Genomic DNA, 144,179 nt, shown 5'->3' on the forward strand with positions numbered 1-144,179 from the left:
TGTTTTCCCTTTTCATGCCCTCAGCTCCTTCCCAGATGTGGTCTCCAAACAAACGCTGCTTTCAGATCCGTCAGTGTGATCAGCGAGGGAATTTCATTAGAGTGAGACCTCCATGACCGAGACTGATAACAGCAGAGAGGGGAGGAGGAGGAGAGGAGGGGGAGGAGGAGGAGAACAGCATGAGCTGTGTTTGACTAAAGACAGCCCTCAGTTGTTATCTGTGCTGGGTGGTGAGGAGGAGAGAGGAGAGGAGGCATAGAGGAGAGGAGGGGAGGAGAGACGGAAGGAGGCTGGGGGAGATAAAGGAGGAAAAACAGCAAGGAGGTGAGGTAAAGAAGATAAAAGAAAGAGGGAGGAAAGGGAGAGATTAGAGGACAGCAAAGTGAGGAGAGATGGCCAATATGGAGAAGGGAGAGTGATAAGGAAGGATGAGGAGGAAAGGAAATGAAGGGGGGGTATAGATAGGTAAGATGAGTTGAAGAGAGAGAAGGGGATAGGTGGACTTGATGGGGGGAATTGATGGGGGGAATAACATGAGGGGGAAAGGGAATTGAGGAAAACAAAGGGGAAAGGGTGGAGGAAAGGGAATGATGAGGGAGGATGGCAAAGGAAAGGTAAAGAAGAGGGGAGTTGAGGAAAAGGAAGTGGGAGACAGAAGAGGAAATAAATAATAGTGGTACAGTGGAACCGGAAACAAGAGGAGGGAAAGAGTGGACGGAAAGAGATAGGACAGATTAAAGAAGGGAGCAGACGAGTTGTCAGAGATGGGACTGTGGGATGTGTTGCAACAAGCTGGTAGTAAAGAGAGGGGAGGAAAAGAGAGGACACAGAAAAAGGAGAGTGGAAAGAAGAAGGGAGAGACAGGAGGAGAAACAGAGGAAGGTAGAAGGAAAGGAGAGATAGGAAGATGTCAACAACAGATAAACAATGGCAGGTGGGGAAGGTAAGAGATAAAATGAGATGAGTAAAGGGAGAGAGAGAGAGAGGGAGGGGAAGTAGTGACACAGGAGAAGGTGAGTAAGTCCTGCACTCGTCACTGAGGACTGATGTGATGCTAATCTCTCAGCTGGAACATCTGGTCCAGGTCTGAACAAAGGCTCCTGCTCCTGCAGGCAGATCGCAGCGATGTGGCCGCCTCTGTCAGACCTGCAGAGATGATGTGATAACCCTCCTCCACAGGTCCGAGTCTGCAGGTCAGCGACACAGAGCGCCAACAAAGACACACTCTGTCCACTCTGTCCGCACGCACGCACGGACGCACGCACGCACGCACGCACGCACGCACGCACGCACGCACGCAATAAACCTGCTTCTATGTGGAGTGATGGGAAATGAGGACACTGGTCAGATAGGAGGATCCTGTGTTTGAGGTGAAGAGTGACACCCTCCTCCTCCTCCTCCTCCTCCTGCTTCTCCTCCTCCTGGCGAACATTTCTCAGAGATCCTCCGTGCATTAACTTGACACTCACTCTGAAGATGAGCCATTAATCAGGTGTCTTTTTACAGTTGTGTCATGCTCTAAGTGCTGCTCCACAAAGTATGTTTGTACAGTAACCAGAGATAAGGAGTTGTTCCATAATATTTTTCTTGTTTAAGTTTGAAGGGCCTGGAAACATGAATCCACGTGAGCCCCTGATCCCAACCTCAGCTATCAGACTGGAGCCAATCTGAGCATTTAGTATATCGGGGTTAGCATTTGAGCTGATCATCACACCCTGATAATTTAGCTGTCAGCTCTTGTAAAATAAACACATGTAAGTTACTTAGCATTAGCAACTCAGTGGCTAAAATGTCAGCAGTGTTGAAATAGTTGAAATCTAGATAGCAAAAGTATAGCTGCATTAAACACCACTGTAACAGACTGTCCTGTGTTTGGTATGTTTCCCCTGCAGTGTTACTCTATGCTGCCGTAAAGCGGTTGTTTGTGGTTGTAATCTGGCTGGCTGTGCACATGTGAATGTTTGAGTTCCACATAGATGTCCTGTTTATTATTTTCCTATCAAGTATTCACAGTCAGGCAAACCCTGAAGCTTGGTTCCTCTACAAATTTAATATAACATCTAAAAACAAAACATGCAACATGCCCGTTCACTAAAGCTACAAGGACAAAGCTGCTGCACTGAAGCATCAAACTCTGGACTTTTTAAAGGTGAGGTAAATAACCTTGAAAGAGTGAAACCACTATGTGCTGTCTTTTGGAGCTTTTGTATGCTCTGTTCTTATTTGAATACAGCACTCAGTGTTTTTGTGATTATTTTTGTGACTGAATTATACAATTAAATTTAACTATTACAACTTCCTGATTAGAAGTTTGGATTTTACATGTCAGTTTCACAAATGGAACAGTTGACATCTTTTAATTAATTTGTTTACTTAAGTTATTTTTCAAACAAAAAAATCTGGGCAAATACAAGTATCCAACTTGGACTCACATTGTGAATATCAAGGGCCAAACAAGCTGATCAGGACATCCCTATTCATGATAGTTAGCATCTAATTAGCTTCAACACAAAACAGGACGCTATTATTCAAGTTCCAGTAAAATGTATTGATATTTGGTTTGTATAAGGTGTGGTTAAATGGATTTATTAAGGAAAAAGCACATTAGTTACTTAGTCACAAGAAAACCTTGCGTAGATATTCTTCTTTGGCAACTATCTGCTGTCTTTAGCAATTCTTTGGTAATAGACATTTTTCTTAGCTAGCAACAAGTCCATGTTAGCTTATATTCAGCGTAGAGCTAATTCTACATTAGGAAGGTGTCCAATTTTTGCTTTAATTTAATACTGGGCAATGTTGATCTTGTGTTGGTGGTGGCAGGCGTTGAGCTTTGCCAGATATTGTTTAGTTGGGCAGTAAAGTAGCATTTCTAGCTTCCTGAACAAACAGGGGCACATCAGCTAACATAAGCTTTGCATGCTAACTAAGGTTGCAAAGGGGTGGAACATTTCCGGTAAATTTCCAGAAAGTTCCCGGTAAATTTCCATGGTGAGATAAGCTGGGGAATTTTGGAAATATTCCAAATTGTAAACTTTCCATGGGAATTAACTGGGCATTAACTGGGAATTGAGGGTAATTTAATGGAAAGGTATCATATCCAAGCATAAATATTTGTTTTGTTATAAGCAGACATCCATCCAAAATAATACAATTCAATTTCATAATTGTAAGTTAAACAATAGTACCATGCATCAAATTTGTTAAATATGTTACCACATAATATCTTCAAAACGTACTTCACTTTGTGCAGTCCACAGGCTCAAATGTGTGGCTTCAATAGTCTTGTGCTCTTGGCTCAAAAGTGTGGTCCAGGATTGTAGAAATCATCTGTGCATGTGATCGAGGAATGCACAGTGCATGTAGGGGGCGTGGTCTCAATAGCCCTGCAGAAAGCAGTGTGCTATGTGCATGTGATTGAGGAATAGCATAGATAATAAAACTGTACTTGCATGAAATCTGCTTGTTTTAGTCTTCAAAGTTCCCTATTAAGAGCCAACCTTCAATTTAGTAAATACCTGGTTTATTCCCGTTTATTCCCATGGAAAGTTTCCAACTTTGAAAATTCCCGGAATTTTGCAACCCTAACTGCTAACTATGGTATGGATAGAAAGCATTTTGTTTAGAACTCACCATTCAGTGGCTGAAATCAATCATGTCAGATTTAAATCCTTCTGCTTACTTTCCAGCCTCACACCACTCAACCTTACTTCACTCCTCCTGCAGTTCTCTCATCATAACGTCCGCCATTGATGTAGGTGAAGCCAGTGAGGTATCAATCAAAACGTGATTGGCCAAGCCCCCAGTCTTGGATACTGATCTAATCAGCAAAATAACCATTTTTAACCACATTTCTAACACTCATAAACGGTTATTTTAGCTGAGAATTGTTTATGCATTTTAAGACTCTGAACTTTGACATTATATCTCCATATTTGTTTATTCAGGCCAATTTTCAAAAGCTTAAATGCCAGCAAACAAAGTGCCTCATAAAACACTGTAGGACAGAGAGATACCATGGAGTCCTGAAAACTGAAAAAACTCCAGATGGTGCTCAAGCGGGGGACATCACAGCAGACTACATGGCTCATGAATGTCAGCAACTCTGATTAAAAGCCGTTCCGCCTGGGAAAAAACTGCTTGCTCTGCCTTTCATGCCCATTTATCACATGAAATTGTTTGTATACAGTTGTTTCATTCTCCCTGAGTGTGTGTGTGAGTGTGTGTGTGTGTGTGTGTGTGTGTGAGTGAGAGAGATGAGATGAATGTAATTAAAGTTTTTTTAATTAGACGCTGTTCTTTTCTGGGAAGCCTGTGGCAGCGCTGGGTGGAGCCAGAGTGGAGACAGGAGGTTTGTGGTCTGGCTGAAGGAACCACGCCGGCCTGGGTAATGGAAACCGGGTGTTCACTGTACACATATACACACATATACATGCAAACACACACTCACGGCAGCATGCACCCGCGCCCACACACACATATAAACCAGAACTGAAGAGAGAATAAACACACACTGAAAGCCACATAAAGTTATGCAGACATGAATCTGAATGCACAGCCCCCACAATAGTAATGTATACCACACACACACATAGACAGTCACACAAAGACACACACACACACACAAATTGAAATACATTAATTCATTCGTGTGACTACCTACATTATAGATCTCGGCCTGCTGACACGTAAATTCTCTAAATAGTGATGATGTGTGCATTTGCATGCACACACATGCATGCAGGCTTATGCATACATAAAAATAAATAAGAACTCTACTCTCACACACACAATTGACTCACACACACACGCATATTACTCCATACTGATGCACAGCCCTCACGCACAAGCATGGATGAGGACACGAAGAGAGGCCCACGCATGAATGCACACTCACTGCCTGTCACTCATTCACGCACGCACACACAGAGCTCATTATAGATGCATACGGTGCACGCAAACACAGAAACCCTCCCCGATGCACGCACGCACACTTGACTGAGTGCACACTTACACACACCCCAGCCCCTACTCAGTCATTACACAATTCATACACATGCACACATGCGTGCACACACACATATAAATGCGCTTAAGCACATGCTTGAGCACACTCATGCGAACACACAATAAGCCCTGATCATTCAAATCCCCCAACACGCACACACACCAGTATAAGTCAGGCACACTTTACATTTCCAGCCACTATACAAAAACACACGCATCTATCTGAGCAGCCCTACAGTGAGGCACAAAAACACATCCTGCATCATACACACACACAATTTAATTCATGCACACACATTTCCAACCACTCTACAAATTCACAAAGGTACAGTCGCAAAAGAAATGCATGCACACGCAGTATCACTCAGAGTTGCACAAAACAATACCCTGCATCATACAGACACACAAACAAAATAATTCATGCACACATTATATTTTCAAGCTTTCTTTGGACACAGATTGTGTTGACACATTAACACATACCCAGAACCAACCAGACCCACAATGTGACACAAAAGCATCCTCTGCATTGTATAGTGCCGTATATGCAGACGCTTACACACACACATATATAACATTAAATACACACATAACACACCCAATTAGTCCTACGCAGAGACACAAGACCATAACCTTCATTATTTACTGGCTTTATCGCATACACACTCACACACACACACACACACACACAGACAGACAATTTAAATCATGCAAACATTTCATTTCCAACCACTGTATAAATACATACACAAACACACAGACTGTGATGACAACACACACACCCAGGCCCAATCAGTCCTACATTTTTACACAAACCAAAACCCTTACATTTCTCTAACACACACACACACACACACACTGAACAAATACAGTAGGGCCAGGAAATGCAGAAAACAGATCTGGGGCTTTTACTGACATCAGTGAGACGAAGTCAGACACTGACGTCGCTGTTCCACAAAAACGTTTACACCCCAAATTACAGACGATCAAACTCTTCCTCTTTGACAGATCAGTGTTAACATGCATGGAACAGAACATGTGAGGATGCTCTCACTGCACGCTGTGTGGTCACACTGTCATAATCCGTCAGTGCTGACAGAGAATGTGAAACCATGATCCCGCGCTGGCCTCACGCCACGCAGCCGCCACACTCAGATGTATGCAAATATATGGAAAACAGTGAAGTGTGAGAGCGCATACATTTCACACACTCACCATATGTGCTTTTATTCCAGCTTGGCTTCCTCCTCTGTCTATTATTCTACTGTACCATCAGTATCTCAGTGTTAGTCGGTCCTGGACTGTCAGTGTGAACGGGTCACACTGGGCAGCAACAGGTCAACTCTATGAACAGGGCACCATCTAGTGTTACAGGCAGAGTATGGAAGAGCTGCTCAGTCACACACACTTTCTTTCTGGAGTTCTGTCCCAGTGTGAAGCTGTTTCATACTCAGGTGACACTGGAGGCAAAGAGGAGTTAGTTTAAAGTCAGATTTGGACTAAAGAGATGAAGGTAGAGACCTAAAGGTGAGGTGGACATCAGGGAAGGGTGAGACGGGGGGCTGGGCAGCAGATGCGGTTGTTTGCATAGAGCAGGATTATAAACAAACGGAGTCCTGAAGAGCTGCTGTACGTGTGAGGCTGGACTGATTCTACCTCAAGCACAGATACACTTCTTTATGCTGAGTTTTACCTATTAATGACCTTATTGATGAATCATTTGATCCATCTTAAATGTGACAGAAGCAGAAAAATGTCCATCAATTAAACTAAAAATGAATTGAGGTCTTTAAAGTCCAACAAAAACTTTCAGATATTTGACCTGTGATCAGAAAACACAAACAAAAACAACAATTTATACCAATGAAGACGCTGGAAGTAGAGAACACTTTGCACTCTTTAGTCAAAGTAGTTATGTTTATAGCTTTAATAAGAATGACTCTTCATTAGAGCAACAAGTTGTTGAAGAACTGATGAGAGGTGTAAAAGGAAATATATTGAAGCTGGGTTTTTTGGGGGGAAATGCAGAAACAATATCTCTGATCAGTTTGTTTTTCATCACAGCTTTGAGTTTTTGACTGTTCAACAACAAAATGAAGATGTCACACCTTGGATTCTTTGTAAATGGGAAGGACAAGTTTCACTATTTGATACTTTACACACTAAACACTCATTAGAGGAAGTTATTGGCATAAAAATAGTAACACATTTCTCAAAAGTTGCAGCCCTTAGTCATCGTGAAGTTACAGAAATGGGATTTTATTTTAGGTTCTTGTTTTGTGAACGCAACACAACCAAAGCCTGTTACTTTCTAGGACAGCATGTCTCTACAATCTGCATGGTTTATACTTCAAGACTCTCTGAGAGTAGCTATTATAGGTCAGTTTTAGCAACATTGTGTTGCAGCACACACCTGCAGCCTCCCTGAGACCTTGACTGTTCAAACGGTCTTTAAGGACATTTAAGAAGTCACCATTTCATCCTTCATTCTTCACATGTTCAGGTCATTCGGCAGACTGGAAGTAGACTTGTATTTATTCAGCACTTTTCTAGTCATCTCATCACTCTGAGTGCTTTTACCCTGCCCGTCACTTTCACCCTTCACACCTGACTCCTGCACTGATGGCAGATCCTGCTATAGTAGGTTACACCAGGAGTATTTTGTGGTTCAGTGTCTGCAGGAGCTGGGATCAGACTGCCAACCTTCAGAACCAGAGACGACTGACTCTCCCTCTAAGCGACAGTTTAGTGCTGAACCGTGGAGATTTGACACCTTTATGATGACATAACAAACCACAGAGCTCCACTTTTACCAACCTCACCAATGCAGCGACTACAGGAAAGTTGAACCTCATTAGCTGCCCCTGATAACTCCACAAAGAACTGTTATTTTCATGAACTCGCTTTCGTTCCAAATCCACAACACGACTGCAGTGTTCAGGTCCTGACACAGTTTTCAGGTGCGCTCAGGTTGATTTGGGTGTGGCTCAAATACCTCCAGAGTAAAAAGAAAAAAGGTCTGCAGGATATAAATCCTGCTCTGTGAGCACGAATCAACAAACAAACCTACTAAAACACAGCAAATGGTGTTTATTGTCAAAGTGTAGGAGTAGGACAATGTTATATGTGCATATTTCATTATTGTGTACTCTAATTGTGCAACAAACTAAGCTACAGTATATACAGACATCTATCATTGACTGCTGATAGCTGGATGACAGTTATACTGTATAACAGTAAATCTAGTTGGCCGGTTGCTTGGGCAGGACAGCCTTCACAGACGATCCGTCAGAGGCCCAAGACTTTGGTTTCATCTGCATCAAATGCAAAATGGTGACTCTTACTCTTACAGTGTAATATCAATCAATACAACTAAACACATCCATTAAAAACATCCACATGAATATACTCAATGCAACAAATGTTATGCAGAAAAATCTCCCCTCCCTAACTCTGTCTCTCTTTTCTGTCCATAAAATCCCGTCGAGGTTAAACAAACATTTAAATGTTACATAAAAGAAAAGAGAATAATGTTATGAGAACCCCAGACTAGATAGCAACGATGCTTTGTGAAAAATATATGTATCATAGAGTGAACTAAACATTTACATGATTTTACAGGTGAAAGAAAACATCATCTTGACATAACTCTTTAGAATAATAATAATAATAATACAGTCTTATGAACATGCTATGATCTCTTGTTACTCACTCCGATCATTGTCCGTGTGACGTCAGGCCTTCAGCCTGTCACCGGGTTGTGGTTGTGTCAGTGTGTGTACATGTGTTAAACTGTGTGTGTGTCTGTATGAGTGTGGTTTGGTGTGTCCGTAGGCTCAACAGTCTCCTGAATTATGCGAGTGTGGCCCGGTCTCCATTTTCCAGTCTCTCTGGTCGGTGGCTTCTGCCTGGCCTTGCTGGGAGGCGGCGGGGGACAGTGACATCTGTCTGCGAGGGTTCCCGCTGTGCATCGTGTTCCAGTGGCGCTTCAGATCGGACGCTTTGATAAACGCTTTGTCGCAGGAGCCGCAGTTGAACGGCCGCTCTCCTCGGTGCTGCCTCTCGTGGTCTTTCAGGTGAGACTTGTGCTTGAAGGCTTTTTCACACATTTGACACGCGAAGGGCCTCTCGTTGCTGTGGACTCTCTCGTGCCTCTTGAGGTCGGGGCCCCTGATGAAGGCCTTACCGCACACGACGCAGCGGTGAGGCTTGAAACCAGAGTGGATCTTCAGGTGCTCCTTGAGGTGGGCGGCGGTCGTGAAGGCTTTGGGGCAGTGCTCGCAGCCATAAGGACGGTTGGCGGTGAGCAGGCGCTCCTTTTTGGCGTTGTGGTCCATGGGTTTGGCCCCTGTGCTCTGGCAGGAGCCGTGGTCGCGGTGCCCGTACAGCAGGTACTCCAGCTTCATGTCGCTAGAAGAGGAGGAGCCCCAGCCGTGGCTGTGGGGGTCTTTACTCATGTTGGTGTTGTAGTTGTGCGGCTGTGTGACGTGAGATCCTCCGGGCCCCATGCTCTCCATCCCCTGGTCATAGAAGCTGTTCTTCCTCACCTCCTCCATCGCCAGCTCCTTCAGGATGGCGTCCTGAGCTCGCATCCCGTGGTCACCCGGTGCCTGGTTTTCCCGGGTCTTCATGTTGGTGAGCTCACGTTTCTGTGTGCACAGGTTATCCAGGAAGTTGATCCCAAGAATCTGGCCTGATGACATCATCATGTTAATGTCCTTCTTTCTCACAGCGAGCCGGGCTGTGTACATGTAGTTCAGAACCTCCTCGAAGATGTCCGAGCGGATGAAGTCCAGCTCCACGATGGAGTTGTCCTCCTCGCTCTGTTTCTTGAAAAGCTTTTTGAAGTAGTTACTGCAGGCGGCCAAGACACAGCGGTGAGCCCTGAACTCGATGTTTTCCACCACTACTACTACATCACAGTGCTCGCCCTCCATCCTCTGCTGGTTCAGCATCTTCAGGAAGGTGGCTTTGTGGTCATAGTCGATATATCTCAGTAAATCAGACATGTTGCCGCTCAATTTGGAACAACCTGGAGAGGAGAAACACATAAAGGTCAAACATTTTCACGACTACAATAAACAGTGCATGCATACAGGCTGCACACCAGAGGGGTGGAGCTCCATTTGCATGTTTACTTTAGCTATAAATTCAGGTTTTGCATGACACAAACATTATTTACAGTCGAAACATGTAACCTGTATCGCGTAGATGTGCAGAAAAACGCTGTAATCACACAAAAGTGTGTAAATCAATCATGCAGAAATCCTCCAGCAGACTCACGATAGGCCCGCCAGCACTAAAAGCAGCTGTAATGCTGATAAAAAATAAAAACACTTGCAGGAACAAACTGATGCACTTTTCTTAACTTTAGCGTTTGAGCCGCTTTGTTAGCGTGACTGTCGCGTCGCGTGCAGAGAGGATAACCTTAGTGAGAATATTTCACATTTCACTGCGCCCAGCCATTTTGGTCAGCAAGCCTCCATTGGCATGTTTCTGGTGTCTTTAAAGCAGTTCACAAACAGCGGAGAACACGAAACAGCTCAGGCCCAGAAACTAACCACAAACGCGATGCTGCTTCCCGCTCGGACCGGAGAGACACGGAGGAGATGGAAAAATGTTTAATACCCGAAGCCCGGACGAGATCCCTGTGTTGTCACGCAAGGCAAGTCGACGACGATCCAGAGCTGTCGTTTTTCCTCTTCCTCCTCTTCTTGTTGTGACTGTGTGGCTCAACAGGAAATGTAGTGCTGCTCTACTGCCCCCTACAGCACCGGAGCAGGTACTGCATTGAGATCCTCTATACTCAAGAAGATGTCTCACTCCACGGCTCCTCACGTCCAAATACTGCTCGGCTGTGCTCAGTCAAACAGGAAAACGTCTTTTTTACTCAATATATTAAAGATTGTACACCTCTTACAATAACATTGCCTCTAATTTATTTATTGTATTAATATCACAGTTTTATATGATACTTCTTTTATACATTTTTTTGTATTTCTATCATCAGCAGCTTGTCTTTAAAACTTCTGTCTGAATCATAGAGCAAGGGTTCCCAAACTTTCAGCCAAGCGGCAACCTCCGGTCTAAAAATATTGTCCAATGCGGAAGTGTTAAAAACTGCAGTTCATCGAGGATCCATTTGAGGCTGGCTCCGGAAGTACCGGAAACCACATACACACCAATTCAAAAAAGCCGATCTTTACAGCAGAAATAAACATGTTTACAGCCTGGTACAAAAGACGAGTGTAGTCTGGATAGCTCATTTCTCGATCGGCCCACACTGTACGGGGGTGAATTTTTTTTCTAACGCAGCAATTAAGAATATATTGAGATTTCGAGTCTTCCAATGAGAGACACAGCTGACTTGATTGACAGGTGGGAACACTGTAGCTGTTGACGAGGAGGCTCAAAGCCCGCCTCTTTACCTCACAATTGCTCGACAGCAGCAATATGGCTCCCGTTGGCGATTGGCCTCAGAATAGTGCTTCAGAAACAGATGGGTGACATCACGGATGCTATGTCTATATTTTATACAGTCTATGCTTTCAGCCCCATAATATAGGTGCCAAAGACTCGCAACCCCCACTGTCCCTCAAAGTAATTTAATGTGGCTTTATGTAGCTGGTCTGGAGAAAATTGGCCTAACTGTATGAGCATGTGTCTGTGTTTCCTGTGCTGTTATGAATTAACCTACTGCTACTGATGCTTTTAATAATTAACTGTTCACTAACCCTAAACTTAGGAGTGATCTGGTAACAAAGAAAGGCAGAAAACTCATTACATGTTCTATTTTCAAGGTTTTATTTCAAGTTTAGCGACTATTTTTGTCAATATTTTTACTGTAATGGGTAAAATGTACTACTTTTAGATAACTTTAAAAAAAAATTCTGGGGCACTGGTGGCCTAGCGGTCTAAGCGCCCCAAATACAGAGGCTGAAGTTCTCGTCGCAGAGGTCACTGGCTCGACTCCTGCATGTCTTGCCCCACTCTCTACTCCCCACATTTCCTGTCTCTCTTCGTCTGTCCTATCAAATAATGGCAAAAAGCCCAAAAAAATGCAACTTTAAAAAAAAATGAATCTTGAAGACATCTCACGACCCCCTATTTGTGTCTCGCGAGCTCCCAAGGGGTCCTGACCCACACTTTGGGAACCCCTGTTATAGAGCATTTGGAGCAGCCTTGTTCGTCAGATACTGAACACCCTAAACATTCAGGGGAAAGGAAAAAAAGGAAAAGTTGGTATAGACAGACATATTTTACTGTTTGCAAACTGTTACACTGTCATTGTATACATTTTTGTGAACTGTGTACTGTCACTGATCTAACTACTCTTTATTTTATAAATGTATACATTAATGCACTGATTGCAAATAGAGCTAGTGTAAAATCTTGCTCTGCCATTATTAGGTATAAATAGGCTGTATGCTTTACATCATCGACATACTGAGTGAGACTAAACTACACTGCATGATAAATTGGTTAAGAGACTCAGACAAAATAAAGAGACGAAAGGTCATATATTTTACCAACTGTTATAGGGAGTTTAAAAGTCCATTTACAAAACAAGATGAGAAAAATACTGTGAAATGTATTCTTTGAGTAGATTAACTTTTTGCATTTTGTTGAAAGGTCTTGGAAATATTTTGCTCCACTCATGTATGTTAATGAAGGGGACTAACATTTGGGAACACCTTTCAATATAAAGCATCCCAAGTACATCACCACCACTCACTATCTTGAATTTCCCCATGTGGGACGAGTAAAGGAATCTCTTATCTTATTATCTTATCTTACATCTTCAATAATAAAGTGCAATAATCATCCTTTTACCATGTCAACAAAAACAGAAAATGAAGACTTTTCTTCAAAGCACAAATTACAGTAGAGCTGTTGAATTGAAATGCAAAAGTGTGCATGGTCCTTACAGCTCTCAATATGTAAATCAATGAGATAATTGGTGGAATAAGGATTTCTGACATGAAAAACCTGCAGATTTTATGAGCTAACTAACTTACAAACTACATAAGTAAAAATAAAGGGACAAGGGAAAAATAAACTGCTCTCGTTTTGGTGCAGAGTGAGAGCTCTTACTTTTGAATCTTCTTTGGCCAGCTCACGCGCTGCTCCTGAAAGGCGGGGCTTTAAGGGCTGCGTGCATTCAGCAGAATTACATGAAGCTGCAAAAATCCTGTCGTAATTACCCCGCGGGTATCTCTTTAACACATCAATCAGGTGTTTAGAGCCTTTGTTTTAATGAGTTATGGACCGAGCACTATTTACAAATTTAAACTCCTCCTACAGATTTTTAAATAATTGATATTAACCCACTCAAGAGTAAAGATATGAGGTATTGTATTGTTACAGTTATATAAGTATCTACAGAAAGGCTATCTGTTCTTCTTCATCAGGGTTCTCTCTCAGGCTCTAAAAATGTAGTGTACCTGTTGAGGGATTTTAAATTGTATAAAACAACAACTCTAAAATTAGAAATAAATATTCAGTGTTAATTGCTGACATTATAATGAACTTTAAATCATGATTCAGTCTGTCAAAGGCTTATTGTCACATGATATGACTGGATTAAACACTATCTTACATGTTATGAAGTGTCTAATGTATAAAAATAATAATTTGTGCATTAAGCATGAACTTGAATTATTACAGAGCGTTTTTTAACAAATTGCATTAACTCTAACTCGCTATCTTAAAGTAATTAACATCAATTAATGGGTCCAGTGGTCACACGTTTCAGCACTGTTGTCAACATTTTATTATTGAGAAGAAAACAGCAAATTAAAAACAAATGCATTTGCCACTTTTATTATTTCACCGTTTGAAGGCTGTACAGGAACAATACTGCGTTATTCAGATACAGTCGGACAGATGAGGGAGGCCGTACAGGTGACACATGTGCAGGTTGGGTTAGTGGGTGGTCAGAGGGGGTGGGGGATTGACAGATATCTCTTGGCTTTGCATCTAATTTGGGCAGAGCTCGGCAGTCTGAGCCCTTTGCCTCACAGTCACGAACCTGGGACTTGTGCTGCGGCCGATCATCTACCCTGGAACACATTCAGAGCCTGCACAGGCAAAAAAACAAAAAATAATCAGATTCCTTGGCTTCATTTCTGCCAAAAAAAGACCTTCTCTCATGAGTGGAGGAATCGATCAATGTGGAACAATAAAAATACTGAAATGATCATAAAAAGGAAAATGTAATTCAAGTGGAGGCAACAAAAATCAACTGTGAAATCTAATTTGCTATTCTCCTAGGAAAGCTTGATATGTACAGAACCGGGTGGAAGAAGAGATTCTCTAGTGGCTTAGCTGACAAAGGAAATCATCCGTTCGTTGGAGTGAGTGAGGCGATGCTTGCTGGCAAACAAGGTTGGCACTTCTACAGCAAGGTTAAATAGAGTACGCTCCCTAACATATACAGCCTGCAGCGATCTTACGTTCTGGAGTGATGGCTTTATTTCATAAATAAAATGTTTGCTACAATAATTATTCTCAATAATCATAAAAATGCATCAAAGTCATAAGGCAGTGGAAGCAAAAGGTCTGCTTGCTGCACACACAGGGATTGGGCGTGCAGGTGGATCGAGATGAACCATTATTAAATCGTACGGTTTCAGTATAATTTTGCCGTTTTGTTTTGAATGCAACATTGCGTCCTTCTCATGCAAAATGCATTTATTTATTCTGCAGGTGATGGTTGCGGAGAGCGGCGGGCTGCAGCATTTTGGAGAGGAGGAGCCTGTCTAGTCTTCAGAGAGTCCTGGAGTTAATATGTAGAGATCAGGATGTCGGATTCTGGGAGGTTGAACAGAAAACAGCCCTCAGTGTTACTCCTGCAAGAACAGAGGAAACAGTAGTTAGTGAGAACATCCTGCATGTTTAATCACATCTGAGCCTGCAGTGCCACAGTGCACCCTGCTGCCAGACATGAAAAATGAGCCTGATAAAAGGTTATGGCAGTTTTGCCCCCATAAAGAGATGAACTGAGGAATTGCTGAGATACAGAAAGCACACAAGCGTAGATACACACAGGCTTCTTGGGCACTCTGGCTGTAATTGAGAAACAATGTTCCTGATTGCATGCCAACTAGTTTACTGTCCGTTTAGAGTGTGACCACAAGCAGTGAGTCAGAGAGGACCGTGTCACAAGAGAAAAACAAAGAAGTCTTCTATCTCTGAAAGCATGTGGTTTAACTTTAGACATGTCTCACAAATCCTCTCCAGCCACAAACCTTCATTCAGTGAATCTGTCACACATCAGAGGAGGAGATTTAGAGAACTGACCGGAGGTAGACTCATTAGGTTTATAATATGGGCTTTGGTTTAACTTGAGGAATGAAGCTGAAAACCACATTTTATTTGTCCTTAACTTCAACTATTCTACTGAGAAAATGAAGTTTCTGCATGGATGTTTGAAGTTGAAGTACAGATGACCTTCAAGGACTGCTGAAGGTGAGAGATCGAGGGGTGTAAGAAACATCTGACCAGCTGAGCCCCTTTGTTTAATTCAACTTTGAGGTCTGAAATTTACAAAACGTGGATGAAAACATAATCAATGCTCTGTATCCGGACATTTATTGGAGGAAATATTTTACTTTCTTCTTATTTGTTTTAAATTTTTACTTGAAAGGGAGTCATGTGATTTTTATGGGACCCAGCTTTATCTAATATCTAATTTGAAAAAGAGGATATCAAATGAAAAGATAAAAGTTTCAGATAAATGAGTTTTAAAAGAACAGCCATCCATCATACATACATAAGAGAGACAAAATAAAATCAGTCTCTTATCATATTAGTTAATTATATGAAACACTCAGACTGAAGGAATGCATTTGATATCTTATGTAGAAATGTCACGGTCATTTATATTTCAAACTCAGAGTAAATATGTTTTACTACTATCTCTGTAGAGTTCTGGTGCAAGTGTTGAAAGAGTTTAAAGGCAGCACCTCTGATGTGACATGTTTGTGTTTAGTCCTCCTTAACTTTGAGACGTGCTGACTTTTTACTGACATTTGGAACATGTTACTAACGGCATTCTTTTTGTAGAGTGGTTGTTATGAAGTTTCCTGAATACTGGACATGGTATATTAATTGACGTTTTATGAAATAAATAATGAAATAATCTCAGACATCAGCCTGTAAGGTCACTGGAAACAACCTCAGAGAACACTGATGATGCCAAACTGGCCAAAAACACCTTAAAGCTCCTCTGAGGGATTTTGAGTTTGTGTTTATTCTAACTGCTCTGCGCTTCTGCATATACTTTATTATTATTTTATTTTATTCTATTTATTTGATCTTTATTTTATTTTATTCATATTTATATCTTATTTTATTCCATCTATTTTGACTTTCTTACATACGGTTTATAAGAGCTCTGTAACGACCGAATTTCCCGGAATAAATGAAGTATTTCTGGTTGATTTTGGCGCCCCCTGTAGACAAATCGGTGCAGCTCATCTCTTTGCTGATATCACAAGTAGTGTTTTCTTTTTATATTAATCATATCTTGTTTTATTTTAACTGACCTATTTCTTTTTATTTACCTCCGTGCAGACAGAGAGAGAGTTCATCCTGCTGGAACAGTATGTCACTAACTGTTTCAAACATGAGCGCTCTGGAGATAAAGCTTTAATGCTTCAGTGTTTCACATGATGCACCAACACTCACTCCTAAAGACATTTCACAGATATTCTGAAGTGTATAACTCATCAAAGAACTTATCTGTGTAGATTGTATATTAAGCTGTTTGTGAGCCTGCAGTCAATCACTTGTGTCTGAAGTTTGAACCATTAAAGGTGATTTATAGAAGTTATTAAACATGTTAATGATGGCCTTGTTTGATTTGTCATTAATAATTTCAGTCTGTTTCATAACCAGCTAAAAGTCCTCACAGTAACTTCCACTGAATTAGCTATTTGTCTGGAGAACAGCTGTGTGACACGTCTGATGTATGAAGGACTCAAAGTAAGGAGTGTTTGTATTTAAAGATTGTAGATGATGCTCAGATACTCCTGACACCACACTGCCCAAACGCTCTGTGTGTGTCTACAGTAAAAAAGAGAAAAGCATCTGAAACAGCAGAAACAACACACACATTAGGTATCATGTTAGTAATACTGCTGCTCAGAGACAGAGCCGGTCTAACACACAGATATTAGACAGCACACACACACACTCACACACACACACACACACACACACACACACACACACACAGGACTGAGGGGCAAGGCTGCAGAAACAAAGCCAAGCATTCCCATCTGGTGAGTCACGCAAGTACACACATGCACGCTGGCTCATCCCAAACTCTGCGCCTTGGGATCCTTTCATCAAAAAGCCAGGGAAGTAACGAGCGTCTGAGCCAAGAGGTGAATCAGAACCAACTGGACTGTTCCAGTTTGTCGAGAGGTGAAAAGGTGGAAGGTTCATAAGGACATGCTGTTTGGATGTTATGGAATGATAAGCTCCTTTGACTCTGCTTCACACATGGAAATAATCCTCAGTGCACTGACAGCAGGCAAGTCTGTACACAAATGGCTGCATTTGTGAAGTTTGTGCGAACACCGCCATGAGGACTGCTGACCTATTTTTTTTTATTTACCTCCGTGCAGACAGAGAGAGAGTTCATCCTGCAGGAACAGTATGTCACTAACTGTTTCAAACATGAGCGCTCTGGAGATAAAGCTTTAATGCTTCAGTGTTTCACATGATGCACCAACACTCACTCCTAAAGACAACGCACAGATATTCTGCTGGTTTGATTTTTGTCAATGTAACACACATTTGTGCTGAAGCAGGTGTCAACTTCATTTATTTATTTGCAGAATTTTGTGGATATGCGGCACTAATATAATTATTTTGCAGCACATTTTCAATAAACTACACCAGAGACACTAAAGATGGAAGTCTCCTGCCTGTTATTTCTCCCATTCTTGTCTGGTAATGAGTTGCAGTATTCTTTAAATCTCATAGTATTACACTGATGCTGCAAAACAGAACCATCATGAATGTTCTTTCTGCACACGTCACACTTTTGCTTCAAGTATTGGTACATGGCAGTAATAAGGAGCAGTGCAGGTATTGTTTATGCGTCTCTTGTAAGAACAGAGCTGAGCAGCAGCGTCTGTGTTCACTCAAGATCACATTTCAGTCGATGTGTGTGCAGCCACAGACGCTCAGAAGCCGGTTCAGCAGGTATTTAATCGCTCTGTGCTGCTGGTGCTTTTTGTGCAGCCACACAATGTAGACAAAACAATGTGTACACAATGTTTTCACTGAATATTGCACGCCATGCAGGCACTACCATGTCAACATAGTCTGTCCCCCTCTTTTCTGTTATTCAGGAAGAAGATTTAACAAATTTATGAGTTTGCAATTTAGATTCTTAAAGCGACAAAAATGAGTTGATTGAAAGAAGAGAGAGAGAGCTTAGTATTTCAGGTGCGGTACATTCAGCAGCTCTAAGAAAATTAGTATCTTTTCACCAGCAGGGGGCACTGTTGCAGGCAGATTGCAGCAGGTTGCATGAGACTGCCTGCCAGAAGCATTACTGTAAAGGTTTTTAAGCCTTTTCATTACAAGCTGAGACTATAATATCCGGTCTGTGTGCACGCACAAACCAGCCGACCTTTTCCCTGCAGGGGGGTGGAGCTGGAATGACAGCAGCATGATGCATTAGCTTTGAGTGCTACAGAAGCAGCGCTGTCTGCACCAGTGAGAAGAAGTGCTGATGGGAAAGCAGCATGCCCAGGAATGGAGACCAGCTTGAAAAAAGCCCAGTCCAACCAAATGAAAACCAGACCAGACTACACTACACAGCCAGGACCAGGACTGGGACCTCATTGTCTTACCTGGGTCAGTCCTCCCCTTCCTCTGGCGTGATCTCTGTCTCTTTATGTACCACTACTTTGGTCACTGACATGTCAGGGTGCTGTTCTTTAGCCTCCTTTATGGCCTGAGCCAGAGCCTACATACGGGAGGTGCAGTGCCGGGGGGGTCACCAGGGGGAGACAGAGAACGGGGAAGGCAGGGAGGGAGCGGGGATGTTGGATTGTGAGTCAGAATACCAACAGGGAAGCCACTTTTAGTCACATTTATCAAAGCTCTACAATATTTGTTTACGTCATGTTAAGAGTTAATAATGTTTGTTTTAATGCTACATGCTACGCCGCTCTCTACAGAACGACAGAACAAGAGTACAAGTTAAAGTCAGAGGGGGCGAGAACATCTTAATCTTTCACAGTCATAGCTTAAATAAAAAAACTGACTTTACAGGCAAAGGAAAATAATGCAGGGAGCGGAGAATGAACAGAAAACAGAAAGTTATAGAGACCTCGTCGTGGTCGATGTCTGCATCTCCTGTGATCACGATCCTCTTCTCAATTCTCGTCTCTGATACTCCTCCTTTCACCGTCTAACAAACGGAGCAGAAGACTTCAAAAACGTACACACACAAAATAATACAGCAACAAAAACATCAGAAAACTGTTGAAGAGTTTAGAGTTTAATCAGGTAAAAGATCAATTAAACAGCACAGGGAGGCGGAGTTGACATCAGAATACTAATTACAACCAGCACAGAGTTGAAAATCAGTTGACGGAAAAATTAGGATTCATTTTTATGGAATTAATCTCCTTTAAACATTTTTTTTTTACTGAAAATGTCCCTGTTTACAGCTTCTAAAAGGTTAATGTTCCCTTTCCCTTCGACGATTATAAAATCAATATCTTTAAGTTTGAGACAGAAGATAAGATTCTAAGACTTAGAAAATACTACAAGGTAACGTCTTCAAGTACTGACAGTCTATGGATCAGTATATTAAAGCCTAGATAAAAACTATCATACTCTGCGAGTGAAATCCTCGACATCAGTAAAGCCGTCATGACAAATCCCTTAGAGTTTGTTCTGAATCTCTGAGCTGCAGCTGAACTCAGTCTAGTCTAACTTAATCATGTGTAAACAGTTCAATGTAATCATTATAACACAAGATATAACAACACGTGTGAGGGGCAGGTTCACAGAGCAGAGCGTCACCAGCGCCTGTGTTGTAAATCCAGCTGTGCTAACGGGCTAAACCACACACGCATCCTCTGCAGTCTCGTCTAAGGGACGCAGATGAACTCTGACCTTTGTGATGTGTGTGGTCGTGGTGGTGCTGGTGGTTTCCGAGGTGATGGTCTGAGCACTCAGCAAGACACCGGGATCTACGTCACCGTTGGTGTCGACCTGCTGATAAGAAGGACACATGTGTACCCTGGATAAAGTTAAACAAACCCGCTGTAGCACATTAACTGAGCTCCCTCTGATATCACTCAGACGTGTCTGCAGCATGAACGCTGCGTTAAAGGTTTCTGTGGGAATAAAACTCCTCAGAGAGCAGAAGATGAAGGCAGAGACGCTAAAATGGTGTTTGTGTTAGATAAGAGTTGTTAAGTCACATGTTGGGCAAAAAGCACCACAAGGTTTTATAACTTTAAGTTTTTGTTGTCTGATGGGAATCCAATATTCACTCCTGAGATCTCAAACGCCTTCTTTCAAATCTCGTCTCAAGCTTCAGAAAGTTGCAGTGCTTTTACCAGATAGTCACTCAGTTGCTTCGTTTTTAGGTACCAGTCATGTAGAAGAGAAACCAGCAGCTAAAATAAGTTGATGGAGGAGTTTGAGGGAATATGCAAAACCAAAACAATGAGCTAAAATGCTGAAAGGCTCCATGAAGGTATACACGTTTCAAATGCTACAGAGGTTAATAACACCTTTCATCTCATGTGCAACATCGATATGAAGCTTTGTTTTAAAAAATGTGCACAATCCTTAAATACAATAAAGACAATCAACCTAGTCACTGCACTCTCCTCCCCCTCGCCTTCCATCATGAGTGATAAATGCACTTTAATGGCACCTTATTCCAATTGCACATTTTACCAAACAGTATATATATTTTTTAACTCAACAACTGCACTTTTGTTTAGCTCCAACTAGCTGTCCATTGTATTGTCTTGTTTGATGTCCTTTTAATTTATTTAATTCTATGACTGATGTGTGGCGCACAATATCTAGCCTCCATCTATGCTAATGCGTGCACAATAAACTGATTCTGATTCTGAAGCTAGCAACAAACCCGTGACTTCAACAGGAAAACTATGAACATGGTGTGAAAACGGATTTACATTGAGCAACAAAACTCGTTAATTACTTTAAATGTTGCACTTGTATCAGGGTTTCATCAAGATGCTGTCTGATCCTGACCTAACGTTAAACTGATGAGCATGTCTCTTCCTACCAGTGAAGCTTTTAATGACACTCGGTAGATCATTTTAAAAGGCAAAGCTTTTCTCGCCTTTACGGTAGCAATTTCAGTGACCAAGGAAAGTCACAGAACAATCGTGACAAGTGCTGCTGATCAGCCAATCCAATCTTTTACTGACATCAGCGTTGGGAGTGAGACAGAGATACTCAAACAGAGGAGCCAAGAGGACTGACATAAAAAAGTGAGTCAGAGGAACTTAGCTGCAGACGTGGATGTAAACTAGAGTCGATTTAAGACATTATAATACTTACTATCAGACCTTCTCTCACCAGACCTCTGGGAATCTTAAGACTTCTGCTCTGTATCTTCTGTGTGTGTGGGAGTACATTTTTACTATCAGTTTTGTTATTAACTCAAATGTGAAAGAAGTGTTTAAAGCTAGTTTCTCTTGCCACAGTTTCAAACATTGAAGGTGCCTTTTAAGGCATCTTCAGGCAAATAGCAGCCATCTATCTTCCACTACAATAATCTCTCACAATTTACAGAAAACATTTACTCGTCTCATCACTATCACTGCTCCCTCTATCTCTTATTCTCCTCTATCCCTCTTTCCAGACACAACTCGGTCGGGGCAGATGTCTAACATAAGTCTGGTTCTGCTTGAGATTTCTGCCTGTTAAAGGAAGTTTTTCCTCGCCACTGTAACTAGCTACATACTGCGAGGTGCAATGCTCATGGTGGATTAAGATGAGATAAGATTGAGTCTTACCCTTTCTTGGTGTTGGGTCTCTGTTCATAATTTGACATAGAATGGTCTAGATCTGCTCTGTTTGTAAAAGCGTCTTCAGATAACATTTGTTGTGATTTGACGCTATACAAATAAAGATTGATTGATTGATTGATTGATTGATTGATTGATTGATTGATTGATTGATTGATTGATTGATTGATTGATTGATTGATTGAAAGCAGAGATGTAATCAAGTTTTGTTCGTCCGTACCTCTCCAGACTCGTAGGTGATGGTTTTTGTTTCTGTGTGGACTACAGGCATCTCTTTGGTACCCGCCTCGACGGCATTAGGACTCTGCAGGACAAAAAGAAATGGACACAAATGAAAGGTGAGCAGAGAGAGAACAGCAAAACCAGAACCATCTGTCAGCTGTCACGTTTGAATCAAACTGCTGAAGGTGTCCGCGGTTCACTGAGCCTTGTTGTTAAAATAGCTCCTCACTCTTGGATGTGAAATTAAGTGGACACAAATAAATCCCGCATGCTTATAAAACTCAGCCAAAGACTGTCATTAGAGGGCCCGAAGCTCCAAACGAGCATGCAGTCATGCATTAGAGTCCCTGAACCAGTGAAGGAGACAAATCACAAGGTTTTGATTTCAGTCTGTGCACCCCATCATATTCAACAACATGGGTTCCCCACAATCTGCACAGCAACACACTGTGACGTTAAGAAGCTGAGAAGCAGATCTCCATGCTTTGGGTGGAGCGTGGTCTTGATTATCAAAGGTGGATTGTGGGAGAGAGGAGGTGAAGTTACAGGACTGAGGCAGAGGCCACTGGAGCTGTCACAGGGTTACCTCCGATTGAGACTCAGGTGAAGCTGCATGGGTGACGGGGTCGTCTGGGGTCAGTGGTTGAGTCAGAGTCTCCTCCTGTGGGCTGGACCTCTGAACCTCTTGTTCTTCTATGTCTCTATCTTCCAACATTTCAGCTTGGACTATTTCTTTTGTTGGTGTCAGGACATCATCCCTAACTTCCTCTGAAGCCGTTTCCTCTGCAGACTCTTCTACCTGCTTCAAATCCAGCTCTTCATCAACACACTCATCTTCTTGTTGTTCTTCCTCCTCTCTGTCTGCCTCTTCCTCTTCTGCTCCTTCCGCTTCATCTTCTGAGCTGTCTGTCTGTGGATGGTGGTATCTCTCTTTTTCAAAGGGCACTGCCTTTTGTCCATTGTCTGCAGTTAAACCTTCATCTCTGTCCTCCTCCACCTCCTCTATCGTTTCTTCTAACTCTGAGGGAATCTCCTGCCCCTCGAAATACTGCACTTCCTCAGAGAACTGGACTCTCTTTCCATCTACTTCTGTGCACTCTCTCTCCTCTCCCTCGTCTCCAAAACCTGCTAACTCCTCTTCACCATCCTCAGCTGCTCCCCCTTCACTCCTCTCCTCCTCTGAAGGCTGCTTCTCTTCCTCTTCACAGTCTTGGATGAAGGCAGGAGCGACAGTGAATCTAAAACCATTGTCTGCGTCTTCTGATTTTGACACCTCCTCCTCCACATCTGCATCCTCTCCCTCCTTATCTCTTACTTCCTCATTTTCCCTTCCTTCTGCTTGGCTCACTGCTGCAATGTTTGGCTGAGCACTGCTGCCAGACGAGCTTTCATCATCATCATCTGACCCTGACTTTGTTGCTAACAGCTGATTTTCTGCTTCCAGCTCAACAGATGCACACTGTTCAACATGCTCTGAAGACGGTGCAAAGCCTTGAACACCACAAACAGCTGTTGGATCTTCTAAACCATTGCCATTCATATCCTCTTGTAAGACATCTACATAATCTAACTCTCCCTCTGCAGCTTTTGTGTTGACAGTGAACTCGGCTGTGGTGCACACAGGCTCTGAGGTCTGGATATTCACCGTTGGCCCTGTTGACTTGGCTGGCTCGGCATCTGTCGTCTCGGCATTCACAGCTTTCTCCTCCGGCTCAAGGGAAGTCTGTGAATGATAAATGTAGCATTAGGTGACGTTTTTTAATTCATCATGACAAACAAATCATCCAAGTTTGACAGCAGACCTGATGAAAAATGAGGGTTATACATTTTTAGACATGTGTTGCCTGAAAAACTGTCATCAGATGCGGAGAAATGTTTAAAGACAAGTTTCAGATAAATTAAAACCATTGCAGTTTTTGAGGTTGATGTATGTGAGGACCAGAGGGGAGCGGTCACCTTTTGAGAGGAGGAAACCCATCCTAGCGTAGACTGAAGGGACAGAGGGATGGACAGACACAAGTAGAGAGAGAAAGGAAAAGATTTAAGAGTCACACAAACACAGACACAGACTAAAGGGAGAGATAGGTAGGAAAAATGAAGCTCTGAAAAGTAAATATTGTATGGATTGTATGGAACACCATAATATAGCCCATTAAATCCACTGAAACTAATGCCAGGTTGAACAAATCCTAAAAGCTCAAACCATAAAATCCGGTTACTGGAGTCGCTGAATCCACCAGCAGCAAATTTCCACTAATCTGCTTTTGGAAAACTGCACCGTAAAAACAGTGAAATCTCTTTTTAGGTAGACCCATACAATTGTTTTCCTGACTGGTTACGGAGGCAGAGGGGGGATTTTGGGAGGATGAGGTGGGGAAAAGCTGCAGCGGTGGCACCGAGCCAGAGCTATGAAGTCACCGCTCTAAGGGAACTGATAACAGAGCTGACAGAAAGGGAATGGAGCAGCAGAGCAAAACGATAGAAAAACAAACAGGAGCCTGCCAGAGCTCGCATTTCTTTCCTTATCAGCTGTGGACGCCAGCTGTGAAGGCAAGGCGGGCTGTTTGAGCTGTCAACAAACTTAGAAATGAAACTGTTTGTATCAAAAAATGAAGCAGCAGGTTTGTTTGCAACAGAAACAGGCGGTTTGGCGAGAGTGAGAGGAAACGTTGGGTGTTAAGGGACTGTTAGCCATGCACAGCACTGGATTGCACTCTTGTTAGACTGGTTTGGCTGCGGCTGGAGGGAAGGCAATGAGGTGGTGGAGATGTGAAGGGAGGCAGCCAAACGGTGTTTCTCTGAGTGTTCATACAGTACCACTGCTAAGGACGTAGCTGATGACTCTGAAACTGTGACGTGGTTCAGGCTGGGCTTGGACTGCTCTGTTTGGACCTCTTGGAAGGTGAAGATTTCTGGTTTCTGCAGCAGCGAAGCATCTGAAGATTTCATCTCTTTTACTTCCTCTGTTGTAACAATGACCATCTTTGAAGCCTCTGTCTTCACTTCCTCAGAAATCCAGGATGCCATGGCCTTTTTAGGCGAGTCAATACCTTTGATCTGAGTCTTTTCATCAGTTTTGATCTCAATCTTCAGGTTCAGCATCTCGACGCCTGCGTCTTCTTTAACAACAGAAGTATCTTCTTCCTCTTTAGAAGTTCCATTCACCTCAGTTTGGACTTCAGACTCCTCTTTTCCCCCCTCAGCACTCGTCTCTGTGCCCTCTCCATCTTCTTTTTCCTCTGCATCCTTCAGGATAATGAGCGTCCCTTTCTTGTCAATGATGGCCTGGGACACTTCTTGTCTGACGGCTCCTGGGCTGACCTTCTCCTCACACCTCTCTGACATCTCCTCATGGGAGTCGGGTGTTTTCTCCTCCACCTCTCTCAGGGTCCCGTCCATGAAGACGTCGTCGTCCATAGTGGTCGACAGGCTAATCCCGTGTGGCCCAGAGGAGGTGCCCAAATCAGTTACCAGACTATCCACCATGTATTTCACCAGATATCCTGCCGCCTGGGGAGACACTTGGCTTATTGGACATGCATCGTTCAGGTTAAAAGACAGACAGCCAGGATGAAGAGAATAAGCTCGAGAGAATACTTAGACACTACAACAAACACAGACTGAACCTCAGCAAAGATGCAAGGTTGAAAACTGTTTAGAAGTTAGTTTTTATCTGAAAAATATGATAGTATTATCCCAGGGTGGGACAAAATATTGATTCAACAACACAATGTCGTCCTGATTTGGACATGAATTATTGATTTTTATTTTAACACTAATACACTGCTCTAAACAGACTCTCCTTTCAACTCGACTCACTAAAACACTACATCATGACTCCTCCTGTTGGCACTACTGATATTAACTGTTCACTTTACCGATTTGTTCTTCTTTGTATTCTGCAGTTAAATCAGGTATGGTGGTTTATGTATTATGTATGATTATCTTGCAGTTAATAACAATAAAATATATTACTTATTGCAAAATCACTGTGTTGTGTCACTTTAACTTTCTGGGGTAATGTCTCAGGTTTTGTAATATATCTCCAACCTTCTACAAGGTGACACTCCCGCAAGGTCTTTGAGGTCTGCTGATCAGCTGCTTCTCGTGGTCCCTAAGACCAGGCTGAAAACCAGGGGTGACCATGCGTACTCGGCAGTGGCCCCCAAGCTGCCTCTTCATGTTAGAATGTCTCCAACATTACCAACTTTTAAATCCTGTCTTTAAACGTATTTTTACTCCTTGGCTTATAAACCAGCAAGAGTTATGTGGTGTCTGTTTTTTTTTCTTACAGCTTTTATTTTATTTTTTAAAGTATTTTGAAAAATGTCCTATGTGCATTATCATGATTATTTTATTTTTCAAGGTATTCCATGTTCTCTGTTTCAACTTCTAACTCACTGTGCAGCACTTTGGTAAACTTTGTTGTTTTTTAACTGGCTATATAAATAAAGGGGATTAGATTGTGAGTTATCTTGTGATTCCCACCCCATAGTTTTATCACTTTCAGAAATGAGAGTGATGTTTAAAGTCTGTCCTTCTTTTGGCACTTGATTTTCCAGGTACAGTTTTTTCACTCATTTGTCCTTTTGGCTTCAATTTGTGTCACGGGTCGGGTAAAAATTTCCTAAAGTTCAGAATTTTTGAATATTTCCGTCATGCTTACTCAGTGAAAAGCATTGAGCAATCGGAATTCTGTAAAAAGTTTCACTTCTCTGTTTGATCTGATACACAGCTAACGCTATGATGTTTGTCACGCATCATGCCAACTAATTATGGAAGAACACACACTTCTGGACCAAAGCCCACCTGAACCTTATTCTTCTTCTTTCTTGGAATACAAAGAATGTAATTTTAAAAGCTATATTTTCAGGCATTTTCCCCTTATTAGATAGGAAACCTGAAGAGAGACAGGACATGTGGGGAGTAGAACATGGGGGAAGACATGCAACAAAAGATCAAGGTTTTGAGCCGAACCAGCGACCACTGCGACAAGGACTGTGGCCTCTATACATGGGGTGCACGCTTAGACCGTGCTCTATAAACTGTAATTCGATAACATTCTAAACAGGTAGATACTAAAATATGATGGCATTTTAAGCTTCAGTTAAAATTCTAGAGATGTGAACAGAGGCAGATAGAGAAAGAAGTATGGACACTGTACATATGAAGTAGTATGAGTAGAAATACCAATAACCTCGCCAGAGTTCACAAATGTCCGGAGCTGGATAGAGACAAAGACAAAACAGAACACCAGACACTAATTACAAGTTCAAAACAAACATTGAAGGTGGTTTACCTCAGTGGCTTTAAGGTCGAGCTCCTCTTTCGTCTCTTGTTCTGCAGGCGGCTCTCCTTCAGTCTAAAGGGAAATACAAACACAAAATAATGTCAAAGATGAAGACAGACACATGACAGGACATGTCCAGAGTGAGTGGAGATAATCCTGACTGCAAACTCTTCCAGAGACTCATCTTCTCTTTGTTTCAGTCAGTCAGTGGGATGTGTTTGATGTCAGTGATTAGTCCTCAGACGCTTCAATTAGAGCCGCTCATTTGTCCTGTGTGAGTTCATCAGATTAGGATGTGAAGAAAAAAACGCTTATAAAAGTGCTCCTAACTCAGTCACGTAACGTCACGGAACAAAACAATCATATAACTCATTAATGACTGTAGCATCAATAATCGAGGGAAATTAATATGTTAATCAGCGGCTGATGAAATATAGTGAAGCCGTAAAGGTGACAGTGGAAAACAGAGACACTCACTCAGGATGACTGTGCAGTTTACCACATTAAAACGCTCATTATCTTTATTAATATGCCGTGGAAGCTTTTTGAATACTAAATATACTATGACAGATTCATTCTGATTTATAAATAGAAAGCTCTCTCCATTATGATAATAAATGTCCTGTTCTATGACTCATACTACAAACACTCTGATGTCTTTGTTAGAGCAAAAAACCTCCTCGGTGATGTCATGCCTCACACACACACACGCCGTCATTCAGTCGTCTGAGGACTGCGGCTTACATCCAACGGCTCTATCATCGGAGCTTCGTCCATTCTGGGTGAGCGCGCAGGCGACGAGGAGAGTCTCTTCTCCCACTCTGTCAGGCCTGGCGTGCTGCTGCCCGTCTCCAGGAAGGAGCGCTTCAGTTCGCTGATGTTGGTCTGGTGCTTGACCATCTCCGGCGGGGAAGAGGTGTCCTACAGTAGCCGGTCAACCATGACACAAGGAGGTAAGGCCAGGTGCGGCGCAGAGGGGACGACGGCCATGCTTAATGTACGCAATGGTAGCTTGCATATCCATAAAACAACCTCAAACTAGTTTGGAAGCATAAGATGCAGCTCTGACTCAATTCAGATCTGAATGAGCTGCATCATAGGCTTCATCTCTCAAGGTTATTGCTCACAGGCCTGTTTGGAAGGCTGTGCAGGCTACCTGAGCAACAGCTCGCACAATCAGCAACACAAAAAGTCAACCAGCATGACAGCTGCAACTTAAAAAGAGCAGCGTTCACTTAAATGCTTCAGAGGCATTTAAGACCAGCAGAATAAATGTTGCATGCACTGATTCACAGGTTTAGTTTCCATGTTTGGTTAAGAACAACACTCCCAAATCTCATCAGAAGGTAAGACCTCAACAAACACTAGCTTAAGTTAAAATTCTGTTACTTTATTTCTTACAAAAGTTAAGTTGGATGCTCACGGCAAGAAAATCTGTTAGATGAAATAAAAACTGTATCCCACACTGACAGAACTAACCGTATGTTAGACGAATTTGTTATCAGCTATAGGTTACTTCAAACCAATCCCACCTGCATGCATCTTTCAGTCATGCGTTGACTTCTTACCAACCTCGAGCATCAGATTACTATGCTTGATAAAAACGTTCTCCCCTTTTACTCGTCTTATGAAACTATACTGCAAAGACAAAACAGGGGAGAGGAACTGTAGTTAGAAGATTCTCTGCCACGGTTAATTTTCATCCTCATGAGGAGAGATTGGGAAGCTTGTGTTCTACAGTAAAATGACATAAGGGCAGGATTCAACCCCTCTTTAGAAACCTCAAACTGTGAGATCTGGGCCTTTTGCAGCGGCTCTTAGAAATACAACATGACTTTGCCATTTGCACACAAAAAACACTTACGAATGAGCTTCAATGACAGATTTAAAGCAGCGACAGCTTTGAGCAACAGTCTGTGAAGTGAAATCAGGCAGCAGTGTAAGGTCGGTCAGCTGTGTGGTGTCGTAGTGAGCGTGTCAACAGAAGCAAGAGCAGGAAAAGCAAAGGTGGCAAGGAGGCGCGGAATGACAGATGATGGGTGTTTGAGCGGCTCAGTGCATCTAATCTAATGGTGGTGGTGGTTTGATGCACTGAGCAGGGCCTCGGAGTGAGCCCAGTGTACCTGAGTCCGCATCTCAGAGTCCTCATCTGCCTCCGACTGACAGCGGGTAAAGAGTAGAGGAAAGAAAGTGGAAGTGGAAGAAGTAGTTATTATAGACATAGATACAAAGTTAAGGAACAGAAAAGAGGGGTACAAGGAGCAACAAGCAGACTAGAAGAGGAGAGGAATGAGGCTGGATTCAGACAGTAAAGCAGAGGTTCAGAATGTTCAAAATCCTAAGCTCCGTACAGGATTTGTCTTTTATAACATTAGTAAACATGACAAGTCGTGGCCAGACTGTCGAGCTACATCTCCCTATTTCCAAAGTTTTGTTTAGTGATTCTCTGCACTCAAACTTCTGAAAGTGTTGTTCCACTTTGAAGTGTATCAAAGTTCACTTAGTTCACTTTGTCTGCAGTAACGTAAGCTGCAACCGAAATATGTAATTAACTAACATCTTTATTGTGGCTGTTTTTTCTTACAGTGTTTGTATGTATGTATTTTTTTAAAGTGTCTTATGTGTTTGATTATGATTTGTTTATTGTATTTTTTACAGTTCTTTGTGTTCTGTGTGTTTTAACTTATCTTACCTCACTGTGCAGCACTTTGGTAAACTTTCTTGTTTTTTAAAATGTGCTATAAAAATAAAGTGGATTGGATTGGTCCTGTTAAAGGCATGGTGTAGTAGCCAGTATTGCTTGTTAATGTAGCATTATTCGGGGAGTTTACACTCTTGCTAAAGTTATCAGCAATGGCATCATGATTGGAAAACCACCTTTAACCTAAAACCTCTTATCCTGAAAGTTAAATGAGCAAACATGTGAATCTTAAAGGTTCCTGGAATTAAATTATAGAATGATCACATTTTTCCATTCATCATATTAAAAGCTAAATGTTGCTTGATATGAAATTTAAGTTTTGATTTCGATTGTTGATTGTTCAAAAGGCCTGTTGTATTTTTTGACTAATATTACAACATTAGCAAGATGCCCGATTGTATCTACCCATATCTGAAATATTGTTCTCCTTGTCCAAAAATAACCTCCATATCTGAAAGGTATATTAGCCACATTAGCTCGTTAACTGTATATGCTGTTCAAGAGTAAAAAGCTTAACAGTGATACCAACCTCTATCAAGGCGCTGAGGTTTAAGTGCTTTCAGAGAGGCGAAGTGAAACCAGAAACTACATCTAAATCCCACTGACATTTGTAACTACAGCCACTATAACTAAAGGCTGAGCCTTGAAGCAGCACATCAAAAGAGTGCATGCTTCATATGTTCAGATAAGTTTATATATTTGGAAAAAAAGTTATTTTTGGGAAACTTTAAAGGACATCAATTCATGTAAGCCATTAAGGTTTGCAGGCTGTAGGTCACAGCCCCAATGTAGGGGCAAGCCCATGAAACTGTTGAAACAAAGATCCAACACGTCTGAAACATGAGGACGAGTATGATCAGTGGGGAAGTATAAGACATCAAAAGTAGCTGCTGCTAGAGAGTTCAAATTCAGCTCTGGAATAGAAGTCGTTGAGTTTAACGGATGTGGATAAATCTGAATTATGATGATGAAACTATGGATAGTGCTGCACTTGTCGTAATTTTAAATGGGAGCTCTATAAAGTACCCTATGTTTATCTTTCTAACTGTAATCACAATCTATAAAGGTTCACATTTATAATGATAGAGCCTGCAGTTGGTGCAGATTTGTCTGAAGAATATGTGCTCAAACTATTACATATTACATGTAGTTATAGATGCTGTTTAAACAGGTTATCCCACACTTGACTTAATGACTTATACTTTGCTGAAATGCACTTTGAGGTGAAGACACATTGACGTACAAGTAAAACAAAAAAGGGAGATACAAGAAGTAGTAATAAAAAGATGTTACGCATGCATTACGAACGGTACTTAATGTGAACTCATTCTCCTAAATGTTTCAAAAGGAACGACATCCATGATTCAGCATGTCTTCAGTCCTCTGCTCAGTCAGAACCAGTTTCATGCTTCAAATACGACACCTCTTCTTTAAGTACAAACCTCGGTGGCGGTCATCTCTCCATCAAAGGCAAAGTCAGTTTGTTCGCTGTCAGTCTGCTTTCACAAACAGACCCAACCGATCCGAGCGGCAGGCAAGAAAATGACAAGAACCCAACATGTGAACTCTTGAAACATTTACAAAGACCACACAAGATTCATCATAACCAGAAATGGAACAAATGGAAATGCACTGTTTGTTTTTCTGTAGGCTTCACATTATCAGACACCACGACGTAAAAGAGAAAGAAAACAACGAAACTACAAAATAAAAAGAACAAAAGAACAAAAGCAAATTAAAAGTTAGCAAGCAAAACAGACTCAGAGGAAGTTTCAACCTGTGGTCAGTCACTTTGATGCTTCACTGCTTCATTGTGTTAGATTTGGAAAGGGTTAAATTCTTGTATCATTCCATTTAACCTTACGTTCGTTTCAAATTAACATCAGATCATTGGATGTGACGATTTTGTTGCCTAACAGTAACCTGACTTTCAGGCCCTCTCCCTCCTCTCCATGCATGTTGACAGTAAAGGTGATCTGGATGCATTTACAGTCACAGTCCCTCTGCATTAGTCTGCATTACTTTAAATGACACTGTTCATCTGTGCTTAAAAAGAGTCTCCCCATAAAGGGGAAAAAAATCACTTTTTGACACTGCATAAAGCTGCAGTCAGCCCTTTGAGCTGAAGTTTGGTTTAAATTATTCAGTTTAATTTGTGCTGCTTTGCTTGACTCAGATTGTGATGCAGAGAGACTGAGTGCAGAGATAAATATGAAAGTGTTTCCATGCAGATGATGTTAATCCTGTAGCAGTCACTTTCTACACTGTACGGCCATGAATATGGATGATAACACTGAGATGGGCTAGGCACAATGCCGTGTCTCAAAATGAGGTTTGGTGAAGGATACGCGACTATATGATGATACACTAGTGCCATAAATCACCATAATCTTTGGTAAACACGCTTAGTAAGATACTAAAATGTATTCTCAAGTAACAGCTTCTCTCTGAAACAAAGCAGTGTTCTTATTTCATGGTAATTTCTGAGTGTGGCTGCAAAATGTGAAAGGAGAAATGTGCCAGATTTAAGTCAAAGTTCCTCCTGATGGTGTGTTTGTGTGTTTGTGTCTAACCCTCTCAGTGAAGTGGATTAAATACAAGCCAATCACATATGAAACAGTGAGACTTGCAGGTTCATCTCTGTGTTCTTGTGATGCTGATGAGGATGGAGTCTACAGGATGAAGAGTGAGACTGGGCAGAGATGAGGTTCTGAAAGTAGGACAGCTGACAGACACTGGGACAGACACAGTCTCCAGGTCAAGAGTTAAAGGGTTAACTGTCATAATGAACTGTTACTCTAAGCCAGAGGCGAGTACTGGAACATACACATGTACGCACAACACACACCTCCTCTTCCTCTGAACTGTCATAGTCATGGTAGCCCTGGGCTATGGAGGCGGTCAGGGAGGCTGCCTTGGGCTCCAGGTAGCAGAGGCACAGCGCCAGGGGGAAGGAGAGGGTGAGGGCGTAGGGGACGGAGAAGGAGGTGGAGAGCAGGAAGAAGAAAATGAAGAGGAAGCAGGGGATGAGGGAGGGTGACTTAATGGGAAGGAAGTTCTGCGCGCACATGGGGAGGAATCTCATCTCGGACAGATCGGGGAAGGTAATGTAGCCGTCGTCGTCCAGGAAGGAGGACATGTCGGGCAGGTGCAGGGAGAAGGAGAAGAGCGTGCCGCCGCGGCCCTTTCCCTGCTCCAGCCTCTGCTTGCGGGCCGAGAGAAGCAGCGCCTGCTCGTCCAGCAGGGCGGCTTTGCGGTCAGCGAGAGCTTGCCGGCGGCGGCACCCATCGCGGTTCTTGGCCGGACTGACCGATGACGCCCGTTTACGCGTGTTCTCCCTGCGCCTTCGCCGTACTTTGGTCGATGTGACGGGAGATGAGGGGAGTGAGAGTTCGGAGCGGAGGGGGTCGTTTGTGTATGCACGAGGGGAGCACTGATGGAGGGAGGCGTCAACAAAAAGATGGCGTGTTTGTAGATGGAGAGGAGCAAAGGAGAAGGGGGCGGAAACGCATGAGCAAACACACAAGTATAGTGTGGGGTCAAAGGAAGGACAAGAAAAGAAAAGCTAATTAGTAAAGCGCACACAAGATGAGAAGCACTTAGGCCTAGGCTACTGCAGAGGGTTAAGCTGAAAGCAACTGGGAAATCTCGTCAGCCATTAAGAAGTATTTCAAGAAAAGAAAATAAAGTCACAAAAAGAAAAAAACACTTCAAAGGATACAGACGCTCCTCAGAAATAACATTTTATACTTTGAATAAATAACCCTCCCTTTGAACGGAGGACAGAAAGTCAAGCTTCAAGAAAGTTCCTTAATCCAAATGAAACTCGGCTCAGTGCGACTGAGGTTTACCTTTGTGTCGTGTCTGAGCGGTGTTGTGACAGCCGGCTCAGGCGTCTCTGCAGCATCCATCTTAGTGTCCTCTCTCTCCGCCTTCTCTTCCTCTGCCTTTTTCTCTGTTGTTACGGTGGTGATGATGTCTCCTTTGGCGATGACTTTGGCCGCACCGTCTGCAGTGCTGTCCTTCATAAGAGTCTCATGGTTCTCCATAATTGGTGCTGGAGGACGGGAAATGTAACAAAGGGAAATCTTTATATTGACGGTGATGGTTTGAAATCTCAGCAGAAGGAAGAAGGTATTTATTCAAACACATTATTGTTATGATACTCTTACTGCCTTTGCTCATGCACTCTGCCAGTCACTTCAGACATTCAGGTGCAGGGCAAGTTTTCTTCTTAAAAAAAAAACAATGAACTAATTTAACAAAAGTTTCCTGAATAAAAAAGGCAGCAGCAGCATCTTTTAGGGAGAAAAGTTTCCCTAAAACAAGAATATACATGCTGAACAATCAAATCTAAAATCAGCATGACACAAAAGGATTGTAAAAATATCCCAGATAAAAATAAACTGGACAAATGTTTGGAAGAGTTCTTAGTTAACAATATTTCTTGGCACTCATGTTTGGTCATTAATCAAACCTCCTCACCTCCGTCTAAACTGCGGGACATGTTGTAGCGTTTGCTGGAGGTGCGTTCAAAGAAGGGAGCCGGTCTGATGATCTGAGAGCTGGCCCGGCGGGTCTGAGCCTGCGTTCTGCCGCTGTAGCGGAACTTGGAGCCGAGGCTGAGGAACTTCTTTGGAGGAGCCTCTGGGGACACGAGCCTGTCACAAGTCACAAACGGTCTCATTAATCACAGTGGAAATAAAACATGCTGAAGATATGCACGGTAAGATTTAAACAGTCTGCAGAGGAGGCTTCATGCACGGCTTGATACTCCAAAGAACCCAGGGGAGCGGTCATTGCTTGAAGCAGAACAGAGCACGTTTGTATGTTGCCAAATGACAACAGCTACTAGCAGCCTTAATACTGTCTTCTTTCACCACTACTAATGAGTCTCACATTTTAATCAGTGATTAAATGTTAACAAGGCTGAGATTAATGAACAAGACAGGACGCCACCGACTTGATCCTCCATCCTGTTTGTTGCAGAGTCCTACTCTGGACAAACTATCTTTGCTGTCATACGGACTAGAGCTGGGCGATATTGGAAATGATGTTATCACAATGAAATATTTCACATCAGTCGATATCGATAATTATCACAATAAATATAATTTACAGTCAATGCTGTGAGCCCTGCCTACCTCTCACCCTGCGACATGATTGGCTGTTCAGTGCTGTCTTCTTCTTCTGTCTAATGTTGGGTAGCAACTAGCGTTTAGGGCTCATTAGCGCCCCCTCCATTTCCAGTGGTTGGGGGTGTAATTACAGGTTTATTTATATCAAATTTTTATCAATTTGTTATATTTATATTGAAAACAATTATATCATGATAATAATCGTTATCGACTTATCACCCAGCCCTAATACGGACAGTTGGGAAATCATTACAAACTGGCACTGACCGCAACACCTATAACAGAATCAACATTAACAACATTACAGCATCATAACAAGGGATGTGCATGTTAAACCATCAACTAAACCATCAAATATCGTCATCCTCAGGTTGTCGTTGGCCTGGCGGTCAAAGTGCCCAATATACAGAGGCTACAGACTTTGTTGCAGCGGTCTCAGGCTCGACTCCCAGCCTCGACCATTTGCTGCATGTTTCCCCCACTCTCTACTCCAAACATTTCCAGTCTCTTTTCATCTTTCCAATCCAATACAGACAAATAATGCCCAAAAACATAACTTAAACAAAAAAAAAACAAATACATTGTCTCCTTCGCTAGTCAGCACCAAAATTACTGGTGAATTAAAGGAGTTATTGATATTTTTACACCAATAGGTCTTAAATGCCGGTCATCTGCTGTGGCCAAGCTAGCTCAGCTGTCCGCCACAAGCCAAGGCTCTGGTTACTGGACACTGCCACAATGCTATAATGCTCTACTACATGGATGTAAACAAGCACAGATGACAGAGTGCATCTTGTTGTCCGTATTTTGATCTAGATAATGGAGATGAAGTTGTGTGCAGGCTGTTTCTGCTTAGACTAGCATATAACCACTCGACCAGACCAATGTATGACCAGCAGATCTTCTATTCCTACTTTGTCTTACCTGAAGAAGGTATGGTGCTCCACACAGACCTTCCAGAGCCTTTTGGCAGCACGGTGATTTGGAAGCTTGAAACCGATAGTGCTTTCAAACTGCTCAAACTGCAACAGAGACAAAAACAACATGGTCACATTTATTATACAGCAGACAACATTTTTCTTGTTTAATTGTTTAAACGAGTGCTGTTATTTTTTTACTCAATGTTCAAATCTACATGAATGAAAAAGTAACTTTTAATTTATTATATCTCAACATCAGTCATTTACTAATTTCCAGATCAATTGTTGATACTTCCTCTTTAAAGCTGCTTCAAAGTCCATTTTAAGCAAAGTCAATTCAGTCAGAGTAAGATGTACAGCTTTATGGTTTTATCTTTATAAAATATTAGAAAAGGGAACGATGTCATTGTGGTTATGTTGTGTAAGGAAATTGGAGACAGAATTAGATCTGAATATTTTTATCTCAGATGTCAGGAGCAGTTTTTAACAAACAGCAGCACTTTTGTGGTGTGCTGCACCTGCACAATGTTAAACAGAAGCAAATATGACAGCTGCTGGAACAGGAGCACAGCTGATTACATAAACCAAAGACTCAGAACCAATTTAGACTTTCCAGCACAACCAGATTAAAAACAACTTCATGATTATTTGTGTTCCCGTCCCGGCAGATCCTCCCTGTAAATAATGATCCCAGCCTTTTGATTTAAGTGTTCTCACCTCGCCGGGTCGGATTTTGATGTAGAAGTTGTTCCTCTTGTAGGAGATCTTGAGGATTTTGGGCCAAGCGAATCTGTTGATCCGCAACCTGTCTCTGTAGATGAGCAGGCCACTTGCACAGACTCCCAACATGATCTCTACGCCCTCAGAGTCCTGCAAGAACAACACCAAAAAATTCAACTTAACAATTATGACTTTAAAGAAACTCCTCAACAAAGTCTGACTGTGGAGTCACAGAGCTCCTCAAAAAGAAGACACTCGCTACAAAATTGCTCTTCTTCTGGCGTCTCGTACAGCATTAACTCTACAGGAGATACGGGGAGTTGAGGAGCCAGATGCACAGCAGAGGGAGGAGGAATTAACAGAGTGTAGTCTGTGGTAATAACAGGGTAAAGCAGGCAGGTGGAGAGTGGAATCAGGCATATGGCGCTCTTATCTTCTCTATGCAGCCTGTGGCGACGTTGGATAAAGACTCAAGGGGGTACTGCATGGCAACAGTGAAGTGTGGGAAATGGTGGGTGAAGCACGAAAACTATGCTCTTCACTGCACGAAGCATGAGATGAGCAGCTGAAACCAATGATGATGTTTTTGGAGAGTGCTGCTCCAAAGCAGGATCTTAGAAAACTACTGGAATGACTACAATGTATGTAACCATGCACAGGTAGAAACCAAACACACGCACACACAGACGCAGGTAAGCACATGAGTCGCAGCCTCTTACCTCTCCCTCAGCTGGAGCCAAGCTCTCATAGAGTTTGCCTACCAACTTTGCATTTAATGAGAAAGGAGAAAAGACAGATATTTTTTTTCTTGTGTGTAAAAACATCCAACACTGAGCAATGATGTCAGCTCAGTTTGATCTCTGTCATCTCCACCACTTAATCTGAACGTCTGAAGGCAATTTCCTCCTCCATCACTCATGTCTACACTGATGAATCCTTCCTTTTGATAACGGATTCATATCCAGACTGATGACTGTAATTCTCCTTTATGATGACAGCCGTCGTGTCGCTGTAATCCCGCTCTCTCTCTGTCCGTCTGTTCGTCTGTGCCCTAATGATAAGTTTGATCCCACCCGGCAACTGAGTTACAGAGAACATAATTTAACTCAAGCTGGGCTCCAGACGCCACCACCACCCTTCCCATACCTCCGTCCTTTCAGCTCATGAGTCCACACAGGCAGCGTTGACGTAGTGTCAGTCACTCAGCAGGACAGCAGTGACATGTTAAACTGAGGCAGCAGTGATGTTTGTGAAGCAGCCGTGTTGTGGAGGCAAGCGTGAGTGAAATGTGCCAGTGTCATTTTGCATAAAAACAGAACAATTAGTATATGTAACACATCACTTCAATTCTTCTTGATGCATCACACACACACACCATTACCGGAATTAGAAGGCAGCTGTTGTATATTGATTCAAAGCAAGACTTAAAGGAAAAGTTCAACCCCCCCCCCCACATACTGGCAGTGCTGCTCTGGTTAATTCTACTGCCATAATGCTACAATGCTCTACAATTCTAATGTAAACAAGCACAGATGGCAGACTGTATCTCGTAGTGCGGGACTCTTTGTCAGTGTTTTGATCTACAAAATGGAGATAAAGTTGTATGCAGGCTGTGTCTGGTTATACTGGTGCATAACTATGTGTAACAAGCACAGGCAAGTGGACATTAACCTGCAAGGACGACTGAATGCTAGCTCTGCTAATGTTTACTTTTTAGTCTCGCTTTTAACTGAGTTCTATGCGTAAAACTGTTTTATTTCACCTTACTTTATTTGTTTATTTATTATCTAGTTCAAATTTTAGTCACATTTTATTTTATTCTATTTATTTATTAAAGTATAGCATCTTGTTTTCTTGTATTGTTTTGATATTTTATTAACTTAGTCATTTATTTTATTTTGGTGAGTTTAATTTGCTGTCAGGGTTCCCACTCTTTTCCAGAGATCATTTTCCAGGACATTTCCAGGACATTTTCAGTGATGATCAAGCTGGTATGACAGTCTAAATTGAGTTCCTAATTTAGTTCCTAAATAGTCTAATATGTTCCTCTCAGTGGAAGTCTACATTGAAAGACGTGCAGTCTATGGCTACCCAAGAAATCATCTCTTGCATGCTTAAAAATTATGGCAAATTAATTATAGAACAATGCAACCACAGATGTACAGCACTTCACTTTATTAGTGCAACCAAGTAACAATGATGGGCAACATCTCATCTCAGCTTTCTCTTTTCTCAAAAAATATAAAATTAGCTAAGAAAAAAAACTAAAGAGCCAGCAAAGGACTCTGGAAGCTGCCTTCTTGAAATAAATAAATACTAATAATAATAATCGGAGGATCAGTGCATAAATTGACCTAAATAGAACTGAATGACAAAAATGGCCACAAATGTTGAATGGGGATGGGTTTTTTTCCACCTTGTCAGGTCGCACGCAGTCATGTTGGAATAATTTTCCAGGACAATCTGTGATTTTCCAGGACATTTTACTTTTTCTCCCATTTAACAGGTGTTTTCCAGCACTGGAAAACTGGTCAACTGTTTTCCAGGTTTTCCAGGTTTTCCAGGTTTTCCAGGACGCATGGGAACCCTGTGCTGTGTTGAGGTTTTATTTTACCTCCAGTGTTTCCTCATTAAGATATCATGAGAGTGTTTCCTCAGTTCATTCAGCAACTTTTTATTTTTCATTTATTTATTTGTTTTATTGTTACTGTTATTATTATTATTGTTGCATATATTGTGTTCTTAACCTTAGGGTTGTGGGTTGGGATTATTTTTATGTACAGCACTTTGTGTTACAATGTCATTATATGAAAAGCACTTTTTATATACAGTCTAATTGATTGATTGATTGATAATGTTAGTCACACTTAGCACACCAATGTGTTCACCTGCAGACTCTGTGGTCCAGTGTTTAGCTGTGTTAAATAAGGTGTGCTCTTTTTGGACTGCTTTCTGATGTTTTCTTACCTTGAGAATTGTCAAATAGTCGGAATATAAATATAAATTTCAATTTGAACAACTACAACATTGGTTGCTTTGTAGCATTCCTTCTCTTATGCACGTACAGTCAATAAAATATGAAACTAAATCAACAGTTGCTTAGTTTAGCTTAGCATAAAGAGTGTTAAACAGAGAAACGCCACTAACACAGCTCTGTTCAAGAGAAAAATACAAAGAAAACTTGCACTTTTTTATTTCTAAGAAATGAATATATTGTTGGTTTAGTCTGGAAGTGTGTAAAATGTCACAGTTTAAATAATGAAATATATCACGTTAAGAACTGCTGGTAGGTAGCTTTTAATATGTTCAGACAGAGCCATGCCAACAGTTTCCCCTTTTAAAGTTTTTATGCCAAGCTAAGCTAACCACCTTCTGACTATTAGCAAACAAACATGAGAGTAGCATCAGCTGTTAGGTTTGTTTTAGGTTCAGAGTGGTGTAGACCAAAGATATTAAGATATGTTCAACTTTACTAAATGTTTTTTTGTGGACACCAGTTTATGCTGAAGACATCAGGGTATAGTTAGACTCTATGATAGTTGAGCATGGTGCTCTTAACACAGCACTTTAGCATGTGTAGCTGTGTCCTTGTCTACAAACTCTACTTTGTTTCCACAAACTGGATTAAACTCTTCATGCTGATGAATAATCTCTCTGATGTTGAGTCTGATTTGTGATAGAACACATACTTATGTTAATTCAACATTAGGGGTTAAAAACCTTCTAGCGACTTGTTACCTTAGCGTGATGGAGGTCTACGCCGTACATGGACAGCTTCTTGGCATTTTCCAGGAAGTGCATCTCTGCCTCGGCCGGTGTCATCCCCCTGACAGAACAGAGAGTAACAGATACACAAGGTCAACGAGACAAAGCAGAGCAGAGGAGACCTGAGGCTTTCTGTTTAATGTGAATATGCAACGCTTTAGGCAAAGAGCCCCGTAAACATAACAAAGGGTTGATTTACATATTACAGCATTACAAGCTTTAGAAAATGGCTGTTTTTATTGATGCTGTTAACTGAAGTGCAGCAGATCTCCATGAGTGCCTCCATTTTTAGATGGATGCTCTTTAGAGAGACCCGAATCTTTGCGCTGTCACTGCCTCGCTCCACCCACCCTGCTACACAGGACGGAATCAGATTACACACAAATCAGTGTAATACACGGAGAATAAAAGGCTCAGACTACCAACAGGCAGATATAATCATTCCTCGGAAAATACAAATCCAGTGTCTGGGGACATGCTGTCATTCTGAGCAGATTATGATTTCAGACTGTTAGCGGTCACACTGAATGACAGAGTGACTTTCAAGATGTTAGATTTACCGTTTTAAGCCCTAATAATCAATTAACTCCTTACTATGGGCAACAACATGTAAATAAATCCCTTTAAGGACTGGTGGTTTCACATGGCAGGAGAAATAGAGTGACAGACATCTTTCTATTTGAGCAACATTCAGATGAAAACCTGAACATAGATTTGGGTAGTTTGCTTTTGTTATCTGTACATTGTTGAACTGATGAAATCAGAATCTTGAGCCTTTGAGCATTAGCGTTTTATGATGGTAATTAAGAGTTTAAATTATTGTGATACCAAAGCAGATTTTCTGGAGCTTAAACCATAGACTGTATAAATAATAGACATAGTATCCGTGACGACACCCATCTGTTGCTGAGCGTTGTTTTGGAGCCAATTGTCGGGGGCAGCCATATTGGTAATGCTGAAGTCAACCTAACTTCTGTCGAGTTAGTGTGAGGTAAAGAGGCACAAAACATGTTTATTAATGCTGTAATGCAGATCATCTTTTCTGAATTGGTGTCTATGTGGTTTCTGGTGTTCCTGCAGCCACCCTCAAATGTATGCTTGGTGAATTGCAGCTTATAACACTTCTGCATGGGCTTCATATTTTGAGACTGGAGGTTGCCACTTGGCTTAAACAGACAAAAAAACCCAACTAAAACTGCAGAAATAAATGCACTTTTTATTTCCTTTGATTCGGTTTTCAATCAGAGTAATCTACTTAACAGCATTGAAGTCAGTGTTTTAAACAGCTGTGGCCAGAAGCTGGTTGTGTGCGAAGGAAACATCTGTTCCTCTTTTTTATTGAAACTAAGCATTTAACATTTTCACCCGAGTTACATTTCCGCAGTGAAAGACATTTTGTTTGAAAAACAGTAAAACAGCTGTTTTTTGTACTTGCTGTAAAAGGTCAGAACAGGAGACTGCTAATGTGCAAGGATCACACACTTGCATGTGTTCTGCAAAGAGGCGTTATTTCCCATGAGGATGGAGGCTATGTGCCCCTCATTATTCAAAATCCATTTAGTATTCCCTCTCAGCTTCTGCAGCTTGAGTGAGATTTCTTCAACTTAGATTTCTGTCTGTAAAAGTATTGAACGACTCAATCTCCCTCTGTTACAATCTTTCCACCACCGGTAGCCCTCAGACAAATTTAGGTTCAAAATGCATTATTTATTGTTTCCTCAGAAGTCTCTGTGCATGTGAAACTAAGTTAAACACTCTTGTCTTGTCCAGGGCTGTTTTAGATTTGAAGTGTGTATAAAAAGAGTTTGGGTAATGATGCTGAGACTCACTTGTAGGTCTTGTGGAGTTCCATGACCTTCTCCTCAAGCTCTTTGGTCTGGTTTGGTGCAAAGCGGAGTTCACTCATGTAGTCGCTTCCTAATTCCTCAGGGTCGTAGTCCCCCAGTTCAGACTGTGCTGTGTAGGAGCCCAGCACGGTGTGGGTGGCAAAGGAGCAGGGCAGCCGGCCTGAGACCACATCGTCTCTCAGCTGCAGACACAAGTAGTACCTAGGTAATAGTAGGAAGAGAAGACAATTAGCTTTTGTTATCTAATTCAACATAAGGAATGTTTTTGAAGCATTTTCTTACATTTTGAACCAATGTTTTCTCCAATGAATGCTAATAAGAGGGACTGACACACACTGACGTATCATGAAAATAAAAGAGGAAAATGTCAGCCAGCGGTTACATTACACTGAATCTGAATTACCAGCTCCCTTACCTTGTGATATCCTCGCTGAGCTGGGAGGGGTCTGGAGGGTAAAACTTCACATTGAAAGCAAAGTTCCAGGGACCAGCTGAGAGGCAGAAAGAACATCAAATTATCTGAGCAGCATTTTGCAGCTGCACACGCCTCATTTGGCTGTTCAGAGCGAAACATTAGAGCGGCTTTATTGAATTACCAAACTTACTTCTAATCTGCTTCTTCAGCTCCTTGGTGGGGTCCAACCAATTCTGCAAAAGACAAAAAGCATTTTTGAGAACACAGTGTGAGCAAAATACTAAGACCCTAATATTCCCATAGTGCATCGTTAAGAAATCCAAAGATTGCCGTTTGTCAGTGTTCTGTATCTCTGGTAAATGCTTCAGAGATACAGTAAAAAGTTTCAGTTTTAATGTGTGATGACGATCATATCTGTCTCTTCCATTAGCCTGATTTAAATGTATAATTCCTTAAAAAACAAATCCAATAAATCTAAGTTCAAGTGTATTATGGATTGTCCTGTACCTTCTGGTTTTCTACATCTCTGTATGTGACGCCAAAGTAGTCCTTCTCCAGTAGATTAAGGTGTTCACACACTTTGTCAAAGAGCACGTGGCCTTTGGATCGCTTCTGTGAGAGAAAGAAGAACAGAGTATTTATAAACAGAGTTTAGTAGAAGTCAGCCAATTCATCATGCTTCCCATTACTGACAGTCATAATAAGAGGGTTATTCCATCAAAACTGAAAAAGGGTGTTATTTGGCAAATAAGAAAGATAGAAAGTAGTTTACAGATCTGTCAACTGCTGTTTTGTATCCGTCGATTTTACTTCAAGATCAAATATTAATGAGTGGGAGAAAAACGTTACGGGTGGTCATATTTTTGCCTAAAAAACATCCTGTGTTCTGTAAATGACAACACAGATCACAACAACAACATGGCAGCAAATACAGGACATGATAAACTACCAGAAACCACAGCTGTGCAAACTACAACAATCACAAGCTGTGATGTTTATTTATCAAATTGGATTATATTTCTTCAGGCTGTTTGCCATAAAATAACCCAATCCCCATCTTAACAGATCAGCAGCATTCAAAATAGGAGCATCATCATGATACAGCACATTACACTGTGTCTGTGGAACACGTCCTGCAGTGTCTAACCCTAAACCTCTCACAGCAGCTTTTGACCAGACGGCCCACTCTGGATCGATTTCTTCTATAAAAAGCGTCAGAGTATAAATACACCTTCCCGTCCTGAGCTCAAGGATGACATTAACTATTTCAAAGCATTAAACAAATTGACTTCATGTCTCCAGCTGAATGCTGGATGTCCTCTTCTCTAGAGGAGGTTGGTCCTTTTACTGCAGTGAGATATTTTAAGGGCCGAGTTGCCACACAGAAATCACAGAGCCTGATCCAGCTCCTCATGTGACAGCCATCGCCACGGCTAGTCCTACCAACAGGAGTCATAAACACCCAGTACGGGTGTTACTCTTACATACTCACTGTAATAAACACACAGGTCTGCTGGCATGTTTGAAATAGAGCTGTGATGATAAATCAACTGATCCAGCACTCGTTCAGAACTTTTAGTTCCAGGGGCTTCTTTTCAAGGAACTAAATGGTTCCTGTGGCCCATTGTTGTCTGTATTTCCACTGCAGCCTAAGGTCCTGTGAAGAACTAAAAGGTTCCTTGTACGTGTGGTTGAAAAGCACCGTTAGTTGCTGGTTCCAAGTTTTAAAAAGGGAGACTTTACTGGCTTTATTCGTCTTAAATTAACTGTTTTTTGGTTTTGGGCAGTTCGTTGAACAAAAGGGTAAATATGAAGACATCAATTTGGGCTCCAAAAGTTGTGATGAGATTTTTTCCTATTATTACCTATGTATTACCTTTTTTCTTTTTTAAAGACCATAATAAAAAAAATTTAGTATTTAGTTCTTTCCCATTTTTCTATGCAAGTGTAAATGTATATGCACAGAGAGGAGGAAGTAAAAGCTGCACATCCCATTTCACAACATAATTCTGGAGAAATCTGTCACTCATTGATCTTTACTTCCTGTTTCACATATAGATTATCTCATTTCCCCAATTGATTTGTCTACAGTGACTATACTCACAATATATACATACTGTTTACTAATGAATACTTCAAGTTGAACATTTTATAGCCTATTATATTCATCACTGGATTGTGAAATAATCTGCTGATAAATCACTGATACAATTAATCCTAGGATGCAGTAATAGATGGACTACAACATATGGCATGTGTACAGTATATGAGCATCCGTCCTGACCACACCCTCTTGTCATTTTTTATGTGGAGAAGTCTGCATGATTTCTGCAGAGCCGTAAAGCCTCTGATGGAGGAGAGTTAATCCTCCCAGCGCTACTCAACCAGATTTAGCAGAGTCATGTCACACACTGGCTGCATTTCTGTGACAGAAGCTTCACATCACAACATGAAACTGAGGCTTTAATAACGGAATCTCCACACACACCTAAGAGGTGGTGATGTGTGAACCTTTTAGTGAACATTGAGACTTCATTAGAGGTTGTTTGTCTTTTAAACATCTTGCGAATGGTGCAGTGGATGCAGCAGACTGATCAACACGTCAGTTTGTCTTCCCCTGGGTTTTAGGGGGAATGAAAGCAGAAGGAAATGAGAGGAATCTCAAATCAAAGGAGAAACAATGACTTTGTACAACTCTAATTTAGATTAAAAAAAACACATGGAGGAGCTGCAGAGTGTTCAGGTAAGCACAATGAATCACAACAGTTACTGTACGATGTACAGTCCAGGGTGGGGTTGTAACTGATGACGACTTTGATTCGACAGTAATCCATCTAATCCAACAGTCCTTCTCCGTATGAAAACAGCTAGATCTGACATTTAGGACCGATCAAGATGTAGTTATCTACTTGACATTATTGTTTTTCTGACTCCGCTCATTTCTAGAAGTGTTGTGTTCCTTGGAGGTAAGATGAATATTTGGGTCTAAACCTAAGGGATTTAAAAGAAACCTGTCTCTGATAAATAACAACAACACAGTAAGACGGGGTTTTTTATCCCCTCTCCTGAGACATAACACCCTCTGAAGTGAAGCGAGGGAGGTTCAGCAGCTCTGTGTCCAGAAAATGATAGGAAACGATTAGCACAGACATTTTTTCCCACGGGAGGAAACAGAGTTGAGCTGGAAAACTACGAGGTCAGGGGGATAAAAATGTCAAATCTTGACATCCTGGGCTGGTTTTAAAAAATGATTGGGGAGAAGAAGAAGAAGGAGGAGGAGGAGGAGGAGGAGGGAGACTCCGTAACAATCATCTCAAGTATCCTCTGACCTCGGTTGTATTATTATGTCCAACACCACAAGCTGAGGTCTGCTGTATTTCATTTTCAGCTGTTAGGACACATTAATACATCTGATTTATTTGAGTTAAGGGTAAGATGTCTGATCAGTGTTTCCTACATACTGCAGGAAGAAGTGCCCAAGCTTATTTATCAGTCACCCATGTATAATATCGACCATTTTTACATTTTTTTATGCTATCCAAATAAGATTTCCATCTGTGACCTATGATTTAGACCATCTCTTGTTGCTTCCTGCCTCCTGTGTCTGATAACCTGCAGCACTTCCCACATACTCTGAAGGCGATCAGAGAGAGAGACATCCTGCAGTGCACCCCTACTGTTGATGCTCTGATTCAAGTCGGTGTCTCATGTTCAGTGGAATCCTTTTCATGATGCTGTTTTGAAAGTTATGTGCAGCTGGTTTCTGCCGATGTCATTCTGCTCTATCGTTGCCAAATGCTGCATCATCAACAAGTCTCGACCACACGAGGATCACCTGTCGTGATGGAATATTTTATAAAACATGCTGCTGCTAAATGTTGTTTAAAGGTCAGAAGTGTGGTGGGACACACTGCTGTGTGTGTAAAGTTAGGAAAGCTGTTGGTGCTCTGTGTGTGTGTGTGTGTGTGTGTGTGTGTGTGTGTGTGTGTGTGTGTGTGTGTGTGTGTGTGTGTGTGTGTGTGTGTGTGTGTGTGTGTGTGTGTGTGTGTGTGTGTGTGTGCATATGTGTGTTTGTGTGGAGTTACAGAAGTGAAACAAAGTTGAGTGGATCACAGTTTAAGAGATAATTATTCTGTTTTCTGGTTAACAAACTTTGGATACTTTAGATGACAATTAAAATTAAATAACTTATTGCAACTAGGGCTGGGTGATAATTTGATAACGATATTTATCCCAGTATAATTTTCCCAGTATAATTATATAAGGAAGAGCACAGAGACAACTTCTGCTGTGCATTTCTATCACGTTAAATGTCCACCGCGACCATCGTGAAAACCTCATCTTATACGAAAGCCCTGCTTCCTGTTAACACCGTTGAAAATGAAGGATTCAAGAAGCTTATCAGAGAACTAAATCCAGATACAAGCTAACGACTTTCACTCAGGACCAAAAATTTGCCTTTAAATATACATTAAATAATGAACTGATAATTATCGTGATCATTATCGATATCAAATGATACGAAAAACGTTGTCGTGATAACATCTCTTTCAATATCGCCCAGCTCTAATTGCAGCATTATCTCCCTTTCCAGTAATCACCAGCTGGTTATCTCATTATTTCAGGATGAAATGTGTTTTTCTTGGAATTAAAGGCTCAAGCCATGTTTTTAAAATTGAGGATCAGGATTATAATATATAATTTCTCAAAATGAGAAATCTCAAAAAAAGGGGACAAAATTAATTGAAGCTGGTCTGAGTTGGACTTTGATTAATACTTCCGAAATTGTCTATCAATAATGTGTCATCCTGTGAGGGTACATTTTCAGCTTAAATTTGAAGCTCCAGTTGTTATGAAATCACTGTGGCATGCTTGAATGGATCTCCTTATTGTTGATAAAATGTAGGCAAAGACTTATAATTATGTTATATACTTTTATAGTACATTGTCATACTGTATATCATAAATATGAAAAAAGTTTTTTATGACAAGGAAGGAACCTTTTGTTTTCTTGCAATAAAACATCTCAAGGTCAAAAAGCTTGTAAAATAGTTAACTGTGAATCTGCAAATTAAAGCACTGAAAAAATGTCACAGAAAGCACAGCCACTCGGGCTTCTCTACATGATCTAATTGCATCTAATTCTTGAAAAGAAATTCACAGTCAGGGTGTCAGGGAGTTAGATTAACCTGTTTAAAGTAAAGTCCAACTATCAGCATTGAAACTGTGTGATCCTGCGGCTGCGTTATTGCTACATGTAAAAACTCTGCTTGATTCTGTATGACTGCTCTTTTTGAAAAGCAACCTGATTCTGGCACAGCCTTTTTCAGAGCAGAGGAGACAGCCACTCGCAAAGTGCATGAATGTGACCGTACAATGGCTTGCTTGCCTGACTCGGCCTGCATTTCTTTAATTCCTCTGTATTGTAATTATTTTTCTCTTAACCAGCAAACAAACCTGCAGTGGACTCAAAGCTCCCTTTAACATTTTATTTGCAGTGACTCATCCAACCACAGGTCTTCCAAAAGAAAGAAAATGAGGGATATAAATGGCAAAAAAGGACCCTTGACATCATAATTACCAAATCACATTCATAAATGCCAAAATATCCTTGTTATAAAAGGAAAGGGTTGGTCAATAAAACTTGCAGAAACGTAGCCAGAATTAATAAAAGAGAGCTGTGTTTTAATTGGCCAGCGTTCCTAGGCTTGAGATTTATTTCCTTTTTGGATTCAGCCCTCTAAAGTATGTGTTTAAGTAAGGATGTGCACATAAATACTCTTTGTTTACATTTTTAAGCTACCATGATATCAACACTGCCATAATAAAGTAAAATCACACAAAGGCCATGACTTCTATTATTTTGTGATTACAATAAATAAAAGATTAAATTCCTCTCAATTAATTTTTTGAGGTTTTAAACCATTAGCATAAGTCACATGATGATCCTACAGCAGTTGTTGAAGGAATACTGTAAAATGTGAGAGATGCTTTATGCTGACACTGAAAGCTGCAGATAACGTTTAGGCAGGTAAAACTTTAAAATTCTTCTGCTCAGGTTGCTCATTAAAGATACTTTTCAATGTCTAACTGTGTCCCCTCTGCTTACACACCATCTAATACAAGTTAATCCAAGGTCAACTTTGAGCTTTCTCATCTAATGAGTGTACGAGTGCTACAAAGTGAAGAGAGGTCAGACGGGTGCCAAAGGAGCCTCAGCCTGGCAGTCCTGTCGGTGGGGGACGGGACGGGATTACAGCATAGTAAACAGATGGGACGTTGTGATTCATTACTCTACAGTTGCTACCAGACACACTGGAAATGTGTTACAGTGAAGAAATCAACACCATTTACTGGGATTAGTCAAATCTGTCCAGTTAATTATACGAGGATAAACCCGTGAGAGCCATCATGATGCTTTCAAAGGGTTTCCAATAGATTAGATAAGATTTGAAGGGCTTTTGTGGATGAACTAAAAGCCCATTCTGGTGCATGTGATGTTGTTACTTAATATGTCTTCAGGATATTTAACAACATTTTCTCTAAAGAGCCTCTTAAAATGAAAGAACCAGAAGCCCTCAAAAGGCCAGTTATTGATTTTCTCTTTAGTAATTAAAAAAATCAAACTCCCTGAGTAATGATAAGCTTTCTAACATTTTTCATTAGGTTATATCTGGGGATACTGGCCCAAAAGACAGGGGTGTGTCCAGGCCTTTTTGACTGGGGAGACCCAACTGGGGCCTCAACATAGGCAGGGGTGGCCAGGCTATCTGCACTCACACAAATAACTACCATTTACGCTCTCTGTCTTCACTACCTACTGTAACAACTTATGTTTTAGTATCACACAACTTTTATATCCATATGTTTATTTTTACTTTTAAAAGAAGTACACGTGGCGACACATACGTAAATCTTCTGAGCTTGATCTTTTAAGGACTTAAAAACAAAGATGTTTCTCCAAAAGGTACAGCAAACACATCCCAGATGGTGGATTTTAAAATACATCATGCTTCTGACAGCAAATAGTTTAAGATTTTGGGTTTTCTGATCAGAAGGTACTAAGGGGGCCAGTGCCACCCCTCTGGACCATAGACTGTATAAATAATGGACGCAGTATCCATGACGTCACCCATCTGTTTCTGAAGTGTTCTTTAGAGGCCAATTGTTGGCGGCAGCCATATTGGAAATGCTGAAGTCAACCCAACTGCTGTTGAGCGGGTGTGACGTAAAGAGGCAGGTTTTGAGCCTCCTCGCCAACAGCTACAGTGTTCCCGCCTGTCAATCAAGTCAGCTGTGCCTCTCATGATGGAAAACTCATAATCTTAATACCTTCGAAATTGCCGCATTATGAAATAATTCACCCCCTGTACAGTGTGGGCCGATTGAGAAATTAGCTATCCAGACTACACTGTTTTTTTGTAGCAGGCTGTAAACATGTTTATTTCTGCTGTAAAGAGCGGCTTTTTGAATTGGTGTGTATTCTGGTACTTCCGGAGCCAACCTCAACGGACACTCGAGGAACTGCAGTTTTTAACACTTCGGCATTGGCTTCAATTCTCACGGGTGGAGGTTGCTGCTTTGTAAAAACAGTAGAATAATGTCTTCAGTAGCTCAAAAAGATGTCTTCATTAAAAGACAACACACGGAGTTCAAAAGGGATTTGAGTCTATGAAGCATGGAGTGTTTAAAGAGATGGAAGCTAAGAGAGTCACATTAAATGTAGGGTCCAGTGTTTTGGGAATTTGATACACACAAAAAAATAAACCTGACTCAGGGTGTCTCTGTTTTTTCAGTTTTGATCATCTTTTATTTTAATCTGTGTCCTGCAAGCTCCTAAAAGTTATGGAAGATAAGTACTGGATTGAGGAAATGTTTGTTTTAAATGCATCCTATTCTATTTTTAAGTCATGTTTTCTTTGTCTTTTATACTCGTTACAAGTCTACAGTGGGATAAGTTTTGTCCCTACAGGACCATGATGCTACATTAAAGGTAGAATCAAAATGTGAGCTGCAAGAATAAGGTTAGATATAGTGCAGGAGAAACAGTGTGAGTGTCAGAGGTAGGTTGGTTTTGGATTGAGAGCAGGATACAATAAAGTGATTATATTTTTGTAGTTTGGATTAGACGTTTATTTCATCCTGTATAAAGCCTGGATACGGAAGTGAAATGAATTCATCTCCTTTATCTTTTGTGTTCAGGTGAATAGCACTTAAAACACATTGTGTGCACCCGTCTCAAGGCCAAGAAGTCCACACTTCCAGATCACTGTCCTTTAAAGTCTGTCTTCTGCCACGGTGGGAGTAATTACCCTGACATACAGACACTCAATGACACTGATTCCCTCCAACAAAGATCCTATTTCACGGTCACCTCCTCACCACCACAGAAACAGCCAGCTAATCCCTCCATCCAAACCCCCGGTGAGAAGGAATCTGCTCAAAGAAGATTTGAGGAGGAGGAGGGTCTCATCATCATCCCTGTGCAGCCTGTGCATATTTTGACTCCAGTCTTTCAACTTTGAGAAGAGGCTCAACTTTCTGTTGCTAAGCGGGAAAAATGTAGAGTGAAATGTCAAGTAAGTTCAGCGTTTGGATTTATTCCTGCATGCTTAATGGTGGGAGAGAAAGAATGACTGTTGATGGCAGAAAGAAGCGATTATAATGTGGGGCTCTGACACTCACATTTTCCTGGACACTCTATGGGTTGCATGTGATGGGTTATTTCTGCATGCTGGAAACTTAAAACTGTAGATAATGAGAGGATTTTTCTCTGGAGGCTACATAGAGAACCTACTGGAAAAAACACCCGAACCTACAGAGCAATATGACACAAAACAACAGCAAAAAGAGAAAAAAGTCTGACAAATCTTTCTAAGATTAATCAACACACTAATTAAATCATGTAGGTTAATACCGCTCTTATCTTGCTCAGTTAAATTTCACACATTTAAGCTTTGTCTCACTCTTCTGCTGCATTATCCATCCAAGAGAAGCATGAACTCATTGAACCCTTCACCCTCCTCTCTCATTTTCCTCATTCTCACCCATTATGAATAACAACCAACTCGTGCTACACTTCTCTGCACAAAAACATTTCCATATTCAATTTCTCTACACTATGATAACAGCCTCACTGCCAGGGTAGCGTTGTTGCGTGCCTCACATTAACTACACAAAGACACGTGTTTCTCCTCATCTCCTGGCTCTCTGTTCCTCACAGGGTTTATTTCTGGATCGCGGGAGAGCTTTGATGTAAGAATTTAACATTTAAGCAGCGTTATATGAATAATTTGTATTTTTCTCAAGACTATGAAGAAAAGCTTTCAGGGAGAACTAATTCCACAAAGCAATTTCACACAAAACAAATGTAAATGCGTGGTGAATCCATAAAATCCTACTTCTAAGGGGAGCTGTGAGAAGAGCTCGGTTTGTTTCTGGTTTAATACGACAAACCAAGAATAAGACTGGCGGACGGGAAAGCCAGGATGCAGCAGAACATGGGAGTTATTTAACTCATTATGATGAATGTTTTTATGAGACACACTTAAAGACACTGTTGTCTGTCCACAACAGTTTCAATTTTGGACACCTGGTTTAAATTCCTCCACATGTTGTTGTATTACTGAAGGAGCATCCATGTGTTGTTTTGTAATGTTTGTCTTTTAGTGTGTTCTTTCGTATGAGATTGACTTCTTGCATTACGTACTCTATGATCATTCAAACTGATATATACCTTAATATTTTTGTTTTTTGTTTGACCCCCACTTTTAGATTAGCATCCTGTGAAGAAACCTCATAAAATAGCCAAGCAGCGAGGAAGCTGTTACACTTTTAACTCACAAGCAGAGCAGTTCCGATTCACTGATGTTAAAAAACCACAAGTAGAGCATCTTATGAACCCTAAAGGCTGATTTATACTTCTGCGTCTCCCCTACGCAGTAGGGGCTGACGCGGACATGAGCCCCACATACTTGTGCGTCGGTGTGTCTGTGTCGCGCAGCAATTCTCCGCCGAAACGCCTCAGTGCGGTCTCTCTGATTGCCGGCCGCCTGCTTCCGGTCCCGCTACGATCTCTGTTTCCTTTTCCATAGAGATTCAGAGCGTGTTCTGTTAATCTACAGCTGATACATGTTGCTGTTTATCATACAGACATGATTACATGAAGAATAGAGAGGAGGAGATGAAATACACGGCCAATGTGCGGCCGATGTCCGGGATCCCGGAAGTGTTGTAAATGCGGGAAAGACAAAGCCGCCGAGCGGACCAATCACAAAGCTTGCGGTCCGCGTCGGCTCTACGGGGAGTTACATTTTGGAGGAGGTGCACGTCAGCTATATGCGTAGGCCTCTGCGTAGGTACGGGAGCTACGCGGACCCCCGGCGTAGGGTACGCCGTTGATTCAACGCAGAAGTATAAATCAGCCTTAACCCACAACAAAGTGAGAAGAAGATGTGGGTTACTAAAGAGGACCACATTAACCCCTGCAGCCTCTCACCTCCACAGTGAGTGTGAAGTCGGTGCCGTCCAGCATGGTGATTTTACACTGCATCATCTTCACTTTCTTTACTCCTCTCAAAGGAGACCTGGACAGACGACTGGTAGAGGACCTCTGAGAAGACTGATCCTCCTCCTGCTGCTCCTGCAAGAACAAAAACAAGAGTCACTCAGAATGATTAAACCAAATAATTCATGTATGTTGAAAACTCAAATTTGTGATTTCTTGCACATTGTTTATCTGAAGTGAGACATCTCTGTATGTTTTGCTGTAAGACAAACTTTGTGCCTGCACATACAAAACTCTGAGGTTGAAAGAGTTCACACATCAGAGGAGAAAAATACCCTCTGCTCACAGTTTCCTTACCCAGCTGCTTCTGCCTGCCCTGAGTGTCAGTTTCTTAATGTGGTCCTCTTTGACAAAACTGCTCGTTCTGTCACATGACAAGCAGGAACCTAAAAATAGAGGCAGGGACCCTGAGTGGATGTGATCGGGTCCCGCTGAGGAGAGCTGGAGGTGTGCTGCCATTTTGTCTTAAACAGAGAAAATCCAATTTTCCACTTGGATGAAAACAAAGCTGTTTCTGACTGACTTCATGCTGAATTAGAGGCATTTGGCTCCTTTTCCTACTTGCAAACAAAGTGGATTTAAAGCACCTTTTCATTTGTATACTTTGAATTTTCATTGATGTTCTTTGGGCTACTCTCCTCACATTATGCTTTTCTACTTTAGCTCAAGCAGACCAGTTCTCCCAGTGGACCCATTGAGATGTAGAGATGAATATTAAAAAGAAAAGAAAGGTAAAAGACTTTCCCCTTTCAGAGAGTGTCAGAATGAAGATTACACTATCACTTGCATTTCCTTTGGTAAGAATTTTAAAGAAATGGAAACAGATGCATTTCAAATAAACAAATACAAATGATTATGGACCCAAAGTCACAGCAGTCAGACAGTAAACTCAGTCCACTTCATCTGAACAGAGTGTTAACCTGCTGGAGCAGAGAGAGCTCTCGCCCTGACCCGGAGTCTGTGTCTCAGAGAAGAGACAGACAACGTTTTGTCAGAGTGCTGTGATTTCTCTCAGCCGTGTTCCTCTCACTTCACACGGATTCAACAATGACAGCATCATCCATCATTCTCAGTGTGACAAATGAGGGCTGTTTACTGTACTCTAGGGGAGACTAATATGGATCCACTTAATAAGTAACACCTTAACAAGGACAGGTGTTTAAGATTCAGGAGGTTATATTAGCAGAAATAATCTAATTTACAAGTTTGTCTTCAAATGAGAGTAATCAAATGGAAATAAGAACTTAGTGTCTCTGATTCAAGCACTGAAGTAGCAGGTGGTGCATTCAAATATTACATTCTGTTATATATATATATATGTTTAGCTATATTGCCCCGTACCATCAATTCTCCCTCTCTCTGCTTCTCTCTCTTTGCAGCCTGTTATGATTCACACATAAACTCATGCTCCATTTCTTCTTCCTCATGAAACATCCCATTTTTCCACATCATGATAAAAGCAACACAGCTGGGTCAGAGGGGTTGTGAGCATCAGCATCAGTACGCTTAAATAACAGTTTCAGGCTCTATCATGTGCCGGATCATAAACAGTACAAAAGAATCTTAAAAGCAGCTCCATTTATTCTGCGTGTCTGCATCTGTTTGTCCTGACTTTGGCCTCCTGATTCCTTAGTTGGGTGAAAAAGACTAAAATCAAGTTTTAAACTGAAGCCAGTCGATCTTTTACTAAATTCCCAGATAAGAAGATAAGCTAAATGCCTAAAAATGTGTCTTAACTGTAAAAATAATAAGACGGGGCGGCTTAGAGATAATCCTTCACTAATGCCTTCTGAGAACCTTCATTTACCAAACCGAGGCAAACCTCTTTAAACCTCTGTTTTCTCTTATTCTGCTTCTTCCATCCACACATCTTTCAGACTTCAAATCTAACTTATTTACTGGGGGAAACTGGCAACTATTTTGTCTTCTGAATCATACTGAAGACCAAATCCCGTACAGCCAGCTCCTTCTTTAAAATAGTAAACTAGGGGACAATCCAGACTGTGCTTCTGCCTCAGACAGTCTCCACCTGCAGTTTGGAGGCGCTGGAAATCCAATCTTTAGATCGATTAGGAGGAGAGCTCAGAAGGCTGCAGGTGCTGGAGTCTGCAGAGAAGCACTTAGTGTTCAGAAAACATTTGGGCTGTCTCAGATATAAAATGATCAGGCTGCGGGCCACACTCCACGACCTGACAGAGATTACTGGTTTCAAAAGACCGTAGCTTGGAGGTTTTTCTCTCTTCTGTACAAAAATAAAGATCTAACTAATCCCCAGTCCTGAAGGAAGATCAGGACTTTAGATGTTTATTTAACAAAAATTATCATGACACCACAGTTTATGTGAGCCAGACTGGTGAACATTTCTGATCAATATATTACAAAATTAAATTTGACATAAACTATTTAACCATAAGTTGTGCTGAGTTCATACTACAAGTCTGCAATAGCATGGCATGCAGATCCGCCATCATCAAGCCTTTTTATGTTCATATCGATCCTGCAAACATGTAATATTGGTTTCCCAGTGAGTCATATCACGTTGAGTTACCTGCGAGAGGTGAAGACCATCAAGAGCTCCACATATTAATGCACACACAGCGCCCTCCCTACTACCGGCTTACAGTGATCCCGTCTCACCTCTGTGAATACCTCTAGCACTGGCAGAGCGGTGGACGAGTTGGTCCCTACATCACATCTCAGAGACTTTCATACTGAAGATGAGACATTCATTCTGCCTTAATCTAGCTTTAACCGGCAGTATGAAGGGTCAAAGTGTCCATTATGGGTTAACGGTGTTAACAATAACAGACTTTATCATAAAGATCAGATTATTCTTACATTAAATAATTAACTCTTTAAAATAAGTAAAGTTTAGCCTAAACAATGTTGTAAAATAGTCAAAGAAGGTCCTAACAATTTCCAAAGCCTAAAGTGACATATTGACTGTGTTTGGTCAACCAACAGTCAAAGACCAGATATATACTGCGTACAGTAGAGTGCTGTAAAATACGGAAATGTAGCAACCTTTCACCTTATCATAGGCTGGAACCAACAAATACGTTCCATTTTATCTCTTCAGAAAATTGCTTTAAGTGCTAATAAACTTGAAGGACATTATCCAATATTTTATCCACTCACTGCAGCTTTTAAGCCTAAAAAATTAGCGGTCATTTTGCCACTTAAGACCAGAGATCTCAAATCCTGAAACCATGAGGTTGACTCCAGCAGCTCGGTTTACTCATTCTCCCCACAGCTGTGTAAAGTTATGTTAATTAGTGAGATCTTCAGACGTAATGCAGGGAATGAAAACTCCTACACTCAGTCAGGACTTGCATAGTCTGCGTTTGACCACAGTCCCAAAATAAAAGCACTGACTGATTAATGGAGGCATTTGAAGTCAGGCTGTAACCACCGTGGAGCGCATTGAGGTCATGTCGTCAGTATTTTCTTGTTCATTTCCATTTTTCCACACAAAGGCACGATTCATTCAGAGTGGGTTGAATGGTGTGTGATGTTTCCTGGAACTCAAGCCTTATCTAAAGGACTATGTACTTTGTTATCACAATAAAAACACCCTTGAGTGAAGTGCTGATGTGTCTTTAAGAGCAAGACAAAAGATGATAACAGTTTCTGAAAAGTTGCAGGTTTTCCCTTAGCCCTGAGTGGATCCTCTCTGTAGGCCCGGTTCATACAGACATGATGGGTGACTGTGGTTGTGATGAGTCTGACCTGTTCTTTCCTGGCCGGGGTGCTGTGTCCAGCGGCGGCGGGAAGCTGCTCCGTCTGGTTCTGAGGCGAGGTCGGTTCGGCTGCTTTGGCTTTCCCCTTCTCCGTCTCCTTGTTCTGCTTGGCCTCCGAGTCTGCGCCTGTTTCAGTCGTCATGGTAAATCACACTGGAGTGGGAGGAAAAAGGAAAAGTAGATGAGTCAGCTGACTGATTATGAATTGATCTACTGTCGCTCTCAGCTCTGTGTAAAGATAAGCTACCCTCTGATGCAAATGCGTGGATGTGGATATTGTTTGACAGCAGAATGAAAAGTGAAATATATGCTAAGTGGCTTATTGTGCACTTCAGTCCCGTTCTCAGTAATCTTAGGAGTGTCAGCTGCTGATAAAAGGAAAGAGCTGATAATGCTGCTGCACTGACATCCATAATATCTACAATATATTCCATGTCTTTGCTCATAAAAAACTTGAAAACACTCTTGCCTCGGGCTGGAATGAAATATTATTTTTTGTAAGCAATTAGTATGACAAGGCCTGTTTTTGTTTGGTCTGTAAAATGTCAGGAAACAGTGGGTCTAATAGGGATATATGTTTACGATGATATTAAACAGTCATGCAGCAAATCTTCCAGATTTTCCAGATTCTTTTTAATTGTTCCACATCCTTTGTTTCCTTTTACCGTTTTACTTTCACTCTGTGTTAAAGAACTTCAACCCAGTTTATTATGAGAAAGAATGTGTTCACATTTTTTGGTCTGGGCTACTTTTTGGCCGTCTCAGAGGGTCTATTTGACGTGATTTCAGCTTCTTTTTTTTTCCTGTATTGCAGCCAGGTTGCTGTAAAAAGGTTTGCAACCTCAGGGTAAGCACTGACTTCTAAAACTGAATCTGTGTTTTAAAAATGTTATCGCAATATTCCAGTTATTATTATTTTTTTTTTTACAGCTGAATCAATTTTATCATCTAATTACACGATTTTGTTCATATATAATGCATCTCAGATACCAAGAGGCCCTGTGTATTTCAGAGGCTGTAACCAGAGCATAAGCAGGACTGAGACCATGTGACCTAAACAGATGTTAACATAGACGCCAATGTGATTTTTTGTCAATGGAAAGCTAGATTAAATAACTATATATTTCAGGAATAGAACCAAGTAAGTAAAACATGTTAAGAAAATAATAAACAATAATGTTCTCACTGTTTAACAACCTCTCTCTTGGCCTCACACTGCCTGAGCAGAGTATTTACAAACAACCATTCAAAGCATCTGAACCGCGCGGGTACACTTCTTTCATAGCATGACCTTCTCCCTCTGAGAATAGCTGCATACCAGCGACAGTTGCAATCCCCAGGGCCTAAAACTGGGTAATGAAAGGAAACATCCAATGGCCAGTTCTGCAAAACAGAGATGACAGATCGCACCGGGGGCCCCTGTTCTTAACCGTACCCACGGGCTCTGACATTGGGATGTGAGGTTGAAGGGCGTGTTTGCAGGACAACAACGCTGCTGCTCAGAGTCCGGGGTTTGTACTACGGATGCCTGTCATTCTGATGTTGGCCTGCGTCTCCCTGAGCTCTATTTATAGTGTGCTGTTTACTCCGGTGAGGGAGGATTCAGGGGAGGATCTCTGACTTCAGCCTTGGCCGGGGATAGCAGAATGTGGATCAACAAAAGCCGCACTGGGCCGAGGTGATCCCCTAAACTTTTGACATAGTGCATGAAAACTTGCATCAGTTACTTCTGGGCAGTACGGCTCAAAAAGTCAAAGCACTGCAGAACAAATAGAAACCTAATATGACATTGATCATTTCCAACCACATGGTCAAGATGTTTTACAATTTCTCGTCAGACACAAATTCACACAGGACTAAATTTGGCTCATATGTGCCTGGCTCCACGTGTCCTGCTGTGAACACCACTGGAGGCACATAACTGAATTATTAACAGCTGGAGTCCATGCCCTCTTCATGCCTCTGTGATGTTTTGTTCTTGTTAAACTCTGTGACAGATGCATTACTGCAAAATAGTTTGAGCTGAGCTGAAATAAACGTTTCATTGTCTCTGCTAAAGCTCCACAGTCCAGATTATTTGCACAGAGTCTCAAATGACCAGCATTATGTCTTGTTGAAATATGCATTGCCTTTTCAATATCTCTGGTATTTCAGGATCGTACTCCGGGTGATTCATTTTTTCTAACAAGCTCTGGGTTCAAATCTCTGTGGACTTATTTTAACAGGATTAAAATATAAAGTTAATAAAGCTTTGCCAAGCAACAAAAACAACTTCAGACTTCAATCTGGTAGTGTTTAAGTGGATCAGATTAATGTTGACTCGAAACAGCCGTAAAGCTGGACGTGGAAAACAGTCCAAACACTTGGGAGTCTTGTGTTATTTCTGCATTTCTGCCCTTGCTGTTGTAGCAGTCTGGAGCACCAAGGGTCAGTGAATGCAACATGCTGATCACACGCTTTCTCAGGTTCAACCTCAGTAACATCAGGTGCTTTAAAGCAGGGTGTTTAGATAACTGAATCCTGAGTAGAGATCTGTGCAGCAGACGTGTGGAAGAAGATTGAATCATAAGGTCTGAACTGCAGTCCTGGCTTGCAATTCTTAAAAGAACATAAAGTGAGATGAAATGAAAGAAAACACCAAAGCAGCCAGAATCTTGTCAACACCTCCCTGCTTCTCTGTCGTGTCATGTGTTAAGGAGCGGTTTGCTGATCAGCTGACAGATGATGGCTGCACAGCTAACCTTTGCTTCCCCTCAGCCCCCGCCATGAAGCAGGAACTATGGTCAGAGGGGAGGAAAGGAGGAAAGGAACATCTTAGCACCATAGAAATGGAGGAAGAATACGTTCAGTCACTGGTGACAGGCACTCTTCACAGGGCCACACAACAGCCCACACAGTGGCCTTGTGTGTGGCCTTTAGCATGGACTGGCACATACATTATGCATTCAGAAAGCTGAATTCACATCATTTAGTGCCCTGCTTTACTGCTAGAATACAGGAGCGCTGGAAGATTGCACCAGTATTTCTTATCAGTTTGAAATACAGTCAAACACGGAGGAAACGTCTCTATCTGTCACACTTTAAATGCACTCTGCTGCTCTATGGATGATACATTTTGCATCCTGAAGGAGAACAGAAGTGGGGGTGAATGTAATCATATTCAAAGCTGGTTTTGAACCCAATCCTGAGATCCAAATCCTTCTGAATCCCTTAAAAAGGTCTACGTTCAAACATTTGCAAGTAACTAAAGGCTGTACAATCACAACTCCCAGATAGCACACCTTCAGTAGTAGTTAATGTTCACAGCCTGATAATGAGAAGCTGTTACCTTTCAGTTTTTAATCACTGCTGATAAAAGAGGAGAGGGGATAAAAGGTTTTACAAGAGACTCAGGATTCTGAAGAAAAGATAACAGATCCAAAGTTGAACCGGCTTCTGAAGCTCACTTATTACAGGACGTGCAGCATGTGTTGCTAACTGTACACCTGTAGATCTGAGGAATCAATCAAGACCAGACCTCAGAAATGAGCACCAACACTGACAAGCATCCTGAGTGGAAAGAAAGAGGGATTTTTTTGCCTTTGTTTGATAGGACAGCTAAAGAGAGACCGGAAATGCAGGGAGTAGAAAGTGGGGGAAGACATGCAGCAAACAGTCGTTGCCTGGAGTGGAACAGACAACCTCTGCGACGAGGACTGTTAGCCTATGGGGCCTTAGACTTTCTCTTTGAAGAGAAAGAAACATTCCCTGAAGAAAAGGCAGAACACAAGCACTTAATGTCAAAGATGGCAGCAAATTTATCTTGTAGATTAGCACACTGAAACAGTGGTTCACTTAGCCATATCCAGATGGATAACTCAAACGTTATCACTCGTGCTTGCAGATAAAAGCAGATATTTTCTTAAGAAGGAGCAGCAGCATGCATTTATCTACTTGTCTTCTTCTGGACGGAAACCTTCCTCGGAAAGAAAAACTGCACCATGAATCTCTAAACCCCATTACTCATTTCCAATATCAATCAAACTTAGCCGCAGTTAATCACAGTCTGTGTCCAGCACCAAACAAACCAGAAATCAGATCTCACTCAGCAGACTGATGAGCAACATGTCACAGTGGGGTTTCATGTCTCAAGTCACAGACAAACATGGGTCTATCAGTATGTACAGTATCTGCATTACATCGTTGATAACCGACACCACATGCTCTGTGCAAACCTACACTTAAAAGGTCCATTTGTGATTGTAATGCATTCTGTTTAAAAGTGGCCAGAGTACATGGAGCCTCACACACACATTCACACTAAGTACAGGATGAGGGACTGCCATCTGTCCTGGGTGCCATTAGCCAGAGAACACCACAGCTGGGCCCATCCCCGCAACCCTTACCCCCACACCCATGAACCCCCCCGAGGGCTTCTGGAGGTTACATGGAGGGGAATAGCTGGCGTTTTTTGACACGTCTGGGCCCATCCCGAGCTGTACAGCCATACATGTTTGATGCCACCCCTCCTCGTAGCTGCAGGGCTGACAGCTGTCACACACACACAAACGTAACAACTGTAACACGATACTAAATGGAGACACCTCTGCTAAAGGCTCGGTGATCCCTGAGGTGCTTTCAACTGTCCTGATGTCCAAACAACAAACCGGTTTATTGACATCTTTTATCTAGGATGTGAAAATGTGACTATGAAATAATGTTTCTTATTTACATCAGATTTCAGGAGATCTGTGTGTACTTTAAGCATCAGATTTAGCTTAGCATGTATATGGTGTCACTATAAATGGAAACTACTGGTGTAAAGTTTCACTGTCACAATAAAAGAGGTCGGTAGGTTTTATTAAAACCAAAATTGTCTTTCATTTTATGGTTTAAACTTCTCTGGGGTGAGGATTACGTAGATTATCTTGGTTTGAATAAAGTAGAATTAACCAGATTGGATTTTATATTATTGAGCTAGCAGAAAATGACATTTGAATCCATCATTTTGGACACTTGTTTGCATTTTAGGTAATTTAAAAGCTTTATATTCACCGGTTTTAAATGGCTGAAAATTGCATCTTATTGTAAATTGCAGTTTTGGTTTCCAACTATAATGAAAGCATTATAATTGTTTCCATTTTTTAATCATTTTCTTTCAAATTCAAGGAAATCTTCTTCTGTAAAAAGGTAATGTTTTTACATAATTTTTTCAATTCATGGTATTTCTTTCTTTTCTTTTTCTTTCTCTGCAGCAAAAATGTAAAACGTTTGTTTAATCAAACAGCGCTCAAAGTTTTACTACGAGTCAGTTGTGAGCACAGACTGTATAAATAATGGACGTAGTATCTGTGACATCACCTATCTGTTCCTGAGCGCTGTTTTGAAGCCATTCGTCGGCGGGAGCCATATCGGAAATGCGGAACTCAACCAAACTTAGTATGAGGTAAAGAGGTGGGGTTTGAGCCTCTCAGCCAACAGCTACAGTGTTCCCGCCTGTCAATCAAGTCAGTCATGTCCTTAAATGGGCAAAACTTGTAATCTTAATATCTTCTGAACTGTCGGGTTAGAAAAAAATCACCCCCTGTACAGTGTGTGCCGATAGAGAAATGAGCTATTCAGACCGAAGCCATTTTTTGTACCAGGCTGTAAACATGTTTATCATGTAAAGATCGTCTTTTTTGAATGGGTGTGTATGTGGTTTCTGGTGTTTCTGCTACCAGCCTCAAGTGGATGCTCAATGAACTGCAGTTTATAACACTTTGGCATGGGCTTCATATTGTGGGACTGGAGGTTGCCTCTTGGTTGTGTGTCTTCATGCAGACCCCTCTCATTCTAAACCTTCCCCTCTGCTTACACTTGAGATCTCAATATTCTGCTTTTAAAAGCAATTATAATCCATTTAAATGTTTACCCTGACCACGTGGGCCTGTGGAAAAACATCTTGTAATGTAGCAGAACATAATGGCAGCAGCCTTTAGTAAGGCCAGTTGAGTGTTACATTCTGCATGGTCATGTAGCAGACAGAAAAAGTTCAATGCTGGAGACGGCAGCAAAGAACAGAGTGAGTCTGCATAATTCATGGTGTTTCTAAAGTCAAAGAGTAATCCTGTCAAATGTTCCTGATTTGCCTAAATCAAGCAGAACTCCTTCTCTTGTAAATAAAAACAGATTCAAGGGTTCTAAAACTTGTAATGAGTTACAGCTCTACAGTTTTCATAATATTTAAGGCTTTCTTCAATCATGCTCTCAGTGTTAGCTTCAAATAACTTAGACAAATAATCTTACTGAACAGCTGAAGAGGTAGCAACACATCAACATTAGCTTTGTAGTCTTGACCGCATTGTCAGTCCTTCTAAACTGGTGTAACAAGCAACACGAGGAACTAATAATGAGTCTGACTCTTCCTGTTTTTCAGTGAGAAACAATGACAACAAGTGATCGGCCTCACTAACAGGCCTAAGAATAGAAACCTTAAAGAAAGTTGACCTGAGGATAGGACATACAAACAGTTTCTCATTTCCCAGCTTAGCATACTTCAAGTCCTCCTGTCCTCAACAAATCAAGACATTGAAACAACACAGATCTGTTCTCCACCTCAGCAGGCTCAGAACATTCTCCAGCTCTGGAGTGTACAAACAGTTCTGACAAGTAATCTCTCATTTAGAGGGCCAACCAGAGGGTCAGTAATAACACAACCTGCTACTACATGTTCCCGTCAGGCTACACAGTATTTACATCCCTGACCCAGGATGACAATCTCACACTCTGTGGGACCTTTTTTTGTTTTCTTTCATGTTAAAAAGTCTGTTTTGAAAGAGACAAGGACGTATTTTGTGCAGTTAGATACACCTGGTTAAAACTATCACAGTCCAAATACAATAATCCTGCAGGAACTGCTTCCTTAAATGGCACAGTGAGGAATTTTTAACTGGTTATAGTGTCACACTTTAACTGATGCCTCTTCATGACCCACAAAGTAAAATGAAATTAACAACAACTAAACTGGTTATTTCATTATATGGAATTTTAGCGCCTGTGTTCAGGTCAGATTTTCTGCATAAAAAGCAGAGTTCTCGGCCCTCACTCTGAAGTGTCTGTGTTTAGAACTGCACAGTGAGAAGTATGTTCACAAGCAGGATGAGTTTTTCTTTCAATAATTTTCTTTTGACATAATGTTTTGTACTCATGGTTGATGCTGGAGCAGGATTAGCAAACAGACGTATGTTTTCTGTGGAAATGTTATTTTAAATGGAGAAATTCTACAACTAATGAGAAAATGTGAACAATGTTGAATGTTTATGCTGGTATGGGAGAGCTTTGCTGCTCTTTGAGGACAAACGAGTCAAACCGTGTGTATATTTATTAGGGATGGGCAATGATTTTTGAATATTCAAATACTTTGTAAAAATCGAAGAGTTACTTTGAATATTTTCTCATTTCAAAAGTACAATTTTTCATTGTTTTTACCTGTGCCTGTTTGTAATACTGTATAACTGCCAGATGGTGGCTATAGAGCATCTTAAAGCTGTTTGCTAACCGCATTAGCAAAAAGAAGAAGAAGAATGCAAACTGCATTACATAGCAAAAGAAGAAGAAAACATAAGCGACAGTCACTGTGATTTGCTCCGTTTCTGAATCTCACACTGCTACACATGTATTTTTAAAGACTGAGCATGGCTGTAAAATGCAAACATACACGGCACGCCATGTCTCAGAAACACCGACATAAAGATCGAGACGGACGCTGACAGCGCCCGCTATTGGCAGCACCTTGTCCTGCTGCTGGTTAACGCAACTGCCACACAGGCTGTTAATGGGACAGGTGTGTGTCTGTGTGTGTGCGTGTGTGCGTGTGTGTGCGTGTGTGCGTGTGTGCGTGTGTGTGCGTGTGTGTGTGTGTGTGTGTGTGTGTGTGTGTCATCACAGATCAACAAAGAAAAGTAGTTTTAAAATGAAGATCTGTATTCCACTCATGTGCATCCACCACAAATGCACGCATTAGCAAGAGCCACATCTTTATAACAGTGGGCGACGGTGCTGATGGGAAATGCAGTCTTCATCCGAGAAAAAACACCACTGATTTAATCCAAAGGAGTCACCAGTATCAACCCACCATGAAGACTGACAGTGCCTTTGATTGTTTGTTTTAATCAAGTTCTAGAGATTCTTTGGGGGCTGTAGTTTGTGCTGCTGTGGAATAGTTTCAGTCAATTATTCCATCCTCACTAATAAGAATTACACAGAAAAGAATAATAAACCATCTCTGTATAATTCAATATAGTTTAATATGCAGCGTTCACTCATCCACAGTTAAAATCTCCGCTTGTTTTATGAGACTTTATGCAACAAATCTGCAACAAATAAGCCCTGTGTGGTTATTCAGAGCACTCTTCATTTAGCTCCCACGTCAGTTTTCAGTCATCACTTAGTTTAATGCTTCTAGATCAAATGAGATGAGACACTTCAGGTTTCAATGGCTGAAAAAGAGGAAGGTGGTCACATGAAGGTGACTCTGAGCTGAGGGCATTTTCTGCTGAGGACGCCATAAATCCTGTCAACGTGCTACATTTACATTCTTAGTGTTACAGTCTCCAGCAGTAAAGAAAGCCATTCAGGGATACGACACAGACCAGCTAGCTTATTGTCATCCCAACTTGACTGTGCACTTCATTACACCAGATCATTAAGACGCCTTTGTTGGACTGCAGTCACTTAAGGCCAGGGTTGGTCTCCTTTAAAAGCCAGACACAAGCATCACCAGCAAGTCTTAAAGGGGGGAGACAACCCCCTGTGTACACGAGTAAGTTAGTCTCAATCCAGCGGTGTAAAAAATCCACTTTAATGTCAAAGATTAGAAAGAAATCTTTCCAGCTTGATGAAAAACTAATGACTACTTATGGAGAGGCTGAGACTGGCCAATGAGGATTAAGCAGTTATGAGATTAGCTATAGATAATCAGTAAATCAGCTGTGACTTAATTAGCAATAAATGTTCTCAGGAGAGTATAATGTTATAAAGAAGCCTTTGGGTTGTTGACATCAGCTGGGACAAGTCTATTCTCGTCTGTAATCATTATTTTAAACACTTTACACTTTGCGGGACCTGCAGTGTAGCCTCTGGGATGTAAAGTCATGAGACAGGGCGGCAACTTGTTAACAAAGTTTCCCAGAGTCCAAGTTCACCTGTTCAAAAATAATTTCATACAAAGATTTAAAATGTAGAAAGAACAAACGTAGGATCATAAAAACAAAAAACTGCAGACTAGCTCATGAGTAGCAGTTAACAGTATGTTTGATTTAGATATGTTTAAAAGTTAATTCATGATCTTTGATCTATTTTCTCAGTGGAATAACCTACGAGCCGTCCAATCATTTTACAGCTGTATTGCAATTTCTTGGTCCTATTTTCAAAACGAAAAAGTAGCGAAAGTGCTGTTTCATGATGAATTATGTCCAAAAAAATCTGCAGATTATTTTTCTCAAATCATCCCTTGGCATACAACCTGTCTCAGCGTCTTCAAAGAGTTGCTTTTCTGTCCGATTAAAGGCTCAAAATGCAGAAATATCCCTTTAACAAGGCTACGATACAATTAAGGCTTGTCCATCCCACAATCTGAGGAGAGATGATTGATCTCCTGCTATTAAAGAGGATTCAAATGACTAATATCAATACAACTGCAGCTTGGTTATATGTTGCTATAAATATGTATATACCAACATGTTTATGCACATATTTCTACTGTTAAAGATTCACCAATGGTTCCTGTAACATCCTACTTTACCTCTAAGAGAGCAGGCTAGTTCTTGGTTTTCATGTTGGTTTATGCATTATTTTCCTCCTGTCATAGAGATGGTATATTATTGAATTACTGTTGTTGACATTTAACTGAGAAAAATATAAAAAGGCGCTTGTTTCTGTTCGCCTTTACATGACCCCATTGCATCTCTGTGGTGCTGTAATAAGTTCAGACTGACCTATTTCTGCTAGTTTTCTCTTATCCAGGGCTGGAGGAGATGGAGAGAGAGTGAGAGAGAGAGAGAGAGAGAGAGAGAGTGAGAGAGAGAGAGTGAGAGTGAGAGTGAGAGTGAGAGTGAGAGAGAGAGAGAGAGAGAGAGAGAGAGAGAGTGCTCTGAAGTCTTTTTTTGTGGTTTCTAGTTTATTTATTAGCATTATTTATTTGGTTTTATAATTGATTGTATCTTGGTTTTATTCTAGAGGTATTTTTATGCATCTCATTCTATGATATTTTCTCTCTCCTTTAAACTATGGGTGGTGGAGCCGGAGCACTTTTAATCCTTGTTTTTGTGTTTTGATAGTTTGTCAATTCTGTCAAGTTTGCATGGTTTCATATTGATGTTGTTTGTAACTGGATGTCAAACTGGACATCATCATCTTGCTGCAAAACAAATCTACCTGTGGGTACAAATAAATTTACTTAACCTAACCTACTTATCTATAATAAAGCACATTTTCTGTTTGTGACTTCAGAAACATTTATGCATTAAACTCTGGACCAAATGGACTTATTTCTGAAAAACTCCTTCAGACAAGATTTTGTGGACGACACCATTTAAGGCCCCTGTGATTATGTCTTGTATTAGTAAATTGTATTTTTGTTTTTTTTTTTGTTTTTTTTTTAAACCATTGTCTGTCACTTATCTCTCCCTGAAATGCTTCTGACTCACCATAATGCATACATATTGTCTCTCCCAGGTTGTATTTAGGTCTAATAATCTTAAAAAACTGAGGACTGCAGAGGAAATGAACACAATTCTGTCTTTTATATTTCAATACTCTATATTGATTGATTTCAAACCCACTTCTTTAGACTTGCTGCTTAACCTATACTGTTGCTTGTCATGCTCGTGCTATTTCTACTTTTTGTCTTCATATTGATTTGTTCAGGCTGTGAAATGTGATGATTTTTTTGTGTATTTTTCTTTGTAAAGCACTTTGTGACCTGTCTTGAAAGGTGCTTTATAAATTAACTTAGGCAAGGCAAGTTTATCTATGAAGCATCATTCATACAAAGAGCAATTCAAAGTGCTTTACAGAGTTAAAAACAAAAACCAGAACAGTAACAATCAACAAAAACATACAGCAATTACTTCAAACATTAAAATGTTATATGCGGAGGATTAGGAGGGATTATTCTAAATAACCAGCCCCCCTTCCCTCCCCTGAAGTCTGTAACTTGCAGTCTTACTGTCCCGCCGGACACAGAATCACAACTAATCTTGTCTTAACCGAAATCCAGTTTGTGAGATGTTATAAAATCACTGATTAAAAGAGACTTATTTAGACAGTGATCTTACATTAAGTACAGCCAGTTTGAGGTTTGTTTGATTATTATTAATATAACAAACTGCAGTACAATTAAAAAAAAAAACTGCAGTCCAATTTAAAAAATAAATAAAGAATAAAAAAAGAAGAGGCTGATTTTAGTTTAATAAGTGGTTTAATCCTGTGAAGTTACTACTCCTACAGTATTGGTTTGTGATATATCCTTACATTTATCATTTCAATCCATAACCTTAGCTGTTGTTTGTCAGCAAATATGGGGCAGAAATACAACTATCAACATGTCTAAAGACACAGTTAATAGCAGAGAAGAAACAAACAAGGCCCACAATGTTGCTGCCTTTTCAATGCTTACTGCAACAACAGCTTACTGTGCATCTTAATGAAATTGTCAAGTCAGACTCCGGCCATTCCTCCCCCTTCTGCCTTAAGGATGTGAGGATGCTAAAAGAGGATCCAGCCTGTCATCCCGCCTTTAACCACGCCTACCGCACTGCAGATCAAAAACACCCAAGTATGTCGTCTTAACCTCCGACTGAGAAACAATTGTAATCCATTAACAGTCCTCAAATGAAACTGCGTCTGCCTGTGACTCAGCGTTGTCCTTCAGATTGTCAAATACACCGGAGGAAAGGTGGAGAAAAGGCATCTCCGCGGTCACCCCTTTTCCACTGGAGCATGTTAGCTTACTGTACCTTAAAGAGGTTCTCTCCTTTGAGATTCCCGTCCAAGCACTGACTTTTAGCTTCACATACTAGCCGCAGCAGGCAGCCCATTCAGCAGAAAAACAACACACAGCTACAATGTATCCACAGAGAGGCTATCATGCAATACAGCGGAATAATAAAGGTTATGAGCAATGTTTCTGACACGGTAATCCACGTCCAGTCCACTTTTCCGCCTGAGTGAATACAGTAGGTTTTTTTAAATGTTAATTATCTGTCATCGTCCGGGGGTGTTGTGGTCAAGACGAGCAGAAGAAGACACGAATAAATAAGACTAACACATGTACAAACCGGGAAGCATCTCTTCAAAGACAGCGTTAGAGGTATAAGCAGATAAAAGCAGCAAAAAGAAGGGTTATTACCAGGTAAAGCGTCCTCGATCAGGCTGGCTATGCGAGTTGCATTCGTAGTGGGCTTGTGTTTCCTGACAGCGGTGCTACTCTGCTGCAGTTCCCCTCTCCGCCAGCCTATCACACTCCACTATGCAGCCCAGAGTAGAATTGTGGGATATCAGGACAGCCGGGGCATTATTTCAGCAGCACCCCCCACCCCCAAACACACACACAAACACACATGCACACACATGCACCGAGCATGGCAATTAATGGCACGAGGTTTGCCGTTTAACTGAGGCAGTTGCAGAGCAAGTAATCTCTGTTTACAAGCTAATGTTGTTAGAAGAAACTGAATCAGTGGTGGAAGGTAACAAGGTTTATTCACTCAAAGTATTTACGATAAGTGCAGTTTTAAAAAGCTATTACTTTACTTGAATAAATCTACTTAAAGGTGCAGTTGGTAGGAATGGGGTAAAAACAAAACTTTTTTTGTGCTAGGTTTGGGAAAAAAAATCATAACACCCATCGGTACTCATCAGTAATTGAAGTAATTTGAGATTATGACGAAATCTGTGTTTTCCAAACCCTTTGTACAAGCAATGTTATTATTCCCCTCGTTCCCGTTATCATGGACCAATCAGAGCTACTCTCCTACCCTCTGTCCTGATTGGTCGAGTGGCGGCCCCTACCATGTTGTACTGATTGGCTGGGAAGCTGCCACAACTTCCTCACAGTGAGCACGAGAAGTAAGCAAAATCTGGTGAGGGGTGTAGTGTTGACATTCAAAATCTCTCTCCAAACTGATGTTTATATCAGGACTACCAACAGCAGCTTTAAAAGCTGGTACCGCTGATTTACAAATCCTTCAAATCTTCAACATACTCAGCTACTTCTTCCACTTCTTCTTCTCTTTAACTAATAGTTTATGTTTATTTTTATGGAGAAAAAGCCAAACAAAGATTTTACTCTGCAGGATAACTCTCAGGCTTTAAGACCATCCATCTCCAGAAAACTGTAAACCTTCTCTGTGTTTTCAGTCATACAAAAAAATCAATTCATTGATTGATTTTAAAAACTGCAATACTGATAACTGAAAAATAATGGCTTATTGCAGCCCTATTCTTCTCTTTATAAAGGAGGTCATTTCACTTGCATACAGCTATATCCGACCCCATCAGCTTACAAGACATCACTCGAGCAGAAAGTACATTGATTATTTGTTAGAAAGAAAAGACAGACCCCAGCCCAAAGTGTTAAGGTGTGCTTCATGGGCTGAAAACATTCAAAGATAACAAGACAAAAAATAATAGTAATAAAATTCCATTTGCAGGTATTTATTTGCTGATGAAAAAAACTAATAATGCATATAACTTGTAATGTTTGCTTATATAATGTTCCCTATGAGCCAATAACTCTGCTAATAGATAACCTGATCTTACACACTGGACCTATCATGGACAAAAAGGAACGGGAGCTAATCTGTTCATTTTAATAATCAAGAAAAGATGTGGTTCCAACTTCTGAATTGTGAGGATTTGGTGCTAGGCTTTACTTTCTGTATTTCTTCACATTTTTATGAACAAACAGTAAAACAATAAAGTGGGAGCAGTCAGCAGTTTAATCAATATTGAACTCCTACCGTTTAATTGGCTATCCTTGATTGGCTGTTGCCTTGTCAGAGGGAGAACTTATATCAAAATCAACTTAAAGGGCTGTGCTCCAACAGACTGCCAATGGCTTCCTTTGTATTTCAATGTGGCACATTTTCTTTTATTTGCACTTTAAAGCTACTATTAGGAACTTTGTATTTTGGCGCCCCCTGTGGACAAATTTGAATCTCTTATCTCTATGTCTCTGATTTTCTCCTGTAGTTGTATAAGTTGTGTTTTTGTATTGCAAATTGTCACCACTGCTGCCATTCAAAAATCTAATAACATCCATCAAGATTTTTTCAGTGGGAAACGTAAACAAAGACTGTTTTGGCAACCTGTAGTTAATCATCTCATCTGACACCTACCCCCTGGCAGCAGCTTCACACATTAAAATAACAAATTAGAAATACATTTGTTTGTTAATTATGGTCTCATTTGCTTTCCTAGCTCATAAAGAAGTGACGGTGTTGATTTCAGTTGGTTTCAAAACCAGTGAAAAACTCTTCACAGTAGCTTTAAATTGTGCTTGACGCCTTCTCCACTCAACACAGTATACTCTGGAATATTCAACTTTATTTTCCAACCACACTTTAAAGTAAAAAATAATAAAGAAAGCTTATACCCTTGGAAATGTATACTGAATAGTTAGAAAGATAGTAGCAACACGGTATGTTTCTGTAAAGGCCAAATACAAGTTCCTCCATACATTATGTCTCGTCTGCTTACATGTTCATTCAAAAATACACCACAATACAGAAGTGAAAAACTTAACTCTATTCTCTCTTACTCTTTGACTGACTGTGTGCACTTGGTCCGGAGCAGTTCATCGTACTCTCTTTATTGAAAAACATAATCCAAGACATATTAAAACGAGGGCACAAAAACATACTGACACACATACACAAACATACACATCTGCTGCCCTATTCTAGGTTCATACATGTGGCTGTGAGCACACATACACCAACATAAAAGCAAGTTTTTAATTAGTGTCTGGTTTGTTCCCTCAGGGGGACTTTGGGGTTTTACCCCCCGCCTCCCAGTGGGAACTTGACCCAACCCGGTCACCAGTTTGACTTTTATTTCATCTAATTGCTTTCATGCTCGAGTAGTATACCACATGCCAACACTTACTGTACGCCGTGCGGGTATTAAAACAGCACATTACGGCTTTGGAGACGTTTCTGCTGCAGTCGTTCATGATTTCCCTAAATAGTGACGGACACATAGCAGGCATGCCCTGCAGATAGTGAGGATAAATGTAACAATACACACATAGAAACACACACACACACACACACACACACACACACACACACACACACACACACACACACACACACACACACACACACACACACACACACACACACACACACACACACACACACACACACACACACACACACACACACACACACACACACAGTAACTCTTATGTACAGCAGCCAGACAGCTGGCTTCTCATTCAACTTTAGCTAATTGTAGCACAGCTCGTAAAACAAGCTCAAGGACAACAACGACTGTTTAACATCCAAGACGTGTAATTCACATCACAATCAGAGGTGATTTAGTTGGTTTACTTGCAAATTTAAATTCCTAACACACAAGCAAACCCGAGGTGAAGAGGTTTGGAGCTGCAGTGGCTTAACAATAGATGTAACAAAATATTCCTGTAACAGAGGATGCTAGAGGACAGATAATAGCTGAGGAGGGCTGTAAGAAGGACAGTTTTCCCACAGTGACAGTGTGATAACACCTCACACTGAGTCTGATGTCAGAGATTCATTACCATTAAAAAGATTTAAGAACGTATTATTTTTTTACTCAGGTGACAGTATGTAAAGAGGCAGCCTTAAAGCTTTAATGATTTTTACAGTGGAAATAGTGGATTGATGCAACTCTTTAAAACTAGTTTCACATAATGTAAGTCTACAGTTTCTCCAAAGTTAGGCTCTTTCACTTCCCCCTCACTTCTTTGTTTTTCCAGCACAGATTTCATTGTCAGTGACACGCCTTGTGACAATATAATTGACATCATTACAATGTGTCTTTTGGAGAATACATGCTGAGTAATAAGAAGTGTAAACTGACTGGGAAGTCTGTGTTCTGCACAGCAAAACAGTAGTGATCTAGATTTGGAGCATGAGCACACTGATCGTCTGAGGCATTGCTCATCATGGCCCGTCTGGCCAGTGGGTGGTGACTGTGCGCCTGCAAACAATCTGCAAGGAAGTGAAGGGTTGTATACAACTATGGCTTATCTCCAAAGGAAGTATCAATGTGCATGAAAAAACAGCTGATTGCAATGGAGCTGTTAGTGATTCTTATTTTGTGAGTCATCTCATTGACTTAACAGAGTTAAAGGCGGAGGTAAAAACAATGGACTCAGGAATGCACTTCAAATAACTAGGATAGAAAAAACAAGAAAGAAGGTGACATATTCTAACATACCAACCCTGCAGAGTTGAGTGTACTTTTCCTCCTTTGACAATACAAAGTTACTCCTAAGAGAACCTTATTTAAAAAAGTTGATTTTGGATATTAATGAATGTAAGCAGCTTGTGTAAAAGGAGGGTTTTTAGCTGCCTTTTCTTCATTAGGATACACTCTTACTTAAATCAGTCAATATTGGAAGTATTGTTACTTGTGCTATAGACATATAGACATAGTTCAAAGCATACTTTAGAAATAAAATCTATTTTACTCTATATGCAGTGTGTGAAGCTTTGACTAGTGACCTGCATTCAATATGGTACCTGAATGCATCATCTGTTTACAGAGGCTGCTGCTCTGTTAGGGCCTGTGTCCACTTACGGTGTTTTTTTCTCAAAACAAGACTAAGTTCAATGTTTTCAGCCCCAAAAGTATGTGCTGTTTTTGTCGCTGGGCCCAATTCAAAATAGTTGAATTTTTGGAACATTGCCACAGTCACAGTTTTTTTAAGGTACAATGTCCAGGTCTAGATCTGCTGCTGATGCTATGACACAGTTTCTATTTCCTAAAATGTAATTGATTAAAACATATTTGAAGCATACAGATAATTTAAAATAACCAAGAGAAGCAAAAGTGTGGCAAGACAACTTTCATTACCTAGCATTGGTAAGCACCGGTAAAAGTGCTATAAAATTGAGGTTGCGGGCACTGTCAGCATTAAAAAAGCCATTAGTGGGCACGGATTGGGCCTAATGGCTAAACCGTTCGCCCATTAAGCACATGTCATTCCCCCACTCTCTCTCCCTGTTTCCAGCTTGATCCACTGTCCTCCCCTCTCTGCTAAAAGCTGCAAAAGCCCCCAAAATATAACTTTAAAAAAAGAAGCTATTAGTGGACACAGGGTCTTCATGTGCCTTTACTACACAGAGTGGGTAGACATTGTGTAGGACACCATAGCCCAGGTATGTGCACACATACAATACATTATTTATTTGTATGAAAAAAATTCTGGTGTTAAAAAAAAAGAGTTTGTCTTTCAAGATTTTATGGAATGTAAAGTAAAAGATAAAATACAGGCATTTGATAGAAATCTATTTAGTCTGAGTATAAATGTACGTCACATGTTCAGAAGCGCTTAGGGCACAGTGTTGTGAGGATATTTTGTTCTACTTGCTGATGCTCTGACTGTCTTCACCTCTTACTAAGCTCCACTTCATTTAGTCTGGAGTTGCAGCTGGCTTATTTGCCCTTTTGTGTCTGGGATCTGCTGGCCACAGTTTTATATTCAATGACCTCATCTTGGTTGTCAGCAAGAAGTGTAAAAACATTATAACTTGTGAATTTAAACAGCAAAATGCCAATTTTTCTGAAGTTATCTGCAGTTCTAACACAGCTTTTAAAAGCCTGGGAGACATTTGTTAAATGGTAATAAAGTCAGTGACTGGTTTGTACAGACAGAAAGTTCATTGTTTTCAATTTTTCAGAGAAGCACACGGACAGACACAAACCTAAGTCTGCAAGCGTCACCAGTGGAGTATGACGGTCTCGACAGAGACATATTAAAGCGTACTTCCCTGCTGTTTTCAGTTCTTTTGATCAATGTGTAATACAAAGCAGACAGCGTGCTCAGGCTTTCTTCTGTTACAGCTGATAAGTTTTATTATTTTACTGTTGAATGCAAAACCTTGAACTCTGCTGTCACATGTTTTGAGTTATGATCTTCACTTTTTGCTTCAGTTGATGTAATATGTTTTTGATGACTTCCCTCCCTCTTCAGAGAAATCCTTCACTGCACATGAAGTTATGTGTTAGATTGACAAATGATCTTTTGTAAAGTTAGATTAAATGGAACAATATTAGTCAAACAAATAACTTTCACTTCAAGAAAACACTTTCAGTACACGTTACAGTGGAATCAAGCTCCAGCCTTTACGTACATATCTGGAATTTTGCTTTATTCTGTGTAAGAGTTGTTGCTCTCTGTATGTATAGTGACTTGCAGATAAGTGAGTGCAGGTCTATGACTCCTCCAGAGCCTTCAGAGCAGCCCTTGGTCAGCAGAATGATTAATACCACACAAGACAGACAACATGTGATCTCTGGACTCTACGTAGCTTATGTGGCTGCTTAACTCTTCACTTTTTTCTGCTGCGTACAGACACTTAGTTCCTCTACTGCTCCTCTGCTCTGAAGCCCAACTTTGAACTTGTTTCACAAATGTCTTGAGTTCAATGTCTCAGCCAGAATCACTTCATTAGCAGAAATGTGGGAACAGGCACTTGTTTATTGCTTTGCATACAAAATCAGCTCACAAAAATACCTCTGCCTCTTTAAATAACCTTGATTAAACTGTACACTGGGAGGAAGTTGCAATGAGCCTCATTAATGTTGCATGTCTGATATATATACAGATACAGATGTAGTCTTCTGCTCTTATGGATCGGTTGTGTATGAATACGGAGGTGAGTCCATTCATTCAAATGCTTCCTTTCAGTCAAACATCTCGCTCACTCTGAACCTTTGCAGTGGGAAATATAGACATAAAAATGACTATTTATAAATAGTCTTTATGCTGATGGTCTTATCAGTTTTTCACATCTTGTAAACGTATCTCGTTTATAATCAGCTAAAAACTCCTCACAGAAGCTTTAAAATGAATTAGTTTTCAAATAAGTATCTTGTTTGAAGGACTTTCTGTAAGGCTAAGTTCTGAGCAAACACTTTCTAAATCCTGGTGTGAGAACATTTCTAAATACTCTCAGTTTCCAAAATCAGTAACCTTCCAAACCTCATTACAGCAATCCAATTTCCAGTGCTGCAATCAAAACGAGCAGGCTGGCACTTCATCAATACATAATTATATTGAAGCATGTCCCCAACAATACATGGCAAATCACCCATGTGATCCAATTAAAAAAGAACAAGTCAAGGCCAGCATTCCCTGCCCTCCTCGAGGTCTGGGGGAAAAATAACTGCTGCTGGTCTGAAAATGATCTCTGGCCCAAACACATAATCACATTTCCAATTTGATATCAGGCTTTCACAGAGACGACACACTCTGCAGCATCCTGGCTACAAATAGAGGACGCTTTTATGCTAACCGACCCGAAACAAGTACTTTCTATTTCTAAAGCACTTACAGGCAGATGCTAAAAAGTAAAAAAAAAAAACAATGCCCACTATATGAATCCGTCATCAAGAATTCATGGTTATCACTTAGCTGTGATAGCTGTATAAAATGATACCTTGAACTGAATGAACTCACAGTGAACTGGCTCCAGGCCGGCTCTGATTCAATCTCGACCCCTGACCAATCACAGCTTTTGTCCCCTGCTGTCCTGCTCTGCTCGGCTATAACGACTTCACTCCCAAAGGGCTGCAGGTCAGCAAGCAAAAATAAGAGTTTGATTCTGACATCCTGAACTGAGCCAGAACTCCTAAATCATTCTTCATCTTTACATCAAACTGTGCCTCCTGTCAGTCAGTCTGTCCAACTCCAACACCCTGTCATTTAAAGCCAAACAAAAGGGATTCAAACTAGTGAACGGAGGAGGAGTTCTGCATGTAGGAAGCACATCTTATCTTAGGAACGATAAATGTGGTCTGTGTTTTTAACCTCTGGAAGGCCACAGGCTAATGACTGTGCCCGTTGAGTGTCTGCTGTTGAGGCATTTTTTGAGAAAGACAGGGGCGACACATGTGTAGCATATGGTTGGGGGAAAAAACTGTTTTTAGAATCACTCTTCGTTTGAAGAATTATCTAGATGAAAGTATTGAAGCTGAGAGGAGCATGTTAAACAGCCTGATATTCAAGCAGCTGTCTATAAAGCGATCAATGAACCAATGCTGCATGATTGAATTCATTTTTAGCCCAAGAACCAATTAGACACTAAGTTCAAAGTGACTTTTTTCCCCCACTCTTGCTTTTGTTATGTGCAGTTTTCCCAAATATTGTAATGAAGTCTTTTAAAGCTAAAATGAAACAATAATCAATTTATTAATTATGTGAAAACAAAAGTCTACAGACATACATGCCCCTCTTTCAGGATATACTACGGAACAGCTTCTCCTTAAGCTAATATACTGATCTCAAGCACACAGATGTCAGGACTATAATGTCCACTGTAAGTTGTTAGCATGCTAATATTGTCTTGCTTATTGTCTAACATGCCTGTTTTCTGTGTTAGCATTTTAAAACTCCTTCAATTGCACTAAAACTAAGTACACCCGAGGCTCATGGGGACGTTACTTTTGCAGGTATACTTGATCCGAAACTAAAGCAATGCACAGAACAAATTTTTGTCCAGGAAATAGCACCAAATGAATAGTCAGGGGGTCAAAAGAGTTAACCAAACAGATCCTGAATGAGACATCAGTGTGTTTAACAGTTTTATTGCAGTTGTTGAGATTCTCCAGACCAAGTGGTGGAGCCTCCAGGAGACAAACACTACCATCCTCAAAAATATGTCCTACATATAATCCCCACAAACCACTGTATGCAAAATAGAAGTAGATAAATGAAAATGTCAGGCCAACACATCTGCTTGTATTTGCTTATGGTCAGTCCATCATAATGGTGTATATGTTAGAGAAAAAAATCCCAGAAAAGCATCAGTGCATCCAAGATCTAGTCGGGAAAACAAATCCTTAACAATTACACATTAAGAAGGAATTCCTAAGACTCAGCTCAGAGGCGAACCCCCACACTCTCCCCTATAAATACCCCATCACTGTTACTGTGATGTCCCAGGAGCTGCAGCTTTATAAGGCAGCCTCATACTGCTCCTCAACTGATCAGGCAACGCTGCAAGATAACAGAACTCCCAACAAGCTTATCTCCCCACTCAACAAGATTGAGTCATACGTGTTATCTCTTCCAGCGCCCAAGGCTTTGGGGATCGGTAGCAGCACTGCATTCACGTGTCCCGTTCAGCTCACTTTAACTGCTTGTAAATGAATTTACACCTAAGGGCAACAAATCTGTGCTAATGTTTTATTTGCATTCAACACTTAAGGCTAACATCCTTGATGTTGCAGTCAAAATAACTAAATGTGATCATTTACAATTAATTCAAAAGTTTAGGAAAAATGTAAGAATGCTGAAAAATGCACATTACAGTTCATTAGACCCTCCTTCTGTTCTGTCATATAAGGTCTATTTCTCTCCATTTAAAGCAACTGTGAAGAGTTATTGATTAGTTCTGAAACAGATTAAAATGAACAATGGTGCCTCTTTAAAATTCACAAAAGCACACAAGACCATCAACACTGACAGTTTTATACTGTGATTTTTAATGCCTGTATCTGCAGTGAGAGGGCAGGTGTCATAGCAGACCAGAGGTATTGCTTTTTCCACAGGGGGCACCGCAATCAACACACACACTGAAGGTTTCACAATGTAGCTGTAGTTTATGTTAAAATAAATTACTCCAGGCATTCAAATGCAAACATACTGCCAGGGGAAAAGAAGAGCAGAACAATTTCTGTATGTTTGGATTTTAAGGCTGAAATAATAAAGCCTGTAATAAATACGATGATGAATTGGGGCCAAGTTATAAAAGAAACAAAACAACAGACATTTTGAGAATAAAGTCATACATTTATGTAACAGGAAAATCACAATTTTAGTCTACAGTTTTATGTTATTTGGGAAAAGTTAGTCCTATAAATTTAAAACTTTTTGTTCTAAATTCATGAGTTTATTCTCATGAATGTACTTGTCCTCATACATTTCTGACTTTTTTCTTATGACAACTTTATTCCCCAAAATGTACTACTTCATTCTCATAAAAGCCTATTGTGGCTTAATTTTGGAAGTCTTAGTTTTTTTATCCTACCTGTGGCCCTAATCCTCCATCGTGGCTTATCAATTACTTGTTTGAGTATTTATCAGCCAAAGAGGCTCTAAAATGTTACTTCTTTCATGCTTTGTTTATCAAATGTGATAATGGACACCTTTCACCACATAATATAAATACTGATTATTTTAAGAATTTGAACTTAGTGCCAGGTATAACAACACCTTTGAAGAGGTTATCTTTCTGTTATCTTTATTAGCAATCCACTATATATTTTTGTTATCTAAATATTTTATAGACCACAGAATAATCAAAGAACTGGTCAGATAACTGAAGATGACCCAGATTAAAGTAAAAATGTATGTATTCATTCAACATTTTTTAAAAATGGCTTCAGCTTGGAATAAAAAACCTTAAATGTTCTTTAATTCACTGTTAAAAGGCTGCCTGAGGAGTATAAGCATGCCACCAGAGCCTTTATCATCCAGTGTCTGTCCTGTGGTAGGGTTTGAGGCAGTGATAACTCAATGTTTGATCAGCCTTTATTCTCCACAGAATGCCGACAGAAATGACTTCACTCCAACCTGTGCGTGTCTTATCACTAAATCACGATAATGCCAGAGATTTGCAGACTATTTCTGTTGACCTTTAGCCCCCGTTTCTCACACATGGCCGAGCTGTATCCTTCAATTTGTTCAAGGCAGCATAGTGAGTCATGGCATCAAAGAGCATCAGGTGAAACAATGTGTTCTTTTCCGGTACAATGCAGCACTACTCATCATGAACTGAACCTACACTAATATTGATTTACATTCCTAGGATGAATAGTAGGAGATAGTCTTTATCACAGACAACATAGCATCAAAACAACAGAAGAACTTTTTTTTCCTGCAGTGCCTCAGATGCCTGCAATGTGAGCACTAAATAGCCCTCAATAAACTACAGATGGAAGATTTATCTGGTTATTTAATCACTTATCAAAGCAGAGGTGCATAAAGGCAGCAAGGAATAGATAGCATTTCAAAAACCTTTAGGAAGGAATACATTTACGTATTTTATGCAGAGGACTCAAAGGTCAAGCTGTACGTCACCACAATTAGCTCTAGGTCAAAATGCCATCAAACTTCTTTCATTTATTACCTGATGTAATACAGTTTTGGTAAATATACTGCATTCCAGTCAAAGTCAGATCCTGGAAATCCCCTGCTGTTCTCCCATAATTACATCCCTTCGTCTTGCTTGGAAAAACCAGGCAAGAAACATGGTCACCCACAAAATTTAAATACACTTTCCTCTGTAACAGCTGGTATCACATGATTTACAGTATGTTTACTATCTGATCTGTAACTGCCACTTTGAACTGTTTATTTTAGACTCACAGACATGGCATAAGGACTTTCACACAGTGTAGCATTTCCAGTGAATGCTGTCAGCTTAAATGCTGTGAACCAACAGCATCCTGGGAACTTCTTGTTTGGAGGTAATGTCTGTTTCAAACATGGATGTCCACCTTAAGGCCCTGAACATTAGCTTTGTAGCTCTAACAGTTTGGTCTTTTTCTTCCTGTGTGTTCTTTTCACCGATTGAAAGTGGGCGAGGCTTAATCAAGCATCTGGGGGATCAAATCTAACCATAACACCCTCATAGTTTACAGTAAATAATTAAATGTTTGTTTCCTTTACTCTAGAGTTGATTTTTGAAGTTAATGAACTTTTAAGCCACTTTATCATTACACAAATGTTTTCTGTTTGATGGACAGAGAATCATGATTCTGCAGCTGCTGTATTGCAGAGCTTTATAGCAAGAATTAGCTATTTGTTTGGCTGTCCTACTTACAACTTTACTGTTTTGGATTGCTCTCACTGCATCACTTTCTGCCAGATGTTTTCCTGTAAAAAGTTGCACTGCACACAACTTTCTCAGCACTAAACATCAGGCAAAGAGTGAGCAACAAACTGGTGAACATGGCATTTAGAAGCTAAAGACGGGGGAGCTGGTGGAGACCAAAAACAGAGCTAAAAAGAGACACATTTACGTGGTGGTCACAGGTATGACTTATGAGTAAACTATTGCACTAATTAAGATAGCTGTGTTTTCAATATAAGACGGGTAACACATGCTAATTTTTCCTTCTTAGCTTGTTTTTACTGACCCCACAAGCTCCAAAAAGATTTAACAGCAGGCTGAAGACTGAAATCACATTTTCAAGAGCTTTAATGTGCTGTTCTCTTTTCAACAACATTGTCACAGAAATCATAGACTTTAATTTGAGCTTTGGTTTTCTGGCTTCATTTTTTCACTGGATTAAAAGGAACTTTCAGTTTGTGTTGATTTTGGTGCCCCCTGTGGACAAAGCAGTACCTTTTATTTCTTTGCTGATCCTGTCCGATACAAGACCAAAAACCTTACCCTGCTTTATTTTAATTCTAAAAAGTATCCCTTATTTGAAATCTCAGCCGCAAGTAATGCAAAAAAGAGCAATTTTTGTGCAAGTTACACCCAACCCCTGACAGTAGTTAAAGTTAAAAACATCTATATAGAAATAATCAATCTTATCACTGATGGTCTCATTTTGTTGGGTATGTCCTACAGAGGCGTCAATTTTATTTTCAGTCTGTTCTATAAGCAGATAAAAACTCCTTCCAGGAGCTTTAAAGCTCATCTAAGAAGCATCAAACACCTTCAGTCAGGGAATCCACTGCCTTTAGTCCCAGCTCTCGTAAGTGCACATGATTACAGGACAGGAGGAAATAACATCCCTCCCTGCCTAAATAAGCTGACATACCACAGATACATTTTCCATATAGGGTCCTCGTAGTGACAGTAACTCATACACGGTGACAGCAAAAGCACCAGCTCAGCAACAGCTCCCAATCATCAATTCATGAACACCTCACCGAGAAACGTGCAGGACGGTACACGTTACAACAGGCCAATGAACATGACAGGTCTCCTGGACTTTACCCAGCCTTATCTCCCCCGGTCCTGTACACTCACCTTCATCATTCAACCTCATAAACCTGTTAAATCTACTAGACCGTAAGACAGACCATGTAGCACGATAAAAACTAGCAGTCCGTCTAATGTCTAAAACAGTAAACATCAAATAAGACTTTACCACAGCCATATAGACTGCCATTACAAAAGCTGCCATGCAGTAAATGCCTCTTTGTAGTGTGAGCCCATGAAAGAAAGTGCTTAAACAAAAAGCTGATCATTCATTGATTCATGCACATTTCTATTTCAGGGAGAATCTGAACGGAAACACATGTGGTGAGGACTTCCCATTTCCGAACTGTCTGCCTGTGCCCAGTGCTCTTTTGATCAGGTGTGTGTGTGCATGTTCATGTGTGTGTCAAGGAGAAGTAGCAGTGCTTGCTCAGCACTTATAAGAAGAGATGAGTTCAGAAAAGTGCTGATATAGACCTCGTAGATAGACACGTCACCTTGACAGAACACAATCAGCACGTTCAGAGGTTCAGAGATCAAATGTCAGCGAGATGTTTGAATAGCTGAGATTTTTGTTGAGTTATTTTAACACCAAGCGAGCCAAGAGAGAGTTGCTTTAGAGATATGTCCCCTTTTAAACAGCTGCTACACAAACCAGTAAGGTTAGAGTCAAACTCTGAGCACTCTTGTAACCTTTGACCCCTTTTCTGACCCTCAAGCAGCAAAAGTAATGTCTCATTTAAGCACACTGAGTCAGAAAATTACCTGTAAAACACGTTTGTATGGATTACATGTGAGCTACCTCAGTTCTTGTGTATTATGCTGCCCTCTTTTGTGAATGAACACTTGCATGTACTCACCATTTCACATTCCCAGTCAGCAGGAAAGCAGCAGCAGGTCACAGGCAGCGTGTTGGAGCCCCAGTGATTGAAACAGAAAGACACATAAAAAAGGAAACAAACACATTCACTGAGTCAAATGATGTCATGACCAATCCAGACAATCGCCCTGCCAGATGTCAGCAACCTCTACCGGTGTGTGAATCCAGCTTAAATCATGCAAAACGCTGTTAATTCACTGTGAAGCGATAGTACTGACATGGAAAGAAGTTGTGCGCTGCTGAATAATGCAAACAAACACAACACTGACACACATGCGAGGAGTTTACCTGACTCTTACGAGAGGAAACAAAGTCCCTGACCACAAGCTGACACCAGCGTGCGTAACCGGAGAGATCCCAACGCGGGGTTCGTCCGGGTGGAAAGGACCAGACACCTGTATGCGCCAGCTTTGGCAAACCTTCCCAGAGACGGACAGAGCTAACCCCGCCCCTCCCGTATCAAAAACGGCCCCCATAGTATTCCTAAACGGGCACGCCCCACAACGACTCCTCCACCAGAATAGCCTCAGCGCCCCCTGGTGGTCACTCGTAGAAAGAGGGGTATTTTTGATAATAACCTTTGTGTCACATGACCACTAGATGGCCTTGTTAGGCTGAGCTACACATGAGATGCTTCATGATAAGTCTGCAAAAATGACTCTTGGCTGAACCTACAGGTACTGCTGACAACCCACACTTTCTTTCATTTTGCATTTACTAAAAAGAGGTGAAATATTCAGCCGTGGAAGAGGAAATGAAATGCTTTACATAAGCAGAAAGTAACAATATCGGTATAAAATAGCACACTCAAATCCTTGCATTCATGTTACATAAATGAAATGACAGAAGACTGACGAGAGAAGTAGCCTTGAGGCTTCAAAAGTAAAAGCAGGTATGCAGGAGTAAGGCTTCTATTGAGTTAATACATATATTTTGTAGTATAGTACATTATTGGTATTTGTGTGCACATCATTTCAGGGATGTAGCTGGTTTAATTTGAGCTTATTTGATCACTATTAATAATTGTATTAATATTATTATTTTTAAATTGGCCTATCATTAGGTACTGTTGTTTGAAACTAAATCCATCCCTGCAGTACATGCTCAGTTTATTAGATCGGCACAAGATTGATGAGTACACCAAGTTAATGATATTGGAGTAAAGAACAACAGTGTGCTAACATATAAATCATAACCCCACCTTGATGAAGGTAACAAAATGTAAGTGAGACATGATTTTCTAATTTAAATCATCTTGAGGGCTGCTTCATAAAGCCACTTTTTCTATCTGGACTGTTTCATTACAGTTTGTTGGTTTAAGCTATAGATGCTAGCTAAAGATGGCACCTAGTACCTAGCCTAAGCTGTTAGCAAGGGACACGAACCTGTACATTTAGAAGTAGTTATATATATACAAGAGAAGTAAGGCACTGAGATGTACAATTATACTTCAGAAACCCTCTGAGGAGTGGCATAAAAGCATAAAATTAATCTACTCCTGCCTAAAAATTGTGAAATACATTAGCCTACTTCAATGAATGTACCTTGCACTGATGCAAGCTACGTGACCAGTATTTGCATAATAGTCCAAATGTTGTGTTATATGCAAAACAAGCACAAAAGTAAGAATTAAATGAAATAAAAGAAGCTTGATGAATAAGCGCAGAAGCATAATGAAGGCATGTTTCCATGAACAGCATAAGGATGTAGAAATCAGGTGAATCACATGCTACTGCTTTCCCATTTACCAAGGAGAGACATGTTTAACTCCGCCTTTAAAGTCAGAGCATCACATGGAGTAATCTTTTGTAAGTTTTTGATACACTTCAGAGATTTGTCAGATTTATGCCTCAGCACCTGCAGTTGTTCTAACAGTGAGTCACGTCAGTCATCCTGCTCACAGAAACAGCAGCTTTTTCAAAAAATGTTTGCTTTAATGTGTCATCCTCAATAACAAGGCTGATTATCAGACTGACTGTCATGAAGGTTCTTTAGAGATAACAGGTCTCAGTTTAGTTATCACACCTTGTGTTGCATGAATATCACTGTCATCTTTCCCAGCATTAGAAGGTGCTGCTACATGCAGAACATAAAACCTACACCACCCATAGGTTTGCCACCTGTTACTCATCATCCAACAGTTTTCAACTGTTTTCTTTAATAACATATTTATAGGAAATATAATATTAATATTATATTAATATAAAATCACACAAGAACACCTATAGGGCCGACAGAAGGTGTTACAGGCAAGTTTATTCAACCATAAATGCTTCATATAAACAAGTGTGCACAGAGGGAAGACCTTGTCTTCAAGGTCCCATTCCTAAACCAAACGTCTACCTGAGATTCAATTCAGTTCACCTTTTTCACGTGGTATCACACAACAATGTAGAGAAACAAAACTAGACTATGTAATGTTCTGTGGCATGTGTGGATGCTACAGTACAACATGTCAGACAGCAGGTCTGTGACAGATTTGGCAATTCTACAAGCTACAATGTTTGCCTTACTCTTATACAAAAGAAAAGTAAAATCTCATCTGATCTTCTTTTTATACAAATCTCTTCTAATCTTCTGACAAGTCTTTAGTATTGCTCTTGCTACATTGAAAAAATAGAAAAATTACATCTGAAGATTGAGCTGTGGTTGTGGTATTTATAAAGAGCTTGGCTCTTGAGTGTTCATGGCTATGTTTCAATAGTCCTTAGCTGCTTTCTCTCCATGGTCCATGTCCCTGTAATGGCCAGCTTCCCATCAGCAGTCAGAGAGGAAGGTAGGAACAGAAGAATAAGACATCAAAGAGTTTTCAGAGGCTCAGATATGAGTCTAGGATTCTGCAGAGGTGCTCGGTGTCACCATATCGTCCCCTCCCTGAGCTCCTTCCTCCGCTGCCTCTGCTGCTGCATCTGCTGCTACTTCCTGCTCTGCAGCCACTAAAGAAGTGTCTGTGTCTGGGGCTTCGAAGGAGTCTCCCCCCAGGTCAGTCAGTTTGATGTAGCCCTTACTGTTGGAGCGCTCCAGACGAGGGCAGCTGAAGCGCCTGCCTTTGTCGCCTTGACGACATACAGTCACAGACAGGCTGCAGCGGCGTGCAGACCGGGGCTGATCCGTGAGGGAGTTGAGCGACAGCCGTGACCCCATCGCCCTGGCAACAGGTGATGGAGGAAACAGCTGGGTCCACTGTAGTTGAGGCTGAGCCAGCGGCTCCCCCTGCTGGTCAGCTGTGGTTATGTCCTCATGGCTCTGATGAGGCGGGGGGGAATCAGCCATCGAGGCGTCCTTCTCCTTTGCATCCGTCTCGTCTTTCTGGCTGCTGCTGCTGGCTTGTCCTTCCTCGCTGATAGTTTCAGTAACAGAAGCAGCCGCCTCGATGATGACCTCTTCCTCTGAGTGATCCTCTGCCTCGGCCCTCTCAGACTCCCCCACCTCACAGTTATTCAGTTTGATCACAGGGAGGGTGAAAGCATTCACAGAAGAGGTGACAATGGAGGTGGTATCCCACTGTCGGGGCTGAGGGGCCTGCTCGCTGCTATTGCTGTAGTCTTTGTAGATGCTGTAGACAGTATCAGTGAAGGTCTGGACATCTCTAGACCAGCTAAGAGGCCTGCTAGCCAACGAAGGACGTCTGAATACTTCATCGCCCCCTGACTCACCATGGAAACCGAGTCCAGTAGAGGGCCAAGAACTACGAGTAAGCATCCCACTTGCAGGGAAAGCTCCAGATGGGCCTTCAGCATTCCTGGCTTGGGTGTAGTTCACCAGACCATTCAGAGGCGAGTACTCTTTGGACCTTATGTTGTGCAGGTCTATGACTGTGGAGTAGATATCCCTCAGGTTTATGATTTTGGTTTTCTTGTCTCGGTTCTCATGGAGGACTGCATTGGCACAGATAAAAAGAAAGATTCCGATTCCCATCACGAGCGGTCCGAAGACTTTAAGATTGTCCGAGTATAGGTAGTTATCCAGGAAATCACACAGGAAGCCACAGTTGCGGGAGGGGGTGCTGCTGTTGGAACGGCTCTGGTTGACTCCCTCTGCCTGACTGAGAGGAGGAGGCTTACCGCCCGTCGAGTTAGAGGAAACTGGTTGACTTTTGGAGAAGCTCATCCTGTTGTGGTACGCTCCAGTTCTGCGACGCTCCTGGTACTGCTGCTGGCTCTGGCTGGGCCAGTAGCCCAGTACAGCCATGGAAATCCCCACCATGAGAACTACAACTCCAATACCTGCTACCACACCAGCTGGAGAGCACAGATTCAGTTTTCCCTTCACCACCACCACATCGTTCTTCTTCTTTTTCTTGGATTTCCGCTTCCTTTTGTTTTCCGCCCGGTTCTTTGAGCGGAGCGAGTCCTGGCGCCTGTTCATGCGCAGCAGACCGCCTGTGGCTATCATGGTGGCGATTGGACGGCAGGCTTGTCACTCAATCTGACAGGACAGAAAACAACACAAAGAGATTAATACCTAAATGAAGGTTACAACATAACAGAGTTTAAACTTTGATACACTGCTGGAGACAATCAAACAATAATGATATCTGTTTTTAGATACAATCTGATATCTGTTTTAGATATCTGTTTTAGATACAATCAGAACTGTCACACATCTACATCTTAAATCCTGGGCACCCACAATAAAGGATCTTTTGTTTTTTATTTCCACACTGCAAACAGTGCAGGCTCAAAAAGTCACTGAACAGAGACCAACTTTTGACATACTGATAAATAACATCTTAATTTCTGTTTCACTGTTTTGTTTTCATTGGTGGTGCTCGCTCTCTTAACTTTATCACTCTGTAACTTGATCACTGCTGCTCTCTTTCTTTTGCTGGCAGCAGCTTATGGTTGAAAACATAACTGATCTTTCTTTTTCACAAGCTTCGGTACTTTTTGATACTGTATAATATAAAAATAATATTGACTGGGTGCAGATTTAGCCAAAAGGTTAAGCTGCACGCCCATATAGCGGGCGGACCAAATTTGATTCCAGCCTGTGGCCTCCCTCCTGCATATCATTCCTCAACTCTCTACCTGTTTCCTGCTCTTTCCACTGTCCTCTCCTCTAAAATGAAAGGTGTAAAAGCCCCAAAATATATCTTTAAAAAAACAACAGACTATTTCATTTCAAAACATGTTATATTGAACCGTATTACAGTGTCAGAAACCTTTAGAGCCTTAAAATGAATTACTGTAAAATGTAGAGTTTAAGACATATCAGTATAAACAGGTGGACCGTTCTGGGGTCTCCCAGAAGGAAAAGGTTTAAACAGTGTAGGCTTGTATTGTGTTCAGCAATGTGCCATTTCTGTACAGCCGTGTAGCTTTTTCTATAACCATCTGTTACTGTCACCCTGCCAGCTACCTCTACAAAAATGGAGCTGAGTCTATGATAGCGAGTTGCGGACAGATCCACTACCCATGACCAGTTTGCTGAGACTTGCCCCCCCCTTCCGCTGGCCACTTCTTGTCTTAATCTGTGGAGTCTTTCCATCAAAGGAGTGCTCCACATAGTTTATTTACTTCATAGTTTACCACCGTTTTCTTTAAATGCATGATCACAACCTAAAAAGTGGAGCCGATAGACAGGTCTACCCAGCTTTGTTTGAGGCAGTAGCTTGCTTCTTTGAGGCGCCATCTTTTCTGTTAGAAATACTAAAACACAGTAGAATACATCTCTGTGACAAAGTGCTCTTTGCGTTTTATTCTGGCTGCACAGGTGTATCGGGTGCTCATTTTTTTTACATGACAGAAAAGCTCTTAAAAGTGCGTCTGGTACACCAAATTTGTTTGATAAATGATGAGCTAAAGGTTTCGACCTTCAGGGAGTCACAAAATTCATTTCACAAAGAGATTACACATCTAATCCAGATTTGTAATACAAACAAGGCTGGATTATCAGCAAAGCTGGCAACTAACTCCACAAAGGCCTGTGGCTCATTCTGTCATTACTTTGTTGTAATATGAATGTCTTCTGTTTTTGTAGTTGCACCACAGTAACTTGATATAATATAAAGTGTAACAGTGAGGGTCTTTAAGTTAAAAAGTCTGTTTTGATACTTAAAGTGATTCTGTTGGCTTATTCTTCAATAATCATTATACTAAAAGTGATAAGATGCAGCATGCACTGTTTGGTTGTATTACAGACAATTTGTGAATTCTTCTCTTTAATCTGGATGTTTGTCTCGTTAGTTTGCAGTGGGAAGTATTCATTTGGAAATAAAAATGTCACATATTTCTGCACACCGATTAGGATTAGTAACCTTCAAACCAAAATCTAATGATGTCTGGTGGGTTGGTGTCGATCAAATCCAACACCCACACAGTCCTGATGAAAAAGTTTAAAGATTTTCATATTCACTTTTAGTCAGTCAGCCACGAGGCCTGCTCGCCAACGAAGGGCGCCTGAACAACTCATCGCCCCTTAACTGGCCACTGAAACTGAGTCCAGTGACGGGCCAGAAGCTGTGAGTTAGCATCCCACGTGCAGAGAAAGATCCAGACCAGGGCCTTCAGCAGTCCTCCCCTGGGTGTACTTCACCAAACAGTTTAGAGGCGAGTACTCACAAGACACTTTGTGATTTTTTGTCTTTAATCCTCTCGCTGCTCTTGCCAGTTTGAAGTGGGAGGGACTCAATTGGACAAAAATATTGTCACATATTTCTGAGCACCAGTCGGGATTAGCAACATACAAACCAAAGTGGTATGACAGCTGGTGGGCTGTGTCAATCAAATTTTACACCCACACAATCCTCATGATAGTTTAAATACCTAAAGATCTTCTTATTCACTTATTAGTCGTCAATATTTAAAAGTAGAGAGAACCATCAAGGACTTCAGCGGCAGGTTTCCTCTTCTTCTGTCGTTTTTGATAAATAGCAGGTACAATACATCTAGCCTTGTGTCTGAGCTCATCCTGCAGGTAGAGTATCGACTGCTTCTTTTGCACAAAAGGCAGATTCAGTGTTAGTCATCAGATAGTCAGTAAACCAACGGATAACATCTTTCTGCTGCTGTTGGATCTATAAATACAACGATGTAAGCGAAACAGAGACAGATAGCCGAGCTGACAGCGGGGAACAGGGAGGAGTGATATTTATCTACACTCAGCTGTGCCGGTGTGATACCAGCATGAAAACGTAATGTGTCCAGACAGGAGGCCAGCAGGCATGTTCACTCCACCTCGCTCTCCTGTCTTTACTCTCTTTCTCCTCCACCAACTCTCCTTCTCCTGCTTTCCACCCAAATCCATTTCACCACCAACCAACGCAGCTGTGCTTCAAAATGACAGCGTCCCTCTCTCTCTCTCTCTCTCACACACACACACACACACACACACACACACACACACACACACACAAAGCACACCACAAAAAGGAAATATGAGCCATTAGCTAAGACCATTGTGTCTCTGCAACTTAATTTGTTTGCATTGCTTTTTTCTGATTGTGCAGCACAACAGTAGAAGCTGTCTAAAGGGCCATGAAGCCAGCAACACTTATCATGATTACAGGCTGATGAGTTCCAGCCATGTGGGGGTGAATAATTGCAGAATAAAGCTGATTACTTAGACTCTAGCATTCCCACCTTGATTGTGCTGCCAGCCAGGTATTTAATTTGACTAATCACGTCTAATTGTGTTTGACTTAGGGCTTAGGGTCATGAATAACTTATTACATAAATTCCTTCCAGAGCTGCAGTTAATGGGGGGGCTTTCAATGGTTGCTGTGGGTGTTGCTCTCACAGTCAAAATATTGATGATGTAGGCCCTTTAAAAAGATCCTTTTATGATCTAAGTTATTACAAGCAGTTCCCACGGAAAGTAGAACACGGAGCTCTGCACCTGAGCTACAGCAAACACCAAGCCGGGGCTCAGCTGCTGTTTATAGCGACTTTGTCAGTTTATCACATCCAATAAGCACTCAAATGCCTCCCGGGTGAAGCGCGAGTCAACCTGCACTAGAGCTGATAAAGCGTGGGCGGACCTCTCTCTGTGTTTGGAGAGAGAAGGGCAGCGTGAACGTGGACCGGGAGTGGGTGCGGACAGGTCGGGTTGGTTCTCTGTTTAGTCTGCGGTGCTAAACAGGAAGATGCCATCTAGGTATCTCTAATGGTCTGGCAGGAGGGAGAGGATCGAGGCCGGCTTTTTACGCTCGGTCTCCACCGACCTGCGGGGGCGCAGATTTTCGCGCAATGTTGCATGAGTAATCGACTGTTGACATTACGGCGCATCTGTTTCCCTTCTGTTGGAATAGCCTGTGAAGCAAATATGAGCTGTTGTGGAGTTTGGAGGTGCCCTGAAAATGTCCAGAGCCACGGCGACGCATCTCGCTCTAACACAAAGAGAACACTGATTTTTTTTTGGGCTCAAAAGGTGCAGGCAGATGACAAACATGCACACCTCAACCACGGCCTGACGAAGCCCATGCTTTCATAACTAACACTACAACTCAATGTTATGAGGTTATCATTGTACATTTCTTCAAACCCACATAGCAAGTCTTTGATTTTTATATTTGATTATCAGAAAAATATTATTTTATGCCAACATCGCAAACTTTAAAATGGATTCTACCTTGAAATACTGCTATTCTCTCATCCCACAACCCTTTTCTATATGTACCATGGTTATTTGAGAGACGAGGCATTAAATATTTTACACAAACCGAAGTATTTCTTTTGGGTTGCAACAAATTCCTTCTTTTAATCACACGGACAAAAGTGAGCGGACTGGAGTGCGCATTGCTCCAAGTACACCGCCTTCCTGACATCAAAACTCTTGTCCGTCGATTTATTCTGGATCAAAAATAGCCTCTCCGCAACTAAACCCATCAGTCACACAGTAAAAATACTTCCTAAACCCTGCTTTACCTCGATACAGCCTTGGAGGAATCAATATGGAATCAGATGCGACTGCAAAACACAAAAGACGCTCGGATATTCCGCTGGAGGCAAAGACGCAGGAGGGAAAATGGTGATAGAGATGAAAAATAGAATCATAAAACATCGAATCTCTTACCAGAAATTGTTGCTTGACAATCAAGCATCTTCAAAGGCGCACTCCTCGCTTAGCTGTGCATGTCGTGGTGCGCCACTTTGGTGCCAAGGCTGGAAGAGTGGTTTCCAGTTGAACGCAGATTCACAATAGACCGGCAGGGGCGGGCCGAGTGCGTTTCCATTGGTGCTGATTATTGGGCAACGTGAAAAACGAGGGCTGCTCAGGACATTTATCATCCTTTAGGTTGTACTACAAGCGTTTCCAGATGTGGTTTTACTCCGGATCCGTTGACATGTCTGGACACAATAATCAGTAACCTCCTTGATTTCCTTATAAACAAATGCAAGTTGCATTTATGCAGCACTCTGTGGTTTCTGCACAATTATCTGAGGATGGTTTATTCCAGCAGTAAGAAGAGGCACGCAGAGGTCTTATTGGTGCACATTCCTCATACATTAGTGTAAAACATAATGCATGAGTTAAAGATTGAGTTTTACACTAATGTATGCAATCAGAAAAAGACATCAAATTCATCCTGTCTCACATCCTGCACCCTCCTCCCTCTCTGCATTTCTCCCTTGGGTTAGATTGCTATAATTGCCTGTATGCTGCGTCCTCATGTTTTACAAAATGAAATATGACAGAGTCCAGATGTGTTTCACTGATGTGAGACTGGAGACAGAGGCAGCAGCTCTGTACTGGGCAGGGGAAGGGAGCATGAATAACAAAGCTTAGCGCTGATTCTCCAGAGAGCCGGCTGCAAATTTATGACCCAGAAATGTGTTTTTTTTTCTTCTTGTTTATCGCATAAATTAAAGGAACAAACATAGAAAAGTCCAGTTTGCAATGCAGCATTTGGAGTCAAGTATCCATGGATAGGAGGAATAATCCAGAGGTTTTACAGAGCTGTCTTTAATCCCTGGTGACACAGGGGGCTGTGCTGGTCTGGAGGTCCAGAGCAGCTTTTAGTTCAGCTGTAAGCTTGAGTAGTGTGAGAAGACAGTGAGTTACAACAGATGTTTATGAGCTACTGACAGCAGCTTAGATCCTGGTAAAAACTGTGATACTGTGAGCAAAATGCAGCAAATATTACAAATTATGTTTTTCCAAGATATTAAAGGAGAAATACTTCATTGTATTTCACAAGATAGAGATTGGTAATTTAACTGTCTGATGTAATAATATGTTATCCATCACTGAATATACCCCTAGTGTCTGAAAAGTTTTATATAAGTGTCCTTATCTGATGGCTTTAACTAATGATTATTTTCACGATTGATGGTTTCTTAATAAGAAGTCCAAAATAGTTTAAAAAAAGAAGAAGTCACTTTCTGAGCAGAAAGTGACTTCTTCAAATCCCAAAAGTCATGTCTCACCAGGGGTGTGCACACACATGGATGAGCAGCATAATTTACCCTCTCTGTTACAAGTAATCAGATCTACTTTAACTACTTACATTAAACATTAAAGATGTTATCTTCCTATGTACAAACTGCAAACCTTAAAAAAAAACAAAAAACAGAGTGACAACATTTAAGGACTCGAAAAGAAAATGTCAGAGTTGAAACTACTGAAAAATTGAAGGCGGCCCTGGATTGTCGAACATACTGGCAACACTGGGGTACCAAAAAGTAGACAAGAGATGTAAAGGCAGTTTTTGAGCTGAGGTTCTCTCACCTGTCTTATGAAATAGATGTGTGAAATATTTTGTATATGATTTAAAGTATGACCTTCAGAAAATGTGTCGCATTGAGATGCAAAGAAAACTACTCACAGCCTGCAGCAGCACAGTCCAAATAGTCTGTTTTAACTGGAGTCCTGCTGCAGACGGGGCAAATAGCGGGTCATAGATGTAGTCCAGTATTTTGGAGTGGAACCAAGAAGATTTCAATGGGGGCATGCCACCCCTCCTGAAATACACCTGTTTTAAACCAGTAGCATGTTACTTAATACTCTTCTTTAAAAGAAAGAATAGCATCAAATCTTCACACGTCAGCAGCTGTAACCTGCATGAGTAACATTTTTGCTAAAATAACATTGTCAAAAAAAGCAACCTCCCACACATTGTCTAACTTGCATAAATAATAATAACTCTGGAGGTTTCAGTAGTAGACCATCATCAGGCTCACAGGCATGTTTTGGAGAGTGCAAATATCTTCATGTTGAAAGAGACCAAAATAAAAGACCACTTATCAGAAGAGGTGATTCATTTCCTTTGGATGCACCACTGGTTGAAGTCCCACCTTATGTAATTTTTTAAAAAATAGCTGAGGAAAAGCAGCTCTGAACCAAACAGGCTACATTAATGCAGTTATTTTATCTTGACTTTACGAACATAAAAGAGGAAACAATTTGCTGAATCTTTTCTGCATAATCCAACCAGAACCGCAGAAGTCACCACCCTCACTGACTTCATCTGCACATTAAATCCCTCATCATGAAGTCACAGTGAAGAGATTATGCTCCCTCAACAGCTCTTGAATGCAATCACTAATCAGTTTGAGAACACACTCACAGATTCCAAGCACAGTCTTCTATATTTCAGTCTGATTTCATTTTGCCTCAAACAGATCTGTATTTACAGAGCCTAATGTGCTCTGTGCCAAAGGCTTGCAAGCACCTGTTCTGCCTTATTAATTCAGTATATTAAAGAGGAAGGAAAAAATTGTTCATTCATTAGTCTTTACACAATGCAAGTCTGTGGAGAAATCTTCAAGTTATTGGTCATGATGCTGAGAAATGTTGGAGTAATTGCTATCTCATTGTTTTGGGAAGTAGAGTTTCCCTGACCTACAGGTGAACGCAGACACTCACAGAAGCTCCAAAAAACATGAGACATTATTTCTGCAGATTTAAAAAAACTTTCTTTAATGACTTTACACTCACATGCTTAATCATTTCTTATCTAGACACCACCAGGTAATTAAACTCACCTAGAGCCTGGTAATGGAGTGGATATTCTCTGTTATAGAAGGGAAGGAGAAAAGGAAGGAAGAAAGACAGCACAACAAAGAGAGAGGAGGGATGTCAAAGACAGAGCGACAGGAGAGATTCAGAGCTTTTTGTTATGTCACACGCTCTTAAAACCAGGTCTTTCATGTTTAGGGAGGGGCGTTACCATCCACGCTGCAGCAGTAATTCAATAATTCAATCTATTCCTCCGTGATCATGTCTGTCACAGTTATTTCACACGTCCTGTCCTGTTGGCCTCTGATGTTGTGTGTCCGATAAGCAGTTCTTTTTCTGCTGCAGGAGATTTGCTCCTATACCATTTTGGATGCTTCACAAATCCACAGATCATCTCTAAAACATGCAGGCATCCTAGGAGACGATGCACCCCAGTGTAGCTCACACATACTGTGGTGTCAAAAATAGTTCCAGTGGATCTCCTCCTGAAATCTACCCGACTGCTGCTGCTCACGTATCTGCACAGAAGAAGATATTGGAGCTGTTCCACTTTGTCCTCTAGCTTCCTTTCCTTGTCATATTCTCTTTCAGTGTACAATGTGCTGGTTAACAGCTAAGACACATATCTGAGGAAGCACCCAGAGCTGCAGGGGGTTCATTTCATTTCTTAAACTGGCTAATTGGGAATGTAGGAAGTTGAAATGTGAGCTCAGCGAGAGATCAACTCCCTCCAGGTGACGTTGTCATCATTACAGCCTTAGTTAGTGCAGGAGTCAGAGGGCTTTGCAGTTAAAGAGATAAAAGCTGTGCTGCCTTCTGAGGCCTTAGAAATAAAGTCACGGTGCCCGAGAGCTGCTACACATGTAAGGGAGTGATGGGATATCAATTAAAATGGAAACAACTTCAGTGGTCAGGGGTGTCAAGGAGTGAAGAGTGAGCTTCTTGTCTCATTAGCTGTAAATAAAAAGGCACCTATCCAACAAAAAGACAGATACACAACAACATGTCAAGCTCTCTTTTACTATTACCAACATCCAAACTGTGCGTGGCACTCATTATTATCTCTTATGAACACTTAAAACAGGCAGAACAACTTCCTGAAGCAGAAGATTCACTTATCTTCCTCTAACTTTACGCTCAGAGTGTCGTTATGCTGCACTGTTTCAGGCTTTAAACTGAATAAACACTGAGAATCTGTTTATCCTCTCATCACTTCTCTGTTGATAGACAAATGAAAAATCAATGTTCAGAAAAATATGAAGCAAAATATTGGTGGAGATATCATCTTTAATAAGTTACTTGTTAGCGCAACACAACAGCTTTAAGTCAGGTTCAATCATTTCCTAGCTAACGTTACTGCTGGCTCTTACCTAACATGACATCTTAGCTTTCTTACATAAGGATTACTTGGTAATTCCTTCATATCCTACTGAACTGTTGTTGAATCCAATAAGTGTAATCATTCAACTGTAGAAAAACCCAAAAGGACAAATTGATAATTAACAAGTCATTAGCGAATACAATACAGCAGCTTACGTTAGTGGTCAATCACTGCCGAGCTAAAATAACTATTGACTCCATCCCAATGCAAAGATTTTACTTCACCGTTAGCGTGAAAACATTATCGTTAGCTAGTATTTGCTACATATCCTACCATAACGTGTAACACTAATAATCAGGTGATTATCAACTGCAGCACATCTTATTTTAGCATTCAACCAATTCCTCACTAACGTTACTTGTAGCTCTTACCTAACAGGAGGATTCAACAGTATTGTTAGCTAGCTATCATAGAGCTCAGCTGGTAACTATTGCATTTCCTTGCTATCTGAATCCAACAGTTTTTATAATTTTGTTTATTTGTTGATTAACCTAAAATAAAGATAATTATAGGAAAAAAAATTTAAGAGACAATTGCTAGAGGAAAGATACAGATAGACAAGTCATTATTAAACACATTTTAACAGCTCACTTTAGCGCACAGCCACTTCCTGTCTAAAATTGCTAATAAGTCCTACCAAACATTATTAGCTAATTCTATTGTTAGCTAATGACAGCAACAGTACAGCTAATGTAAGCATTCAAGCGATTCCTAGCTAATGTTACTGATAGTTCTTATTTAATGCGAGTGTCTTAAATCACTGGTAGCTTGCTAATGATATCCAAGCTAATAACTCAGAAATCTCACCCCATTGTGTAACACCAATAATAATAATGTAGAAGTTAAAGTGGAAGTTGACTATTAAGCTTTAAGGTTAGCTACAAAGTGATTTATTCAGACCATTAGCACAAGAAAGAAAGGTATCAAATATGATCTTGATTCAGACTTCCTTCTGGATAGTCAACCTTTGTGTTTTCATTTTCTGATCAATCAAAGAAAGAGGCTTCGTCAGATTTCCTACGTCTACTCTTCTCCATCTGGAGCAGCACAGATGTTACGACAGCATCTAAGCTTCCTGGTCTAAGCACCAGGTCAGAGAGGCTGTGTGAATGCTAAATGACAGTTAATACCAACTTCTGTTCAAGGAAGTATCCGGGGTACCTGTTACTGTTAGACTATTTAAAGCTTCGGACTGATACAGAAATGATCCTAGAGGGAGAGGAATGATTTGTGGGACTGACTGAAACAAACCTACAGTGCTCATGTTCATTATAATGAGGGGACACGTCACTGTGTGCAGCAATGTGCTTTAATGATGTATTCTAAGTAGTTTTTGGACATCAATGAAGCACAGAGAAAAATCAGGCTGTTGCTGTAAAGTCTATACTTCTTTGTGGGATTGATTTATTGTTTGTCTTGGACTTTCTTTGGAATTAGATACTAAATGTAGAGCTTGATTATACTTATCCTTTAAGCATACAATCCATTCTTTCCTACCTTGTGTGTTAAAACATAGAGCATCTGTTAGAGGAACATGAATTCCCCAAAGATTCCCTATATAAACTCCTTTATCCATTATATCCTTGAGTTGAAATCTCAACAGATGCCATTGCGGCACAAAATAGGGTCAAGAAGAAGAATGTACTGAATAGAAATGGTTAACCATAAATAATAATTAAACACACTGACACAGTATGTTGACCTTCAGCTTTAAACAGAAGCTGCACCATCCACATTAACTTACACAATGCCAATTCCAACAGTGGAATGTAGGACCGTGCTCATAAATCACACCACAGTTTCCCACTGTAACCATCACATGCACCATTGTCTGCTTAGGTACTGTGGGGAGAAAACCACCTTTTGATAAATCACCATTAGGTTTCATCTGCAGCCTCTGGATGTGGCTAATGAGATGCATGACAGCTTAGCGACTGATGCAGGCCATGGAGACATATGGGCATCTCTGGTCTGTTTCTATGTTCAGCAGCCATGCGTCTCTGACATCATGTGGAGCACTGGAAATGGGACCAGACACCCAGTTACAGCCAGCACAGGGACCAGTAGATTGGCTGGGGAGGAAAAAGGGATCAAGAGAGCATGGATGGATGGGAGTGGGGGTGGAGAGTAGCAGGTGAACACTTTCTCCCAGCAGGTAGCTAGTTCCAACTGCTGACCTTGTTTCATTTCCACTATAAATGGCTGATTAATTGGCAGTCAATGACCTGAACACGAATAGAGGCCAGTAGAAGCTCACATATCATCAGCAAGCAACACTAATGGGATTTCATTGGAAAATATCTGCGTAATAAGCTTCTGTAATAGAAGAGAGGTCGAGTTAGGGAGCTCGGACACCTCTTTAAAGCTAAATCTAGCTGTGCCAAAGTTAGCTAAAAGAAAATGCAAAAACTATCTTTTTCTTTTTCACAAACTTTCTCTGGGGATACTTATGAAGGGGATAATAAACAGCAAATAGCAGAGTGTGCATTATCTCAAGAAAAGACTGTAATTATAATCCTCAACATCAAAAGCTCTGTTCCTGTAAACTGCAGGATCATGAATCCTGTAGGCTGAGCAGCAACAAAAGAAGCTGTTTTTTTCCACGGTTTGGCTCCACGGCCACATTTTGCAGTGCAGTGAGGCAGTTGCGCAATCAGGACTGATTCTGGGAGCTCGTAAGATGCAAGCTTTACGGGATCACAGTGAAAAAGCCCTCTTTGATCTCCCATCCTAGATAATATAGGTCATCTCTTCAGGGAGAAACAACAAAGACCAAATGAGGCGGAAAATACCGTTCAGCCCACCTCTGTGGAGCAAGTAGCAATAGTCCCTGTAGTGCTGCTTTGCGGACCACAACAAAAAGCCTTACAGACCTGTTTTTTGGGGGTCTTGATCTTTGGCATTTTTAACAAACCGCTCCATCAGCTCATGTGCTGACAGGAGGAAAGGGAATTTTTTAAATGTGAAGTATTGCATCTGTCATTTCCTATTCTGCTGCCTGTATGTGGAGCCTGTTCAGACTGGGTATCCATGGCAACGGTTTTATAATGCCTCACGAAACACCTCAGAAGAGGGTCCTTTTTATCTGGGCTGGAGGGCTGGGACACAGGCAGCAGAGAATCAAATGCGAGGGCCAAAGTGACAGCTGAATATAGACTGCTTGCACATAGAATTTTGGGGGGCAGTGTCTTTTTGTAAAATGCATGAAGGAGAAGAACTCACCATCAGAGACAAAGGGGGAAAATGGTGACATAAGATCTCATCAGTCTGTTCACTACAACCTTTTGTACATGAGGAAAAGAAGGGAGGATCTCTTGTGGTTGCAGGTTGTAAGATTCCTTTCTTTAAAAAAGGTTCATTTCACATCAAACAAATCCTAAAAAGGAAAATAAGCCATCTCTTATGATTCAGTGAGACATCCTGGCACTGACATTCACTTTACAAAAGCATGTTCAGCGGGTCCTGGAGGACGAGTTCAGTCATGTGGAATACAGCAGGCGTGAGCATGATGGGAGGGGGGCACACAGCCAGCTGGGTCTTCTGCAGGGGTGAGCCTGAGCCCATGCCAGAAGCTGACAGGACCAATCAGGGAAGAGAGCTCAGCCCTCACCCATGTGGCAATCATGCGCACAAGAAGAGCCCGGGTTGAGGGCATCTGCAGGGGTTCATTGCCATGGATACAGCAGCAGTCACACAACATTACCTGAGCAGGTAAATCAAGTGGAAGGAATGCAGTGTCCTCGCTTTTGCAGCACAAGGCATCCATGACCTTTAGTTATGTCACCGCTTCCCAGAACTGTCAAAAGCTGCAGAGTGAGGAAGCAAAAATATAGCCGACTTTTTGCATGCCAGGCTGCAGAGCGCTTTATTAATGAAGGAATACACAAGTGAATATTTCCATCGTTCTCTCAGAAGAAGTTTGGGCGATATCAGGAACAGTGGGTATGAAACGAATACACAAAACAAGAACAGAGAAACTTAAAAACAGGCTGTGGCAGAATACGTCGTTCATCATTTCAGCACATTCCTAAAAGTAGATTTCAGGCTAATGTGGCTAGTTTGTCTCTCTCACAGCTCCACTTCTATTTCTATTTTCAGTTATGTGACACATATGGTGTTATCTCAACTTTGTGTCAGGTGATTTAGAGACTAGTTGATTTGGTAGGAGCCCAAAAAACAAACTCCCAGCAGCCTTCTTTCTTTGGATAAGCTCTTTAATCACTGTGAGAGGCTCCACTGAGTCACCAAAGTGACTGACACAAAAGACTCAGTGATTAAAGATAGCTGTGAATGCTGGGATAAAAGGCCTCATTGAATTATTTCAACTTTGGAGAGCTGAATATGCTGTAAATTAGACGATATGGATTCTCTTCAAAACTAGTGTGCACAGTCATCTGATGGTACAGTCCTCCTCACTGCATGTATTTAGCACATTAATCACTTATCACACATCCCAGCTGTGTAGCATACATTTCCAATCCAAAGGGTCTCATCTCGTGGTCGACCTAACACGACCACTTTTGACTGCTTTTATCTGGATCATCTCTGAGGTCATTCGTCTTTTCATGTGCTAATGATTTCATCAACATTTCCAGATGAATTAAGCCTTGGCAGGACACAGACTCGTTTGTGTTATCCAGCAAATTAACCTTTACGGCTGGAAGGACAACTGAAAATCATAACTGTCCGAGTGTATTCAGAAGACAATCATTTATTTTCTCTGCAGTGATATGAATTCACTAACAGCGTGTCAGCAGTGTGTTCTATGATGAGAATCCTGCTCCAACGTAAACTCATTCCACATAGGCCTTCTATTGATCACAGACTACAAATCATAGATGAGCAATATAATAAAACAAATCATCTCTCAAAGAAAATCATTGTGACCTCAATCCAATACTGGCAGTATCAAGGAGATCACACAGATACTGACTTTGTTTTTTCCTGTTTATGAGGGTCACAGAGAGGTCACAGCTCTCATGAAACACAACCTGTTCTGTCATCGATCTTCTGTATGAAAATGTCACATGAAAAGAAATTATTGTCTGGAAAGATACAGAAAGATAGGCAGTCGAGTTTGATCAAAGAGTGAGTACGTGAAACATGGATGATAATATTCTGGTGGCTTTACATTTTCCTACGGAGGCGACAGAATAAAAAGGAAAGGAAAGATGTCAGCTTTCTCTGAAGCTTTAGCATTTAAGCTAACAGCTGTCTATTTTAACGTCACGCAGATTGGCTATCACAATATTAAAATTATTGTCATTTCTTGTTTCGGTCAAAATGCTGCACAACAACCAAATATTAACCCTCCCTCAAGCTTTGTTTACTTGTCTGTGTAGAGGTACCTGGCTCTTAAGCTGCTAGTTTAGTGGCTTAGCATAGCCACGTTTACCAGCTAGCTGCTAATTGTGTCTGCTGGTGACTGCTTGGTGCTCCGTCTGAGGCATAGAGTGAGTTTACCAAAGTTCCATCAGGACAGAACCGACCTATGTGTCTATAACTGATGCCAGTGAGAGTAAACCAAAGCAGCTTGCGGAGCTTAAAACAGAAATATCAAGATGAAAGGAGCTACACTGCTCCACAGAAGTTAGGTTTAATTGTTGCACTCAGTAATGCACCTCTGTGTGTTCATGACTAAAACTGCCCTTTCCCCATGTGAGTACATATGTAGCCTGTTTTAACATAAAACAGAATACAGCAGCTTTAGCTCTATAGTGCTTTAATCTAATACAATCTGAAGCTGGGAACATCAAATCCTCTATCAAACATTGATTCTGGCTCCTGGCACAACACTGCATGAAGGTCAGTGTTAGATGACGTCAGATACCTGATCAGTTCTGATTATAAATGCAGGGCAGGTAGTTACTGTAGAGCAACACAATATGAAGATTTATTGATAAGAAGTGAAACTTTGTAATTAATTCTGAAAGTGTTGCAGAGCTCTGAGTGTAATGCGATCCTCTCCTGCTCAGACTCTGGCAGTGGCCGGTGGCTTTTCTTTCAGGTTCAGTAAATCAATATGAAGGTCATTGCAGGAGGCTACTCAAACCAATAAGTGCTTCAGTCAAAGTCTGACAAGAGATTACAAGTCTTTACATTAATTATATATATGCTATGCTTGTAGCATGGCTCTAAGGAAGACAGTGCTAGTCTGTAAGATGGTTTGATGACTCTTTGGTTCTGACTGAAACACAAAGTCAGCTATTGGAGGGATTGTCTTAAAATTTGGTGAAGCCGTGTGGGCCCTGAGAGGGAGAATCCCACAGATTTTGGTGATACCCTGGCATACTAACAGAGAAGCCAGACAATCTGAACTAGCTAATTTTGTCATTTTAACACAATAAACAAAAATAATCCAAGCTAGCAAATTTTAGCTAAAATATAATGAAAATAAATAAATAAATAAATAAATAAATTATTAATAATAATAATAATAATAATAATAATAATAATAATAACAAAATTACACATTAAAATCAACATTTTAACACAGTAAATGTCAGCATTTTAGCATGTTGATGTTAGCATGCAGCTAAAGTGCCTCTATCCCTCAGTAAAGTCTCCTCAGAGTGGCTGCACTTTTTTCACATGACATTAGTTTGCTTTAGTTATTTTGAAGATGTTGCTGCGACATGTAAGGTCAGAATGAACAAACCCAGCCAGATGTCTGACTTTCACGTTTTGTGAAAGCACAGGTCATTATAGTAAACAGTCCTCACTGCCAAAAAGCCTCCTAATGTTATAAATGCTGCCAGCAGAGCATGTTGTGTAAAACTACTCAGACATATCGTTCACTCTAGCATTATCACCTTCTGCTGCTCAGGAGAGCGTGAGTGGGAGGCAGAGAAATGAACGAGTCAGGGAAAGGAAAATACAACAACAAAGCGGTGGTGTGCACTGGCCTCAGACCAAACTGTCCAGTGAGAGTGCCAACTCATCACTTTCCTTTGAAACACACTTAAAGCACTAGACTGAGGCAGGACAATGACTGACGGGTTCTTAGTTTTCACTACATTATTGACACAGGGAGCTGCTTTAATGTTGCTTTATGTTAATGAACATTATGTCCCTGATGTGCATCGTCAACTCTTCACCTCTATAATGGATGTGTGTTCAAAAATCAATGAACAAGAAATGACCTGCAGACCTCCCTTAAAGCCTTTACAACTGATATTTTCCACATGACTCTGGATTCATTGATAATGTGGAAAAAATTACATAAAAGGGCAACATGTAGCAGTGAACGGACAGATAATTATCATTTAACTTTTAAGCTCCTGCCGCTTTACAAAGCTGTTATGACAATTTAATCCGTTTGTGGACTATCCTTTACAACAATGTTTTAGGCCACAACAAGCAGCTATGTTCATCATAATACATTACACACTCCATACTAAGCACCAAATAGCATTGTAAGCCACTTGATTGTGAACTTATTTGGGTGTTAAACAGTCAAATAATTCTCACAGGAGTTGGAGGAGACCAAAGTTAGAGCTAAAAGATCGTTAAAATCAGAGCTCAGGTGGTCAGAATGGCTAATGGAGCAACACGTGAGCTAATTCAAGCAGGAAACTTGAGCATCAGTGGTTTCACACTAAACGTGTCATTCTCACAATCACAAACATATCCTCCCAGTTTGGCCGTCTATCAATATTTCCAGCCTCTCATCATTGCAAATGAGCTCAAACTTCAGCCCCACTTCCTCCCCAGCATCCACCTGCAGGGTTCGACTGTGGGGTATAAGATATTATCTCATCAACCCCCTGGAGAGTACTGTTTTTGTATGTCTCTATCCTTACTTTCTATCATAACTTCTTTGAGTTCATGCAGTTTCTTAGAGCTGTTAGACTCTGAAACTTTAAAATGGGTTTAAATTTATCTCTGAAATATCATCGCTCCTGCAACACAGTTATGACAGCACTTGAGGTGTCGTGGGGAAATTCAGACGCAGTGTAATCCAAAACAGCCCCAGCTGATTAAAGCATGGAGACTGAACTGTTTCACAGGGATCTCTGTTCAGCTTAAAACACTGGCAGTATTTTTACCTTCAGATTTATGCAGCAGGGCTCTTCCCTTAATTCCTAATCCCAGTGATGATTAAAAGGAGTAGCTGAAATTAAGTGACTGTCATGTTCAAAAGTCTATTAATGACAAGTTTTAGTCAGCAACCAGGTGTGATAAAGCTCTGCACCAATAAATAATGCAGTTTTTGAAAAGCAGCTAACTATTTGCCAAGAAAAGCCTCTTTGCATCATCACATCATCAGGTCAACTTTAATTACAAGTCATCAACCAAGAAAACACTTTCCACTAGATTGACTTCTCCTGATGGTAAGTGTTGTCTAACATACCTTCATTTACTCGTTCTTAGCTGGAGGAGATCATTTCTGCTGCTTCCACAGTTCATCATCAGGTTTAAGCTTTGCCAGGAGGACTTAAACGCTCCTCTCGGAAGAAGGAGTTCCTGAAGGCAAATCCCAACATGGAGCCGATGAATGTATGACCAGATGTTGCCTCCTAACATCTGGAAAGAAATCCTCCCTTACAGAAAGGCCAAAGACCAGCCAGCAAAGCCTGAAAAGATGAGAAAAGATTGCTGACACATGCATTTGATAGTAGGATGTAAAGGATTGAGCCCTGCAGGTCCTAATGACGGATGGATGAGAAGGAGGATGGAGATCAGATGGAAGGCAGGGAGCAGCTTTCACCAACAAACCATCCCGGAGGTCTAAAACATGCTTATGCTGAAAAAAATGATTTTGTAAGTTCTCTTGAGAGCCAAGAATATGCTGAGCCTCTGCTTTCTGTTGCCTGTAAATAAACACGAAGAGTTGAGACAACCCTGGCATGGTGGATAACTTTGGCCATTTAAGCTTGAAACCGCAGGAAATTTAAGAAATACAACAAAAGAAAGCTAAAACATGTGATCCTCAACTTGGATGTAGTGATGTTACACCAGGGAACATTTGGTTATTTTCAGTGGCTATCTCAAATGAAGGAGAACCAAGTTGTACATGAAAACTGCTGCATTTGTTTTTAACCTCAGAAACCAACCCCCCGCTCCTACCAGTCCAGTTTTTGGTAGCAGTGAACCTCTTAACTTGTTTGCCGACTGCCATTAAACACTACAGAGGAAGAGAGAATCATACAGTGTGCGATGCAGATCGGACATTAGGTCTGGCAGTACAAACTAGTTAAGGCTACTAAACCATACCTATGAAATTACTGCATATGAATGAGGTATTGATGTTTGAATCTAGTTGGGAAATCTTTAAATTTTTGCTGATGATCATTTGTTTTTATTGTTTTCATTTATTAATATTCCAATTGAGGAAGCTAATCGTGTGCAGCACTGGAATCAAAGACATATTTACCAGAGCGGTCAATAAAGTTTATGGATCATATTGTATTGTCATTTCATTGCATGTCGTTCTGTGTCTCATAGTATCGTACTGTGACGTGTCGTGTTGCATCGCATGGTATCACACTGCATCTATCAAATCCTAAGATAATGAACATTAACTCATTTATCAAATCGACTTCTTTGCAAGTCATTGTTTTTGTCTTTGATGAATTATATATATATATATATAATTCATCAAAGACAAAAACAATAACTTGCAAAGAAGTCGATTTGATAAATGAGTTAATGTTCATCTATATATATATATATATATATATATATATATATAAATATATATTCTTGTTGAAATTATTTTACTGTACACCTTTTTGTTTGTTTGCTGCTGTAACTCCATGAATTTCCCCATTGTGGGACGGATAAAGGAGTATCTTATCTTATCTTATTGTTTCTGAAGTCGGTCTAAAATGTGTTGTGCTAAATAACACAGCAGTACTGTAGCAGTAGTACATGATCTGCCTGTAAAATGCATGTGTATGATGAAAGAGAAAGCCTTTCTGATGCATTGTTAATGTCTGGTTAAGATAAATAACAGTGATTTGGATACAAATAACTAATATCAGTTCAGTTTAAATGTTGGTCACATGGATTAATCAGAGACAAAATGTGAGGAAGTAACTTTCACCTTTGTTCTCACGTGGATTTAAACTGTGATCTCATTATTAAAGTCTGAGTCCATCTTTCTGAGTGTTTTATTATGTAGTGGTCTTTGTAAGTACTCCTGTGAGTCCAGGTTGTCTTAATTGGTTGCATAAATACTCTTAGATCACTGATGAAGAGCTAGAGTTGCACAACACACCATTCTTTATCTCAAGGTGCTCTGTTACGTAACATAGCTTGAATGTTTTTGTCCTTCACAAAACAAAACCCAAAGATTTGAAGTGTTTTTTTCTTCTACCACCAGAGTGGCTGCAGGGAAAATGGACTGTTTTATTTTTTGGCTGTTTTTTAAATCTTACTTTCACCTTCTGGGTGAAAAATGAATATTGGAAGTCAACGGAATTGCAAAAAAAACATTACTCAAAAAGACTGGAATGCCCTGGTGGTAGTTTTGGTTCTATTTGTTGAAGGTCTTTGAGATAAGATGTCTGCCTTCATCACAGAACGATGGAGGGGATTAGAGTTTCTTTTGGTGTTCTCCAAGCTAAAACAGTTACATATGAAAAATTAAACAGCTACATCTTTCCAAAAGCAGTGTTACTTTGGGTAATCCACAGAATACACTGCCAACTGTGTTCACAGGGTAAATTACGCCATCAGTGGAACGTACTTCCAGTAATTATATTTTCTTCTGTTCTGACCCTTTAAAGAGAAGCTGTTTCATTATTTATTTTAAAACGCTTTCAGACTTTTGTTTTGATTACATACATTTGATTTGATTTGGTGCAGAATCACTTCAAATAATGATATGACTTCAGATGTCCACTTATTCTAACGCAAAGTAAGTCCACCTCAGGTTACCATAGCCCCTTCACACACGCACTGCACTCCTCAAAATTCTCAACAGTGAGCAGGATGAGTGTGAACCACTGACTGTGGAGGACATATCTCCGCCTCCTCCTCTTGTTCTGAAGTTATGCTAAATACACACCCACAGGAGCTGACTTCTTCTGCATTTGGAGCCAGAGACTATGCAGTGAGGATCCACCCCTGCAGCCGCATAATTGATGTCCAGCCACCAGTGCAAACTAAAACACACATTCAACAAACCAATAAACAGTAAAGGGAGCTCAGGCTGTTACAGTCTACAGATTACAGCTTCTTCTGCTGGTTTGATGAACCATTTATGGAAAAGTTCAACAGCTCTTGTGTCAGTGATCTTTTTTTTCTCTGTTCCTCCTCCACTCTGTAAATGTAGTGGTCATGCAGGAGCTGTGTTTGTTAACAGGGCTGTAAATCACAACAATATTACCCTTTTTGAGCTCCAAAAGTAGTCTCCTTATCAGAAAAGCTAATAATTGGACATACATAGCATGATAAGGACTACATTTAAGAACAGGAACCATGTTTGAGCAAACAGTCTTTGTGGTGAATTTAGATTTTTTAATTTGAACCTATGTCCCATCTACTAAAACTGCCCACACATGAAACGACTTTTAGATCTTAACAGACTTTAAACCTTGGGAGACTTCACACACATAAGGACATTTCCAGACAGTTTCAAACATTTTAGTCCTTAAAACAGACACACCAGATGGTTCCATAAGACCACTGCACCACACCATTAATGTTTGTGGTAATGATTTCACAGTGTTGACTCCACAGACACAAAACCTCACAGTGATCTTACGTGACTTTAGAAGATAAACAAAGATGGAGATTGATAGATCTTGTCAGCTGGCTGTCCTTGCGTGTGACCTGTCTTGCAGCGAAAAACAAAAATCATGGAAGAGAATATGATTTAATATGTGTGGCTGATCTTCCTCAGTATTCCACTTGGCTCAGGACGGTTGTGTTTACATTTGCTGCCATGTTTGTGAGCTGTAAAGGTAAGCAACATCTGATTGATGGCTTCCCAGGCTGCTCTTCTCATTGGTTGTTGCAGGTATTTCATTGGACGCTGTCAAACCTAGAACTATCGATATTTACAATCCAATGATGGGAGGGCTCTGACTTGGTCGGGAGCAGTAAAGTAATCATATTGGCACCACCCAGGTCATACCCACCCAATCACTAGGGATGGTAAAGTGGACCCTAAATCAGTCTTAAAACCATCTATGGAGTGTCCAGCCTGATATGGAGGAAGTGGGGTTTATGAGGGAGCTCCAAATGTTTTGGTTTCACTTTCTAGAAGCTGTCATGTCCTCCATCTTTTTCAAAGTCTATAATCTGGAACATTTATCTCGAATGACTGGGCAGGATGATGATTCACATTGAGCAGAGTTTTGCTGCTTCATACTCTTCAGCGATCGCCTCAGTTGTCCTTAATAGGTTTTCTTCTGCTGTGTTTGTGTTGTGGACAAATCCTTCTGTATGTTGCAGAGATATGAACACAGACACAGTCACCATGGAGTATTCACACTGTCCAGCTGATACCTTGAGTTGTGAGAGTGCAGCAGACATGATAATCCCCCGGTGTGAAATCCATGTGAGAAAGTTCCTGAACACCAGAGGCTGAACGTGCAGAAATGATCTAGTAATGCCAGGACTTCATAAAGGCCCTTATCAGGCATGTCTCTCTTCCATCCATGATCTCTTTGTATCTCCTAATTAGTGCTCTCTGAGCACACCGCACATCTAAATGCAGCATCGCTCCTGATCTCTTTATAGACACACCATCTTGACATCTACCTTCTCCCCCTTTGGCTGCTTTTGTCTGCTCACCATGTTGCGAGCGGCGAAACACAGGCAGGCTCGGCTCGATACAACGCGTTGGAAGATAAAGGAACTGACTCCCTGCCACGCCGAATCTATCCAGAATGCTATTACGCTGCCATGGCAACAGATGAAGACACGCAGGCCTCCCTGGATGGGGGCACCGCTGGTTCACTCGTCTTCTTCTTCTGCGAGACTGACTGGCAGGAAAGCTCCACGGGGCTGCTATGGCAACAGACTGATCATATGCAGAGAGGGGCTGTTGGCTGCCAGGGAGGGAAGATAACAACATAGAGGGAAGGGGGATGCAGGTTGTCAGTCCTCCCCACCTCCCCCTCTGAGTTGCAGGAAATTAGATTGACTTTGATGAGGACTTGACCTCAGACAGATTCACAATATTGGTTTGCATCACAAGGATTTTTGATATGATTGAGATTGATGTTCCTATATCAGTCTGTACAGGCACATGTGTTATCTTTATTTCCAACATGTAAATAAAACAGAGTCAGATAAACAACTAAACAATAGAAGAAGTTAAAACTAGACCCAACAGATGAAATAATACTCATATAAACGTATATTTAACCAGCTGTCACTGTCTCTCCTTTGCTTTATATCACTGGCGAATGATAAACAGAGTTTTACTTACAGAGCGCTTTTTTAACCTTGAGACCACTCAAAGCACTTTTACACTACTTCACACATTCACCCGTTAACACACACACATTCACACACTGATGATAAAGTGTGCATTGTCAAGTGCAAACTAATTCCACTCACACTCCTCTGTCGATGCCACCAGGAGCACTGGGTTTCAGTGGCTTGCTCAAGGACACTTCAGCATGTGACTGCAAGAGCAGATATATATGTACATACACTACCAGTCAAAAGTTTGGACACACCTTCTCATTCAATGGTTTTTATTTATTTTAGTATTTTTAACTTTGTAGATTAATACTGACGACATCAAAACTATGAAATAATCTGGTTTTGCCATAATCTGGATTACAACAGTAGTCAAATAGGGCTATCCATTGTGTACTAACCCTACCTCTGAATGACACAACTGATGGTCTCAAACACATTAAGAAGGCAAGTCATTCTACAAATGAACTCTTGACAAGGCTCATGTTAATTAGAAACCATTCCAGGAGACCACTTCATGAAGCAGACTGAGAGAATACCAAGAGTGTGCAAAGCTGTCATGAAGGAAAAAGGGGGCTACTTTACAGAATCTAAAATATAAAACATATTCTGCTTTTTTTAACACTTTTTGGTTATTTAAATAATTCCATATATGTTCTTTCATAGTTTTGATGTCTTCAGTATTAATCTACAGTGTTTACAATAATTAAAATAAATACAAACTCTTGAATGGGAAGGTGTTTCCAAACTTTTTACTTGTAGTGTGTATGTATGTATATATATATATATATATATATATATATATATATATATATATATATATATATATATATATATATATATATATATATATATATATATATATAAATATAAATATAAAGTACCAACAGATGAAAATGTTCTCTATTTATTTGCAAAGAAACCTTCCAGCAGCCTGTTGCAATACCCACTGTATATAGTCCCGCCTCTTACAAGGTGAAAAGCCAATCCCAGTTAAGGAATTTTGAATGGCACCTGGGAAGGCCAATCAGATTTCAATGGGCCCTGCCACCCAGCTGAACACAGAGGAGTTCTGCAGAGTTTCTTCAGTGGAAGATTCTCCTTAAATTATCACCCCCTCACATTTTTTAATATAACTCAGAAGTAATTGGTTTCCTGCTTCATCCATAAATTGTGCTGTGCTGAACTCTGCCAGTGGAAGCTGTATGGTGCTTTAGTAAGTGTTACCTCAGACCTCAGCACAGTAATTAAGATAAGGAAAACCAGTGAATAATACAACGCATGCAGCGCTTAATGATTCAGACTGTATCTTGTTTTTCCTTTTTCCTTGGGTTGCAATATTTCTTGAATACTTTGCACCATTAGTATGGTATATAGCCCAGTGTTTGTGTGTGTATATGTGTGTGTGTATGTGCATATATTATTCCTTGTTGCACCAACAAAATACAGAGAAAGTGATGCAATATGTGAACCAAGCACCAAACTAGGCTATCCTCTTCTGAGTTGACACTAAGCTTGCAACTTCTAAAATATGTAGCCTCAAACTACTAAAATATGTATGCTAAGTCTGTGCCCAGGAACACTGCTACTCCAGCCTCTCCACATCCAGCCTCCAACTGAGAGCTCTCCAACCACGGCAGCAGCAGCAGCAGCAGCAGCAGCAGACTCAAAGGGCTGACAATGCAATCACATCAAACTGTCAGGGGCATAGGAACAATGTCAGGAGAGCAGAGACATCTTACTCCCCTCCTCTCTCCCCCTCTCTCTTGTCTTTCTCTTCCATCTGCATGAAAATGGAAGAAAATATGAGATATGGATTTGCTTCAGATGTGAGAGCTCGACAGGGGCGCTTTTTGTATGTCGAGCTGGTATGCTGATTGATCGCTCGCTTCCCCTTGGAAAAGCGCTCGATGGCCGGGCTGCAACCAAAAGCAAATAAGCTGAATTATTGGACGTCAGCTTAAAACAGCTGCTGCCTCACTGTCCAAAGAATGTGAGGAGAATGAGGGAATAATCAGCAGACTTTAAATGTTGAAACATGTTATGGACAATTTAAATCCTTTGGTACATATTGATTTTTGGTCCTGTCATTTTTTATTTTTGTTATTATTTGTGTTGCAGGTAACAAAAGTATATTCAGAAGACGACAGAGATTAAAGTCTGTCATTTTCCATAAGAGTCCAAGAGGATGATTTTCACAGATTTGGAAGTTGTATGTTAAACCTATAATCCGAATTAACAGTACACATGTAAGAACATTAGATCTAACATCTGATAGCTTGCTCTCTAAGTTTTTATAATTTGTCTTCTGCCCTCAGTCCTTTGTAGCATCTAAGGTGAATGAGTCCCATGTTTGTTTGTAAATAATTAAAGATAATGTTTCTTTAAAAGGAAAGAAAAAGATCAAATGTACTGCAGTTCATTTGTTTTTAAATATGCACAGTATTGTAAGAATAGACTTACAGTATTGATACCCTACCATGTGAACAGGGGTGTGTCCAGAGAGGTGGCCAGGGGGGCACCACTGATGTCTGATTGGCCACACCAAATTCCTGACCGATGGGAAACTACTTGCGATGTCAGAGGTGGGACTTATGTGAAAATAAATGATTCAAGCTGTTTTGCATCAGCCTGCTTGTCGCTTTCTTTACTTTTAAATGTAGAACATCTTCATTTTCCAGTGCTTAATGATGTAGAAAACACATACTACACCTATTTTTTATGACAAGTGTGTGTGTGTGTGGCGGAGGGCTAGTCATTTAAAATTCTGTGATGAAAACATTGTTAATAAGTGTATTTAGTTTGCTTGCAGAAACTACTTAAACGTGTTTAGGCTGGTTTATACTTCTGCGTCGCCCCTACGCAGCAGTGGTCAACGCGGACATGAGCTCTACATACTTCGATGTGTCCGTGTCGCGCAGCAATACTCCGCCGAAACGCTTGAGGGCAGTGTGGTCTCTCTGATAGTTGGGTTGCCTGCTTCCGGCCCCGCTACAATCTCTGTTTACTTTTCCACAGCAACTCAGAGCGTGTTATGTTCATATACAGTTGATACATGTTGCTGTTTATCATACAGACATGATCACATGAAGAATAGAGAGGAGGAGATAAAATACACGGCCGATGTGCGGCAGAAGAGTGGGGATCCCGGAAGTGCTGTAAATGCGGTAAATACAATCCCGCCAAGCAGACCAATCACAGGGCTTGCGGTCCACGTCGACTCGATGCGTAGTCACATTTTGGAGGAGGTGTGCGTCTGCTACGTGCGTAGGCCTCTGCGTAGGTACGGGAGCTACGTGGACCTCCAGCGTAGGCTACGCTGTTGATTCGATTTTCAATTCAATTCAATTTAATATAATTTAATTTAATTTAATTTAATTTAATTCAAAGGGCTTTATTAGCATGGAAAACATATGTTGACATTGCTAAGGCTTAAGCTTTTCATTTGTCTTCTGTGTGCACACAAACTTCATGCCACCCCTGCATGAGTCAGTATTGGGCTGAGCCCTCCCAGTCAAAATAAAGTCGAGACACGCCCCTGTATGTGAACTGCTCAGTGAAAAAGGGAAGCTTTTTTCTAATAAAATATAAAAAATAAAGAAATGTTAGGATAATAAAGGAAGATGGTGACCAAAACAGCCATGACAACAGACATAAAAAAGAAAAAGAAAATTTGCTACAAATCTGATACGTCACAACGTGATGATACGTCACCAGATATAATTTATGATGTACATTTAAAGATGATACATTAAATCTGACATAGTCATGAGGCCTGCTCTGCTGCTGTTAGCTTAAATATGCAGAATTTAAAGATGCATGAGTGCATATAGAAATAACGATCAGTTCCAATCTAACGGGGCTTAACTGTCCAGTCTGTATGTAGTGGGATTGCTTGAGGGAGGGTGGAGGGTGAGGTGGGGGTGGTGAGGAGATGAAGGCAGTGAGTGAGAACGAGAGAAAACAAGAGAATAATCCACTCCCCAGAGATGGACGCAGGCTGCTGTGCTCCAGTTGCTTCAGCCGCCCTTTGACCCCTGTATGGAGCCACAGTTGCCTTGTGTTGCATGTGTACACGTGTGTGTGTGGGTCTCCAGTGATGTATGTTAGAACACTGGAGGGTTGTTTGCCTGCAATTCTGCGAGCATCACTGTTATGAGAAAACACACGGCTTAATCTTTCATAGGCTATTGCAGGGTGATTAATTATTCATTGGTTTATTCATTACATGGTTGCATCATCGCAGCGGAGACAGAGTGTGAGAAAATATCTTGTTCATGAATTTAATATGCATAAACAGGAGAGAGATGAAGATAAGTGTAATCCTGAATCTATCTTTCGCTCTCAGGCTCCTTTAGAAACACATTTAGAGTAATGAGTGATGGGCATTTCATCACCTTAACAACCGTCATCCGGTCATTTTATCACATTAAGACCTTCTCTATCCTGAATGTTTTCTCCAGGATTCATGAAATATTGATTTAAGGTGAAGTCATTTAACAACTGGAGGTGAAACTGAGCTTTCAGGTGAAGCTGGAGGCAAACTGTACCTTTAACAGGATGAGAGGTGCTCTCCATTTACTGCTGCTGCTGCTTTAGCAAACACTTTTGCAGCTGAGAGCTTTGCAAGTTTACACTGCCATCTAGTGGACATGTTAGGTTATAATGTACAATGCCAATACTTCTTCATGAGCAGCTTTGCTCTTCTCAGTTTCTATCTCATGAAAAATTCATTTGGAAATTGAATGCCGACCATATTGAAAAATGTGAAACTTAATCCTTCCAAACTGATGTCTGAGATCGAAGGTAAATTAACGGTTCATTGCAAAGTGAGGTTAGTGAATAAAGCAGGAAATTAACATGTTTTTTTTCATGTCTTCGTTAAGTGCAAGTCTCTTTGTGGTTGATTGTGTGTTTGTCTGCGGTTGTCTAGAGCCTTGTTGTGCTTATTTTGAGTATTTTTAAGGCTCTTTGTAGTTTTCTTAAGTCTCTTTAGGATGACATTAAGTCTCATTCAGGTTATCTGTGTGATCTTGTTGTTTTGCAGACCTTTGAAGTTAGTTTGAGCCTATTTAAGATTGTCTTAGATCTCTTCGTGATTGTTTTAAGCCTCTTTGTGGTCGTATTTAGTCTCATTGTGGTGGTTTTAAGTCTCTTTGTTCTTGTTTTAAGTCTCTTTGTCGTAGTATTAAGTCTCTTTGTGGTTAAATTTAATGTCTTTGTGGTCATATTAAGTCCCTTTGACAGTCACTGAATCTGAAATCCCTCAATTTATGCCAGTTATTCTTTTTCACTGAGGTCATTTAACTTCTCTTGCTAGTTGTGTCATTCTGATACGTGTGTCTTTGTGGCCATATTGCCTCTGTGTAGTCTTCCAAGTCTCTCTGTTGTTGTTGTCATGTTCTTTTAAAGTTTTTATTCATGGTGGTTTTGTTCAGCTTCTTTTTGGAGGTTTTTTAAAAATCTTTGTGGGTCAGTTCAGTAAAGTACTGTATACGATTCCATTTGGCATCTCTGTGTTATTTTTGCCTCAGTTCCTGGTTAATTTGAGTTGATTTGAAGGGATGTTGTTTCTGTGAGGTCCAGTTGGGGTCTTTTTAAGTTTATTTAGTTTTTAGTCTCTTTTAGAAAAGTTTGAGGTCTTTTGTGTCTTGTTGTTGTTGTTGTTGTTGTTGTTTTGCACCCCTTTGAAGTTAGTTTTCGTCTGTCAGATTTTATTTCAAGGAGGCCTGTTTGTCTTTACTTGATTGGACAGCTGAAGACAGACAGGGGAATGTTGGGGGATAGAGTGGGGTAGACTTGCAGCAAAGAGCCAGGGTCAAAACTGAACCCCTTGTGAATGCGATAAAGTCTTAACCTCTGCATATGAGGCCCATGTTTTTACCTCTGAGCTTACCCAGCGCCCCTTTCTTTGAGCCTGTATGAGGTGTATTTTGGTCTCTATGTGGCTTCATGCATGTCTCTCTAATCTCTTTGCCTCAGTTTGTGGTCGTTTAGTTTGTCATTGGAGTCACTTTGCTTCTCTGTCTAGTTGTGTTGTGTAGTTTTTTATCTTAAATATGTTTCCTTGTGGTTATACTTTCCTCTCTTTGTCGTCTTCTTGAGTTAGTTTGTGGTTATTTTAAAACTATGTCTTGATGTTGATTTCTTTTGACTCTTTGCAGTTGTGTTGTTGTGATTCTCTTTGTGGTATTACTTAATTTAGGTGGGCCTTTCAAGTCTGAATGTTGTTGTTTTGAGTCTCTGTTGTTTTTGGTTATTTCAGTCTCTTATCTTGAAAGTTATTTTATCTCTTTGTTGTCCTTCTGGACGTCATTATAAGCATCTTTTTTGTATCTTTGTAGTTGCTTTGTGTATCTTTTTGCATCCCTTTGAAGCTTATTTAAAACTCTTTACACTTAATTTAAGTTGATATGTAGTTTTGTAGAGATATTTTTAATCTTTTTGCCTCAGTTTATAGTATTTTAGTTTATTTGTGGTAGTTTCTTTTTTGATTAATGTAACGTTACCTCTCTTTTTGGTTTGTTCTCAGTCATTATGCCTCTTTGTGGACTCTTTTGTGTCTTTGTAGTTTTGAATCTATGACCGTGTTTTGTGTCTTGTTGTGTATTTCATCTCTTTGAAGTCTTTAGGTTATCTTCTCTGTTGTATGTTATCTAAGAAGGTCTTTTGAGTCTATATGTAGTTGTTTTGGCCTTTCATTGTGGTCGTTTGAGATTCATTTTATTTATTTTGACTCTTTTGTCTTTTTAAATCTCTTTGTAGTAATCTGAAGTATCTTTCGATTTATGTCTTTTTGTAGTTATTCTGTGTATCTCTGTTTTGCATTCCTCTATATTGTTTTAGTGTCTTAGATTGTTTTGAGTATCTCACCTTCTCGTGTCTCTTCAGGGTCGTTTTTTTGCACTTCTCTGTGGTTAGCTGGTTTTAGCTCCTTTATGATTTCTGCTGACCCCTCACTTCACTGGTTTTACACCGAGCACATCAGACTGAACTTGGTCAGGAAGCCCTGAAACTGTAAATATGTTCATGTGTTGGATTTTAATCTTCTGAGTCGATGTCTCACATTCAATCGAATGACAGGACTCCAAGAGCATACATTATACTACTTTGCCATTCTTTTTGTCTCTTCTAATAATTCTATGACTAGGAGTGGTACAAGTCTCTGGGGCTGATTACTGCAGGTATTCATTATGGTGCAGCTGTGTGTGTATGTGTGTGTGTGTGTGTGTGTGTGTGTGTGTGTGTGTGTGTGTGTGTGTGTGTGTGTGTGTGTGTGTCCATATGTTGTGTCTGAGCCTCTGGTCTTGAGTTCAGGAAACATCTGGTGTAAACTCTCACCAAGAGCTTTAACTTACATCAAGCAGAAGCAGCAGAAGCAGCAGAAGCAGCTCCCAGTCTGCTCCGTTTCCCGTTTTCGTCTGTTTCTCCAGTCTCCACATGTGAGCAGAGAAACCTTTCCCCAGCAGCCCTGCAATGAAACATGAAACCATCTCTGGTGCCACAGTGCCTGTAGCTCTGACCAGCTGGAACTTTCTGCAGAGGGAAAAGATGAGACCTGCAGCTTACATGAAGATGTGCCAAAGATTCCTTCCTCCAGTCCAGCAGAGACTCTGCAGGGCTCTGCGGCAGCCTGCAGAGACAAACAGCTGCATTAAGAGCCAATGAGAGCCAATTTTAACATTATTTAAGAAGTGGGATGCTGTTAGCAGAGTCTCTCTTTGAACCTACACTTTATAATGCAGCCAATGCAGGGTGAGAGCCTGATTAGCAAGTCCAGGGCTGTATTTTTGTACCCAATAAGGATAGAACTACCAAGAGATTCAATGTGTTTGCATAATTTATGCTTAATTTAAACACTATATTCAATGATCTTTCAAGCATAGCATTACACATGGCTGACAAGCATCTTTCTAGAGACCTCATATGGGTGAAAACTCAAAGTATGAAAGTATGTCTCACTATGTTGACAGAAGGTGACTGAACCTGAAGCCACACAGTTAGAAACAGCTGTCACATTTCTATATTTGACCTCTACATCCTCAAACAAGACAACTTCCACCAGCTAAAGTTCATCATGGACTCAGATTCATACCATTTATTTGTAAAGAAATATCAACTTAACTTGTACTTTTTGATTGCAATCACACAAAAATCAATGCATGGCAATTGTGGTTTATAATACACATCAGAACTACACAGAGTAACACTGCAGCTGTCCACCAAATATCTTCAATGCAGCTCTCAGTGATGTTTGCAGCATCATTTTCTTCAGCAGCAAATTCAGGATTGTGACTGAAGGCTTGATGTTTTCAGTCTTTGGACTACAGCCCAAAAATGTCTGGTCAATTAGCCAAACATTTGTGATTTGCTCCTCTTCCTCAGTGCTGCTGATTTGCCCTGAAATAAGCCTGAGCTAAATCCTTTAGAATGCTAGTTTGATGCTCAGCAGACTGTATAATAAAGGAGTCACGTTCAGTCTTCTTATTCCAAGTCTAAAATATCTCAAAATACTTTACATAAGTCCAGATAAACATCTTATTTCAAGATATAACAAACCAGAAATAAGGCCTGTGTTGTTTGTGATGCGTTAAAAGGTCCTGTCATGTAGTGAGAAAAACTAACTTGGTAAGCTTCCTGTAATCAGAATACTTTATTTAAATAAGTTTTTGCAGTGTGAATATCCCATTGCTAGATCTTAAAACTCTGTCTCTTTTGCTGGATCACATACCAATAAGTTGGATTCAGACCTCCCAACCTTACTGACCCTGCAGGGAAAAGATGTCAGCTGTTTAAACCTAACCGACCTCCTCAAGCGCAACTCCCCATCTCACCACCTTAGATCATCAGATGCTGATCTCCTGTCCCCCATCACCAAGACCAAGCACCACACCTTGGGGGACAGAACCTTTGCCATTGCTGCCCCACCTCTGTGGAACTCTCTCCCTCCAAACATACCCAACTCTGACTCTTTTCTCTCATTTAAAAATCAACTCCAAACCTATCTCTTCAAAAGTCTACAACACATGACCTCTACTCCCTCCCCATCTCTGCTCTATCCCTCTGTATCTTATAGCTCTATTATTAAAAATATATATATCACTATTATTTAATTTTTTCACTCTATGTTAGGCATCTTTGATTACCTAGAAAATAATTTTAGAATATTTTTTGTAGAAATTATTAATATAGTAAAAATATTATTAACTATTATCATTATCATTATCATTATTATTATTATTATGTGTCTGACTCCCTCCACTGTTAAATCTTTTGCTGACTCTGCAGAGACTACAAATAATTACATGTATCATAGTGTGAGAAGTTAAGAGCCTTAAATGCTGTGTATAACATTTCATTGTTTCCCTCCAGCACACTGTATACAGTGCAAGACTTATTCTCGGAGTAGTTAATCAGGGACACCACTAGGTGGAGCAAAACACAAATAAATCAGAAGGCACAGGTCTTCATGGTGGCTCTAAAACATTCCTTATAACAGATATAAGATTTGTCCCTGCTACATTGAACTCCAATAAAATACAGTTTTTACATGACCTCTCCCAACATAGTGCACTACAGCTAGAAGATTCATACTTAACAGCTATGGATTGCCTTTCCAGACTTCAGCTTATAAAAAGAGCTAAATGTGTTCCCAAAAATATACTACAGTTTTATTTCCTGAGGTTTCATCGTCAAGCTGTCCAACCATCAATTAACTATGACTTCTTTAGGACATTTATTCTGATGCACTGGAGGGGAATACTATTTATCCACAGTGCGTTCAAAAACTTATATGGTATGGCCTACAGATATTTAAGTATACTTCATGTTCTCCATTATGGATGCACCACATAGCTACATTAAAAGGTGAAACTGACAGACGTGTCTCTAAGAATGCTCATTATTTCCATCAGGTACAGTATTACTGATCCACTTTAAAGGTCCTGTAAAGGTTTTAACTGATACTAATGAAACAGTATGAAAGGAATAATGATGCTTCGATCTGCTACTGGTGGTGTGTCACTGATAGCAAGCTGCCCAAACAGCCTTTTTACTCATTTTTAACACCACTGAATGTATAACAAAAGATCAAAATATATAAAATCTTCAAAAAAATGTATCATCCTGTTTTGTCCACAGGGGGCGCCAAAGTCGACACAATCTGAAAGTTACTCACAGGTGCTTTAAAACTGACACCACGTCTCACTTGATGTATGTACTCATGAGAGCATATCACCATGCTTCACAGTTTGCAGTCTTTAGTCAGCGACTCTCACATAAATCATAAACACACACTTCAAGGACTGGCATTTTTCATCTACAAAATCATTAAATCTCAAAATGATGATAAAGATTTTTCTTTTCTGCTTTTGTTTCCTCAAGTCTTGATTATTTGAATTTCTCATCATCAGGCCTTCTAAATGGGACTCTGAAGCCCCTCTCTCTCACCATTAATGCTGCTGAATGTCTGAGAAAACAAGGAACAAGTTCACATTTTGTCCTATATTAGCTGCTCTGTATTGGCTCTCTCACAAATCCATAAATATGAAATCGTATTCCATATAAAACTAATACATGTCATGCTTCTGCATCCCCAAAGTGTAGGATGCATGTGTGTCCTTCAGTATGGAAGGCAGAGATTCCACTTATCAGGCTCCTCTATTACCTTTTGGTTTGTGGGTCAGTCACCTTCTCCACATTTAAGAGTCTGTTCAAAGAAGCATGGTGGAAAGAAGAGGAACAGTCTAAAAATGAAATGATTTAGCACAATATGAACTAAATCAACTTGGCTCCTTTAACATTCAGCATTACTCTTGTGATTTGCCAATGAATCGTTCTGTTTGATTTGAGTTTTGCGTCTGCTGCATGTCCTTGAAAAGCTTTTAAGAGTTCAGTTTTTGTTTTAACTCTGAAAAGAAGATCTGCTCTACTCTGGATGTGAGCCCATGTTTTATTTTCCTTCAACTCATTTTTATTGTAAATACATAAATAAATAATTTGGATAAATCTGAGGTGCTGGTTCTTATTCAACTTCTTCATATCACTGCACACCTGACATTTAAATCAAGCTCTGAAATGGACTATTTGAAAAAGGAGACTGCAGATGGGTGAAACTAAGGGATTAAATCTTTCATCAAGGTTATAAGGTAGAAGAATCTTAATCAAAAAAATGTCAGAAAACAGATTTACAGCATGATGTTTGACACTTTTTTTTACCCATTTTAAAATATTTAGCTTTTTTATTTGTTCATTTATATAAATGGAGATAAAACAAGTCAAAGTCAAACATGTAAAATAAAGAAGGTAAGAAAAAAATTATTTTACTTAAAAATAACTAACTAATGTCTTATGATTGTTCAAATTTAAGTTTGTGTTGTTTCAAGGTCTTTCCTTTAAATAATAATAATAATTTGTCCTTGTCAAAAGGTCACATTTTCAGCAATTTAGTTTACCTGTTCATAAATTGCAGTCCAGTCAGGGTCTCGTATTGCAGCTGCTCAGCCTCTGAGAACCTTGAATTCAAAGAAAGTCAACAAATATGCTTCCAACCATAAAACTGTAACGATTTCTATGTTTTTTAAGAAGAGATAATTATTTTTATCTTTATGTAACAATTAAAAAGTCAAGACAAAGACATGATCATAAAACCGAAATTGATATTGAGGAATTCAAAGTTATTTGTGGAGTTGATGGCGTCATTCCTCGTCTGACCAGCAGGGGTCCCCCTGAAATCACATTTTCCAGCTTCTCACAAAGAAGAGGCAGACCTTCATTATACAATGTTTATATTGTAGATACATTTATATAATATCTTTTTCTTTACAATGAAATTGATCTGTCACACAAGATGACCAAAGAAAAAGCACACATTACAGTCAGAAAACCAAACCTAGAGAACCTATGATTGTCACGTACTGCGAGTCACAAAAAAAGTACATACTGTGAATAAATAATCTACAGAAATATGTACAATATGCACAACAAGGATTCATGGAAGTGCAAATAAAGCTTTGGGTCCCTGTACAGGAAATAAGGTAAGCAGATGTAGACTGAGCCGGTCGTCCCCAACATACAGTGTGAAGCATAATCAGCTAGAAGTCAGAAGTTTACATTTAGAAACATTTAGCCTTTGAGCTCCTGCTTTTAATGACTTTCAATGATGAGCTGAGCAAAAAACTGAAATCAGAGAGAATCAAATTAACACGTTACATTATGTACAGTGTATCGCATTCCATAGACTGAAAACTGTCCAATGAGGATCAAGGCAACGACCACGGGACTACAGGCGGCTGAGAGAGAAACACAGATCCAGAGAGGAGGTGACTCACTGCAGAGAAAAAATAAACCTCCTTGTGCTCCTTCTGAGTTCCTTCACCGGTATGCACAGAAAAAACCTGCGATACTTAACACTGTACACCTCTGCTACCTTTCCCAACTGAAGACCAGAAGAAGAAGAAGAAGAAGAAGAGGAGTGCTGGTCAGAGGAGCTGCATGTATGGTTGTGTGTGTACCTCACTCCACTTAGCACATTGCACACATGTGAGCTGCATTCTTCAGTAGAGTCCAAACTTTAAGTCTCTGGTGGGTTCAGGAGTTACCCAGAGTTCAAGTACTCCAGTGCCACTTCATAGCAGAACTTGTACTGGTCCTAGGAGGCCGGAAGAAACAGAGAAAAACATTACTGAGTGCTTCATCTTTGCTTGAATAAAACTTCTCTGTATGAGGTAGACCGACAACATGGGGGGGGGGGGGGGGAGCTGAGAGCTGTTCCTCACTGGAAGAGGAGTTAAAACTCAGCTGTCATAGCATCAACTGAGCAAGCTTTTGTGATCAATACAGAAGTATTTCTCTAGCCTGTTAATATGTCATTTATTTGTTTATCTAATTAGGGGTATGCCTTTACTTAGAGGATAGGACAGGGGCTAGTGTAAGAAACTGTGTAGAAAGATGGTGTGATGTGTGGCATGCAGTTTCATTGCTGAGCTAAACCAGTGCCATGAGTCTGTTATCTTTGATTGGCTACTCATAAAGTGACCAATATCATATTTCATTGTGAACTGAACACAGACTTCATAGAAGGCATTCATCTGTACAGAATCAACAGAGAATGTGAGCATATAATAAGGTATACGAGGGGAAAGATGAGAAAGAAAGCCACATAGAAACATGTCCTTTAGTGGAGTAATGACTGATACTTCTGTACAGAGATGTGTTTGTGTGTGAATATGGACACAGTCCCCCTCCTCCAACTTTCTAACTTTTTTATATTTATCATGTTTCAATTGACTAATGGTTATTCAATCCATCCATCAATTATCTTGCCTGCTTATCCCGTTAGGGGTCACGGGGGGCTGGAGCCTATCCCAGCTAGCTTTGGGCGGAAGGCAGGGTACACCCTGGACAGGTCGCCAACCTATCACAGTGGTTTATTCAATTTCTATCTTATTGAATTGCCAATTTCCTGCTGCACCATAATGAATGCCTGCAGTCTGTTATAAAAAAGTAACCTTGAACCTTGAACAAACCCCCCAGTTTGGGAACCAATGCTCCTACCAAACAAATTGAATTTGGGCCAAAAGGACAGGAGACTTCTGTCTTGACCAATCAGCATTACAATGTGACACTAAACAAGTTTTAAACATCGAAAAATATTTATATCAGACTTATCAAACAATGCTGATTAAATACTTCTATGAATATCACTATCTGTTCCATGTCGTTTGATGTCGATACACAGTAGGTTGGGTTGTTTAGTGACTTTTAAAGGACTAATCCATTACTGCACTGAATATGATTGCATCTGCAAACAGTCATCATCAGGATCACTTTGACTTGAGTCTTGAAAAGAAAGGTACATTGTAAATTAAATGTAACTTTTATGTAGGGTTTCATCATTTTATTACTTCAAAGTTTAATATTGATTTTAATGTTGTTTTATCTATTTTTAACTATTTGTTTTTTATAATTTGTCTACTCAGTTTCATTGATATTTTTAGTGCATTTATTTATCTTCAACTTTTATTCTTACTCTTTTGTATATGTTTATTTTAACAATTTATATTCTTATTGTTATTTTGATGCATTAACTTATTTTAAATTCCATATATTTTATTATTGTTGGTGTGTATTAGTCTCTGCTTCAAATCCAGTTTTGTTTTTTATTATGCAGTACGTGCTGCCATTATTTTATTTCTGCTTTTTTCTTGTTTTCAATCGCTGTGAAGCACTTTGAATTGCATTTGATTTGTATGAAAGGTGCCCTGTAATTAAAGCTTGATTGATTGATTGATTGTGAGCCAGTCCCATCTTTACACAAGTACCATAAACATCTGCAGTGCCTCAAGGTTATAAACATTCAGAGGTTATGATAAACTTTGAGGACTATGTGACATCTAAATCTGGTGAAAGTGCTGCTGAGCTCCTCACCAGTAGGTCCACCATGTTGGGTTTGTTGTTCCGTAGTGTTTTGACAGCGTGGAAAACATCCACAGAGCGCTGGTGTTGAAGCATCTCACACACAATGCTGATGGCACAAAAAGTCCCACTGCGGCCGCCTCCGTTCCTACAAAAGCCAAACAGATAATTACAATCCAGCTTATCACACAGTACGAGCTACTAGAGCAGACAGAGATGTGCGGACTCTTTGTTTTTGGATGCAGTAATGCCCTTTGGTCAGTAGGTGGAGATGTTTCATTTTTTATCCCAGCATTGATCACACTCATCTTTGCTGTGGTAACTTACAGACAGTGGACCACAGTGCGCCCCTCGCCCCCATCGTACTCCTCCTGCCACTTGTCCACCTGTCGGATCAGCTTGAGGAAGGAGCGTTTGGACATGGGTGTGTCTCTGTACATGGGCCAGCCCAGGAACTGGAACTGCTGCACCATCCGGTAGCCGTCTTGAGGCTGCAGGGGAAGGTCAGACTGGTTATCCCAGGTTCACACTCACACACTCACACACAGAGAAAGAGGGTGGGGGGCGGGTTGGTGGGTGGGTTAATCGCTGCCATGCAAAGATGCAATCAGACGGTAAAGATGCACGGCGAAGCTAAGCCTGGATGACGACAGAGGAGGATAAGGACATGAGGAGTCACTGAGAAGATGAATGTTCAGATGGACGGGCTGATAGATGAGGACAGTTACTGCTGGAGACGGAGAGTTAAGATACAGACACTCTAAATCACACTCAGACACATGGATCAATAACACTTGTCAGCGATCATATGTGATTACACTGTACTCTGCTCTACATGCTGCTGGTGCCTCTGTCGGCCAGGAGCTGTTACACCATGTTAATGTGAGTACTGACAGCTGAGGGCAGACTGGAGGGTAAGGAGCTTACACAGGTAACTGCAGGTGAGCAGCATACATGTGTCAGGACCCCTGCGAGTGCTGTGATGTCTGTTAGCTCAAAGTTAAAGGGTCAATTCAACAAATATAAACATAAACACGATTTGTGACTCATCTGTGTTGACTTGTTTCCTCTGTGTTTGTGTTGTACAGACTTTAAGACGTATGTCTCTTTGGACTAAAGCGTCTGCTAAATGAAACTGTAACATTGTCAGACTGTATTTAGATATGCAGATTGTTTTGGGATTATCAGACTGTTTTGGGAGATCTGTCTCAGAGAACTCTTTCTCAACTTAAAGACAGAGACAAATACATTTGGGTTGTGGTCCTAACAAAATTAAAATATAGATTTTTCTAACTTGTTGACCCACTTTTCTTTTCAGATCAAGTGCTTTCTCTTGATGGTTAACATAGCATTAACAGCTTTCATCAGTAAGTCCTTAGACAGTACTCAGACAGTACTTAAAAACAATAACTGATTACATTTAAAGCAGCGTGACCATCAGGGGCATCACCTGTGACCTTATGAAGGGAAACACCAGACAATAAAAGAAATAAAGAATATCTATAGCATTTCAAACACTTTCCCTTTATTATTGGTCAAATTTCATTATTGGTTTACTTTGGCGTTCCCTGTCCAGGAGGGATTATACATCCCATATGGCCTGGGAACGCCCGGTATCCCTTAGAAAGAGCTGACAAACACTGCTGGGAAGAAGGTGGAGTGGGTCACCTTGTTTCACCTGCTGCCACTGTGACCCAACCCGAGGAAACAGAGGAGTGGAAGAAAACAGACGGACAGATGGATGGATGGACGGATGGTTCACTTTATATTTCTCTTTGTTCTTGTCAATAAGTGGAGAAACATTGTGACCTTTTAGATAATGTTTTGTTTGCATCCTTTGCTAAATCGGTGATCATCACACAGAGAATGACAAAGTATAAGTGTGAGTGCCCTACACTGGTGAATTGACCCTTTGAGGTGCAGTTCAAAATCTCAAACCTTACTGACTGTATTTGTGTAATTTCTGGTCAAAATATCTTGTTATACTAAATATAAGTCACATTCACCTTACAGCGCCAGATATAAATCTTACTTTTAGATATTGCATGACAAAATCAAGGACTTGTTATTGTTGTGATTATTGTTTTTAAATGTTGCCTTGGACTAATTATGTAAATTGTGTGTTGAATGTACACATTTGCACGAATGGAGCCCAGAAAGAGTAGTCGCTACCTTGGTAGTAGCTAATGGGGATAAAAAATAAAAAAATAGATTAAATAAATAAATATAAATACAATCAAATAAAAAATATAAAAAAAATAAAATACATACAAACAAATTTAAGCCAACTAGTGACCAGCAGAGGGGACAGAAAGAGTCTCAAAAAATATTTGATACTATCAATGTTTCAGTAGATTGAGCTTAATTTCTGCACCGGTAGCAAGCAGAATGGCAAAACAGATGTAGTATCATCTGAAAGAGCTACACAGCTACAGAAGTCCCCCCAAAATAGACTGTCTTATATACTGACGCAACTTATATTCTGGATTTTACGCTTATTTCAAGAAACATATTTTTTTGCTTGCAGCATTAGCAGATATTTTTACTCATTAGAAAAATTTGAGTCCTTAATTTTTGGCTAAAAATGTCCAAGAACAAGATGTCACATCATGACTTTTCAGGTGAATGTGGCTTATGTTTTGTGTAATGAGATGTTCTGTAAATCAGAGGAATACACTGGATATGATTTGAATTTTTGCACTGCACCATTAGGGGTCATGTTCTTGCAGTATGGACTCACATTTAAGCAAAAAGTTCTGATTGAAGGAACAACCGCAGAGTTTCTACCTTTTTTTAACAAAGTGTGAAATGTCTCAAGCTGTCTCACAGACATCGGACTTGTGGCAATTGCACCTCAGTCCAATCACTGGTGCAGCGGCATTGTTAAAGAACAGAATGACTCTGCCTCTGCACAGCTTGAATGGACAGACCGGCATATGAGTGGGATGTGTGAGGTGTGCAGTCACAGAATAAATTGGCTGTTGTGATCACCACAGAGAAGACAAACAAGTTAGAAAGTTATGAAAGATGGGCAGCAGAGCAGAAAAACAACATGACAACCAGATCAGAAAATGTAGTGTGTGCTCTTTTCTACCAAACAAATGATTTCTCCATTTTAAGTTTGACCTTCTCGGGTCACCGTACCCGTGCAGCGTTGTAGATCCGAAATATTCTGCTGATGATGTCCTCCTCCAAGTCGGCTGAGACAAACTCCACCTGGATGGGTCCATGACGGTGGACTCCATTTTCTGGCCAGTACTGTGGGCACAACTAAACAAAAGAGGCACGTACACACACAAATACATGCACACACACACGCACGAAAGCAAACGCACACACACACAGAAATGCAAGCACACACAGCACACAGAAATGCAAGCACACACAGCACACATACAAACAAAACAAACACACAAGACAAACAGAGAAAATATAAGATGATTCATTAGTTTCAAGATCCAAACTGAGGCCGCTGACATCGATTTGAGCTCCTTGCTCACACACAGTAAAGAGGTTTATGTGGGTTGATTCAGTCTGAAGAATCATAAGAAACAAAAGTACTCTGAGAAGATGAACACAGTCAAGCTCAAGTGTTTTCTTTTTCAAATATGATGAAGTGCTTTTTTCACTCAAGAAAATTCAGACAAAAGCTGGAATATACTTTTTGATGGACCAAACATGAAACACAGAGTAAGAGCTTTCTCCTAATCATCTGACCTTTTGTTCAACCACACACAAATTCCTCAAAAACCTTGACTAAATGTTCTTATCTTCAGAAAAACGTATGTCCTCTTGTCTTCAAAGCAGTTTCTGCTTGTTTACAGATGAGAAAAAACATCAAAGAATTCTGAGTGAGGAAAAATAAAATCAAAAGATGAAGTCATTAGATGGTGGCTCAAAGACGATTTCTGGGATTTTTAATTATAAGAGTAGTTTATCCATTACTTTGGTATACCATGTATAAGATGCACTCTTAATTATTTTGGTGAGCTGCATCCTTTTCACCAGTGTGGATAATATACCAGGTTGAAATACAGAGCAGTATGTTACTGTGTTATGGGGCAGTACTGGCTAAAGCTTTGTGGTGCCGTCATGACCGCCATGGCAGCCCTCCTTGTCTCCCCCTGCACACCATAGAAAATTCCCCCCCTCCATCCATTAGAGAAAACCATTATGCACCTTTATACAGTACCACAGAAATAAACCTAATGGAGTGTTGATTTGATTGAAAAGATTCCTCAACTTAAGACAACCAGTGATTGGGAGGTGCATCTCCAAGTGTACTGGTTGCATGCAGTGGGTCCATACCTCACTATTCTCAAAGTCGCTGTAAGCTGAGCTCAACTACTGTACAGGTTATAGGACTACAAACTGCACATGGTGTAAACAGACGGTACTACAAAGACTGAACACTGCAGGAATCATAACGCATGAAGTCAGGTTAAACCTTCTCCCCTTGAGAGATCCCGAAAACAGATGGACTCAAAGTCTGGATTTTAGAGTTAGTATTTAAAATGTTTATCCTTACCTGTTAGCCATCAGTTTGAACAGTCTAATTTGTCTCTATACTTTATCATGTAATCAATTACTCTTCACTTATTCACTGTTTACACTAAGTCACCGTCTGCTAAGCTAAAAGCAGTTTATCAGTCTCTTATCGATCAAACTTAGCTACTTGTTTTAACTTCATGGCTTCTTTTCCTTTAAGCTAACTCTTACATGAGGCTAACCTTTACTTTTTGCTAACTTTGCTATTTATCTTATTAGCATTTTATGAAACTGCTTTAACTGTTTTTTTTTAGTTAACTATTTCAATAACCAGTGCTAACTATTTAAATGTTCAATGATATATCTAACTGTTCCTTACTATTTGTATTTAGTTAATTTTCCGTTTATTTATTAAGCTTCTTTCACTAACTGTGTTATTCAATGACCTTTACTTGTATGAGGAATACATCTGAACTTTTTTAAACCATTACTTTAAGCTAACTATTTCATTTTTTTCATTTCTTTTAGCTAAGTACTTCAACCTTTCATCAGTCAGACGACTAAGCTTACTGTTTTCAGCTGTTCAACCATTACATAGTACAATAATTATTTCAGCACCATACCATTACTTTAGCTTAGCAACGTATACCTGTTTTAGCTGCTTATACATGTACTTTTAACTAATATCTGTTTATTCATACTCGTTCACAATTTATCAAACTGATTTCAACTATTTATCCACCACTTTAAGTTACTATTCAGACTTTCTTTTGACTTGAAAATTATTTTCGCACACTCTAACTCATGGTGGTTATCCAAAGAATCAAGATGTTGAAGCTTACTTAAAAAATGTGCACCTACTCTGCCGTCTTTCCAGGTACTTTCAGGTGTAGGTATTCTTGTGGGTTAAAATAGACCCAGTGGGGAATCACAAATCATTGATTGAGCAAAATGCTGCTCAATTGATTTGTTTTCAGCTCTTGAAATGTAAAATGTATTGATTGTGGATTATTTACTCTTGACTTTTAAAGTTGGAAAGAATTACTGGTTACAAAGATGAGCTCAAGGTAATTGATTACGTGTCTTTGAACCGTTTGAGATGTAAGATATGTCATGTTTAGACCGCTGTTAAGCTCTAAAAACAAAAAGCTGTATTGAAAATATTAAGACACAATCACTGACAGAGTTATTGACCGCTCAGGCTGCTCTGTCAAGAGGTACTGAGGGAGAAATACACCATCATAAGAGCAGAAAATTCTCTTCCACTCTTTCCACTCCTCAGGACAGAAAGCCCGGTTAAGAACATGCACCTGCAGAGCACACAGCTCTAAATCTGGCTGGTTGGTGCGTACACACACACACACACAGATGGACAGATTCTGCAGAGACATGCCTCGATGCAGAGTGAAGAACAAACAAGGAGTAAACAACACTACCTGAAGAGAATGCAAATAAGAGGCCTGAGCATACACACACAGATGGACACACAAATACCGCTGTCTCTAAAAAGCACAAATACATTTGAAACACGTGGTAGAAAAAAGCACCACTCTTCTCTTCCTTTGAGAGCCTGTCAAAATTTGACAAATTCGACAGATGCAAAAAACAAAGATGCTGATGGAGAAGATAGTGCACCTCCACCTCCCTCGCCTCCATCTACGCCTGCCCCCCTGCCTCCCTCCCCACCTGTGCTGTTTCTTTGGCTGGCTGGCTGGCTACAGTGAGAATATTGAATGAAAGGCCTTTTCAATCCAGCCAGGCAGCCAGTCAGTCAGTCACCTGGGGAGGGGGGATTTGGATGGGGAGAGCAGCCCGGCTTCAGGCTTTGATCCCCGGGTGTTATGACAGAGCCTCAGGCTGAGAAATCTGGATAGTCTCTTCTACAGGCCTGTCTCTCCATCCTCCATCTACCCGCACTTCCATGGCAAGTCCTCCACTACTCCACAGCATCCACCTCATTTCAAACATATTCCGTATATAATGATTTATATATGTATGTGCCAGCATCGAGATATCCCTGTTTCTGTGTCTGGAAGACAACAAAAAAACATAACCTCTCTCTGAATCCAGTTCCCACGTTTGACTTTGTGTAACTTTATCAGAGAGAGACTTCTGATGAAATAAATGCTTCATCTGTCATCTGTTTGTGAGTGCCCTACTTGCAGAATTCCGCAAGGATTATTTCTGTGTTGCTTGTCTGCATGTGTGTGTTTACTAACACGTATCAGGTCGGGTTTACCTGGGCTGGGTCGACGTCGTTGAGCATCACTATGGATGTGCAGTGGTAGTCGAGCACCAATCTCCAGAAGTCCTTCACTGTGTTTGGTAGAGGGTGCTGGGTCACTATGAATGCAGATGGTTGCTTGTAACTCTGCAGAAAATAGAAACAAAGCAGGAAAGGGTTAAAAAAAATTTGCTCATGCAGATAATACAGCACATGAGCGGACAACCTATCAAGAATATACCAACAACCAGTTTAAAATAAGCTCCTGCCTTTGACCTGCTTCACGCTCCTCAGTGTTGTTTTCTAATGGAGATTCCATGTAGGGGGAGAGGATAATAGGACGCAGCACTTTTAATGTGGTTTCTGGCTCTCAGCTTTAAAAGAGCAGATCCTAAGCTTGAAATGTTACCTGCTCAGTCCAGACAGGAGCCAAAAACTCCATCACTGAGTACAGGTACTCTGTCAAAGTGTTCTTTGTTAGGGTTGACCTGTATAAATGTAATACCTGAAGCCTGTGGTACGTTGTATTTATTTAACTTTAGCTTTTATTGTGACATACGCAGACACATTATTTAATTCATAGGCTAGTTTGTCTATAAGAGCAACTCTGACATGACTTTTTAACATTTTTCTTATAGTAGATTTGATATTTGGGGAATATCTGAGGGATTGCATGCAGCAAAAGTCCAAGGGTTCGAATCAAACCAGGTACACTGTTAAGAAACCAGGCTTAAAAAAGAACACACCCAACAAGATGAGCCACGCAGTCTCCCAAAAAACTGTCTTTAAAGCTTTGTTAACAACTGATGAAGTAGTGCGGTTAGTAGCTGTTCCTGAGCTTTTGAATTATGTGATACAACTATGACTTCCACGTCGGCTCCTCTTGAGGTGAGATTCTCCTTGCATAGAGTAAACTGTTGCAACCCTTGAACCCCTACTCACTGATCTCTGATATTTGATATTCAGAAAACTCATAAAAAATATTACATAAATACCTATCTCTATAAAATGTAAAAAATAAAACTACCAGGGGAAATGTTGTATTTCTCATGTTTTTATGTCTAAAGTTAAGTTTCAACATCCTTTTTGTATTCATTTTCAGCTTACCTCTATTCAAAGAAAAACTGAAGCAGTACATACTTTAATAAAAACATTATTTGTGTTTACTTATGTCTTCTTTTTATTTTGAAGGATGTTCTCCTTCTTAAATACATCTCTCTACATCCTGTGTTGTCCTCCGGTTGCTGAATAAGGTTCAAGGCTTACGTATATCTCCAGTCCACTCACAAATAATCAAATTAGAAATATATTTTCTAAAATGTAATTTCAGGGATTGAAAACACAGCCGAAATAAAATGATCCCTCCAACATAAATCCAGGTAGAAGAGGCAGAAACACCAACATGACCTCTTATTAGCTGTAATAGACTGAACTGCTTTCAATTAGCTCTGAAAGGCTAAATGAGCTGCTTTGACTCCACAGATTAGTGTTTGGCATGAAAAGCAACATGTAGGGACATTTCTGCTTCGGTAATTTCCTGCCTTGTGACTAAGTGTCACTTGAGCACTTAAAAATAACAGATTCAATCAGCGAGAACTCAATGAATGGTGGAATGCTTCTTTAAGTGACTCTTTACAGGAAGGTCAGTGAAAGTATCTTAAATGTGTTTATGTCTGTATTGGACTCTTACATCCATGAGTGCGGCGTTGATGTAGTTGGAGCTCTCCCCGTCGATGGTGATGAGAAAAGGGAGGCAGCGGTCTGGGGGAAGGACGTCCATGCAGCGGTTTTTCTCGTGGTTCCTGGGGAGCAGGGCGATGCTGCAGTCCTCCACCCGCAGCGTGGGAGTCACCATGTTCAGAGTCTGTTGGGGGTTAGAGCAGGATTACACACTGTCACACTCACACAGGAAGGTAGGCACTGGGGTCTTGAGTGTGCTAATTACCTCCCAATATGGTAATTAACAATGCAATTCTTTAATCAGTGACATTAGCGATAGCTCTCACTCCCCTGGTGTGAACGCGATGAATCTTAGGGGGGGCCGTGCATCTCATACATCTCTGATTGGTCCACAGAAGGGGGGCTGCTATTACAGATTAAAGCAAGGTGACATATTTGCCACTGATTGGCCCAGAGGGGGACTGCATCATTCATCAAGAGTCTGCATGTTTACTGTTGTTTTGAACTTATGCTACACTCGAGGTAATGCTTTATTTAGGATCTGCATACTGTGCCTCGTTTAGCTGATTGTGTTTTACTCACCCTGAACTCCTCTTTGATGGGGCTGGAGTTGGTCTGCGGGTCCAGGCGGTTCATGTCGTAGTAGACGGAGCGGAGCTGACTGGCCGGGATGGTTGTGTCGCCGCACAGACATGCTTCCAAGATGGCGTCGTGGATGAAGACATACTGCTCCTGCAAAAAACGGCATCCTCATTGCGGATCTGTCGTAGTTCTTTGACTGAACAGACAACACACAATTTTATTCAAAGAGCTTAAGAGAGCTGCAGCAGAAATTCACAGGTCGGTGTTTTTGTGCGTTTTTGCTTGAAGAATTCAATGACCTTTCCATGACTTTCCCATGATTATTCTTTATCCCTGAGGCTGTTTCTATGACTAACATTTGTCATTGTCTGTTTTTAAAGGTTACATTACATATTTTTACATTTTTTTAGAACATAGCTGATTTAATCCTTTTATAAAACCCTGAATTTTATGACATTTTAAAAAAGCTTAACATTACTTTGAATCCTGGGTGAAGGTATTTTCTTCATTTCTATGACCTTTTCAGGTTTTTAAGAACGCCATCAAACATTGGTAACCTTAGCTATGTTGTGACTTATCATCATTATTACTGTCAAGATAAAGTCATGAACAAGGCTGACGGCCTAACAACACAAACAATCCTCCGCAGTCCTTTACTTCCTGCAGAGCGAATCTAGAAATCGCGACACATTTCCTCCTCCCCGCATCAGTCAGTCAAGCAGTCGACATGTTGACACGGCTCCAGGCTTGATGCAAATCTTTTCTGAAGTGACATTTTCAGCTGACACTCCCTTGTCACTTCGGACCAAAATCCGCACACGCTCACAGGGGTCACTGATTTACAGATCTGCAGAGGAACATGTGTTGCCATTTGTTAAGTGCACTGCAGAATGGGAAGTGTTGACCTGAGAGTTTGACAGCCTCGCGCTCGGTCAGCCCGACGACGCGCAGCTCAAGCCAGAATCCACAGATTGACAGATCTTATCAGAGCTCATAAACCATAAACAACAACAAGGATTTTCATTTCCGCGGACAGATTAAACCACGTTGGAGAGTTTAGTGTCTGGCCGCGAGCTGAGGAGCTGTGCCAGGGAGCCCTGAACACCTGCGAGGGAAAAACACACATACACACACACCCTTTGAAGGTCACTGAACTTGAGGAGAGTGACTCAGGATGAACAACATTTGGTCTCTAGTTACTCAAATCCCGATTCGGACGTCAACGATGAAGCATTTGCCCATTAAGTCCAATGACGCTTGTGATTTAAAGGGAATTACGGTGAAATGATGCATCCAACGAGACCATGGACACCTCCAGATGGCCGGTGTTCAGGAAAGCGCAAAGTCCTTTGGTGGCCCGCATCGGCATAAAGCTGCAGGATGTTTTCAGCCGTCAGTATGAGCTAAATACTCTCAGTTACAAGCCTTTAAACCCTTTATTATAGCATGGACTGGCAAGCGCTTGTGCTCAGCATCCTGGGATGTAGTTAGGGTGTACACTTCAATAAATGTCTTTTGTAAGAAACCATAAAAATATAAAGCCAAAGACATAAATTAATCTGCAGTTAAAATCAAACACCTTCATGTGTTTTTTTTTCCTCAGGTCTAAACAAACACTGGAGAGCTCTTACCCTACAGCTCTCAGACAGAGGTCAACTCTGTTCTGATGGTTTAGGTATTTAATGAAATACACCTCTGCTGGATTGAAGTGGCACTTGAAAATGACTGACAGTTAAAAATTGAAACTAATTATGCTGCATTTTAAAAGATAATGGGTATCATCAGTCACTGGCAAACTGGTTAAAAACCTCTATCGACTGCATCGCTAATACATGTCAGGTGGTGATTTATTTAGCCAGAACACAATGCATGTTTTTGAAAACGGCTCCTCTCTTTGTTATTAATTCCGAGCATTTGTTCTGGAGCAGCAGAGAAGTGGGGCTTATGGTGAGAATTAGCCACAGATTTGAGATAATCCACATTTGATGGTGACAGCCTGTCGAGCTGCACTCTCCCTTTTACTGATGAGATTCTATGGTCAGAACCAGTTTCTACTGAGTCCAGTATTGAACCAGGTTTACTGACCTCAGTCTGGACCATGTTGACTCTTCGTGAGCGTAGCTCCCTCACGCAGTTATAAATGTCCACCACGCCCTCTCTCTCTGCCATGTCCAGCATGATGTCGATGACGATGAAGCAGCCCGTTCTCCCTGCTCCGGCACTGAACGACGACACAAAGATTCATTTGATTGAGAAAGCTTGCTTTGATTGTTACCAAAAGCCAAATTAAAGGGTTAGTCCCAAAAAAACAAATTCCTGACTTGCTATCTCTGGTGTCCTTTCCCTTTAAATCTAAAGTTGACCTCACTGAACATTCAACCATGGCATTTTCATGGCTCTAGCTGTGCTTCGTCTGACTATTGTTAGTTTCTTCTACAACTTTAGCTAAAAACTGCTACATAATGAACATCACTATGACACTTCTTTGACTTTACAACTCTGCTCTTGTGCTACTCTTACATTGTTTCCTTTGTTATATGTTCAGCATTCATCCCCTCAGTGGATGCTTTGTATCACAGAGGACAAAGTCATTTTCTTTGTATTTTATGTCTTAAACCAAGTGTAACTTTAAAGAATCTTTTCAATGACATTTTTAAATCTGTCTGAATTCAATAGAGGTGAGTGACAAACTTTCAGGGTGTTAAAAGCACTGAAAAGTTATCTATAGAAAATTCAACAGTAGATTTTACAAAAGCATTGTACCTTTACTTTTCAATCCATTTTGAATCCATGTCTTCCTCAAAGAAATACTTTCTTTTATAAAAACGTTCATAAAAAATGTTAGCTAAAAAATATTGTGCAAGTATTTCAAAGCAGGTTTAAAGGCAGCTTTAGTTAGCCAGCATTTAGGGAAGACACAATGATTTTATGTACCACAATTAAACTTACAAACACCTTTTTTATTTACAAGTGGTAACTTCTGGTGTTGAAGCCACTGTGATATGCAAGAAAAACTCCAGAGGCCACTTGAGAAGCCAAAGAGTCCCCTCTAAGTCCATTTTAAAATGACCATTTTATGTAAGAATTAAACATGTTTAAAGCTGGGTTCAAAAATCTGTTTGGTTCTGAGTAGCTCATGTATTTGTTATACAGAAGATATTTTCTAAAGATGATCTTCTAACAAATGATTACCTGGGATGTAGTTTGCATTGGTCTACACTGCAAATGTTAGCTGCTGATTTTCATCTACCAACTGCAGAGTTTACTATCTAATGTGTTCTAGGACAGACAAAGTCCACAATGTTTGGTTAGTGAATAGTCAGTTCTTGTGCACACTGACCTGCAGTGAACCACCATGGGCCCAGCATTGGTCAGGGTCTTGGACTTGACTCTCCTAATAAACCCCAGCAGACCTGTGGCGTGATAGGGCACGCCGTGGTCCGGCCAGCCCGTGAAGTGAAACTGTCGGATCTCCCGGATCTCATGAGCCCCTCTCTGAGGAACAGAGTCATCACGTTAAACACACAGAGCGGAGGACAGCGAGGATGTGGTGTGAGGACAGAAGATACAGTGTCGTGTAGAGGCGGTGTGAGAGGTCTTTCAAAAGCAAACACAGAACTGGATTGAACACAAACAGACACTTCATGGGCAAAGGGCTGAGTGAAGTTTCATTATCCATCAGCAAACAGGAGATTCAAGGCCGACGTGGACTTATTTCTTTACATACTGTAGCACTTTCCAGCCATGTCTGGTCCATCTTTATATTACATCTATAATCTGGATGTGGATCTGTTACACAAACAGCAGGATTTACAGTTTGTTACACTGGGATAAAGTGACTTAAAGATGAGCTTATACTCTGATAATTTGGGTTTATGATAAATCACAGTTTGACGATTATAATGTGACTGTAAGCTGAATGAGTTATGATGAATGGTGTCAATGGGCCCCACAGGAAAACTGCACAATCTAAACCAATCTGGAAAAGTAAACAGTCTGTCAGTACGTATCAATGATGGGGTAATGTGCTTCTTTTTATCATGACCTGTTTCTGTTTTTCCATTCAAATAAATGAACAATTATTAATACAACCCTAAAATATAGAATCAGATTCATTACTTTAATCAATTCAGAAAAAAATCTTCACGATGCATGTGAAAATAAATGGAACTTAAAGCTCCTGTATGGAACTTTCTGGTTGTATTGGTTTTTTGGGCCCCTGTGGACAAAGTGGTACCTCTTCTATCTTTGCTGTTCTCATCCTGCACATATATAGTAGCCTAGCTTCACCAGAGCCATCAGCCAGCTCATAATCATGTTTGCTGGCAGGTACGTTTAAAACCGCTGACATTGTAAACGACTTGCCGCCTTTCTCAGATATACCAAACCAATCATAGTCCTTTATTTAGAAAGGGGGCGGGCTTTATAAGACAATGATAGAGGAGTGCTGCTTCAGCCTTTTTGTAAATAACCAAGATGGCAGCTTCCACCGCAGGAAGGTTTGTTAAACCTGCGATTGCTGTTGTTTTAAAAGAACTGGATGATGTTTTTTCATTAAAACGAGAAAAAAAAACTACACCGACAGAGTTCACTGGTAACAAAGACATGTTTGCTGCACTGACAATTTGGTTAAAGTTAATTTTACCAACTAGCCCTACTGGTGTGCTGCTCTGTATTATGTCACATGCTGCTTGGATCTGATTGGCTGCAGGTCTGCATGCAGCCTGCTAATGCCCCCTGGAAAAGGAAATGGATCAAACAGACCCAGAACTATTCGTCCAGGAGAATGGGTTTTGGGGACACCAGGCTATGTAAGCAGTGTTGTTTTTTTTTTTACTTTCACTCATCATGAATATTTGCTAGGGAGAAAGTAAGCTGTAAGTTACCTCGTTTTACACCTACCCCCTCACAGCGGTTACAGTTATTAAACATTATGATATGGAAGTTGTTAACCTCTTTGCTAATAGTCTTGTTTACTTTTTCAGGTCAGAAAGAAGCAACTCTGTTAATAACTGTCAGTATCATAAGCAGTTCAAAAGTCCTCACAGGAGCTTTAAAGAATTTGTGTAATAGAAAGAAAAACTTCAGCAACAAGTTCCACAGCACAGACCTTGATGAGTTGTTTTTATCAAGGGAACATTTACCCTCAGACTTTTAAAAATAAAATAGCAGAGAAACTTTTAGAGATGACTCTCTTCTGAACCACTCGGTAAGTACTCTCAAACTGCTTATGAGCAAAGCACATAACCCAGAACTTCTTCATGCAAACTGTTCAGTGCCCAGAGGTTGAGGTCTAGTATCTGCTGCAGGTCTCTCAGCTGAGTGAGTGTGCACGGGGCGGACGCTGAAGGAGTATGAGTGCTGATTCAAATCTTTTAGAGGTCAACAGAGGTTAAAAAGTTTACCTTCTCTACAGCGAAGGTCCTGATGACGTACTCGGAGAGCAGCTCAGTCTCTATCAGCGTCACCTTGATGTCTCTGTAGATCTCAGTGTCATCAGGCCAGTACTTACAGCACTTCACCTGAGAGTGACAAAGACAAGTGTTTTATAACCACATGCACGCACACTGTATCCTAACTGCAGTGTATTAAAATTCAGACACACAATGCTTTATTTCGTTGCACACACACATCATAGATCATTTGAATGCCCGCCAGGCTGTCTTCTTTCCAATAAAGATAATTGTCATACGACATTACTTCACATTTTCCAGCTGATATTTCACCATCTGAAGCATTTCTTTCAAGTTAAAATGAGAATCTCTTCGTATTAGTTTCGACCCCCGGTCAAGGATCTACTGTAAATGGGAATCTTGTGTATCGACAGAGAGCTCATTCTCACATTATTGCTTTTTCATTCTCATGTCGATAAAGTGAAAATAAGTCTAAAGGTGGACTTTACAGCGGCGTGGAGCAGAGAACAAAAGGTACCGGGGGGGGGGGGGGGGGGGGGGGGGGTGAGACATGTCCACCTTAAATTTTGACTACCAGCACCAGGGAAAAAAGACAAAACATTAAGAAAATACAGAACTACGATTTGATAAGGAGATAAAATGACAATCCAATAATGATATGAAATAATAAACCTTCAGCTGTTTGAAAGAGATTTCCCCACAGAAATCTAAAACACCCCACTGGAAATATTACTTGTATTAGGTATCATAAGAGTGTAAAATTACCCCCCCCCCTCCTCCTCCTTCTTCCCCCTGTTCAATTAAACTGTTGATACTGAGGGAGTACGCTTGGTAATAGAGATTGAGATCATGGAGGTATATCAGAGAATGATAATTTCTGATGAGGGATAAATGCGACATCAGCCACAACCAGATTCAATTTCCATATCTGGAGTCTGTGCGCTGATTAGGAATGAAATGAGATTTTGGTTTGTGGAGTAGCAAAGACAGAAGGGGGACTTTCAGGTCCCTCTCTCTGACACCCCTGATGACTAATCCCCGATGACAATCACAAATCCACCGTCCGCTTCCATCCAGATTGAATTAGGCAAAAGCCATTACCTTATTAGATCTCTCTGAATCAGGCGCCTGGTTTGAGGGAATTAGCCTTTGGGCTAAATTATGCCAGCGTACACACAGATGTTCTTTTTTTGTGTCGGTGACTGTGTGACTGTGTGCAGAAAGAGGAAGGAGAAGAAGCACATGTAGCATCACCTCATCACACACCTCAGCACACTACCTTCCAAACTGAATCTCTCATACATCAAAGTGCTGAGCGCCGCCCCGGTGTGTGAGACCAGTGGGACAGAGGCTGTGTGTGCGCCTGCCAGGATTTCCCAGAGTTCATCAGCAACTGTGCTGAGCAGATGGCCCGCTGTGATATGGCGGAGTGGTTTTATGGGGCCCTCTGTGGAGCCACCGTCACTGTGACCAACTGTGCCTACCGCCCGGCATTGGACAAGGATCATATAACAGACGGTTTGGGGGCCCGGGCCCACCGAGGACGGCCCGCAGCTAAGCAGGTGTGGAAAAGGTGCGGGGCGGGGTGGGGCTGGGCTATGCTACTGCAGAGGAACGGCCTAATGAGGTACCCAGAGATGAGCCCATGAATCATTATCAGCTCTGCTACATTTAAGCCACACCAAAAAATGCATATCAGCAGAATCAAGGTGTGCCCGTGTTTGAGGGCTTTTAGTGAGGTTGTGTTTAAAATTCTTGGGAGGAAAATCCCCCGGAAGCCAAAGCATTACACTGTACGTAAAGACCTTCATTTTCTCTTGATTATAACCTAACCAGGAGGAACTACAGCGAGAGTTAAGTGGAACAAATTAGGACTGAAGTAGGGCCCTGGGTTTTTTCCCTCATGCTGTAGTGAACAAAGGGAAAGTCAAGGCTCTACTATTAGATTGAACATTATGAACCATCCTCACCACTCAATAACAGTCCCCTTTTTGTCCAATGAGGACAGCATTAAGAGGTGTTTCTGCTCCGAGGAGCCCGGCAGGAGCTGGCGGCTATAGCACAGTATAATCTCCTGTTATAGAGCCGCTCAGATGAAACAGTAGTCAGTTGCCTGGATGCCTCTCTGGTAATGAAGGCCATCAATCATTCTCTTCTCACTTCTCTCTGATCAGATAGATGGAAAAAGAGCTGCAGGCACGAGTCGCACACCTCGGTGAGCGAGTACACACACACAGAAACATCTGGGCACTGATGTTCAAAGTCAAACAGCAAGAAAAGAGAGAGAAGGCTCCGTTTGCCTTGAGATACAATCAGGCTGTCAGCCGACTGGGGGCAAGGTAATCTTATTTGAGATCTGTGCTTTGATTGAACATGTAATTAATACCCACCCTGCCCACTTCCACTAGGTTGGTCACCATGACGATAGCTGCTGTGTTCTCCTGCCAGACCATCCTCCAGAAGTCGAAGACCGTCTCCTGCATGGGGCCTGAGAGAGAGAGAGGGGCAGAGAGAGAGAGAGAAGGGATGTAAAGGAAATGTAATCAAAGAAACTTCAACGAAAACTTTTTTTTCAAACTCTGCTTTTAGAAATGATGAGTTATGTGTACAAAGTCCTGTTATAAAGCAGACAGCAAGACCTTTGTTCTTGTGGGACTTTTTGTATCGAGTTACTTTTCTAATTCAATGGGTGTGCCTCCATCAGCACAGCAGCATCCTGGGAGAAAGAATATCACATGCAGTAAATACACAAATGCTGATGATCACTCAGGTTGAGCTTTCTGTCTTAGAGATACCAGCTTATTGTTCCCTCCTCATCATGGACAGAGATACAGAGCAGTGAGTTGTAGTTTATGTGCTGGAAGGAAAACTTTGTCCATCACCAAGATGAGTGACTCTAATGTCACCTAACCAAACAACAGGCTCCTACTAAGCTAACTGCCAGAAAGCGCAGTACTGCAAACACCAGTGACCGAGGTGCAGCTAACGTTAGTTTGGCAGACTGCGGTGGAGCCGCTCCATCTGAACAGCCAAGGCTTGATTTTAAATCACAGCCAGCTCCACAATCTGTAATCAAGGAGGGACTAAACAGACTGATCGGACGGCGTGGCCTAAACATGTTTTAGGGTGACATACTGCTGAGACCAGAGGCAGGGTGTACATTTAGAGTATTGAAGCAAAAATAAGTTACTTTTAAAGCAGTAACTCAGTTAATTAAATCACTCTTTGATAGTAGAAATATGTAATTGTAAATGATCACTAGTTTTCGGTAACTTGGCGCCATATTGGAAATGCTGACTTCAGCTAACTTCCAGCTAATCTAGAAATCAGCAACGAGGTGGAGTTGAGGCTTCAGCCTTGCAGCCTGGCAAACAGCTCCGACACATTCTCCTGTCACTCATATCAGACCCTCATTATGCTTATTCATTTTGCATAACTCTTAGCCTTGTTACAATAAAAATGGAAGTTATAACAAAATTTCACCCCTCGTACAGTTGTAAGGGATAAATAAACGAGCCAAAGGGACCAAAATGTGTTATATTCTGCTTCAAAAGTAAGCATTTTAAGATGGACTCTAATCGGGCATTCTGCCTCAAGTGGACACTGAAGGAACTGAAGCTTTTCTAACTTTGCATTGGCATCATGATTCAACACAGGGTTGCAACTTTGTCTAGATTGATTGAAAGTAAGGTTCTGACAGGCATCGAGGCATTTTCAAAACAGGGTGTCTTACTTTCAAATGAACATCAAGACTGAATGTACTTGGATGTTTAGTCAATACATACTACGGCCAAAAGTATGTGATCACCCAAACAAAGTACGTCCCCTCGTGTGTGTTGTGTAATATCAGGTTTAAGACCAAAGTCATTAATATGCTGCTGTAGAAGCCGACACTCCCAGAAGTTTTGAAACCTGCCTGCAGGAATTTGCCCCCATCCAGCCGTGAAATCATTAATGAGGTCGGCCACTGATGTCGGGCGATAAGACCTGACTCGCAGTTGGTGTTCCAGTTCATCCCAAAGGTGTTGGTCTGGGTTAAGTCAGGACTCCGTGCAGACTAGTCAAGTTACTCAATCTGAGAATATCATTTCTCTATGCAGCAGTTTCTGGTTCGACTCCTGGCCTCGACTGCATGTCTCCACAACTATTTATTCCCCACATTTCCTGTCTCTCTTCAGCTGTTCTATCCAATAAAGGAGGAAATGCCCCCAAATTATTATTTTTTTAGATTAAATTGCTTTTTTGAAGACTTCTTTAGACTCTCTAAGGATTTAAAGGTGTAACAGGGTCAGTTATGTTCCTGCATATTTCAGTTCCTTTCTTTTTGTAGTTACACAATAAATACCTGACATTTGATTACTTGTATGACCTTTGACCTTGTTGATGTGTGTGTTGATGTGCAGTTCCTCCTTCCTGTGAAATTCTTCTTCTGTTATTTCTTTATATTTGTTTTCCCGCCTCCCCACTCCCCTTTGTATGTTGTCCCTGTGGGAGAGGTGGGTGTCTGTTGTTTAGCCTAAGTTATTATCGTAATCTATCTCATTATTTATCTAATTGTTTTGTGTGTTCTTATGTTCCCAATGTTGTATTATGTGTTTTACTGTCTGAAGGTAACCTGAGTTAATTCTAATGTCATGTAGAGACTATTATTTTCTTGAAATGTTTTAAGAGCTAGCTAAGGTGCACGGCAGGCTGTGCTAAGTTACATGCACGGGATGTGATGCTGTGGTGTTGTTTGTGTAGGAGCTGGAGCGGGCTGCATTTTACATGGAGGTCTGTTTGTCTTTTGTGCCAGTGACGGAATAAAACGGAGATGCCAAATCCTGAAGTCACAGTATCCTACTCCCACAACATAACGCAGAAGTAAACCAGTCACACAGGGACCCTTTAAAGGTTGCTGTCAAAAGCAACCCTGAACCAGCACTACAAAAAAAGCCAGGTGGGGCAGTGGAGATACTTTTGTGACCTCTGTTCAATTTCCAAAAAGTTCTTCATCTTTTGATATTTTCGTCTACTTTCATCAGTCCAGTCTTTTTACTCAAATGCACCAAATCAAACAACAATGAGTGTTCGCATTATTTACTGCCCTGTTTATGTTTATGCTGTAGCAGGATGTGTTGTGATCGTAACATTACTCCAGTAAAGATTCTTTCACTGTGTGCACCGTGAGACAAAGCATCAACTTACAATAAAAACACAGGGGATTTGAAGGCATTACAGTCCTACAGCAACAAAGCAGTTTATAGAGCATTTCCTCCTCCATTTTCACTCCT

The 144,179-nt window shown here is 40.7% G+C and overlaps 4 protein-coding genes and 1 non-coding gene across 13 annotated transcripts in view; all 5 read right to left on the reverse strand.

The window, feature by feature from the left end:
• Window positions 1-8,071: 8,071 nt before the first annotated feature.
• Window positions 8,072-10,762, reverse strand: zbtb14 (zinc finger and BTB domain containing 14). 2 transcript variants are annotated; one of them, XM_034703239.1, is made up of 2 exons: window positions 10,633-10,762; window positions 8,072-10,036 (listed from the first exon to the last, which is right to left on the reverse strand). In XM_034703239.1, exon 2 carries the CDS (start codon window positions 10,011-10,013, stop codon window positions 8,841-8,843), a length of 1,173 nt encoding a protein of 390 aa, XP_034559130.1. In that variant the 5' UTR covers window positions 10,014-10,036; window positions 10,633-10,762; the 3' UTR covers window positions 8,072-8,840. The 2 variants fall into 2 exon arrangements, with proteins under 2 accessions (XP_034559130.1, XP_034559129.1); XM_034703238.1 differs by having other exon boundaries at window positions 10,566-10,734.
• A 2,991-nt stretch (window positions 10,763-13,753) lies between these two features.
• On the reverse strand, window positions 13,754-83,882 carry LOC117826402 (band 4.1-like protein 2). 7 transcript variants are annotated; one of them, XM_034702419.1, is made up of 19 exons: window positions 83,727-83,882; window positions 57,370-57,506; window positions 53,572-53,715; window positions 43,581-43,685; window positions 43,264-43,306; window positions 43,074-43,149; window positions 42,641-42,859; window positions 40,785-40,872; window positions 37,044-37,196; window positions 36,331-36,428; window positions 34,754-34,929; window positions 34,120-34,325; window positions 27,577-27,639; window positions 23,923-24,000; window positions 22,276-22,359; window positions 20,155-20,256; window positions 19,361-19,441; window positions 18,879-18,994; window positions 13,754-14,855 (listed from the first exon to the last, which is right to left on the reverse strand). In XM_034702419.1, the coding sequence occupies exons 3-18, from the start codon at window positions 53,626-53,628 to the stop codon at window positions 18,884-18,886; spliced, it is 1,740 nt and encodes a 579-aa protein (XP_034558310.1). In that variant the 5' UTR covers window positions 53,629-53,715; window positions 57,370-57,506; window positions 83,727-83,882; the 3' UTR covers window positions 13,754-14,855; window positions 18,879-18,883. The 7 variants fall into 7 exon arrangements, with proteins under 7 accessions (XP_034558310.1, XP_034558306.1, XP_034558305.1 ...); XM_034702415.1 differs by lacking the exon at window positions 83,727-83,882 and adding an exon at window positions 69,751-69,887 and having other exon boundaries at window positions 20,155-20,253; window positions 57,370-57,533; XM_034702414.1 differs by lacking the exon at window positions 83,727-83,882 and adding an exon at window positions 69,751-69,887 and having other exon boundaries at window positions 57,370-57,533.
• On the reverse strand, window positions 63,305-63,433 carry LOC117827441. The gene has a single exon (XR_004634216.1). It is a non-coding gene; the product is annotated as a small nucleolar RNA SNORA77 (small nucleolar RNA).
• A 1,792-nt stretch (window positions 83,883-85,674) lies between the features above and the next one.
• Window positions 85,675-92,781, reverse strand: LOC117826968 (transmembrane protein 200C). 2 transcript variants are annotated; one of them, XM_034703407.1, is made up of 2 exons: window positions 92,454-92,781; window positions 85,675-87,866 (listed from the first exon to the last, which is right to left on the reverse strand). In XM_034703407.1, the coding sequence occupies exon 2, from the start codon at window positions 87,831-87,833 to the stop codon at window positions 86,268-86,270; it is 1,566 nt and encodes a 521-aa protein (XP_034559298.1). In that variant the 5' UTR covers window positions 87,834-87,866; window positions 92,454-92,781; the 3' UTR covers window positions 85,675-86,267. The 2 variants fall into 2 exon arrangements, with proteins under 2 accessions (XP_034559298.1, XP_034559300.1); XM_034703409.1 differs by lacking the exon at window positions 92,454-92,781 and adding an exon at window positions 89,254-89,327.
• A 29,091-nt stretch (window positions 92,782-121,872) lies between these two features.
• The window catches only part of LOC117826497 (receptor-type tyrosine-protein phosphatase mu-like), a 191,731-nt gene continuing 169,424 nt past the window's right edge, over window positions 121,873-144,179 (reverse strand). The window contains 11 exon segments of the mRNA XM_034702595.1: window positions 121,873-122,752; window positions 124,531-124,666; window positions 124,846-125,009; window positions 127,663-127,776; window positions 131,246-131,377; window positions 132,921-133,094; window positions 133,493-133,642; window positions 135,578-135,713; window positions 136,833-136,987; window positions 138,898-139,014; window positions 141,297-141,394. Coding sequence (XP_034558486.1) covers window positions 122,699-122,752; window positions 124,531-124,666; window positions 124,846-125,009; window positions 127,663-127,776; window positions 131,246-131,377; window positions 132,921-133,094; window positions 133,493-133,642; window positions 135,578-135,713; window positions 136,833-136,987; window positions 138,898-139,014; window positions 141,297-141,394 — 1,430 coding nt within the window. The 3' untranslated portion in view covers window positions 121,873-122,698.

The sequence above is a fragment of the Notolabrus celidotus genome, chromosome 15 (assembly GCF_009762535.1).
Source record: "Notolabrus celidotus isolate fNotCel1 chromosome 15, fNotCel1.pri, whole genome shotgun sequence".
NCBI classification, from domain to species: domain Eukaryota; kingdom Metazoa; phylum Chordata; class Actinopteri; order Labriformes; family Labridae; genus Notolabrus; species Notolabrus celidotus.

Coding starts and splice junctions, on each gene's coding strand:
- zbtb14 (XM_034703239.1), bottom strand. CDS start 10,013: ATGTCTGATTTACTGAGATATATCGACTATGACCACAAAGCCACCTTC.
- LOC117826402 (XM_034702414.1), bottom strand. CDS start 57,522: ATGACGACTGAAACAGGCGCAGACTCGGAGGCCAAGCAGAACAAGGAG. Junction 34,930..36,330: donor GAGCACCATACCTTCTTCAG/GTAAGACAAAGT, acceptor GACTTGTGACAG/GCTCGTGTCCCCAGAGGCTC. Junction 20,257..22,275: donor TCACCTACGAGTCTGGAGAG/GTACGGACGAAC, acceptor CCTTCTTATCAG/CAGGTCGACACCAACGGTGA.
- LOC117826968 (XM_034703407.1), bottom strand. CDS start 87,833: ATGATAGCCACAGGCGGTCTGCTGCGCATGAACAGGCGCCAGGACTCG.